The sequence below is a fragment of the Xenopus laevis genome, chromosome 4L, assembly GCF_017654675.1.
Source record: "Xenopus laevis strain J_2021 chromosome 4L, Xenopus_laevis_v10.1, whole genome shotgun sequence".
NCBI classification, from domain to species: Eukaryota; Metazoa; Chordata; class Amphibia; order Anura; family Pipidae; genus Xenopus; species Xenopus laevis.
The window spans coordinates 137,331,556-137,475,734 of record NC_054377.1 but is presented as its reverse complement, the minus strand read 5'-3'; the positions used below and the strand labels follow the sequence as shown (position 1 = coordinate 137,475,734).

At 41.2% G+C, this 144,179-nt stretch overlaps 2 protein-coding genes across 3 annotated transcripts in view; both read left to right on the top strand.

Moving 5' to 3' along the window:
* pim1.L (Pim-1 proto-oncogene, serine/threonine kinase L homeolog) overlaps nucleotides 1-9,467 on the top strand; it is a 10,520-nt gene extending 1,053 nt beyond the window's left edge. The window contains 6 exon segments of one of the 2 annotated variants that reach the window (NM_001095150.1): nucleotides 3,654-3,871; nucleotides 5,022-5,122; nucleotides 5,410-5,460; nucleotides 5,717-6,080; nucleotides 6,183-6,359; nucleotides 6,752-9,098. In NM_001095150.1, coding sequence (NP_001088619.1) covers nucleotides 3,730-3,871; nucleotides 5,022-5,122; nucleotides 5,410-5,460; nucleotides 5,717-6,080; nucleotides 6,183-6,359; nucleotides 6,752-6,930 — 1,014 coding nt within the window. In that variant the 5' untranslated portion in view covers nucleotides 3,654-3,729 and the 3' untranslated portion in view covers nucleotides 6,931-9,098. 2 annotated transcript variants of the gene reach the window in all.
* A 44,319-nt stretch (nucleotides 9,468-53,786) lies between these two features.
* Nucleotides 53,787-138,860, top strand: qars1.L (glutaminyl-tRNA synthetase 1 L homeolog). The gene is made up of 24 exons (XM_018259102.2): nucleotides 53,787-53,944; nucleotides 65,792-65,939; nucleotides 67,816-67,925; nucleotides 73,048-73,123; nucleotides 80,812-80,876; nucleotides 82,013-82,066; nucleotides 97,991-98,045; nucleotides 113,708-113,779; nucleotides 114,606-114,691; nucleotides 116,337-116,423; nucleotides 118,347-118,446; nucleotides 118,885-118,963; nucleotides 119,726-119,834; nucleotides 120,919-121,049; nucleotides 122,514-122,606; nucleotides 125,272-125,409; nucleotides 125,498-125,585; nucleotides 126,836-126,979; nucleotides 132,710-132,814; nucleotides 133,023-133,115; nucleotides 135,445-135,572; nucleotides 136,914-136,980; nucleotides 137,597-137,722; nucleotides 138,642-138,860. Exons 1-24 carry the CDS (start codon nucleotides 53,831-53,833, stop codon nucleotides 138,690-138,692), a joined length of 2,319 nt encoding a protein of 772 aa, XP_018114591.1. The 5' UTR covers nucleotides 53,787-53,830; the 3' UTR covers nucleotides 138,693-138,860.
* The last annotated feature ends 5,319 nt before the right edge of the window (nucleotides 138,861-144,179 follow it).

Sequence of the window (144,179 nt, the reverse complement as noted above, 5' to 3'; positions counted from 1 at the left end):
ATTAACAATGTGTTGGTCTGTGATGCTATCATGCAGGGCTGTCGTTTAATTTAATGGTTGGACATGAGCAATATGTTGTGTAGTGTTTCCACTACACAACCTGTGAATTGGCGAATAGCTGTTGTTGTACTACAAGTCCCAGGGGCCCCGGTTATATGAAACTGACCCCGGGCTCTATTCATTGTCATTACGTTTTGATTGGATTGGGTTTATTTTTTTTCCTCCATAACTGTACAAAGAATGCCTACGCAGTGTTGGTGACAGTGCAAATGTGCGTGTGGTTTCTGTTGGCTGGAGGGAGTGTTAGGAACACCCTAGCGTAAAAAAAACTCCTTGCGATAAAAATATACACTGTATTAAAAGGAGCTTGCAATTAAAGACTTTGCCCGTTGGCAGCCTGCCCAAAACACACCTAGGTGGTTTGTTTTGTAACGTGGATCATGTCAAACCCTGGAACGGTGACCTCTGATAAATAAATATCACAGGGAAGCCCAATTCTGATGTATTTTAAGCTCTGGTTGGTCCTGTCCAAATCCTGCAAGCAGTCAAACTGTAAGCTCTTAGGGACTGGATGTTTAAAGCCCAATTCCCTGGAGTCAGAGCAAATGCTGAATGAACATGGTTGCTCTTGTTTTGGAGTGCAGCTCTTGTTTTGGAGTGCATGCAGGGCAGTGCAATTGGATAGCGTCTCACAGCGGCTGCATTATTAAATAATGTTTATGAGATCAAATCAGTAGTACAGCTTCTGCTGGGAATTACTCCATACGCTTGTGGATGCCTAGTTACATAACACTGCTCTTCCAGGGATGCAAACAAGTCTTATTTGTCCAGTTCTGCTACTGTGGTGGAAATGGCATTTTTACATAAAGTATTGCAAATATTTCTTTTTTTGTTATTGTATTTTCTGAGGCAAATATGTTGACTTCACAGTTGAGAGCTGCTTGTGCCATTCCCGGGGAGCAGGGGGGCTGGTGTTGTTGTCAAAATAAAACATTCAAACTGTCAGATGTTTAAAAAAAAAAAAAGTGCGCCATAAACGGTTAAAAACAAGAGGTTGAAGCGATACCCTGTGAAATGTAGAGCTGGCAAGAAAAATGTCAACATTGGGCTCATGCCTGGCACCTAGTGGTCACTCTGGGAACTGCCCCGCAGAGCTTTTATCACACAGGGGCAGGGCAGCACTCATTAGCACCTGAAATAGATGTTGTGGGCAATTCCTTTCTAAAGCTGAACTTGTTTATTGTTGAATGCAATGCAAGTACAAAGGCTTTAGGGTAGAGACACACGCTCAGATTGGGGGAGTTTAGTCGCCCAGAGATAAATCGCCTCTTCTTCGTGGCGACTAATCTCATAGAACTACCTCCAGCGGCTATAATCTAAATCGGCGGCGGATGGCACTCGGAGCACTTCATTTTCCGAAGTCGCACGAAGTTTCCTGGAAACAAAGTGCACCAATTGCCATCCCGCCGACGCTGGGCGACTAATCTCCCCGAATCTGAGTCTGTCTCTGCCCTTAGAGTCAGTGTTTGTGTACATACAGTGCTGAGTATATGTATGGCCATAGGCAGATTTTATTGAAGCCAAGAGCATAGGCACTACAATTAATCTGCTGTGTGTTCTTGGGGTATTATTATTATTCATTAAATTGGCACTGTAATTTTATTGAGATGTGTGGGTATAATACAGGACATAGGCACTGCATTTACCTGGTCATACATTCTCAAAGCAATTTCTTTATAGGGTCATGCATTCTAGAGTATTATATATAAAACAACCTACTTTGTGTTCTGGGGGCTTTACACGTCAAGTCAGCATTGTATTCTGCCCATTGTATGGAGGGCAATATAAATCGTGATGACGATGCAAGCTGCAGATTCCATTGCTAATGAATAAATAAAAAAAAAGAGCGAAAATAATTAGGGTTTGCTTAAATAGATTGTATTCTACAGGACAGAGTTGGGCAGCGAGGAGTTAAAGCAGTCCCTGGGGCTGTATAAGCAGAGGATCTGAGAATGGGGCTCCTGTCAGCAAATTTACACTGAGTGTCAGTAACAAATGCGAGTGTGCCAACAGTTTTTTTTTTTTTTTTTTTTGTTTCTAACACACTAAATCAGTAACCCGTAGCCCCCTGTCATGGGCACGCCATTAATCTCTGCTGAGGGGCTTTGAAATAATACACCCAGGAGGGTTTGATTGATCTGGTTTAATTGCAAACCTTTAACCCTTAGTTTCTCGTAAATTGGAACACCCAGTATATATAGAAGGGGTCAGATATTGCTGAACTGCAATTCCCAACATCCTCGCTGGTTAATATTTCTTGAAATATACAGCACAGCCAGGGATGATTGAGATTCTATAATAAAGGGAGGTCCAACCTGAAGAACTCAACTCCCAGCATGGTTGATGGTGCAACGAAATCTGGAGGGAAGAAGGTTGAATGCCCCTGATGTAAATACCAACTAAGGGTGTCTGTTACACTCTATAACAGGGGTCCCCAATCTTTTTTTTACCCATGAGCCATATTCAAATGTAAAAAGAGTTGGGGAGCAACACAAGCATTAAAAAAAGTCCCTGGAGGTGCCAAATAAGGGCTGTGATTGGCCATTCGGTAAACCCTATGTGGACTGGCAGCCTATAGCAGACCCCCTCTCCCGGCCCTATAAAAAAAAAAAAAAAGCAATTTGTGTGCTGCGCAGTTCACACATGTAGGGGGTCCCTGGACAGGAGTCACAATGGGCCCCGGGTCCCCCCAGATTCCCTGGGATGTGGACAAACTAGGGCAGAGCCCCTCTATATTGGGAGTATAGCAGCATTTATAGAATGAGATGAGAGGCATATCTCCATTTTATAGTACTAATAATTTAAATTAATTTATAATGTCATTTAAAGGCTTATTTATAGCAGTATTTAATTACCTGCATCGGTAGATATATATATATTGGTAAAAATAAATCAGCGCTGCAAAATGTATATCAATATATAATGATAATAAAAAATCAAAAGTATATGATCTATTTCTGCAGAATGCCTCCCCCCCTTGTGTGATGGTTTGAGCCCCATGCCATGCAGATTTGGCGCCTTAACTAGAATTTACCCCCCTGCTTCCCCCCTGACTTTAGGAATGTGCTAAATGGGAGGAGGGTGTTTAAAGCCCCTGTTTGTTTAGACGTTTGTACAATTAGTAAACTCCCAGCCCTATAAAGGTCAATCACAGACCAGGGGAAAGAGCGTCAGGGAGCCGCTTACTTGCACTCTCTCAATGGGCAACGAGCCCAGCACGGCGCAAAGAAAACAAAATCGAGTCAGGCATTGTATGACGAGCGCTGCTGCTTGGAACAATTAGAAAAGGCGGGTACTGAATTTAAAAAAAAAAACCCCACAATAGATTTGTATTGTTAGTCATAGCGCTCCCCCCTTCCCTTGCGCCTTTCCATTTAAATACTTTTGTCCGTGCCGCGTTCTGATTGGCTGCAGAGGGCCCTGCCTCCTCCAAGGCGCGGGAATAGAATATAAGGGAGGCGTTTTCTATTGGCCTGCCTCATCATACGAGGCTGCGCGCTGATTGGTTCATCTGAAGCACACAGTGGTGGGGGGGAGGGAAAGATGCATTTTCTAATGGTCCTGCCCACACGTGGAGCTCGTTGTTGTACCGGCCGGCGAGTCACGTTGTGATTGTGGGAGATCGCTCGCACGCGGGGGTTTCTTAGCGGATTTATTTTCTTATTCGCCATGCTGCTTGCTGCCCAGGGCCGATTCACGGAGCCACACATGGCGCTTCAGTGTTATTACCGGCAGGGTCATTCTCCTACCGGCGCTGCGACCCCATCGTCCGTCTTTTCCGCGGCTGCAGATCAGGGGTCTGTGTGTGAAGGTAATTAGCGGACTTTTACACGTGCAGCTATAGGAGGAGGGCTGGACTTGTATTCAATATCTATTCTTATTAAATGACTATTCAGGGAATAAAACTGCATGAGAAAAACCTGCTCGCTTCCAATAGAAACCTGTTTAACCAATTAGGGTGTTGAATCAGCATCTGTCTGGCTGTTTATATTGTCAGCACTGCTGCTTCCGACTCCTGACACAATGTAGCAGAAGCTGAATCACAGACCTTCTACTTTCTTGTTTTTAAAACATGGAGATCCCATATAATCACTAGTATGTAGGTGTTTATATTATATGGTGGGTGCATTTTCCACCTGCTGCTTATTACTAAGGCATTGTGTTGTAGTCCAACTGCAAGGACCACACATTTGTTTTCTGTGGATTCCCTGTGCAGTGAGATCCTTTATATGGAGGTGATCCTAAGGAGAACTGACGCTTGTTGTAGCTGCTGCAGGGAGGATGCAGCCATTGATTTACACAGGCAGGGTGCAGCGCTTTGCAGATGAGCAGCAGGCTGCAGCATTGATTGTCGGAGCTGATGGGGTGGTCTCCTCCTGAGGGAGGGGTTTCCCTGGGATGCCCGCATAGCTGTGTTAGGGAGGGCTTCCCGCCTGCTTGGAAATAAGGACTTTCCTTATTTTGCTGGAAATCTCTTGCCACCGGGCTTGTATTTTACCTAATGAATAAAAAGGCAACAGGTACAGGATGGCTACTATGGCTTTTTTTTTTTTTTCCCCAGAACAGGTGACAATCCTACCCCTCCCTCCCATGCTGCATTTCAATCCCATTTCTTGCAGGGGATGAGAGTCGCAGGGGTTTTTTTTTTTTATTATTTATTCATCTTTTTTTCCCCTGCATCATGAGTCACAAATTTTCAGCTCAATTGGTAAAAGCGAGCAGGATGAGTAATACTCTTCTGAGATCACCCGGCTCGCTCTCAGAAATAACAGGATGGGGTGGTCTGCTCGGACCTCACACATTGAGTCATTGCACTGGCGCTGTAAACATGGATTTGTTTCATTTGCCACTTCGTAGTAGTCATAATCTTGCCGGTATTGTTGTCTAATCTGTACAGTGACACGTTTGCCCATGTCATGAGCAACTGACTCATCTTTTATTTTTTTTTTTTTTTATTTCAGTGAAAGAACCTTTCGAGAACTGCTACCAAGTGGGTCCTGTCATCGGTACCGGGGGATTCGGTACGGTCTACTCTGGTGTCCGGATCTCCGATAAACTACCTGTAAGTACAAAATGTCAGCTGTTTTACTTGAAGCTGGGGGGGGTCCAAATTTAGGGCCATTCAGCTACAAAGCTCAGCAGTAATGTAAAGTTCTAGTTCAGCTTGATACTATGAATATTTAGTGTAATGGTAAAGAAGATGGCTTGGTTAACATAATGCATAAATACAATCTGTAGCTCCTTTAAATAATGGTGCAGTCGACCTTAGCAATAAGACAGCATGGTGTACTTGTTATTTAGTAATGTATAGATGACGGGGAAAGTAAACGACTTTTTATTTTATTTCAGGTTGCGATCAAGCATGTGTCTAGGGATCGGATCGGAGAGATGAAGCACATGGTAAGTACAATCGCTGCTTTCTCTTCTGCTGGGATTAATGTAGCAACTTAGAGGCCAGATAAAGTATAGAGGGGGTGATGCGGGTTTCAAACTTAGGAATTCTTACTTACTTAAGAAATGTATAACAGGCAAGGGCAGCTTGAGGCCCTGGGGTGTTGGCCGACAGCATTGGTAATGGTCATGAATAGGAAATGATGGCTTTGGGTCTAGTAGCTCTAACTAGATGGATTTCTAACTGCTCCTTTTTAATTAACAGAATGGAACACTGGTTCCCCTTGAAATCTATCTTCTCAAGAAAGTGTCAAACGGCTGCCGCGGCGTCATCCGGCTGCTGGACTGGTACGAGAGACCAGACGGCTTCATCATCATCATGGAACGGCCGGAGCCCGTGCAGGACTTGTTTGATTTCATCACAGAAAGGGGCGCTTTGGGAGAAGAACTGGCTTCCAATTTTTTCCGGCAGGTAGTGGAAGCTGTGCGCCACTGCCACTCCTGCGATGTTGTCCACCGGGACATCAAAGATGAGAATATCTTGGTGGATCTCAGAACGGCGGAGCTGAAGCTGATAGACTTTGGGTCTGGTGCTCTTCTCCGGGATGCTGTGTACACAGACTTTGACGGTAAGTTCTAGTTGTAGCTCCCATCATCTACAGTAACCAACTAGTATATACTTAGAGGGAAAAAAGTGGTATCTAACTCCTGATCTTGCATTCTTCCTACAGGTACACGAGTATACAGCCCTCCAGAGTGGATCCGGTTCCACAAGTACCACGGAAAGTCTGCCACGGTGTGGTCCCTGGGCATCTTGCTTTACGACATGGTCTGCGGAGACATTCCCTTTGAACACGACGATGAAATTCTGAAGGGCAAGATCCAGTATCGCTGCAGGGTGTCTAGAGGTAAGACTAATACTCCCTTTATTGGCAGTGTCATTGATCCTGGGGTGGGGCAGAACTGCAGTGCAACAGAAACGTCCCTTAATCTTGCAAGGTGCTTGCTGGTTGACACTACATATTGCTGAGGTGGTTAGAAAAGTGCATTTCCCTGCAGTCTCCTTAAGGCTAGCATTGACCTTGTCCTTCAGGAAAATGGCAGATAAGGAGAAGAGCTTCTTGACCCAAGAGAGCATATTAAGTACAAGATATTCCATGCACGCTCTGGCCATTTGCCTTAGGGCTGAAGCCGATGTAAATTTATAGTTTAGAGCAGGAATCTTTGATCCAACGCTTTCATGCATTTTTATGTGCGGCTAAAGACACGCTGTACTTATTATCTATGTGCTTTCTTGCAGAGTGCCAACATCTGATCGAGTGGTGTTTATCCAAGAGACCCTCAGACAGACCATCTCTGGAGCAAATCCTGGCTCATCCCTGGATGTCTCAGGATAACTTCCTTGATAAAAAAGACAATGGCAAAGTTTCACGAAAGCTTGACCAAGAGGCCACCACCACAAGCAAGGACAGCCTCTGATCACCTAAAGAGACACTCCCTGAGTGAAATGGGATGGATCTGAGATGCAGTCCCTAAAAGGATGGGCTGGCGTGGACCTGTGCACCCAGTCTGCAAGCTGGGATTCCCACGGGGACAGAAGGAGCTGTCCCACCAGAGCAAGAGATACCTCATGGGATCCCAGAAAAGGGACTTCTGCCTAGACATGTGGTGACCTCAGACTGTGATACTTACCTTGGTGGTTCCTCCTCCTTTCTAAAAGATGGACTTTGAAGGTGTGAGGAGAGATGAGAAGGGTTTGGGGCCCTGTGTAGCCCTTGTTGGGGTTGAAAGAGCAATCATACAATGCATTTTGTTTATCTACTTATCCCTGTAACATCATGGGTTTTTAATCTGCCGACGGCACGGGTTTTCTTTTTGAATTTTTTTAACCATCCCTAAGTATTTGCTCATTTTGAATGTGCATTCACTTCCAATTTACATCAGGGGGGGAGTAGTCCCTTTTTCTCTGTTGGCCTATGCTATCATTTAGTAACACCACCCACCCAACAGAGAAAAATAATAGAAATATTCTATATTGATGATATCTTGGTACTTCCTGCTTGCACAGAGCCAATGATTTACCTTGAATGCACCTTTTCAAAATGCTGTTTTGATAAATACAAAGACTTGATGTGGAAAATTGCAGGTTTTGCACTGTCGTTGCCCGCTGTAGATTTAGTGCAGGTTCTGAGAACAGAGCGTGGAGAGCAGTCATTGGCTCTGTGAGTGCAAGGAACTTGTGTTTCAATTTTTTTTTTTTTTTTTTTAAACCCATTGTGCAGTATGGAGAGCTGGAAATGTCTTAAACAAGCAGTGAAACGTACAATGCTGAACACAATCTTGTGGAGTTACAATGCTTGTTTTTTCTGTGTTAACTCTGTGTGCAACCTTGCTGCTGGTGAGGGTTAATTTAAATCTTCCTCAGGGAATCGAATGCCAGACCGGTTTTACTGGCCGAACCTGACTTTTTTCCTAGTCTTGTCAGGGAATCGATGACTCTTCCGAAAAAGAAAAAAAAAACCTATTCCACGCCTTGAGTGAGGATGTGTGTAATTCATTTAGTGCTTCAGAAACTGAAAAAACAGCCAGTGCTATAGATTTAGTGTTCTCCAAAATTTTTGGGCTTTTTCCCTCCCATTGCCTTAGGTTAAATGTCTGTCAACAATATTAGTTTTCAATTGGTCTGACCTTCTCCCTTTTGTTTTTATCTTTACCTGGCTTCTGGGAATTGTAGTTTAACAACCCGGTAGTCCTACAGTCCAATGCCTTTCTATTATGTTTGTAGGGATCAGATCATTCTTGTAATAGGACAAGCATTGAATATACTAGAGTATTCCTCTAACAGGAATGTGAGAACACTCCTTATTCCAATATTCAGTGCAATAGAATGGGGGTGAGGCAGTAAGGCCGTTCTGCTATCTACCCAATTAAATAGGGAGGGGATTGCTGCAGGTGGAGATGGGCTCACTGCACAGCAGGGAATTAAATGGATCAATCTGATAAAGCACAGCCATGCCTCTTCCTGATTATATATGTCACCCCCAGGCAGACATTGGCCAAATTTGGACAGAGAAAATTAAGTGCATTCTTCAATGGAATCTATATGCTGCTTTGGTTTTCTGCAGATGGGGGAGGGTGGGACTAAATCCTGAAAAGAGAAACCTCGTTTACATCAGGGTTGGGCAGATGCAGCTGAACTGGCATCACATAACAGGCATTTGGGAGGCTGTTGTAGTTCAGCTACATCTGAAGGGCTGCTGGCTCCCCCCACTCCTGGTTTACATTGTGGGATCTCTAGGTTGGGAAAAGAGCTCTGTCGATTGATCTGTTGGACAAATTAAGATATGGTCTGTCGGTCGGTATCTTCCACTGACCAGATCGTACCATAGACCAGGGACTCCATCTTCAGTCCTGCAGCTACTTTGCAACCGCAGCTTCAGGATATCTGGGGCTTGGGGGGTAGCAGAACAGCTGAATACTTGAAGGATCCCTATCCTTATTATTGACTTGAGTTTTGTCTGCCCAAAACAAAAAAGCTTGCACAGCAGCACAACCTGGTTGGCAAAGCTGATTCCTGCAGTTATGAAAGGGTTATTAATCCTTTCCTAATCAATCATTCCCATGTCCGCTAAGAAAAAAAAAAAAAACACGTAACTCTTTGCTGTCCAAAGACACAAGCTGCAAAGGTCCACCTGGCGAAAGGGTTAAGAGATTTTCTTTTGGGTATATCCTGTACCTTTTATGCAGTGTTCACTGGTTATGTCCTAATTTATTTAATTTAATCTGTGTAAAACTTCATGCCTTTTCATTAGTATCTATTTTGTTCAAGGAAAAGAAACTTTATTTATGATAGAGACCTTTTTTTGGGGGGTTTCCATTTGAAATATGAACTGAACGGTATTTATAAAAAGAAATTTTGTTATATTCTGGAGATCAGATTTTTTTTGCCTTTGGTCAGTTTTATTTAAGTGTTAATTTTATCTATTTCTTTTAATAAAATTTTTTTTTACCAAGTACTTGGCTGTTGTCACTGTATTATTTGGGTGGGCACAAATCAAACATGGGAGTTTATTTTATTGTAAACTTATTCCATCCTAGGGGTTTTCAGCAGCTGCGTATTTGTTGCAATTCAGTGGTGAAAAAGTGAGTAATTGTTGGGCCGGTGATCTTCAAAAATAAAATTATTTTGACCTACATCTACTTAATAGGAGATTGTCTTCCTTTGGTCAGTTTTAGAGAAGTGAGGGGAGGGCATCTGCAAAACTCCAAATAAGGGGATAAGAAAAGATGTTATATAAAAAAAAAGAAAAAAGAAAAGATGTTAGGAAGTGTATTCATATGTAGAAATCTACAAGTTCATCAAAGCCCCCAAAACCAACACTATGGTCTGTTTTATCAGGGACCAATTAACCTGCCTGTATGCTTTTGGAGTGTGAAGGTGAATGCATGCAGGCACAGGCAGAACATACATGCCCTTATGTACGTACATACATACATACATACATACATACATACATACATACATGTCCCCAACCATTATTTACCCATGCGCCATTCAACTATAAAAAGAATTTGAGATCAACACGAGTGTCCAAAGCTTTCCAGGCATGTGCCAAATAAGGGTTGTAATTGGCTATTTGGTAGCCCGTATATGGACTGGTAGCCTATAGGAAGTTCTATTTGGCAGTACATCTGGTTTTTATGCAACCAAAACTGCCTGGAATTCAAAAATAAGCACCTGCTTTGAGGCCACCGGGAGCAACATCTAATAAATTGGAGAGCAACAAATTACTCACGAAACACTGGTTGGAGATCACTACCTAAGACTAGGGTTGCCACCCGGCCGGTATTTTTATTTTTAAAACACCTGCCAAGGCTGGGGCCAGTATTACAAATACTACATTGCTGGTAATCTATAATACACTGAAACAAAAATCTTGGCCCGCCCCCAATTCGCTCAGAACGTACCCTTTTTTTACTGGCTTCATGCCATTGTGTGTGTTGCCCTGCCCCCTTTTGCGCCACTGTGTGTGGCTCCTCCGCTTTTTTTTATCATGATCCGCCCCCTTTGGTTCCCGCCCCCCACAGGCCAGTAATTTTTTTTAGAAAAGGTGGCAACCCTACCTAAGACCCTAATGTTGTAATTCTACCTGTTGTACCACAAGGGCGACTAATCTCCCCAAATCTGACAGTGTGTTTCTGCCCTTATAGTCATAGAAGCTATTATTCTGTAGTCGCAACATAGTAGACAACACTTTGATCTCCAATCATACATATCTGTCCCTTATAATCTAGAAGTCCTATCACAGATGCTGACACTAGCTTCAATATTATTAGCCAATGAAGCTACTAGTCTGTTATGAAAGGGAACCCATGCAAATATGAAATAACATTAAAACAACTGGCAGATATTGACCTGGTTGGAATTGAATCTACCCTTGAATATCCAAATGCCGCAAGATGTGTCATCACTTATGACTGTGCCCCAAGTTGTTAGGTTCTGCCTCAACAGTATGTCTCTATGTCATAATTCAGAAGAGACTAATAATACTCCGGTGTTCATTGAGGCCATCAGGATGTAAACTATTCAATTTTTTAATCCATTTCGTTTCTTGTTGTAACAACAATTTTGGCATGTTCCCACCTCTCTGTGGTCTATGAATTACCTCCAATACTTGCCACTTAAGCTGTGATTGGTTATGTTTCTGGGAGGTGAAATGTCTTGAAACTGATGTGTCAGTTTGTGTCCCTGCTTTAAAGTTACGTATATTGGACTTGTATTCTTTAATCCTCTAACGGGACGAGCTGTTTGTCCTATATATACAAGGACATTTCAGCAGGTAAATCACACCTGCGCTTTCGCAAGTCGCATAGGAGTTTAAATATAACTTTTTGCCATTGATGGGATGATTTACTAATTCCCCTTTAATGATACAATTCAAACAAGGGAAAGTTCCTTTTTTGGGATGTCCTAGAAATAAGGAGTGTGACTCACTCACATTTACGTAGTTCTGCTGGACACAATTTGTCTCGCAGTGTGTGTCCTCTCGTGTAACAAAATAATGGGGCCTCACTGCAATAATGTTTAAGTGATTTCTTATCTTGTTGTACAATAGGTCAAAATCTTTTTATTAAGGTGGCCATACATGGAGAGATCCGCTCATTCGGGTGGGCAATATCGAGCTGATCCGACCGTGGGCCCTAGGGCCCAACGATCGGATCCTAACGATGCCTAACGGTCGGATCGCGGGACCGCATCAACGAATAGATGCGGCCGCGATCCGACGGGATTTTTTGTCCCATCCGATCGAGATCTGGCGGACTTTCGGCCAGATCTCGATCGGTGAAGACCGTCGGGGGGCCCCATACACGTGCCAATAAGTTGCCGACAAGGTCTGTCGGCAGCTTTTATCGGCCCGTGTATGGCCACCTTTACTTTCTCAATCTGGACAATTGCATTAGAAAATTTGCTAACAAACCTTTTAGTAAGAGATTCAGCAGCTTTCCAATACTTAGCATTATCTGAGGAAATTTGTCTTGCCCTCAAAAACTGTCCCTTAGGGATTGCTGAGATGCATCTAGGGTTATAAAAACTAGAGGCACGTAACAACCTATTCTGGTCTGTTGCCTTGCGATGCAATTCTGTCTCTATGCCACCACCTTTTACAGTAAGTTTAACATCAAGGAAATGTTGGCAGAAACTTCGGTGGTAAATTTTACAGTGGGGTGTTTTAAGTTAGCCTTACGTACCATACCATGGAACACTGAATTATCACATTTCCAGATAACTAAGATATCGTCCACATAACGAAGATAGAGCAGTATATACTCTTTAAATTCTTCGTTGAGAAAAAATTCTTTTTCTAACTTGTGGACGGATAAATTAGCAAATGAGGGGGCTACTGCCGCCCCCATCGATGTACCTTGACATTGCCGATAATATTTGTCTTCAAATCTGAAATAATTACGTTTTAAGACTAATGTTAAACAATCGAGAAAATACACCATATTGTGTGATAAATTTGTTTCAAGAAGGCAATCTTCAATGTGCATTATTCGCTCATCCTGGGGTATAGATGTGTATAGGCTGACAATGTCAATGCTGCATAGGTTACAGTTACTGTCTAAGGATTTTACTGTGGACAAAATTTGTAACAATTCATTTGTGTCTTTAAGGCAACATGGAATTTGTTGCACTAATGGCTGCAAAAAACGATCCACATATTCTGAAATCGGTTCCAAAACTGAACCTATCCCCGAGACAATAGGACGACCTGGGAGGTTATTCAAAGTTTTGTGCTCCTTAGGAAGGAGATTGAGAACTGGTACACGAGGATGGTCCACCAAGAGGAAATCCTTGGTATCTATTGTTATTAGACGATTGCTAAATGCAGCTGTGACCAAGTTCTCAATCTCTTTTTTTCTTTTGAACACAGGATCTTGATCTATAATCTTATAATTGACTATTATTAAGAATGGGAATTTACTTCTTAAGGGTAAAGCCCCCCATAGACGCGCCGATTGTTCTTGCCGAACGACTAATTTTAGAGAAGTCCCACCAATCCTTTGAAATTATCGTGCGGTTAGTGGGATTCGAACGATCGTACATCTTACGATTTTTCGGCCGACATCTGTTAGGAAATTGATCGGCCAGGTCAAAAAATCTTTGTCGGTCCCAGTGCAATCTGTCTATGTTTGCAGGGCCAAGCAGGCAGCTCCCCTTTGTTTTCCTGGCAAATTGGTCTTTTTAGTTGATGGTAAATTCGTACGATCGTTCCGAGAAGATCATGGTCTCACGATGAGGATCGGATCTTTTAAAAATCTCAACATCTATGGCCAGCTAAAGAGTGTTTCCCCTTTTTTCAATGAGTATTGAGAGGCTTGGAATGAGCAGTACCAGGGTAATTGTTTTTAACATATACGGTATGTGTTTAAATGAAATCTTTTTACAGATTAACCCATCATGAAAAGGATTTAAGAATTTTATTGAACTATTCTCAAGGGATTATTTCACTTGGAGGACTATTTAGTAATAAGTGGGACGGCTTCACAATGTTTTTCTCCACCTCCCCTTTTTTATGGTCAGGCTGAATAATTATCCATTGGCAATGGCCTGCATCTAATTTTCACTAATTAGAGGTGGGGTTACAGGCTTATATTGATGTATGGTTTTTGTATCTTGTTACACTTGACGAAGAGCTATGCTCGAAACATGTAGTGTTTAAATAAACAACACAAATTTTGCAGCAACTCATTGCGCTTTATTGAAGTTCATCAAAGCCACTGATCTTTATACTTGGCTTCGTTGGATGGAAGCGTTTGTGATTGAACTGACTTGTTGAATCCTTCTTTCTCTAGTATGTCTCTATGTCACTCTAGGCCACCCTCTCCTCCTCTTCCCATCTGGTGCCCAGCAAAGATCAACGTTGGTGTCTGAGTATTATACCTAAGTACATGTACTGTCCACCTACTTCACATTATAATGGTGGCTTTAACATCCAGATGACATGAGTAAGAAGGTCATAGTTCTACTGTGAGCAGAGGACTCGTACGATCCTTCTTAAGATTTGTGATATGGAAGGCTGACAGCTTGGCTAGGTCACAATGTCATACACCAGCACGTCAAACCATGCAGGAGTAACTTGAGTTGATTCTGTATTAGGTAGGCTTCCAAAATTGTTCATAGCTCTTATGATGCTTCTAGCTTGTTTGAGCCTACTTCTGATGTCTTCAGCGTTGCCATCTTTTCGTACAATAGTGCCAAGGTAAGTCAGACTATCCTTCAATTGCAGTTCTTTGCCATTAACTTTCACTGATACTGGTATTTCTTAAATTAAAGCTATAATTTCAGTTTCCCTTTGGCTGAGCTTCATTCCTACCTGTTCAGCAGAGGAGCACAAGTGCTCTGTCTTTTTGCAGTCTGGGACAGTAAGGCTAAAACATTGACTCTAATGGTGTAAGTAGGGTCCACCTGAGATCTGTGGGTACATAATCAGTTGACTGCTGTAAAGTCGATGAGGAGGTGAAAAGCACTGCAGATATCACAGATCCCCATCTGGCACCTGTCTTTAGTTCACGAGAGCCCACACTGTATGTATATGTATATATGTATGTATGTATATATTTATTTGCAAAGCACTGTACAACAAAACAATAAATTAGTAGTAACAAACAAGGGGTCATTGGAATAAAAAGTAACAATAAGTGCATTATTAGAAATACAATTCACATAAATATAAAAAATATAATTACAATACAGATTAAGTGCTCAGTGTCAAGGAAACAAAAGGCTAGAGGACCGTACCCCTTAGGGCTTACAGTCTAAATGGGAGGGTAACATACAGACACAATTCAGAGGGGTATTATGGTGCTGTGGGTTACAGTTTGTTACACTGTTATATAAGTGCCAGTTCAGGTGTTATCCAGGTGCTCCCAGAGGCTTACGGCTTGCCTCGGGCGCCTGTGCGGCCCGGCCCTGCCAGAGGTAGTCTTTGAGTTTTGTTTTAAAAACACTGAAGAAGGATTCTCTCCTGAGAGATTCAGGAATGGCATTCCAAATATAAGGAGTCACAAGAGAGAAGGGTTTGATACGGGAAACAGCAGTAGTAGTGGGGGGTACAACCAAGCTGTTGCTCTGAGAGGAGCGGAGGTTTCTGGCAGGAACATATAGAGAAACGAGAGATGAGATGTAGTTAGGTGCAGAGGAATGAAGGGCTCTGAAGGTTATGAGGAGGAGTTTATAAGATATTCTTTGTTTTATAGGAAGCCATGATAAGGACTTCAGCAGCGGAGGGGCCTGTACCCTTTTGGATGAGAGGAGGATAATTCTGGCAGCAGAGTAAAGGGGAGAGATGGGAGTTAGGGAGTTAACTGCAGGTTAAGTTCTTGCAGAAGTTTTTTATAAGGGAACCAAATGTTGAAGTATACTACAAGCTCTGAGGATGTACCAGTGACTATCCCTATCAACGCTATCACATCATGCCTTCTCAAAGTTGACAACATTGACACCAGAGAAGAAAACAGAGGCTACCCTGACCAACAGTTCATTATTTTAAAATTTCCAAAGCATTGTTTTGTAATATAGTACATCCTGTATAATCAGGAAATTTCTAAGCTCCTCAAAGTACAAAACAGCTTCCATTATTTGGCCACCTTATCATTCCTGTTAGAAGAGCTTGATAGGTCAACACCAGGGCTGGAAGAGGCCAGAAGAGGAACATGCCTAGGGTGTAATGGTGGTGGCTAGGCACATACCACTTCCTATGCTGACCCCTAGTCCTCTCCCTTGTTCTCCCACTAGCCGCTCTTCTTGTAGGTCCCCTGGTCTTGTCGTCAACATGCTTGCATGCATGCTCTCATGCACATATGGGAGGGGCGTGGTAGCCAGCCAGGTTGTCAAGGGCCCCAGCTGGCTTGACCCAGTTCTAGTTATGACTTACCTTTTATGCTGCCGAAAACTGCTAAGCCCTTTGGAAGCTGAGAGAAGAACAAAAAACCCATCTCATCCTCTGTGTAAAATGAATCAATCTGTCCCTTATAATACATGAGTGATACTCAGAGTTCCCTGTACAATTCAGCCTGCAGCCTGCAGCCTTTATATGGTCACAGAAAACAGTATTATTTACACTATAAAAACTGGTAATTATTATCAGAATATGCTTCAGTTTAGTTTTCAGCCCTGCAACTCCCTGCGTCTCAATAACAGGCAAAGGTTCCAGCCTGCAGTCTTTTGCATGTTTATAGAACTACTCACTCACATCTTATATAGTGAATAAAGTACCCCCCCTTGTAAAATATAAGGATATTATAAATTACCGAGGAGTTTCATGACAAATAAAAACACGAGGCCGAAGGCCGAGTGTTTTTATACAGGTCATGGAACTCCGAGGTAACTTCTAATATCCTCATATTTTGCAACTGGGGGTACTTTATTTATTATAATACACAAGTTTTAGTGAGTCATGTGACAGAAATGACATCAGAACTCACCGTTTATAACTGATGACATCAGAACTCACCGTTTATAAGGATATACTTTACAAGATATTCATTGCTTTTGTGTATTATATTCCTATAATATACAGTAAAGTTTCCTGTATAACACCCTGCAGCCTTGTGTCTTTATATGGTCACAGAACCCCTCAGTGACTTCTAATATCCTTATCATTTACAGTAGATGGTACATTATCCCTTATAATACATGAGTGATACTCAGAGTCCCCTGTATAACTCAGCCTGGAGCCTTGTGTCTTTATATGGTCACAGAACCCCTCAGTGACTTCTAATATCCTTATCATTTACAGTAGGGGGTACATTATCCCTTATAATCCATGAGTGATACTCAGAGTCCCCTGTATAACTCAGCCTGGAGCCTTGTGTCTTTATATGGTCACAGAACCCCTCAGTGACTTCTAAAATCCTTATCATTTACAATAGGGGGTACATTATCCCTTTTAATACATGAGTGATACTCAGAGTTCCCTGTATAGCTCAGCCTTTGTTTTATATGACTTGTATTTTTATATTTTACTGCAAGGGGAACATTGATCCCTATATATCCAACAGAAAAATACAAAGGTGAAATTAAAAAATTAATACATGGTGACACTTTAAGACCTTTCATTAAATCATCAATGCAGTAATTTAGGTGCTGCCTGGTAGTTCCCATTTATTCTTTATTCGTTAATCCCAGAGGCAGTTCATGATTGAGAGACGTGTATGGGTTAGAAAGGACTACAGAGATCCTGAGTGGTTGGGTCAATTAGTAGCTTTGCACATTACAAACGGAAGGAATGAATCAAGCGCGATGGTGCTAAGAGCCTTATAAACCGCTGTCAATTTATTAAATGACTTTTCTTGGCCTGTAAAAAACCATCAACTCCCCTCAATATTAACTAAAGTGTATGTTCTCCTCTCTCCTTCATCTGCAAATTAGGATGTGGTCCCACAGGGGCACGTTAAAAACTGCTATTTGCGGCCATAGCAATGAAAGAAATTTCAAAACCCCAGTCACTGGCCAATGTTGTTTCAATAGCTACATATGAATCAATAAAACAGATAATGACATAAATACACTGTTTTGCATTATGAAGAAGAAGGGAAGAAGAAAAGAAAAAGCAGTACAGGTATAGAATATGTTATCCGGATATCTGTTATCCAGAAAGCTCAGAATTACAGGAAGGTCGTTTCCGAAGACACCGTTATATCCAAATAATTAACATTTTTAAAACATATTTCCTTTTTCCTTGTAATAATAAAAAAGTACCTTGTACTTGATTCCAACTAAAATATAATTAATCCTTATCCCTTACCTGGAAAACCCCAGTTGCTAAGCATTTTGGATAGCAAGTCACATACGTATACATTTGGAATGTCTGGTGCGACAGAAAATGACAATTTTAGCCTCAATGACAGGAAAATGACAGCTGAAAATGGCAATTCCAGCTAAATATGGCAATCAATAAAATATATATTATAAATCATAAATAGCAGCAAGTTTCCCCAGGAGACAGGAGCCTGATGATGGGCTGGATTAACTAGGCAATAATGCACAATAAAGAGGAATTTATGTATCTGTTGGTTAGGTAACAGCACACGAATGGCACTTAGCTTTGAAACCTATTTCCATATACAGTTATAACGGAAACCAAAAAGCTCTGAATTACAAAACAGCTGTCTCCTATAGACTCCATCATAACAAAATAATTAAAAAATGTTAAAATGATTTCCTTTTCTCTGTAGAAATGAAATAGTGCCTTGTACTTGTTCCCAAATAACATAATGAATTCTTATTGGAGGAAAACTATCAAACAATCCAACCAGGTCCAGAGCATTCTGAATAACAGGTCCATACCTGTAACAGAATTGCATGCAGGTAATGTATAGCTTGGGAGGCTATAAGCTTATGTCTATGGTGCATAATCTTGCATCGGTATCAGGAGCAATTTATAGTCAGCTTTGATCAGACTGGATTCTGATTGGTCAAAATGACCTACATCTGCCTCGTGGTCCTTTAGCTGGGAATGCAGTATTCTGCCTTATTTTATGTAGCTGTTCCAAACCCAATCTATACACACACCATGGATCCAGGCAGAGCAATGAGGGGCAGGGCTTGTGTGGGAGTGGGGTCTGGGTGGATTGTGAGTTTTGTTATTATTGTGGCAAGATTAGGCAAATCAGTGGTGTAATTTTGTGTGCAAGTGGAGTTTTCTTTCATTGGGGCACTATTTTACTTGGCAAAGCCCACTACCCAGATGATCAGGTGTCATACAAAAGATACAAAAGATGCCAAATAGTTTACCCACGGATCTTGCACTCTTCTTTGTGGGTGGCGGGCGGGTGCAGAATGAGCTCTTCTCCTGCTCTCCCTGCCCACCAAATTGCTGGCTTCCGACTTCCAGGTTCTTCTTTTATAGAAGCTGCGCCTGCTCGCCCCGTCCCTTTTGTGATGTCATCGGCGGGGTAGGTCGTGCACTGGTCTATAAAAAGAACCCAGATGGTGGGCGCGGGCTGAGGGAGGGCGGGTTAGGGTTGGAAAAACCCGACCTGCACATCACTAATGCTAACCTGGAACCAAAAAGGGATCTTGACTACATTTGCCCTGCCCTCAGACCCACCCCTGTTCCACTGTGGTCAGTGTCGGACTGGGGGCTTGGAGCCCCCCTCCCTGGGCCCCCTGTCCCAGATGCAAAGCTTTGTCCTTCCCCCCCCCCGACCTGTGCCTACCTTTATCCTCTTGTGGCCATGAAGTGGGCCAGGGAGGGAGGTCGGAAGCCACGGCAAAGAATTCTTGCAGGGAGCGGGTCTGGGAGGGTTGACAAGGGCTGGATGTCCTGCTGGCCCAGACCGACCCTGATCTTGGTTCATCCCCCTTTTGTGTTCCTTGCTCCACGGCTACAGACAGACAATGGAAGACTTAGGGTGACGATTCTAGGCATTTTAATGGATTGGGTAAGTTAGGTTTCAGAGAGCAAATTGCTGGTGACAGACCAGTTAATGTGAGTGACAGAGTAAGGTTGGTTTTAATAAGGATGACTCCCAAAAATAATGGCTAAGTTGACATGTCTGAGGATAGTCCTTAAGAGTATAGGGCCCAAAGATTGCTGATTGTGACCCTGGTCCAGGCCTCTATACTTAGCAGAGCTTGTAGGGCTTCCCAGAAATCAGCCAGTGTGACCACACATGTTGGTATAACCTCATAAAAGTTGGAATAATCGAGTGCACAATAGAGTTCTGTTATTCTCAATGCAATGCAGGATATGAATAGGGAAACATTATCAATGATTGGAGGTTCAGCATGTACTGTGTTTCAGGGGCAAATTTATCATAAAGAAAATTTGATTAAATATAATTTGAGAAGAATTTTGAGAATTTCTATGATCCAGTGGCCCACATGAAATAAGGCTACAGCATTGATCCATCTCACGATACAACTGTCTGTTGCATACTTCCCTTCTTTCCCCTGGGCTGCCATTTATCTGTGTGTAACACACTCACACTGGCTATCTCTCTTGACAAATTGCCTTTCCCCAGTTACAGTATCTGTGGCACGGTTTCACCCGCACAGGTACAGCCTCTTCCAACCTAAGCAATTACCAGAGCACAATCCAAGGACCTGGTGTTCCTGCACATTTCAAGGAAATAATTACTGTTACTTAGAGGCAGTCAGATGGATTAGAAAGGACAGAGTTGAATAACGCTGACTTTCACTTGCCCAACTTCCACTCCCTTCAACTGAAAATATCTTAAAAATGTTACACTTTGTAACTGTGAGCTTTTATTAACGTTTTCCCCCAATGAGCTACTGATATACTGTGCAACCATGAGAACCAGGCCCAGGTCCCTTTTCTGAGCCCCGAAGCCGCATGGTCCTAGCGCCTGCTTAACCGCCTCCTGCATGCCCTGGAGCACTGGGGAACTGCTGGGTCACATGCCACCCCTGAAGTCATGTCTCCACAAATCCAGGCCTCATGAGAAATCCAATCACTGCCTCCCAAAGGCAATTCTTGTAAACTGTAAGGCCAGGGCCAGACAACGTCAGGCCAGACAATGATAACACTTCTCCGCAGGTCTAGAATCCGCTGCCCCGCTGCTGTTCCACGCTCTGCCTGCAGAGGATTTTGGCGCTGAAACGCAACATTTTGCTTTTCACGGAGAAATCCACCTGTAGTTGAAAATGGCAAGGGGGGCAGCAGATTCTCAGCAGTGTTAACATCGTCTGACCTTAGCCTAAGGAGTTCACTGAGTAGTTCTGTGACCATATAAAGGCACAAGGCTGCAGGCTGAGTTATACAGTTATAACTCTGAGTATCACTCATGGGATATCACTTATAACTCTGAGTATCACTCATGTACCCCCTACTGTATATTATAAGGATATTAGAAGTCACTGAGGAGTTCTGTGACCATATAAAGGCACAAGGCTGCAGGCTGAGTTATACAGGGAACTCTGAGTATCACTCATGTATTATAAGGGATAATGTACCCCCTACTGTAGATGACAAGGATATTAGAAGTCACTGAGGAGTTCTGTGACCATATAAAGGCACAAGGCTGCAGGCTGAGTTATACAGGGAACTCTGAGTATCACTCATGTATTATAATGGATAATGTACCTCCTATGGTAAATGATAAGGATATCAGAAGTCACTGAGGGGTTCTGTGACCATATAAAGGCACAAGGCTGTGGGCTGATCTATAGAGGGAACTCTGAGTATCACACATGTATTATAAGGGATATTGTACCTCCTATGGTAAATTATAAGGATATCAGAAGTCACTGAGGAGTTCCGTGACCATATAAAAGCACAAGGCTGCAGGCTGAGCTATACAGGGAACTCTGAGTATCACTCGTTAAGGGATAATGTATCTTAAGGGATAATGTACCCCCTACTGTAAATGATAAGGATATTAGAAGTCACTGAGGGGTTCTGTGACCATATAAAGGCACAAGGCTGCAGGGTGAGTTATACAGGGAACTCTGAGTATCACTCATGTATTATAAGGGACAATGTACCCCCTACTGTAAATGATAAGGATATTAGAAGTCACTGAGGGGTTCAGTGACCATATAAAGGCACAAGGCTGCAGGCTGAGTTAAACCGGGAACTCTTGTATCACTCATGCATTATAAGTGATAATGTACCCCCAACTGTAAATGATAAGGAAATTAGAAGTCACTGAGGGGTTCCGTGAACATATAAAGACACAAGGCTGCAGGCTGGGTTAAACAGGGAACTCTTGTATCACTCTGTACCCCTATGGTAACTATTGTTTATAGTTCTGTATTAATTCCCTACAATAAGAGATAAATACTAGCGTTCATGTATTCTATACAAATCTATATGCTGTGCCTGCAGATATATGTGTATGTGTCTCTTTCGTTTCTCAGTGCATGGAAAGCTGACACATCCTGCAACCTTTCGAGAGAACAGCCTGTGCTAAGTGGTCCAGGAGGGAAGCAAATCAATAATTCAACTGAAATTAGTCAACACTTCCTGAGCAGCCGAAAGAGAATAACAAATTGCCTGGGGAGAGTGGCTTGTGGAGGAGTTTGGGCTGAATCGTGTGTTGTGAGGTTTAGATCTTCGGGGAAACATTGTAAGAAGGGTTATCTTTTAGGGTGGGGGTTCAACCATCCAGGGTCTTTTAATGTGTGGGGCCACACAAAACATCAGCTATGTCCAGTACATAGAGGCATAATAAAGAATTCCTGTTTTTCTCTACTGATTTTAAGTGTGTAGACTTACTGGACTGGATTTAAGTGTGTAGAGAAGTGATCCCCAACTAGTGACTTGTGAGCAACATGTTGTTTACCAACCCCTTGGATGTTGCTCCTAGTGGCCTCAAAGCAGGTGCTTATTTTTGAATTCCTGGCTTGAATGCAAGTTTTGGCTTCATAAAAACCAGGTGTACTGTCAAACAGAGTCTCCTGTAGGCTGCTAAATAGGGGCTACCAAATAGCCAATCACAACCCTTATTTGGCACCCCAATGAGCTTTTTTTCATGCCTGTGTTGCTCCACAACTCTTTTTATATTTGAATGCGGATCACAGGAATAAAAGTGTGGTGTTCATGCAAATGGCCTGTAGATGTCACTGTGCTCAGACTTATCTGTGCATACTTCCTGTCAGCTTAAAAGTGAAAGCTTACTGTTGTGTAATGCCTGCATGACTCTGCTAATAAAGCACTGTTATACTCTACTCATCTTTGGCTACCCAAAACATAGCAAATGGCGACCGAACCCTGGTGAGCCTACCATACCTTTTACTGCTTGGATCCGTATGTTTGAAAATTACATTATTGCTGCTGACCAAGGGGAGATTTCTGCTGCTAGAAAGCGTGCTTTACTTATTCACTGCCTGGGAGCAGAGGGACAGCGTATATTCTATACATTACCATTACCTGATGATTTTTATGAAACTGCTCTTACTGCTATAAAGAACTTTTTTGTGCCATGAGTAAATGTGGTTGCTGAAAGATATAAATTCTGCCAACGTGGACAACATAATGGCGAATCCATAGAACAGTTTGTAGCAGCTTTGAGAGAGCTGGTTGTTACCTGTGCGTTTGGGAATCTAACAGATGAAATGCTAAGAGACCAAATAATGGAAAAAACAAACTCACCTCACATTAAAGAGAGACTGCTCCTAGAGCAGGATTTAACCCTTGCAAAGGCTATTACAGTTGCTAGCCGAATTGAAACAGCAGTGGCAGAGGCTAAAACTCTCAGTCAGGGAATTGCTGGGAATATACAGACTGTGAATTCAGCACTGTGGCCTAATAATGCACAGTCACAGGCAAAATACAGTGCTAAGGAAAGGGATTCACCTACACTGCAAAACCATAAAGTAAATACAAATAGAAAATACTGCTTTCGCTGTGGTTCAACACAACACACTGCAAATTATGTTACATATCCTGCAAAAGCTTTACAGTGCCGCAACTGCACAAAAGTAGGACATTTTGTTAAGATCTGCCGTAGTTCTACTAAAGATGTTCATGAAGTCACTACTACAAATGTCACAGTATTAAGTGTGGATAAAGCTGGTACATTTATTCCAGACAAGTATATATGCACTGTATGTCAGTGTCAGTACTGCTTCTGCTGACAAGGGACACTCCATTAACCTGATGCTTGATACAGGTTCAGCTGTTTCTATACTACCAAAGGATATTTTCTTGAAATACTTTGCAAAAGATCCGCTTGTTGCACCTGCCCTGAAACTGGTCAGTTACTTAAAGGATCCAATCCCTGTGCTTGGTTACTTGCCAGTGACTGTACAATTTGAATCAAATACTGCAAAATGTGACTTTATTTACTATATTGTGAATAAGGGTTCTGATATACTTGGAAGGGATCTCTTTGCTGCATTAAACCTACAATTAGTTGATGGTCTCATTACTACAGCACCAGTGCCTGTCACACAGCCAGTGTCTAAAATGTCACCACAAAGCAACACTTCACTGGGTTGTGCAAAGAACTTTGTACACAAATTTAAGGTGAGACCAGATGTAAAACCAGTACCATTTCCTGATTCAGCATGGGAAAAACTTGCTATTGATATTGTGGGTCCTTTTACAAATGCTCCTATAGATTGTAGATTTGCTATAACCTTGATGGACTATTACAGTAAATGGCCTGAAATTGCATTTGTTTCTCATATAACATCAGCTACAGTAATAACATTTCTGTCTACAGTCTTCAGCAGAGAAGGAAATCCAAAGGAGTTAATATCAGACCACGGACCACAGTTTGTCTCATATGAGTTTGAATCCTTTCTGAGAGAGAGGAATATTGTGCATAGGAAATCTTAAGTGTATTACCCACAAGCAAATGGAGAAATCAAGCGATTCAACAGAAGTCTGAAAGAAGCACTACAGACAGCAAGATGTGGAATGCAAGTCGTCCTGCTCCTGTTAGATATGACTTTGGAGAAGCTCCATTTGAGGACATTTTCCTACTCCTGATGTCAACTTCAATAGGCCTGAAGAAAGTGAACCGTTAAGGTGTACTGAGAGAATCAGAAAACTACCTGCATGGACCCAGGACTATGTGATGTGAATAATGTATATTATTGCTTTAAAATGCATACTGTTTAATGTTGCTGTTTATTATAGTGGTCCAAATGCTTTCCTACTATAGGGGGAATATGTGGTGTTCATGCAAATGGCCTGTAGATGTCACTGTGCTCAGACTTATACTGTGCATACTTCCTGTCAGCTTAAAAGTGAAAGTTACTGTTGTGTAATGCCTGCATGACTCTGCTAATAAAGCACTGTTATACTGTTCTCATCCTCGGCTACCCAAAACATAACAAAAAGGTTGGGAACCCTTGGTGTATAGTAAGATGAGATAGGGTTAGTAACTGTTTTATAGTGGATATATAAAGGCAGTATAGGATCAAGGGTTATTTTATTAACATACAAATCTAGCTTGTCAGTACAGCCAGAGGTTTTTGGTTATTTCCTATATGAACAACTAAAGAGTCATTGTAATTCTGTGAAACTGAATGCGTGGCAGAAGGTGATTTCTAAGAAAGATAAGTCAAGGGCTGCGAGAAGAGTGCCTGGAAGGAACGCCTTTACTTATAGATAGGCCTGGGCTCAGGGAGGGGGTGATGCTGAGAGGTTCAGACCAGAAACCGCCAGAGAGACACAAGTAGATCTGTTCTGTTCTGATCCAGATTAGGTCAGGCCATTGAGGTGTGTGGCTTGTGCAACAGCAACGTATGGAAGGGGAATTGGGTTAGCTATATTACCTCTGTATACAGTCAGGATGGGCAACCAGTAGGTCCTTAAATCCTGTCCAGTGTTAAAGGAGAAGTAAAGCTTAAATAAAGGATTTTGAAATGTTGTACATGATGTTTTGTGCTTCTGTACCAGCCAAGGCAACCACAGCCCTTTAGCTTACTGAGCTTAGGGACCCACTCACAATATACAGTACACAGTACACATAGAAATGTCACAATATAAGGCTAATTAGTAATTAATACAGATAATTACTACATGGCACAGAAACCAGTGCAACTAGCATCAAAATTTTATAATCAGCCCTGTAGCATCAGCTTATATTACAGACCAACCTCATTTTCTGCTGGATAATTAGTGACGACCCCTAAGCTTAGCTTCTCAACAGCTGCTCAGAGCCCACTGAGCATGTGAGTGTCACAGACACTTTCCAAGATGGTGACCCCCTGTGACAAGTTTGAAGTCCTGGATCATTGCTGCTATTGACTGAAACTTTAGGCTGGTGCAATAAGTTCAGTGTATAAAAGATGGCATTTTTAGCCACATTCATTTAGGGTTTAGTTCTCCTTTAAGCCAGCCACACATCAAAATATTCGCTCATTTAGTGAGATTGTCAAACAAGTGGATCTTTAACCAATATGCCCACCTTAGCCCTTGGGTCAAAAATTGGATAATAACAATGGGGATACAGGCCCCTGGGGTGGATACAGGCCACATCAGTGAGTGGATATGGTCCTCTTCCCAATGGAATTTTTAAACCTGTCCTGATTTTTGGCCAGATATATTGGTCAGTGCCCTATACTTGGGCAGATAAGCTGCTGAGTCTAAGTGAGCAGCTTAAATCTGCCCATATAAGGCCACCCTTACATAATAAAGACACAGAAGCCAATAAAAGCAGCAGACTTGGCCCCTCAAGACCAAGTTGGAAGCTTATTCTCCTGTGAATGGGGCCTCCCTGACTGTCTTCCCAACAGATATCTAAATGAAAATCAACCATATATTTATCAGGTTAAAAATCCCATTGCCCAACCTCGTCGCACTAGTGGATGTTAGTGTGTATAAGGTCAGAGGTAGAGAGGAGGTGGGAATTGTGGTGATCATAAGTTTTCCCTCATTTGATCATGTTGTTGTACTACAATTCCCACCAACAGCTGTAGTTGAGAACTGTTAAATCATATTTTCATTTTATCTTTATGCACTACTAGATTAATTAGTGTCAGACAGTTTTCTGTTGCTTCATATATATCAAGTTTTTCTTAAAGATGGCATTGGCACGCTGGCTGTCAGCCATAACACACAATCATTTATTATCCAGCGGGTGGGGATTATGGGTAGTGAAATGCATGACTGTGCACCTGATAACTCAATGGTAGGAGTAATGGCAGAGATACAGAAGCTGATGAGTCACTCGTGGATATGACAGTGCAATTTTAGTTCTTGCAGTCACACCGCTCAGTTGGCATAGATACATAGAATTACATTGACTCAGCAATATTAGTCTTTTATACAGTACAGTTAACCCTGCTCTCTCCTAAATAATGCATCAGGGCATTCTCAGACATCAATGTTTTTTCCAACCAAACCACAGTATAATATCTATGTATTTATACTTCTAAGCAGGATACTTATATTTACTTCCTTGCTTACAATTTTCCTCATCTCACTATTCTTTCTTTACCATTTTGCTTTCCTCTTCTCTCTTTCTTCTGTTTTTTCCATTCCCAGATCTGTTTTTCCCCATCCCCTTTCTGATGCCAATCCTCTCCCCACATATGGGCTACTAAATGGCCAATGACAGCCCTTATTTTTCATGTTTTTTCATGCGTGTATTGCTCCCCCACTCCTGAATGTTGCTCGCAGGTTCTAAAGGTTCGGGATCCCTGCCCTAAGCCAAAGAAGCAAAAAAGGGAAAGTTGTGCTTTCCACTAATTTTTAAACAATTAAGCAGGGGTTCAATGGCCACAAAATTCATATAGACAAATACAATAGGTCCTCTGCACTCAATACATTTGGATTCTTGTATTTGTCTGTACAAACCCACTTATAGCTAGGGCCACATTACGCTGATCTTGGCCTGCGCAGAAACGATGGCCGAGAATCCGTTGCCCCTCTTCCAGTGCGCTGCCTTCATCCATAACCATTACCTCCTCTCGGGTGTAGGCAGACGTGGTGGATTTTGTTACCGAAACACTCAGGCCCGGATTTGTGGCTAGGCCACATAGGCCCGGGCCTAGGGCGGCAAAAAATAGGGGTGGCATGCCGCCCAGCCTCATTATGGGGACGTGTGTCTCCATTCAATTACACCAGCAGTGCCAGTGCTTTTTCGCCGGCGCACTGGGAAGGGGAAGTGTAGGCAGGCGCTAGGACCACGCGGCCGCCTGGTCGGACCGCGCGGCCTAGGGGCGGCCAGCAAAAAAATCCGGCGCTGGAAACACTACATTTTACATTTTGCCCAAAATCCTATGAGTCTGCCTGCACCCGAGGCTCTCCGCAGTGTAGCGTGTCCCAAGCCAAAATCTAAAGAGTGTGCTGAGCCTGGCTTCCCTGCATGATTCCTGGCTCTGGTTTGCTGTTTACTGACATACACATAATACTGAGAAATGGGTTAAATGTAATGTAGGTTAAATGGGTTGTTCATCTTTTAGTATGATGTACAGAGTGATATTCTGAGACAATTTGCAATTGGTTTTCATTTTTTTTTTTTTATTTGTGTTTTTTGAGTTATTTAGCTTTTTATTCAGCAGCCCTCCAGTTTGCAATTTCAGAAATCTGATTGCTATTGTCCAAATGACCCTAGCAACCATGCACTGATCTGAATGAGAGACTGGAATATAAATAGGAAAGGCCTTAATAGAAAGATGAGTAATAAAAAGTAGTGATAACAATAAATGTGTATCCTTACAATGGCATTTGTTTTTAGATGGGGTCAGTGACCCCCATTTGAAAATCTTGGAAAGAGTCAGAAGAAGAAGGCAAATCATTCGAAAACTATCAAAAATAAATAATATAGACCAATTGAAAAGTTGCTTATAAATGGTCATTCTTTAACATTCAAAGTTGACGTAAAGGTGAACCACCCTTTTCGAAGTGCTAAGGATAGTTCAAACCTTTTGGCAGTATTAGATTCCTGGCATGAAGTTACCTCTACACTGTATTGCAAATATGCAAAACAGTGTTTTTATCTCATCATCATGTACTTGACACAGTTACCAGCAGCACTTTCTTCATCCTGTTCTCCAGATATTCAGGAAAAAGGCCTTTATCTTTTTTTGCTTCCTGTGGGCAGGGCTCAGTTAATCCATTATCTGAACACAGCATTGTCTCCGGGCTGACACGATGCTTTTGATCACTGCTAAGCAGCAAGTTGATTAATTCCAGTGGCATCTATGCACTGGTTTCCTAAATGTAGTGCTGCCTCCTCTGGGGTGGCTTGTACAAGTGGCAGGGAGAGGTTCATGTGATGGCCAGTTAGGGTGAGAATTTGGAGAATGTTCATTTTATCTCCTAAATATACCTGAAGGCCAGATATGGTGAGATTTGGGGGTAAATATCATGCGGTCCTAGATATGACCAATGTCAGACTGGAAGATCCAGGGCCCCCATACCCCAACTGGGCAGGGCCAAAATTTGTGCTGCATGCGCCTGGAGGCCGGCTTCCTCTGTCGCCCCCTCCCCTCGGATTGCGCACATGCACAGGCCTAGCTGCAAATCAAGGGCCTGATCCTGGGCCCCCCGGCCCCAACCACAGCTCCACTGTGTAACTTATTTCCTCTTTTCGCGGATGCAACCAGGGCCGGGTAGGAGGTCACGGGGCAGTGCACAAGGTTTCAGGAGGGGAGCGGGTTTGGGTAAGCGGGCCCACCGGGTTTTTTCCCCAGGGTCCCGCGAGCCCAGTCCGACCCTGAATATGGCTACTGATACACTGATATTTTCCTATTTCTATATCTATGTCATGAGCTAAAGTTAGCCCTGACCAAAGGTTGGACTTTCAAAGGGGCTTTGACCAAAGGCTGGGCCGTTAGTGGGGCTTGAACTGAAAAGATTTGACAGACACTGTATCAATGAGATACATTGTATGTAGCTACAGTATGTGCTTATGGATTGAATATGCACCATTGTGAGTTCTTCCAGGTCAGCTTGTACTAATTCCATAGGAAAAGAACAACTGGGGGAAAAAGTGAAATAAGCAAAATAAATAACAAATAGTTAGGGAGAGAAGAAAGCTTGAAAAAAGAGACACACCTATGACTAAGTGCCGGAGGGTGCGAAACGCGTAAGGTGGGCCATGTGGGGTTAGTATGTACCGAAAACGTTTTAAATGTGATTATCAATAAATGACTTGTTTTTACTTTAAGAAGCCTTGGGACATATATCTTTTTTGATATAAACATTTTTTGCATTTTTGCCTTTGGAACTGGGGCGGGTCCCTTTGGCCTAGTTAGAGATTTACCAGTCATATGGACTCCCGACCCACAAATGATATAAGCTTGAAAAAATGCCAAAGAAAAAATAGAAGAAAAGAGAATGAAGTAACATGAAGAGAAAATGTGAGTGTATATAATAAGTAAAGAACCTTATAAAGAGAAAGCATCTTTGTCAATGGGCCCCTTTTGTTGGTCTCCTGGTGCACCTTAAGGATAGTTTTGAAAAATCCACATTGACAAGCATTGAAAATGATGGTTACCTAATACGCACAGCATCAGTTTTTTTTCTTCTTTCTTTGAGGCACTTCACTGGAGAGACAGTGCCCATTTCAACTGTTTTTGTCTATCTGTGCTGACGTTGAAAAAGATGGGTCGAAACTGTACCTGGTCAAAGAAATAAGAATGTTTCAAAGGCCAGACCAACCTATCGCCAATAAGAACATTCCCACCCACCCTTTCTAACACGAAACCAACTGCAGTAGGAATTGCAAAATGCGTGAGAAACACAAACTGGAATGTACATACGACACACAAAGTTATCTATGACTTCTCCCTATCCCCTGTCCGGAAGTCACATTGTTGCAAATGACAAGAAAACAAGTATTATCTAATTGCGTAGAATGTGAGAAATGAGTGGAATGCTCATTCGCCCCAAGCAGAGAATTGCTTTCGTTCCTTTCATGCTCCCCATTGAATATGCTGTCAGTCACAATGATTTAGAGGTGCATATATATATATATATATAATTATAATTTTTCAGAATCTTATAGTTCAGGAATGATTGCTTATTAGGGCTCATTTATCAAGTGCAAGGCAAGGTGCAAAGTGCAAAACATGATCGCAAACCATGATGTTTTTTGCACACTTATGCCTTGGCCTGCACTTACCCGCAGGTCTTTATATTCCAAAATAAAATGCAGACTTGCACCCTATGGCAGAAGTCCAAGGAAAGTGTAGCACACTGGTCCAATTTGTAGTGCAAAGAAAAGAGCTTTTATTGGCTCAAGCCTTGATAAAGGGCCCAGTGTGGCCAAAACGTTGCCAAACTTTAATGTCTACTTTGAGCCAATAAAATCACTTTTCTTTGCACTTCAAATTGGACCAGTGTGCTACAGTTTCCTTGGACTTCTATGATATTTTGAACCTGAGCAGGGGGTCTTGTAGACTGTTCAGCACCTGGCACCTGAAAATGTCTATTGGTTACAGGTGAGCACTCTAATTTTGTGTAGAATTGCACCCTATGGCAGACAGTAATAGGGCTGGGTTTCTCCCCCTCACTGTTTTTAAAGGGGTTGTATGATGTAGAGAGTGATATTCTGAGACAATTTGCAATTGGTTTTAATTTGTTTTTATTATTTGTGGTTTTTGAGATATTTAGCTTTTTATTCAACAGCTCTCAGGTTTGCAATTGTAGCAGTCTGGTTGGTATGGTCCAAATTACCCTAGCAACCATGCACTGATCTGAATGAGAGACTGCAATACGAATAGGAGAGGACCACAATAGAGCAACGGGTAATAGAAATTACCAATAACAATACATTTGTTTTTAAATGGGGTCAGCGACGCCCATTCGAAAGCTGGAAAGAGTCAGAAGAAGGCAGCAAATAATTCAAAAACTATAAAAAAAATGAAGGCCAATTGAAAAGTTGCTTAAAAATAGCCATTCTATAAAATACTAAAAATTAACTTAAAGGCAAACCACCCCTTTAATCCAGGGAGAGATGCGAATTTTAGATTTGACCCTGCCGCAAGTGATGTGAGAATGTGCACTAAGGGGTGTCTCTGCACCTGCAGCAGGGACATACTATGAGTCAGAATATTGATTATAAGGAATATTTTTTTAAATTTGTTTTGCTCTGGGGTGTTTTTGCCATAGGCTAAAAATCTAGCCATCTAAATGAAAATATATTTCACAAATCGCTCATAACTCTCTGGAATTTGTGATCTTTAGATGAAGATAGCAGAGTAGCCAGTTCTAGGTATTTGAATAGGTATTTGTTTCCTATAGATTATTCGCAACCTTTCTGCTTCCTAATAGGGAACTGTTATTTCTTTATTCACCTTTCGGGTACATTTTTGGTTGCAGATACCACAAGAATTATGTAGATTTGTTTGAGTTCCCTGCACTAAGATCCAAGATCTCAAGCTTTCTAGTGCACATTTGAAGAGAGAGAAGAAGTATTCTATAGCCACCTCTTTATCCTTCCTAAAGAAGTACTGTATAGTTGTCAGCCTTACTGGCCGCAATCCACCTGTCAGGGAAATATTCTACTGAACCCAATTACTGGCTGAATGGTCATGAGCAGGCACTTCTCTGCTGCTTGAAAAGTGCTAGTAAAGACTACAATCCCATGTGCCATGGCTCTTGAGTCACTTCCAGTTAATAGGTGTACATTAATCTATACGAGTCTATGTGTCTGGACTTACCTTTTCTTTTACTTTTATTTAGACTAGACCATGTCCTAAAGGTGGGCTGTTCAACTAGAAGTCTGATTTGGCACTCCAAGGGATGTTTATGTCCCTTAAAGGAGAAGGAAAGGTTAAAACTAAGTAAGTCTTATTTGGAGTTATCCAAATTCGATCTGAGTCAAAAAAATATTCAAATTAGATTTTTGAGATTTATCATACTCTGGCCTTTTAAGAATTTAAATTTGACTATTCAATGAGTCAAGTCAATGAGAGAGGTGCAGGGATCAATTTTGAGATGTTTGCAGCCTTGTTGACATTCAAGTTTTTCTCTGAGAAAAAACTTGAATCGAGTTTGATCGAATTTGAATCTAATTCTAATCGAATTCAATTCAATTTTTTTTTGATTATTAGTATTAAAAATTTGATTATATTAATATATTTCAATTATGGGAGTTTTAAAAACTCACATGAATTTGAAATTCACCCCTTGATAAATATGCCTCTATGATCTACTCATCATCATAGAAAGATATAAAAACACAGAGTAAGGGTGACCTGGAAGCAGATTCAGTAGATATACTATGACTTGGGGTCTGGGAGGAATTCTTTAGTGGAATAAGGCTTCATGTCCTCCCAAATCATTCACCTCCCAGGAGAAGCACTTTGGCAGGATTGTTTTGGTTTGATGTTGTTTATTTCAGCTTACTTTGGAGTCAGATCAGCACTGAAAGCCAAGAAATGTTCATTAAGGCATCTGCAGCTTCATGATAAATAGCAAGAACCTGAGAAGTGTTAGGGAGCGGTTACAGAGATGTGTCAGCAATTTGCTAATCATTTGCTTAGCTATTTGCAGCCTAGTCATTAATATGTCGGCGACTGGTCTCCCAGCCACAGATATATTCATTGGCAACGTATAACTCAAGTGCACAGACATGACAACCCAAAGGCACCACTTGACACCCATCAAATGATACCAATGAAAGGGTATTTTTGTATTCTTAGGACACTAGAAACTGATGTGACTAATGTGACTTTTTGGGGTTATGCAGTCAAATTCACTGTTTCTATGTATTGGCATTTATATAGTGAATAAAGTACTCTCTCTTGTAAAATATAAGGATATTATAAGATACCAAGGAGTTCCATGACCATATAAAAGCACGAGGCCGACGAGCGAGTGTTTTCATTCAGGTCATGGAACTACTCGTCCCCAAGGTATAACACATGGACTTGTGCCTGTTCATGCATGCATGTGCTGTTATTTGGGCACTCATTGTGCGTGCTGGGGGTGATACGGACGGCCAGCCAGGTTGCCTAGGGTGCCTGACCAGCCTGGCCAGGCACTGGTGGTGGATACCCCTGTCCCCTCGACTCCACTTCAAGTCACAAATGTCAGGGGGTGGAATTTTCTTTTTCTATATAGGCACTAATGGGCTGCCCCCTAAAGCTGCCACCCTAGGCACAGGCCCTTGGATGGCTATATAGAAAATATGGCTCTGCCTAAAATCAACAAAGTTGCTGACAGGGACCTGAACACAGGGTAGGCACCAGCCTAGGATGCAGGTGGCAAGGGGAGCAGTTCACTTTGAATTTGCTGTCAGACTAGTGAGGCAGATGATTGATTGATTGACAGCTCAGAGTGGGGATGGGTTTCTAGTAGAGTTACCACCTGGCCAGTATTTTACTGGCCTGGCCGGTAAAAATGATGGTTGATCCCAATGTTATTAATAGGGAAAAAAGATAAATATATAGGAAGGCCAGTATTTTTTTCCAGAAAAGGTGGCAACCCTAGTTGCTAGCCCCTGTGGTGATAACCAGGAGTGAGGCGACGGTGACTGAGAGTTAAGAGGGTGGACACATTTTGTGAGGCCTTGGGCAGAAATACTACTTGGCTTGGTTCTGCTTTGACCTGCAACCTTAAATGAGTGGTTTCTTGGTAAGACTGCAAATTAAGTGCAGTTTGTAAAAACAAATATTGTAAAAGGGTGGTTTACCTTCTTCTTCTTACTCTTTCCAGCTTTAAAATGGGGGTCGCTGACCCCATCTAAAAACCAATTCTCTGTAAGGGTGGTGGCAGACCAAAATGCCTTCCTGTCGGCAAGAATATGAACCGCCAGCGGGATGGCATCATATGCCATCCTGCTGGCTATTTGTATTCTTGCTGGCGGGAAGGCATTTTGTGGACATTAGTTGCTGGTTGACTAATCTCCCTGTCTGGCACCACCCTAAGGCTATTATTATTGTTAACATGTATTTATATAGCACCAACATATTTCGTAGTGCTGAGCTACAAATGTATTGTTATTTCTACTTTTAATTACGCATCTATTCTATTCAGACCCTCTCCTATTCATATTCCTGTCTCTTAATCAAATCAATGCAAGGTTGCTAGGGTAATTTGGCCCATAGCAACCAGATAGTTGATATTGCAAACTGGAGAGCTGCTGAATAAAAAGCTAAATAATTCAAAAACCACAAATATTAAAAAATCTAATTTGTGGTCTTAAATATATATAAGTGTGTATATCACAAATAGATATTATACAAGCTTGAAAAAAGGCTCTGTGTAGCCTGAAACGTCGCTTATCCAGGTCCTGCCAAATGTTCTAATAAAGGCATTTTTAAAAATCTTCCTGTTTTGGTGCTGTACGTCAATCAAATACTTATCACAAATAGATATTATTAGTTCCCCTTTAAACAGAAAAGTGCGATGTGTTTTATTAAACAGCCTGAACAAAGAACAGTAGAAAGTAGTCACTTAGCAATCGCTTACAAATCTGTAATGTGCTGCAGAATGTCATCATTGGCTCACAAAACAATACACACATACATGAGCGAGGGCAACATACACGTTCAGGAAAAGAACAAAAACAAACAATCGCAGCCAGGCGTACGGCTAACATTTCCTTTCTCTGTTCAGTCCCAGGCTCTGCTCCTTTCAGTAACCTTTTACCTACTAAAGAGGGAGGAGGGCAGGAGGAGCAGGGTTTTTTGGTTTTCCATTCCAAAGTATCCATCTTGTAAGGAGGTTCTTTTGTTTTCTGTTGGAATAAGGATCTAAAGAACTTGCGTTTCAAATCTAAATCACTAAATTATGTTGTTGTAATACATGATTCATTTCTTCCTATAAAAGAGTCTGAAACTCAACACTTCAACAATGTTGGGCCCGTTGCAATTCAAGAGATTGGTGGCCCTCCATGTGACAGAGAAAAGATTGCCAAACATCAGGGACATCTCATCTCTGACCCACCAGATGATGCTGAACTGGTAGTGGTTATTACTCTCCATGGATCAATTCCAAATGATATTAGTGGGAAAAACCTACACTCGTGTCCTGATGAAGGTGTGGTAAGGACACAGAAGTGTTGATTAAACTGTTTGGCACACTTTTAGGCTGGTGTTGAGTTGGTATTTCTTCTGGTCTCAATGAGACTTGATCGACACCAGGGTTTGTTCTCATATACAAGTCTTGTCTTTCATAGACAGGTTTTTAATCTTCCCAAATATTCAACCCTCAGCAAGCATTAGGGATGCACCGAATCCAGGATTCGGTTCGGAATCCGGCCTCTCAGCAGGATTTGGATTCAGCCGAATCCTTGTGCCTGGCCGAACTGAGTCTGAATCATAATTTGCATATACAAATTAGAGGTGGGAAGGGAAATCACGTGACTTTTCGTCACAAAACAAGCAAGTAAAATATTTTTTCCCGCTGTTTCATTTCCTCCCCTTATTTGCTTATGCAAATTAGGATTCGTATTTGGTTCGTATTCAGCCAAATCTTTCATGAAGTATTCTGGGATTTGGTCGAATCTCAAATAGTGTATTCGGTGCATCCCTAGCAACCATACTTAACTCTACAACTTTGATAGGACACAGTACTTCACTTGCCCAACTGGTAGCTCTAAAAGTCTTCTATTCTTCTCTTTAACATCTTCTCACCATTGAAACCCAACTCCTCCTAGGGCTCATAACTATGCCAAGTACGCACCTCAAACATTTGGAAAGAGAGAAACACACAGGTTTAGTACTAGCTTACACTTAGTTCACCTATGTTATCTTTCTGGTCTGCTGTCTTTGAAGGACATTCTGTAGCACTCTTTATATATTTATAAAACTGCTCCACACCAATACTCAACCACATTTACCAGACGCCTCTCTAAATTGCTGCAATACGAAACAAAAATAAAGATTTGGATACCCATATCTATTCCTTAATACTGGAATAATTTGCATATTATTCAAACAAAGACAATATTGACATCCTTGCCAGGCCATGCTTGCTGAAATATAGATGAAAATCATGCATTTTTAAATTCTCATGAGAATGTCTAATGAGCAGGTGCATGAGCTAAATTGCCAATCTCAGAAGGGATGTGTGATTAGGATAAAATTAAATGAGAGGAAGTGGGTATATAGGTGCTTCATACATGTTTTTGCAGGAAAAACACTTTAGGAAAATCATAATGGGAAAATTAAATTCTGGATTTGACGGCTATTTTATATTACAATTATGATGTCATACGAATAAATTTTTTCTTATTCCATATAGGGAATTGACACGTTTTCTATCATAGTAAAATGGGAATAGTCCATGGGCCTTCCAATATCTTGGTTCTCTGGGGAGGAGTTCATTGGGTGCAGGCCTGATATGAAACCCTATGTTATTCTGTATAATAAAAAAAATATATATTTACATCAAAGGTTAATATGTGAGCTCACACATTAAAATTAAATATTGCAGTAAACCATTTTTTAAGATTCTCAAGGGTGAATCCTAGGAAAGTCCCAAAATTTCAGACACTATAAGCCAAACTGAGCAAGCAACAGTAGTGTGGGAGGGAGGTGTAGAGAGAAACAAAACAGGTATTGCTAGGTGATTGTATAGTTGAGCTGTGCCTTTCCATGCCCAAATGATCCACTTAGACAACAGAAGAATTTCCTAGCTCCCCCAAGCCTGCCAGGTTCCTTTCTCTGATGTCCACCCCTAGTGAACATTTTACCAAACTGTAGGACTGCAAAGTTCCCTATCAAACTTTATGGATTCCACAGGAGAGGGGAAGGTGGGGAGGACCCTGAAGGATAATATTTGGTATTTCCAGAAGTCTAAAGAAGGATTTCTCAAGGGACACATTGTATAGATAGGGACTCGTCTGGCTGTCCCGTCACCTTAGGTGGGTTACCTCTCCTGCGGGGTGAGATGAGTGAGGACCGCTAGTACAAAGGGTGCAATCAATTGGCTTTGTGTTCTGTCATAAGCAAATTAGACAAATTTATCTCACTGCCAGCCTTATATCATATGCTGGTCCTAAATAAAATAATAATGTGCGATGACGATAAAAGACAGATGTGCTGACTCACATCCATGTCTGTATCTTAATAAATAAGCTTGTCTGTGTGTTATCAATGCACTTTTAGCAACGTGAATCATCACAACTGCACAATGAAGCACGGTGGCAGAAGTCAGCACTGAGCAGAGGACTGAAAAAGGGCAGCTTTAACCCCTGTGTTAATTCAGCTGCTTTGGGTGGGGGAAGGGTTAAGATCCTTCTTTATCTTTTCTCTCTCTCTCTCTCTCTCTCTCTCTCTCTCTTTCTGTCACTATATATGAGGCATAAAGAGATTACCGGAGCTGATAGCTTAAGATCCCTAACTGGATATACAAGGAATGGGAGGGATGGAAAGATGTTGCTCATTTTTGAGTCAGCCAGTATGAGTTGACACATCTATTATAGTATTTGTATTTTTTTTAATGTGTGATGGATGAGCAAGCTATGAGCCAAGCACTCCGCATCATCCCATCTGCATCATGGCCGGTTACTGAGCCAATTCATTGGAAAGGTTAGCCCAAGGGCAACCAGATCTCCGTCCTCTACTGTACCCTCCAACTTAATCTCTTGGTGCTGGATTCCACACAAATGCACACTAGGGATGTCGCGGACTGTTCGCCCGCGAACTAATTCGCGCGAACATCGACTATTCGCGTTCGGCGAATGTTCGCGAACGTCGCGCGACGTTCGCCAATTTGGGTTCGCCTTAGCTGGCGCTTATTTTTGCCCTCTCACCCCAGACCAGCAGATACATGGCAGCCAATCAGGAAGCTCTCCCTCCTGGACCACCCCCACACCCCCTGGACCACTCCCCTTCCATATATAAACTGAAGCCCTGCAGCGTTTTTTCATTCTGCCTGTGTGTGCTTGGAAGAGCTAGTGTAGGGAGAGAGCTGTTAGTGATTTGAGGGACAGTTGATAGTAACTTTGCTGGCTAGTAATCTACTTGATACTGCTCTGTATTGTAGGGACAGAACTCTGCAGGGATTTGAGGGACATTTTAGGTTAGGTAGCTTTGCTGGCTAGTAATCTACCTTCTACTGCAGTGCTCTGTATGTAGCTGCTGTGGGCAGCTGTCTGTCCTGCTGCTGATCTCTCATCTGCATCTGTTCTTCAAACAACTGCCACCTAGCTGTCTAAATATCAATAATAATACCGTCTCCAGAAACACCACCCGAGTGACGTTTTTCAAGCAGCAATAATATATTCCGTATCCAACGGCTGTAGTGTATACGTTGCCCTTGCAGGCATTATTTGCCCAGTCTTTAACCAAGTGCCACCTAGCTGTGTGAGCTTTTTCACATTCCGTGTCCAGAAACATCACCTGAGTGACGTAGTGTGATTTCTGCCCTTTACAGCACAAAACGCAGCGCTGTGTCAACAATGGATTTTTCAGATACATTTTTGCCCTTGATCCCCCTCTGGCATGCCACTGTCCAGGTCGTTGCACCCTTTAAACAACTTTAAAATCATTTTTCTGGCCAGAAATGTCTTTTCTAGCTTTTAAAATTCGCCTTCCCATTGAAGTCTATGGGGTTCGCGACGTTCGCGAACTATTCGCATGTTTTGTCGCAAGTTCGCGAATATGTTCGCGAACATTTTTTCCGCCGTTCGCTACATCCCTAATGCACACACCAGAAATAATCATATGGGAAACTTTTGTCTGAAAGGTCGGAGCCCATGGGGGGGCCTAGTTGGTATGGACGGCCCATGAGCAGGCCCGGATTTGTATTTGGGCCACATCTAGGCTAGAGGGCCCCCAAGCATGCCCCCCCTCTTGTACATGCACAGGCTACCTCCGGAGCACTGGAGATTAGGTAAACAGCAGTGCGTCCCCAGTGCTTTCGACAAAATTGGAATGTGGCTGGTTGACATGCCCCCTAGGCCTGGGCCTTTGTTGGCTTGCCACAAATCTAGGCCTGTCCATTAGGACCTAATTAATGAGCAATTTCAACATATATTAATATTATGTTTTATATTAATATATGCTGTCGGGCCTAGTAACATCTAGTTACCACTGCAGAGCCGTGCCAGACCGGTCAGGCGCCCTAGGCAACCTGGCCGGTCGCTGCATCGACTGAGAATTGACGCTGACGTACATGCACCCGCACGCGTATTCATGCTCGCAGCGCACGTAACGCAAATCGCCTAGGAGAGAGGCAACCAGACTAGGGGTAGAAGGCAGGTAAGGTACGTGCCTGGCGCCCCCCCCCCAGTTTTGAGCCCAAGGCACGTGCCTACTCTGTCTACTCCTAGTTCCGGCCCTGCGCCACGGTCATCAAGTCTTCAGCTTTGTACACCCTGCAATTCAAAATAAAAAATCTCCTTCTTCCTGCCCAATTGTGGGTCTATCTTGCTTGAAGTTCCTGGGTGTTCTATAAAACTTGATATTCTGGTTTATTAACTTCTGTTCCACCATACCCAGCATCTTGCTTCCTATTAAAGGGAAAACAATGCCTTCAGAAAAAATGCATAACCAATGGATATCACAATATAAGAATAAAAGAAAAGAGTGGCCTATAAATTGCAATTTATAGGTGACTCTTTTCTTCTTATATTTATATGCAATACATTTGGCCGTGCACAACATTACATGTTTCCCCTTTTGGATGGAAGGTGCTCCCATCTTTCAGTTTATGTGGATATCACAATATGTTACCTATTAAAGAATCTTATCAAATTATATATATATATTTCAGTAATATTTCATGTTTACATGTTTCACTCTGAGCCACCATTTTGAGATGTTCTGTGTGCTCCCTCGGAGATCACCTGACGCAAGTTCTAACAGTAATAAGAAGTAACTTGAGAAAGAAAGACACAGCTCTGTCCATTCATTGGCTGATGTAACCATAGTCGCATTGGGGTGTGCAGGGTCCCCCGGGGCTGCCACTAGGGTTGCCACCTTTTCTGGAAAAAAATACTGGCCTCCTATATATTTATCTTTTTTCCCTTGTAATAACATTGGGATCAACCATCATTTTAATGGCCAGGCCAGTAAAATACTGGCCAGGTGGCAACCCTAGCTGCCACCTCAAGGGCCCAGCACCCCAGCAATTGAGTAGGTCTGGACTGGTACTCAAAATAGGCCCAAGTAAACAGAGGCCCAACCAGTCCCCCACCAGACCACTCCACAGTGACTGTCTATGGAAACTTACAGCAGCCCCTCTGGCATTTGCCAGAACTCACAGATTGCCAGTCCAGGCCTGTCGCGAATCTCTCAGCCACACCACAGTCCCCAGCACATACCTCTGCTTCTCACCCACCTTATACCTCCTAGCCATGTCATGATGCTGCCTGTGCTTGCCGCAATCATGTCTCATGGTTGGGTAAGCGCATCTGGTTGGCCCCATGAGTGCCTGGCCCCACCAGGTTTTCCTAGGGGCCCCACGGGGCCAGTTAGACTTGGATGTAATCAAGCATGTTTGTGTGTGAGCACAGTGCCTCATTTGAGCCAATAGGCAGATTTTAGTACTTAAAATGGCAGTTTTCCATATGGTATTATCCAAAGGCACATACAGATATAGGATATGTTATCCGGAAACCCGTTATCCAGAAAGTTCAGAATTATGGGAAGGCCATTTTCCATAGACTCCATTTTAACCAAGTAATTCAAAATTTTAAAAAATTCTTCCTTTTTTTTTTATAGTAATAAAATATAAATGAATCCTTATTGGATTTATTTAAAGTTGAAATATTTTTTTAATAGACAAAGTATGGAGATCCAAATTACAGAAAGATCTGGAAAATCCCAGGTCCTGAGCATTCTAAATAATAGGTCCCATACCTGTATTCATGGATATTAAAAGTTTAAAATTGTATTTGTATAAAATAGTCTTTTACATTTGGGCTGATTCATGTAATATATTTTACGAGAGACTTGTACTATTCGGTGGTATAGCTTTGCTTTAAATTCTTGCCTCCTGGTCTGCATGGCCTTACAACCCTTACATGGCAGACATGGCATATTCTGTCACTGCCCACACTGCCGTTTGTTTGAAGGGTGACCTGCTGTCAGCAGCCTGTTTGTTTTCCAGCCAAGATCTGGCACTGGTGACAGGTACTCGCTAATCAAGACACTGGCAAGCAACATGGGTGATGAAAGGCTTTTCTCCACTGGCAGAGAAAACCAAAGTGTGCCATTGGCTTAAAGGTGGCTTTCAACTATACCGCCAGATTGTTTGGAAACATATGGCACCCTGGAGTGAGGGCAATTTCCTCTGGAATTGCAGTCTTTCTGTCTAATCTTAAAATGTAATCTGCGAGTGCCCAGTAATGGCGGGTGGATGCAGGTTTGCCAGATGCTCAAGTGAAAGCTCAATCTGAAGGGTCCCAGGTGCATCTTGGCAAATTACTGATAGCAGGTTATAGGGTGAGGGGCTTGAAGGGGGTGACTCTCGAAAAAGGTGAGAGAATTGACAGGTCCGTTATACCTGCCCTTGGATGGTCAAATTGCACAATATTCGGCCAACAACTTTCGGCCTTCAGGGCTATCAGATACCATTAAAACTGACCTGTGTATGATCACCAAAAACGATGATGTGACGTGGCACACAATGGTATAGTGGGAGTTGTCTAGGGGCAGAGGATCCAACAACCTGCAGTGTTGCCATCCACACTGCGACATATGTACTAGCCTGCCCAGTACTTAGTACATTCAGAATGCTGTGGACCTGGGTTTTTCCGGATAATGGATCTTTCTGTAATTTGGATCTTCAGACCTTAAGTCTACAAGAAAATCATGTAAACTTTAAGGGTAAGGCCACACGAGGAGATTCGGGGAGATTTGGTCTTATATATATATATATATATATATATATATATATATATATATTCGTTGGATTTATATATACATATACACATACAGGTATATGTATACATAGCTGTGAGTAGTGTACTGTAATGTAATTATTTGGATAAAATGGAGTCTATGGGAGACGACCTTTCTGTAATTTGGAGCTTTCTGGATAACTAGTTTCCGGATAACAGATCCCATACCTGTACTATTAAATAAGTAATGGTTGCTAATGAATATACAGAGAATATGGGACTCTAGGTATCTCCCATCCATCCCATAATTGTGTACATCCCCCCATCCTCCCCTCACGTGCTCCTGTCATCCTTACAGTCAGATCTGTTTTCTAGTACTGAGAGATTATTTTTATGTTCTTGGTTCCCCTGGGATGTCTCCAGCTGGGGCTCACCGGAAATGGAGTCTGAAGATGCATTATTGATCTTAATGGATCTTTTGTCTTGCTGATATTTCCTTTTCATGTCTGTCCCCTCTCACAGGCCATCTGTGTGCTCTTCCAGCTCTCGGCCACAGCTGACTGCTGGGAGGGGCCTTGCAGATAACGGAACCACTACGTGACTTGTCTCTGAGATAGGGGTCATCTGATGATATTTATCTTTTTCATTACAAGCTAATGGGTTCCATAGCCACCTGGTCACAATATAGATGACATATTTTTATATAATATACATTTACACAATGCATCTATAAATTCTACATATACAGTGTGCATACATGCAAATACAAACTGGGATCTGATATTACCTTGCAATCACCCCACCAACCCCCATCAGAATATCCCCCCTCCTCCCCCACCAGCTCATATTATTCATTTTACTTTGCCCTCTGAATGCCAGAGCGTAGACACCAATTCATCCTGCTCTCTAATACATGCCAGCAAACCACATACTGAATTTGGCAAATGTAAATAAATGTAACCCTAATTCTAAAAATTAGGGGGGCAGATGATCTTTTACAAAGGCCCCAGACACAAGTGTTAGAGCACTAATTTGCTTATTCACTAAGCACTTGTGCCCAGGGCTCTTTCTGTTAGAGGCCCCCGTTCCTTGGATAGGGAGCCCACCTCTCATTAATACAGAACTGCCAAATGCAGTGGTGAAAAGTGAGTCAAGGGCAAGGTGCAAAAAAAAAAATAAAAAAAAACCCACTAGCCTAAAGCTGGCCATACGAGTCGGCAGCTTATTGGCCCGTGTGTAGGGCCCTCTGACAGGCTTCCCCGATCAATATCTGGCGAAAGTCGGCCAGATGATGATCGGGCAGGGTTAAAAATCTCGTCAGATCGCGGCTGCATCAGGTCGTTGATGGGGTCCAGCGGTCCGACCGCCCATAGTACATACATTATGATCCGATCGTTGGGCCCTACGGCCCATGATCACATCAGCCCGATATCGCCCACCTCAATGGGCATATCGGGGAACGATTTGCTTGTTTGGCTACATCGCCAAAGGAGCGGATCTCTACGTTTATGGCCACCTTTAGGTAACAGCAGGCAACTTTGGGTATGCAGGTGAGCCAAGACATACTTGAATACAGCGTTGGACTGGGCTTTATTGGGCCCACCAAGGGTGGCACCTCAAGGGCCGCCACCTCAATCGTCAGCATCTCCACACATGATACCCTTCACCCTCCTTCCCCCCATCCATACCTTTTGCTTCTTGTGGCATTCAGCGATCGATCGGAAGTGGCTATTGCAGTTTCCAGTCGGGAGTGGGTCTGGGCTGGTTGTGCCCGCTGGGTTTTTACCCAGTATCCTGCCAGCTGAGTCCGACACTTCTTGGATATACAGATAAGAACAAAACAGGTAAGCTCTGACATACATGGACATAAATGTTAGCACTGACATGCTTGAATATACAGGAAAGCATGATACAGGTGAGCGCTTACATGTTTGGATATAATGGTAAGCAGATTACAGGTGAGAGCTGACATGCTTGGATATAGAGGTGAACTGTGATGAAAGCTTGAAGCAGGTACAGGCACCCAGTCAAATGATTGCTTTCACTGTTCATACTGCAGCTGGCTGAAATAAAACTAAACACTATGAGTTACTGCCCAGGTGGAAATTCGCCCGGTGTTTATAAATGAACCCCAAGTTCACATATAGTAGACCATGAGCACAGATCTGCTTGGTTTCCATATCAATCAATCCTGGTAGTTTTCGTTTGATACATTAAAGCAGGGGTGTCCAACCCGCGGCCCGCGGGCCGCATGCGGCCCTGAATGGAGATCCATGCGGCCCAGCAGGAAGCAATCTGTTTGGCATGTTGCGCGTCAGAGCAAAGGCACGCCTCCTCTCCCCACAGCTTTGCTGGCTGCAGCCTCGCTGTGCGTGCGGTGCGTGTGACGTCAGCGCCGGCGCTTTGCGTGTGACGTCAGCACCGACGCTCTGCATATGAAGTCACCGCCTGTGTTCTCCAGTCTCCCCAACGGCTGCTAGCTGCTGCTAGCTAGCAGCGTGTGTTTTTGGCGCCAATTTCCTGGCTTTGCTGGGCCCTGCCTACTCTTGTCTGGCAGCGTGATAAAGGCACAGAGAGAGAGCGCAACTCCCAAAACTACGTGGCGAGCAACTCCCAAAACTACGTGGCTCTTCTCCTGCCTAATGAAAGGCTAGCTTCAGCCTGCAGCTTACTGGCAAGTCTGGCACTCTTGCACTCCACAGCAACCAATTATTATTACCTCATCTCCCCTGGTTCAGCACAATACACCTGCACAGTATTTTTACAGGTACAGAATTTTTAACTGTTTTAGTCTGGCTTAGTGCTTTGCATTTGACATGATAAATTTGGAAGTAGGGATTTGTGTAATAACACCCCTTGGCCATATACCTATTCCACAATTTTCTGGAATTATTATTTTTACTAAATTCACTGTGTGTAGGTCTGTAGGATAAGGCTAATTAAAGAGCAGTGCAATAAATTAGAATTAATACAAAAATTAGTTAAAAAGAAATGAATTCCCAAGCCCCCTGTGATTCCCAATAATCAATTGATTTGTTTTTTAAGATAATTAATTATGAGGTAAATGTACTTAATAGCTTATAAGTGCATTGCAATGAATAATCACTTCTTAATTACATTCACAGTTCATAGTATCAAAAATAGAGAATTAATTTTATAACTGAAAAATGAATTATAAATAAATTGTTTATTCAACTTCAAAAGTAGCCCAAACATAGCACAGTATGTGCAGTGAAATAAATAATTTTTATGAAAATACGCCAGTTACAAATTGGGCCTCTTTTAGTTACGCCCCTGGTGATGGTCAAGTCTGTACCTACCATTTTGCTTTGTTAGAAAATTAGCAAAACAGTGAAAATTTAAAAAAGGCATATTTTCACATACGTTCATTTATTTTTTAGACTTTTTTTACTGCAAATATTGAGCTATTTTTGGCTACCTTTGAAGTGCCACTTGGCTATTTTTGGGCTGGTTTTAAAAATTAGACCTGGCAACCCTGTTTGTATGCGATGTGTGCCATCCATGAACAGGCATTTTTTAAACAGTTATTTTTTTAAACAGTTATTTGTTCCTGTGAGATGTACACAGCTTCCTACAGCAGAAACTCTGAGCTGATCAACCTGAAAGTGAGCGTTCGGTCGTTATTTGGAAAGGTAGGTAAGCATTTTTAAGTGGCACCTCTCCCATCGCCTGCTATGTTTTACATTTGGCAGCCATAAATGGTAATATAGTACATATTTTCCTTATAGCTCTTGCTATTCGTTCCCGTGCAGCTTAGCTCAATCTGGTTATCTAGCTGGTATTGTAGTTAATTTCTGTGTATTTCCTTTATTTTTATAAATCAAAAGTGTTGTGTATTTCATGTGCGGCCCCAGAAAATTTTTCTTCTTCAAATGTGGCCCAGGGAAGCCAAAAGGTTGGACACCCCTGCATTAAAGGCTTCAAGTTGGACAAAATGAAAAAAAAGTTTACTTCCCCTTAGATAGATCAATGCGAAAGACGGGTAGTGAAGGTTAAACGGAGCTCACCCTTTCGTGTAGCGTGTTGGCCGCAGCTGTCGCGATACTCTGGCAACTCCAAGCCAGCATCTGTAAGGCAATCTCTGTGTATCGCTGTTCAGCGCTGGCCCATTCTCCACATCAAGATTCGCTACACATATTCTTTGAAAAAACAGCTTTATTCAAGTTCCATAAGTGATAGCAGGCAGTGGGTAAGTGGTACAAACTAATGCGTTTCGTGCCTTTTCTATTGGCACTTCATCAGAGTTCCCCTTAGATAGGGCCCTGAATTCTTGCACTGCTTCTCTAAATCTCATCCCACGTTTTCTGCCTGCAACAGTTAACAAGAATTCCTGACCAGACATAGGACTGTATTACTCCTCTCCAGCAGAAATGAAGTCTCGCTAATTATGCTCCTGGAATACGCTGAAACTGTCATGCCCAATATTTCTTTATGTTCTTTTGCGCTCTGAGAAATCAGCACTGTGTTCCCATGCTTGGATATTTCCTTACAGGCTGTTCTTTCTGTCTCGCTGAGATCAATACGTTTAATCTCTGTACCATCATGATCCTCATCTTGTTCCTCATGCTGCTCTAAGCAAAGTCATACTGATAATACAGAGAAGATGCTAAGTCATCCCTTTCTGTAGATCTTAGTCTGTTCAATGATCAGTGCCATATATCAAATTAGTTATATACCATAAAGGAGTATAAGATTTATTGCTTTAGGACAACGGCACATGGGGCAATTGTGGGCACCCACCACAGCCTTCAACTGTTTGTCAGGTGACTAATAGTGGGAATGAAGGCTGCCATGTTGCCAAGACATAAACACCTGACTTGCTCTATCGGGCTCAGCTATAGCAGACAATGGGGGTGATTTCAGACATAGTCCCCCAATCTCTTGTCTTCGGCAGCCAAAATTACTACTGCTCTTATCTGCACAGATGACCAGTGAGCCAGAGAAAGAGATGTTGATGCAACTCTTGAGAAGTTGATGTTTCCTCCTATGTTACCGAATACATTTTGGACAGAAATTATTTTATTCGCTGAACTTACGTTACTGTCAGAAAGGTTCAGCAGCCCTATAACAGTTATAATCCAGTCCTTTAGATTTGTTCACACAAGCTTGCCATTTTGGATGTTGTTAGGCCATATTTTAAAGGAGACTTAGGGGCCCATTTACTAAGGGTCGAAGTGAATTTTCGAATTCAAAAACTTCGATGGTCGTTACTTCGACCATCAAATAGACCAAATTCGACTTTGATTCGAATTGAAAATACTTTGAATATTCAACCATTCGAAAATCGAAGTACTGTCTCTTTAAAAAACTTCGACTTCGCCACCTTAAACCTGCCAAATTGCTATGTTAGCTTATGGGGACCTCCTAGAACCTACAGCCAACATTTGGCTAAGTTTTTAGAATTCAAAGTATTTTTTTTGAAAATCGTTTGATTGATTAAATCGTTCGAACCAAACAATTTTACTTGGATCAAATATTTCCACATTTGATCAAAAAAAAGTTGACTTCGAAATTCGAACTACTACAATTCGATTTCAACGTTTTTTTCACTTCGAAATTCGACCCTTAGTAAATGGGCCCCATATTCTGCCAGATTAATTCAATGAAAAAAGGGTTTTTTACGTGAAAAGTCATGGACGAGATTCAATTTCTCACGGTTTATCACGTGAAAATGGGGAAAAACTGGAACTGAATTTGGATAAAAGTTTTTTTCTGCTCGAATTGAATCTTGTGATAAACCATGAGAGCGGGCTAAGGAGCAGGTAAGCCTGATAATGATCGAGTTTCAAGAACACAGGCTCATGATCCCTCACTGTAGCACCTTCCATCTTTGTGATTAAAATCGCTGACAGATCCCTCCCTTCTGCAGCTTGTTTCCCTGAATTGCTTTAAAAGTGCTAAATACATAAGCGAGGAGCTGCAGAAAGGAGGTTTAATAAGAACAAGGGACAGAAGGCCCCTTTGCACCCCTGGTTTCTGACGCCTATGCTTATCCTATATGTCTCCTTTAAGTGTCAGAGGCACTGCACATGCTCAGTGTGTTCTGGCTACCTGTTGAGAAGCTAAGCTGATTGACTGAGGGAAATCAAGTAGAAAATTAGATACATCCGTCAAAGGCTCTGATACAACAAGGCTGATTATTAAAGTGGTTGTTCACCTTTAATTAAACTTTTTCATGCTTTTTTTTTAAAATTATTTGCCTTATGCTTCTGACTCTTTCAGGTGTTCCAATGGGGTCACTGTCCGTAAGCTACAACTTTATTGTTGTATTATTCATTTATATTATTTATACTTGTTATTGTTGAGTTGGTCTCAAAGTTCAGGTATCTGAGAGTAAAGAAGACGGAGAGCTACTGGGAATCTTCAGTCACAGATCTTCTACTAAAGGACTGTGGTCGCCTTGATCTTGAAAATAAGCCCAAAACATACGGAACATAATTTCTATTCTGCTCTTTTGTTAAGTTTAAGTTCTCCTTTAAGAGATCCTGGATGTCATATATTAAAATAGAGACTATTTTTAACTTAATATCCTACCAGTATAGAGGACCATGCCTCCTCCCAAACATCTGCCTTGGTTGGTGTAACAAGAGATGAAAGTGAAACATGCCGAAATGAATAGAAGCGTTCAGCACTTTGCAGTGGATATTTTCCATCTTGATCTTGTTTTGAACACTGATGCAGGTGTCCAGGAGATGTGTTCCTGCTCGTTCTTGTTCTAAGAATTGTTGTTTGCTGGTTAATTATTGATAAGTCTAAGCTGAGGTGATGAATCCACAGTTTTTTTACTTGTGTACAGTATGAAAAAGAGATTGGTAGGTCTTCTTCACTCTTTGATTCTGGTTGTTACTGACATTATGGCTATGCTAACCAACTTGTCTTCATTTTTTCTTTTTATAGTTTGTCGTCTATATCTTTCAAGCTTTAATATGGGGAACACTTAGAAGCACATTTATCATAGGTCAAATTTCGAATTCATGTGAATTTTCTCTAATTAATTTTAATATGCTCGAAAGTCAATTGGGGGGTTATTTAATAAAGAAATCGAATATCTAAAACTCGAACGAATATTACCTACCCAAAATCTCAAATCGAATTCGATTCGAATCTAGTTTTTTCGCCGAAAAAAGTATCATGTTCAAATTGGTCACTGGTAGGGATGCACCTAATCCACTATTTTGGATATTATGCATATTCAAATTAGGGGTGGGAAGGGGAAAACATTTTTTACTTCCTTGTTTTGTGACAAAAAGCCACGATTATTTCCCTCCCACCCCTAATTTGCATATGCAAATTAGGATTCAGTTTAGCCGGGCAGCAGGATTCGGCCGAATGCAAATCCTGCTGAAAAAGGATGAATCCTGCCCGAATCCCGATCAGAATCCTGAATTCGGTGCATCCCTAGTCACTGGACCTCTCCCATTGACTTATACATGAACTCAGCAGGTTTTAGGTGGCGAATAGCTGAATTTGAATTTAAAATTAAAGGGGCAAGGTTTGAATCCAGTTTGGATTATTCACAATTCAAATTTGAGAGGTTTTTTTTCATAATAATAAAAAAAATATCTAATTTCAATTGACCCTTAATAAATCCGCCCTTTAGGGTTGCCATCTGTCCGGTTTTGAACAGGACAGTCAGGTTTTTAAACCTACTGTCCGGTTTGAATATACTTGCCCGGTTTTCAAAAGTCTGAAAACCGTCCAGACCTGTCCTTCTTCCTGAGCGATTTGGGCAATAACAGGCCGTGACATCATTAGCTATCCCCTTCGCATCACTGGCCCACCACTTTGTGGCCCCGTCCCGCCCATATGCGCCACTGGCCCACCCCTTTGCATCACGACCCACCCCTTTGCATCATCGCCTCTGACATCACTGATGCCTCCCCCTGTCTGGATCCCAAGGTAAGAAAAAGGTGGCTACCCTAGGGTCACTGACACAATCTAAAAACAAATTCTCTGCAAGTCTACAAATTTATTGTTATCGCTACTTTGTATGACTCATGTATTCAGGCCCTCACCTATTCTGGTCTCTTGTTTAAATCAATGCGTGGTTGCTAAGGTAATTTGGACCCTAGCAACCAGATTGCTGAAATTTCAAATTGGAAAGCTACTAAATAATTCAAAAACTACAAACATCATACTAATAGTTAACCAGCAACAGAGTGGAAGCATTTGTGCCATTCAGAAGATCCCTTCAAATAGATTCCCCATCATGGGTTATGACCGACAGTCAGTAAATATTAATGAGCCTTTTGGATTAAGGGTAATATATCCTGCTTAGTCCTGTGGGAGAGCGACTGTGTTCCTGAGAATATATCTAGAATTCTAATACCGTGTGCTGGGAATGCTCTGCACAAGCACTCGCTGCCAGGTCATCAATCGTGCAACACGTGCATGGCCGGGGCTGAGAAATAGCCTGCCTTGTTGCCTGTACCAGATGCAATTCCTGGGTAAATTAGCACTTGCATACGAGGCATAAGTAAATAATAACCCCTTTTTGCATTCTGGCGGCAGTATTCTTTTAATTGATCCAAGAACTGGCCTTATGACACAAAAATAAACACTACAGAATATTCTTCTCATAATTACAACAGTAGATAACCTATAACAGCAGATAACCCAGTTTATGTTTTACACAAGCCTTAAAGGGCATGTAAAGTCTAAAATAGAATAAGGCTAGAAATGCTGTATTTTGTATACTAAATATAAACATGCAACTTACTGCACCACAAGCCTAATCAAACAAATGATTTATGGTTTCAAAGTTGGCTACAGGGGGTCACCATCTTGTAACTTTGTTAAACATCTTTGCAAGACTAAGACTGTGCACATGCTCAGTGTGGTCTGGGCTGCTTAGGGATCATCATAAACAAAGCTGCTTGAGTTCTGCATGGCTGGGAAGTAAGGCGGGGGTTCCCCCTGCTGTACATAAGTATGATTGTTTCCCTGCAGAGCAGTTAGGGACCATCTGACAATTCCTATCCACAGCAGTAAATGAAGGGAGAATTTCGCTGCATACAGTCAGGTTTCTTATAAAAACTGTACACATTTTTTAATGAACGTATAATGGAGATAGGTTTCTTTTTCATTAAAGAAAGTAAAAATGGGATTTTATTTTTTTGCCTTTACATGCCCTTTAAAGAAGTACACATTCAGATTTCAAAGACTGATTCTTTTTATTCCACCTCAGCCTCTCACTCTCATTGTTATATCAGTCATGGAACAAATGTTAAAGCAGAACTAAATTTTAAATTTACTGTACCAGCCCAGAGGTTCAGCAGCCCTATAACAGCAATGATCCATGTCTTAAAATATCCATATCTTCCAATCTTGTTAGCCCATCTTTTGTGTGTCGGTGGCACTGCACATGCTCTGTTTGTTTCAGGTTGATGCTAAAAAGCTAAGCTTAGTGGGTGGAAATCTTTAGGACATTAGCACAAAATGAAGTTACATCTGTCATAGAAGCTTATGCTGCAGGGCTGATTATTAATCAAAACAGGAAAGGAAACGTTTAGCTAGATCATTACACTGTAATGCGCAGGTATGAAAAGATAACTGAAAAGATCCTGGTTATATCCCTGTATAGTGAGTGAGAGTTAGAACAAAAAATTCCTGAATGCAACAACTTATACATTTATGACTTATAATTCTTCCCATTCTGGCTCTTTCCAGCCCACAACTGAAAAGGTTTTCTGGTCTAGTTATCAGGGTTAAGCAACCCTAGCAACCAAAGAAAACCCATGACTGGCTGTGATGTTTCCATTCATTTTATTTATTGTCACTTTTATGAATCAGTCCTCTACTATTCCCATTCCACAGCAGTGAACAAATATGTAAATAGAAAAAAGACCAACCACAAATTGCCTTAGAATTCTCCAGTCTACTCCATACTAAATGTACATTTCTAAAGTGAATATCTCCAATAAAAGGAAATACCTTATTCCCACGTGACATAAATGCAGAAAAATGTTTGCACAAAAGCAGTCCATTTGCACTTTTGTCCAACCAATCATATTTAGATTGTAAGCTCTTCAGGACAGGGACCCTCCATCCTCTTTTACATTTTAGCCATATAGGCTCAAAATTTGAAATTTTTTCAGTGCACGTGGTGATTTTTCATGTAATACACTTTGTTTTTAGCACTTTTAAATACTGTTTTTTAACTATATTTTTTATAAATATTTTGGCTACTATTTTACTATTGGATGGACTCTTCACATACTTGAATTTTCTAACCCTCCATCCTCTTGTCTCTTTGACACTAAGCTCTTTATCTTTATTATAAAGGGGCTGTTCACCTTTAAATTAACTTTTAGTATGATGTAGAGAGTGATATTCTGAGACAATTTGCAACTGTTTTTTTTATCTGTGGTATTTGAGTTATTTAGTTTTTTATTCAACAGCTCTCCAGTTTGCAATCTGGTTGCTAGGTTCCAAATTGCCCTAGCAACCACGCATTGATTTGAATAAAAGACTGGAATATGAATAGGAGAGGTCTGAATAGAAAGATGAGTAATAAAAAGTAGCAATAACAATACATTTGTAGCCTTACGGAGAATTTGTTTTTAGATGTAGTGACCCCTATTTGAAAGCTAAAAAGAGCAGGGATGATCCTGGGGCTGCTCCCGCATAAAACTTCAGCATTGGAGGGGGCTGCATCGCTATTGCAATGAGCTCTTTGCAAAAAACTGGAAAACTGGGAAATCAGCTCTTAAAGTTACAAGAGGTGGCTTTTTGCTGCCCCTTGTAACTGACCGCTCACTGCCGCCTGAGCCGAGGTTCTCACCTTGCCTCATGGAAGGAGCAGCCCTGGGAAAGAGTCAGATGAAAACGGGCAAATGATTAATAAACTATTAAAGAAATAAAGAAGAGAAATTGCTAAATTTTTAGGAATTGGACATTCTATAACTTACTTAAAGGGGTGGTTCATCTTTAAAATAACTTTTAGTATGTTAAAAAATGCCCAATTCTGAGCAACTTTTCAATTGTCTTAATTTTTTCTCTCTTATAGTTTTTGAGTTATTTGCCTCCTTCTGACTCTTTCCAGCTTTCAAATGGGGGTCACTGACTCCATCTAAAAAAACAAATGCTCTGTAAAGCTAAACATGTATTATTACTGCTACTTTTTATTGCTCATATTCCAGTCTTTTATTGAAATCAGTGCACGGTTGCTAGGGTAATTGGGACCCTAGCAACCAGATCACTGAAATTGCAAAGCGGAGAGCTGCTGAATAAAAATCCAAATAACTTAAAAACTACAAATAATAAAAACCAATTGCAAATTGTCTCAGAATATCAGTCTCTACATTATACTAACATTTCATTTAAAGGTGACTACATACATTGTGCATCCATTCCGCTAGATGGAATATTTAACATTCACACTATACGTGTGTCTATAACATCTAATACTTAGTCTGTATCCTACAGCACCACGCTGCACTCAACTTCACACGTGTTCCCACAGAGGCCCTTTAAATGTTACACGCCTCATGCAACAGAGGAAAAACTCCCGCCCACTTCTCAATTCCTCATTGATGTGAATGGAATTTTTGCCGCTAGGCGTGCTGGGAAATATACTATTCGCTGAAGTGCGTCATCCGATTGGCTACTTGATTTCTTCTGCGGCTGACGCTCACTTGTGATTGGTTACTCTGCCTCTTCCCCTTTTCCCGGTTCTAAGATGGCCGCTGAGTCGCTGTCCCTCTTCACAGCCATCGGTCTTAGTGAGCAGAAGGCTCGGGAGACCCTAAAGAATGAGAGTCTTAGCTTGGTGCTTCGGGAGGCGATTGTACAGGTACCGTTGGCGCTGTTCAGAGCTGATGGCGGAAGCTGTAGTTCAGCAGTGACAGTAGTGCTTGCCTTTAGACTGACAGCTTTCCCTACCTGATTTTTCTAAGTTCTTGGTTCTCAAGGGATACTGGGAATTGTAGTACAGAGACAGCCGACAGGTTATTAGTTTAACACGTCACATTGCATCTTTCCTTCCAACACTTCCCTCTAATTGGTCGTTTATTATAAACGTGGTGCTGCTGAGAGCTTTGTGACCCCACAGTAGGCGTGTCCAGACAGATTTCTGCTTTAGGGATGGGGTCAATGAAATATACTGCAAAGAAATGTCATGACTGCTACACACAATGCATTTTAATTGATTGTTGCAGACTATGTCACATATTATTATGGTGAACATGCCATTATTGTTGGGGTTCCTCAGGGCTCTGTCCTGGGCCTCTTTATTATATTTAATATTTCCTCCCTCTGCAAACAGATCAACTCATGTGGTTTCCAATAACACCTCTATGCTGACGATACTCAGATCTATCTCTCCTCTTCTGATCTTGACCCATATCTCCTAACTCAGGTCTCCTCCTTCCAGGGTTTCCACGTTTTCTGGTAAAAAAATACCGGCCTTCCTATATATTTATCTTTTTTTCCTATTGATAACATTGGGATCAACCATCATTTTTACTGGCCAGGCCGGTAAAATACCGGCCAGGTGGCAACCCTACCTCCTGCCTGTCCGCTATGTCTACTTGGATGCCACAAAGCTACTTTAAATTAAATTAAACTTTATTATTTAATTTAAAGTCTTTATTATTTTATTATTTAATTACCCCGTCTCCCCAGGCCGGTGCCTTGGGGTTATCCTAGATGCTACCCTGTCCTTCACTCCTCATGTCAAGTCACTTATTAAATCATCTCACTTCCACCTAAGGGTCAGGGCACACACTCAGATTTGGTTGCCCGGCGACAAATCTCCTCTTTTTCGGGGCAACTAATCTTCTCAAACTGCCATCCTCTGGCTAGAATGTAAATCGGCGGTGGGATGGCACTCGGAGCGCTTCGTTTTCCGAAGTCGCCCGAAGTTTCCTCGTGAGGCGACTTCGGAAAACGAATCTCTCAGAGTGCCATCCCATCAGGCGATTTACATTCGAGCCGACAGGAGGCAGTTTGGGGAGATTAGTTGCCCTGAAGAAGATGAGATTTGTTGCTGGGCAACTAATCTCCCCGAATCTGAGCATGTGCCCTGACCCTTAGGAACATATCCAAAATACAATCATTTATCACCCAAAATTCTTATTCACTCTCTGATCGTATCACGTCTAGACTACTGTAACTCTCTATTAATTGGCCTTCCCTTCAGAGACTGTCACCTCTCCAGTCCATAATGAACACTGCTGCCAGACTTACACACCTCAGCAACCGCTCCTCATCTGCCATGCCACTCTGCCAATCCCTGCACTGGCTTCCACTACCTTTCAGAATAAAATTTAAACAAATGACCCTGACATTCAATGCACTTCATAACTCTGCCCCACCCTACATCTTTAAACTCATCTCTATATACTCACCTAACCACTTACTACGCTCCTCTACTGACCTGCTCCTCAACTCTTCTCTCATTACCTCCCCACACGCTGGCACTCAGGACTTTGCAAGGGCTGCACCCCTCCTGGAATTCTCTCCCATAGTCTTTTTAACATTCTCCCAAACTTTCTGCTTTCAAAAGATCTCCTAAAACACAGTTATTTTGAGAAGCCTGCCCTTATTCTGTTTATCTATCAAATGCAATACCATATGCTTCATCTCTCACCTGCTTATTTCTGATCTTGCCCACTCCCACACCTTGTGTCTAAAGCTGGCCATAGATGTAAAGAATTTTAAAAGATCTTTTCGTTATAGTGAGACCAAGATTATCTTGAAATGATCGTTTAAATGTACGATTTGTCCATCAACTAAAAAGACCACTTCAACCGATATTTTCTAGTTGAAGCCAGGAAAACTGAGCGTAGCTGCCTGCTTAGCCCTGCCAACATAGAAAGATTTCACTGTGACCCATGAACATTTTTTAACCTCAATTTTCTGACAGATATCTGACAAAATGCATTGGTTCTGGGTGCAGGCAAAGATGAAAGCTAATGTCAGAATTGGGTCTGATTCTCAGCCTGCGCTTTTCCACAGGCCGACATCAGCCTCCATTTGGAATTTTGTGTGAACATGTGTGTACTGCTCACATGTTAAAGAGAGATATTCTATTTATAGGGATTTACTTTCTGTGGTTTTTAACTGAGAAGCGGAATACCATGAGGATTCTTGAGATTTTGGGTGTGTTGGCTTGGCGGTTAGCCTACTTCCACTCATTAGAGCAATGAAATTATAGTGTCAGTCTGGCAGCGTAATTTACTCACAGCCTTCTCTTAAGTACTCCCTCCATCTAATCCCCAATTTGCCATCTAAACCCTATTTGTCTACCCTCTACTTTTCCGTGGTCCATTAAAAAAATCCCTTTGCACTTAACATAGTGAAAATAGTTTGAAAGCCAGATAGGAAAAGGTTTTCAGGTACAGGTATGGGGCATACTAACCAGAATGCTCGGGGCCTGGGCTTTTTCAGATAAAGTATCTTTCCTTAATTTGTATCTCCATACTTCGTCTACTAAAAAAATAATTTTAACATTAAATAAACCAAATAGTCCAATAAAGATTTATTATATCTTAAGGTGGCCATAGACGTAACAATTACGATCTTTCTTGGAAAAGATCTTTCCAATAAAGATCTTTCGTTTCAATACACACGTGTAGAGCTGAATCGTCAAATATACAGGTATGTATACGGGAAGAAACAATAGAATTCTACCTGTATCTGACGATTCAGCACTTTGTTTGGGTCCCTTCAAAGGCACCCGATCAAAATTTTCCGTCCAGCCCGATTGACGAGCCGACCGATATCCAAGTCTTCTGCCGATATCGGTCGGCTCTTTTTCCACCATACACGCAATGAATATCGGACGAAAATTCGTTTTGTAGGATATTATCTGTGCATCTATGGCCACCTTAAGTTTGGATCAAGTGCAAGGAACTGTTTTATTATTACAGAGAAAAAGGAAATCATTTTTAAAAGTTGGATTATTTGGATAAAATGGACTCTATGGGGGAATGGCCTATCCGTAATTCGTAGCTTTCTGGATAACAGGTTTCCGGATAACGGATCCTATATCTGTAATTGAATATTAACCGTTTGGTTTTGGGCTGATAATCAACCAGGAGCGACCTGCGGCACTTCTTTAATTAGCAGCGCTAACTAAAATAAAATGAACGTTTTTTTTATATATATATATATATATATATATATATATATATACCAAGCAAGAGAAGGATCCGCACTCTCAGGTCTTAAATACTGTCAAAAAAGTTTTATTAAAACATGCGAGTCTGACGTTTCGGCCTCCTCCGAGGCCTTTCTCAAAGTATCAAATTGTTTGTGAGAATTTGATACTTTGAGAAAGGCCTCGGAGGAGGCCGAAACGTCAGACTCGCATGTTTTAATAAAACTTTTTTGACAGTATTTAAGACCTGAGAGTGCAGATCCTTCTCTTGCTTGGTATATATCTATATTTTGATACTGCACCCAGGCGACTCAAACCTTTTATCGAGAGTGCTGGTGGACTATATATATATATATATATATATATATATATAATTACAAACCAGGAGGTGAACTGGCTTTTGTGAGTCAGAACCAGGGAGGATGAACTCTGCTTTCATTTGCAAATACATCTGCAGATAACTGCAGATCAAGTGGGCAGAAAGGGGTTTTTTTCTGGGCCCCTCTGAAGTTTTTTCTTTTCTTTTTTTGCGAGGGGCTGGGAGGAGGACTGCTGATGCGCCATTACGCACATGCAAAATAGAGCAAACCTGCTGCGTTTTCCTCTACTGTGCTGATGCAATTCTAATTTTACCCCGGGCCAGTGCAGAAAAGGAGCACCAGACCCAGAAAACTAAAGGTGGCCATACACAAGTCGATAAAATTGGCAGGCCCCATGTATAAACATATTGGTTTTTGTATAAGCCCTGATGGACTTGCCAGGCCAATATCTTGGCAAAAATCAGGCAGAGATCTATTGTCCAAATTTCAAAATCGCATTGGGGCGAGCACTGCATCAGGAAAGATCTGCTGGTCTTGTGACCTTGCCAAACAAGCGGATCTTTAATTGCATGGAGATCTATTTCATTCAGGGGTGCCCAATGTTTTAGTACAACCTCCCCAGTAAAATAGCCTTTACATGTCCTTTAAAACCCCGTTTCCCCTTCCATCAAGGTACACCTTGCCATTAGTTTGTATTCCCTTTGACTTGTGCATGGAAAAGCTAATGCTGTCAATCCTCTCTTCATTGTTTGCAGAAGATTGTCCTCTAATTTGAATAATGACTCCTTTACATGGAGATAACAGAAACTCGTGCCAAGGAAGCACTGCTTATAAAAATATCTCCTCCAGTTTTATGCAAATTCCGGGTACTGTTTGATCCGTAACCTCTTGTGACCCACTCCCTGTTCCTTGCACAGATAATGGCTCCCGGTACAGTTCATTTGTTTGTTTTATTAGAGCCTTAGCAGCATCCTGTAATAATCAATATTTATGCCACGAGCAAGGCTGGTCAAACCAGGACACTGAGAGGGGCCCTGGCAATTTATTCTAATATTTTTGCATCAAGCCATAGATCTGTACAAAGGCTTTCCATTTTCATTCAAACTGACAATCATGGGTCGTAATGGCTCTGTATAAATATTTTAATTACATTAAAGGAGCACGTTGCTGCCAAGGCACTTGCTAGTCTCCTCAAGTTTCCAAACAGCAGAGTGAAATGCGTATTTTTTTTTTGTTGTTGGTAGGACAGGTTTTTGATTATGGAAATGTGTTTAATATACGCCCTGGTCTACGTGCAGAATCTACTATTGTGTCATATGTAGGCGGAAATGTTTTTTTAACACTGGTACAGAACTTTCTAACCCCTTTTCAGGTACCATCAAGTTATTTGTGTTATTATCAACATAACATTATCGGATGCGTTTCACTGGGTTGAAAGACCAGAAAGTCAGCCGTGCATCTGTAGTTTCTTTAGGGAAAAATATTATCTAAAATTCTTTAGATCTAAAATGAACTTTATGCCAAAAAAAACATGCAAATTTTGGTTTAAAATGTATAAATATTTAAAGTTTTACTGTCATGAGAAAACTTGTTTTTTTCAAAACGCATCAGTTAATAGTGCTGTTCCACCAGACTTTTTAAAAGAGCAAACTGATTTTTTTTTACATTTAATTTAAGACATGGGGCTAGACATATTGTCACTTTCCCAGGTGCCCCCAGTTATGTGACTTGTGCTCTGATAAACTCCAGTCACTTTTTACTGCTGTGCTGCAAGTTGGAGTGATATAACCCCCTCCCTTTCCCTTCCTGCACCCGAACAACAGAACAATGGGAAGGTAACCAGATAACAGCTCCCTGGCAGCGGCTTATTTATATAAATTACACCAGTTTTACCACTGCATTATATTCAAAATGTTTACTTTCTAGAGATCCCATATGAGCATGGAATGGTCGAAACAGATTCTTGTGGTGATGTACATGCTAAGAAGGTCGGACAGTGTGGCTTTTAGTATGTTCTAGAATGGCTAATTCTAAGCAACCTTTTTAATTGATCTTCATTTTATTCTTCATCTTTATACTTCATTTTTTTAGTTTTTGTTTTATTTGCCTTTTTCCTCTGACTCTTTCCAGCTTTCATATGGGGATCACCCATCTAAAAAAACAAAAAGCCTCGCTAAGGCTTCACATTTATTGTTATTGCTACTTTGTATCACTTTCTATTCAGGTCTTCTATTCATATTCCAGGTTCTTATTCAGATCAATGCATGGTTGCTAGGGGAATTTGGACCCTAGTGGGGGGGGGGCAGCAAAAGGGAGGCCGCAAAATGGCCAGGATCGCCCCTGGTGGGGCCCTCTGACGGGCGCCCCCGATCGATATCTTTCCGAAAGTTGGCCAGATGTTGATCGAGCAGGGTAAAAAATCCAGTTGGATAGTGGCTGCTTCTCTTCTTGATGCGGTTCCGCGTTCCAACCGCCTGTATGGACTGTATCTGACCCGATTGTTGGGCCCTAGGGCCCACAATCGGATCAGCCCGATATAGCCCACCTCAATGTAGGCATATCGGAGAGAATCCTAATTATGCAAATTAGGATTCGGATTTGGTTCGGTTTTCGCCCAAATCTTTCACCAAGGACTCGGGGATTCGGCTGAATCCCAAATAGTGGATTCAGTGCACCCCTAAAAAAAAAAAATATATATATATATATATATATATATATATATATATATATATATATATATATATATATATATATATATATATATATATATATATATATATATATATAATATAGTCTATATTTCTGGTGAACAATCTGAAAGCAACTGAACTGGAAAAAAAAAAAAGGTGAACCACCCCTTTAATATTAGCAGCCGTTGGATTTGCCGGACAGCTGGCATTGTAGCACCAGAGTGAAGTGCAATGGGAATCACGGCTCTTGGCCTTGCCGTGGATGTGATCTATGATTGAGGGTAATATTTCTAAGGCCCTTCCTTTGTCAGGAGAAAGTTATAAGCCCCCAGGGTATTCTGTTTACAATCACTTGGATGAGTAAAACACATGGTCATTTCTCTGCCTGGGTTAAAGTGGAAAGTTGCCCAGGGTCGCTTGCACTAAAGGGCAACTCTGGTCACACTGTGGACATCTGTGTTTTAGCGGATCATATAAATCCCTTAGAGAGTCATTAATATTGTGACATCTTAATGCAGGATAGCAGATGGAAGTCACTAGTGATATGCCACTGGCCTACATGCCTGTAGGGAAATCTTACTAACCACCTAAATCAGGGGTGTCCAAACTTTTTGCAACGAGGGCCAGATTTGGTGAGGTGAAAATGTGTGGGGGCCGACCATTCAGCCTGACATTCTTTGAACCATTAACATCATTTAAACAAGGTATACATTTGAAGACAGGCCGCATTTGGCCCCCGGGCCGCACTTTGGACATGCCTGACCTAAATGGCCCAATGGTTAGCCTATGTGTAATATGGCCATCTATTGCCCCATAGACTGACTGATGATTATACAGCTCAATCAGAAGTGACTGAATTACACAGAGAGACGTTTAGCTGGCCAAAAATATAATTTGAATGTCTCTGCTGCTTAATAGGATGGTTCAAATTTAAAGGGGAAAAAAGTCAGGGGCATTTGCCCGGGGGCAGCTAGGCTGGGTCGGAGAATGGAGGGTGGTCTATGTAGGGTAGGGGGTTAGATTTTTTTTTTAATTAGGGGTTACTTCTCCTTTAATTTAACTTTTATTATGTTATAGAATTCTAAGCAACTTTTTAATTGGTTGTCATCATTTTTAATTTTTTTAGTTTTTAAATAATTTGCCTTCTTCTGACTCTTTCCAGGCATTCAAAGGGGGGTCACTGACCCCATCTAAAAAACAAATGCTCTGTAAGGCTGCAAATGTATCGTTTTTGCTTCTTTTAATTACTCCAAAGGCCCTCTCCTATTCATATTCCATTCTTTAATGCGAATCAATGAATGGTTGCTATGGTATTTTGGATCCCAGCAACCAGGATGCTGAAATTGTAAACTGGGTCGAATATTGAGGGTTAATTAAACCTCGATACTCGACCGTCGAAATAAAATCCTTTGACTTTGAATATCGAAGTCGAAGGATTTACCGCTATTCCTACGAAGGAATAATCGTTCGATCGAACAAATCCTTCGAATCAAACGATTCGAAGGATTTTAATCCATCGATCGAAGGATTTTAATCCATCGATCGAAGGATTTTAATCCATCGATCGAAGGATTTTAATCCATCGATCGAAGGATTTTAATCCATCGATCGAAGGATATTCCTTCGATCGGAAAATTGTTAGGAAGCCTATGGGGACTTCCCCATAGGCTAACATTGACCTCGGTAGGTTTTAGGTGGCGAACTAGGGGGTCGAAGAATTTTTTAAAGAGACAGTACTTCGACTATCGAATGGTCGAATAGCCAAACAGTTTTTACTTTGAATCGTTCGATTCGAAGGTCGTAGTCGAAGGTCGAAGTAGCCAAAAAAAACATTCGAAATTCGAACTATTTTTCCTCTATTCCTTCACTCGAGCTAAGTAAATGGGCCCCTTAAAGACGACTTGGCAGCTCCAGAACTAAACATTGGTTCATGTACGAGGCCGAAAGCACAGGCTGGTGGTGAGGTAGACAATATGGCAGCTTTACCTGCTGTATATGATATGATATAGTTCATTTATATAGTTGATCTGCCAGGTTCTGTGTGTGTCCACTGGAATCTGCAACCAATGTTCTTGCCCAGCTCAGTGGTAAATCTTGCCCATTTGCTATTTATTAGGATTAAGAATATTAGGATAAGAAAATATTTGTTGTGCAGTGTTCTCACCAGATCATATCACTCGTTCAGCCATCGAACCTGAGAGCCTTGGGCACCACCATGTAGGGAGTACAGCTTTAAATGGAGCTGGGGAGGGGTTTGTTTTGCTGGGGGTCGGAGAGTATTTCCCCGATGGATAAGATGGAAGCCCTGTCACTGTCCTGGAGTTATTTCTCTATCGTCAGTCAGGTCTTAATTTAGGGCTTCTTGTTGCATGGCCATTGGCCTAACCCAGCTGGTAAATCCAATCACCAAAACCTAGCCAGAGAATTACAGTGACGTCAGTAGCAAATGGCAAACTATTCATAACTTATCATGAGAGCGCAGCTCTGGTTACACGCTCCGTTATCCTTCTCTTATTAACCCATTGCAGGTCCCTTAGGAAATCCAGAGAGGCCAGTATCAAGGCAAGGGCTGCCCTAAATCATTTACGCATGCCTTGTCATTGGATCTGTTATCTGGAAACCCCTTATCCAGAAAGCTCCAAGTTACAGAAAGGCTGTCTCCCATAGACTCCATTTTATCCAATTTTTTGTCAATTTGACTTCCCTTTTCTCTTGATCCCAACTAAGATATAATTAATCCTTACTGGGAGCAAAAACCAGCCTATTGGGTTTATTTTATGTTCATAGACTTCAGGTATGAAGATTCAAATTATCCGTTGAGCCCTAGGTCCCAAGCATTCTAGATAGCAGCTCCCATACCTGTAGTTGGTTTAACCCTGAAAGTATGTGACTAGTTGCATGTGGTCATAACTAGGATAAATTCACCAGGCGCGAATTCGCAGCGAATTTCCGAATTTCGCAGCCGGCAAATAAATTTGTGGAAATTAGCCGGCTAGCAAAAATTTGGATGCACGGCGGAAAAGACGATCGCGTCAAAACCGAAGCACGTCAACTTTATTTAGATGCCCATTGACTTTAACGCCGGGGTCAAAATTGACACGAATGGACTTGGGCGTCAAGATTAGAGCAATTTTTTCGACATTTCACGGGAAATCCGCAAATTTTTCAGGCGAACCAGGAGAAATTTACCCATCACTAGTCATAACATCCCCTACCGCCCGCTTCCTTCCTTCTCTTTTGATAATATACAATATGCTGCAGAATTCTAGCCCTCGAGATGTTGCACTACAACTCCCAGCCCTCCTGATGCCCAAGGGTTTTGGTTGGATGCTGGGAGTTGTAGTGCAGCAGCATCTGTAGTTCTGAGGATGCTGAATTCATGATGCACAGAGATTTTTTTGGAGTGTATATTTTACCCACCCCCCATAACCCCCCCTCAGGGCAGTCACAAGATTCCATATTTGTTCTGTGCCCATTCTATTTAAGGCTCCTATCAATAGAGCTGAGTCTAGGGAATGCTCACGGGACTCGCTTAACCTTCTGCAGGGAGGGGGGGATTCTGCATTATGTTTATAAGGTTATTTTAAGCCCCCTGTTAATACCCCCTTTATCTGATCGTTATTTCTGCACACTGTGGGTGTGAATACTCATTTCTATTATTCATTTGTGTGGGGGGAGGGAGAGGTGAGATAATTAATGGTGGGGGGGGAAGGGGCTTAATCACTAATCGGTGGTTAGGGAAGGGGGTGGTTGGTGGAGGAAAAAGAGTTGTTCACAATTTTGAAATTGTCAGCACAAGTGTCAAAAGGGTAATTTTGTCAGATTAGTGGGCTAATGCCGGCCGGGATTTGCTTTATACTGTGTGTGTAATCACTATAGTGTACAATAAAGCTTGCCTGCATCTCACTGTACTAACCTATTCTTAACCTGCTTCCACCTTGCCAGCTCTTCAGGTGTGATATATCACCTCCGAGGAGTGAGCAGCACCTTCCAACGCATACATGTTATCCAATTATAGCATAAATATATATATATATATATATATATATATATATATATATATATATATATATATATATATATATACAATTATAGCCAAATTAGAGGTGCTGAGAATCCTAGAGACCATTAAGTGTAGTTGCTACACAATCAGTTTTAATGTTTGGTTCAGTTGGAAAGTCATTGCATCTTTTATTCAGTTCAGTGCTGGTCAACTGGTGGCCAGCAATCTCCCCTTTTGTGTCCCCCGCATGAAAGTCTGCTTGCTGTGACTGCTTACCTTGTGTAAACTTTAAAAGGTATCAGTACTGAGATTAACTGTCCCCCTGCATTGTTTACATCTCAAATTCAGACTGTGACTCCTGAATATTTCACACCTGTAACCCCTCCATTGTTCACACCCCTAAAGCCCTGTACTGTTTACACCTCATACGCAGACTGAAACTGCCCACATTGTTCACACCTCATACAAACTGCTGGAGGGGCACCAACATTTTGTCACTGTCAATGTAGCACAGTATGAACTGTTCCTCTTAGAGTGCTCCTGAATTACTGATAAGTTTCCCTGTATTTTGCCTGCCCCATGCTCCCTGTGTGTGCCATACTCTGCCTGCCCCATGCTCCCTGTGTGTGCCATACTCTGCCTGCCCTATGCTCCCTGTGTGTGCCATACTCTGCCTGCCTTATGCTCCCTGTGTGTGCCACACTCTGCCTGCCCTATGCTCCCTGTTTGTGCCATACTCTGCCTGCCCTATGCTCCCTGTGTGTGCCATACTCTTCCTGCCCTATGCTCCCCGTGTGTGCCATACTCTGCCTGCCCTATGCTCCCTGTGTGTACCATACTCTTCCTGCCCTATGCTCCCTTTGTATGCCATACTCTCCTTGCGCTTTGCTCCCTGTGTGTGCATACTCTGCCTGCGCTATGCTCCCTGTGTGTGCCATACTCTGCCTGCTCTATGCACCCTGTGTGTGCCATACTCTGCCTGCCCTATGCACCCTGTGTGTGCCACACTCTTCCGGCCCTATGCTCCCTGTGTGTGCCACACTCTGCCGGCCCTATGCTCCCTGTGTGTGCCACACTCTGCCGGCCCTATGCTCCCTGTGTGTGCCACACTCTGCCGGCCCTATGCTCCCTGTGTGTGCCATACTCTGCCTGCCCTATGCTCCCTGTGTGTGCCATACTCTGCCTGCCCTATGCTCCTTGTATGTGCCATACTCTGCCTGCCCTATGCTCCCTGTGTGTGCCATACTCTCCCTGTGTGTGCCATACTCTGCCTGCGCTATGCTCCCTGTGTGTGCCATACTCTTCCTGCCCTATGCTCCCTGTGTGTGTGCCATACCATGCCTGCCCTATGCTCCCTGTGTGTGCCATACTCTGCCTGCCCTATGCTCCCTGTGTGTGTCATACTCTGCCTGCCCTATGCTACCTGTGTGTACCATACTCTTCCTGCTCTATGCTTCCTGTGTGTATCATACTCTTCCTGTCCTCCCTGTGTGTGCAATAATTAATACTCTCTGTTCTTTTCCAGGCCCAGAAAACATTGGGTTCATCTGTTGACAAGGTGACAGGAACTCTTCTGTACAATGTGGCAACTCGCCTTAAAGATACAAAGCGGTTGGGCTTTTTGGTTGAATACATAGCCAGCAAGAAGATTTCCACGGATCTGCAGTTAAATGGTGTGTGCTTGTCGGTACATAATGCATTTCTTGTCCGTCTGTAAGGACTACATCATGTAATAGGTTATAATACACAAAAGCCATGAATATCTTGTAAATTATATCCTTATAAATGGTGAGTAGTGATGTCATCAGTTATAAACGGTGAGTAGTGATGTAATTTCTGTCACATGACTCACTAAAATTTGTGTATTATAATTAATAAAGTACCCCCAGTTGTAAAATATGAGGATATTATAAGTTACCTCGGAGTTCCATGACCTGTATAAAAACACTCGGCCTTCGGCCTCGTGTTTTTATATGGTCATGAAACTCCTCGGTAACTTATAATATCCTTATATTTTACAAGAGGGGGTACTTTATTCACTATATAATACACAAAAGCCATGAATATCTTGTAAATTATATCCTTATAAACGGTGAGTAGTGATGTCATCAGTTATAAACGGTGAGTAGTGATGTAATTTCTGTCACATGACTCACTAAAATTTGTGTATTATAATTAATAAAGTACCCCCAGTTGTAAAATATGAGGATATTATAAGTTACCTCGGAGTTCCATGACCTGTATAAAAACACTCGGCCTTCGGCCTCGTGTTTTTATATGGTCATGAAACTCCTCGATAACTTATAATATCCTTATATTTTACAAGAGGGGTACTTTATTCACTATATAGGTAACATGGGAAGGAACCAATAGCTCTAAAATATTGCAGTGTATCCATTTATATACAGTTGTGTGTCTTTTATCACCATTAACTACTCTCTCCTGCATGGCATCCCTGCTATTTACATTTTATAACTAAAAACTTGTATGAAGTCCAGTAAGGCAGGGGTCCTCAACCACTGGGCTACTGCCCAGAAACAGGCTGCGGACAGTCCTGAACTGAGCCTAGCCTGAATTGGACAGGCAGTTGCCGGTGGCCCTACCCAACGGCCCCCCCCCGGTTCTTGGAAACAATATTTCCTCTACACCAGTCCTTGGGCCAAAAAAAGGTTGGGGACCGCTGCAGTAAGGTATCATGTTTATTCTGCCCTCTGTGTCCGATGCAGCCCCCGTGGTCCACTTTGTGGGCATTTGTTTTGTTCTATTTCTTGGAAAAGAAATGTTTTGTACAAGAGATAGAGTTATGGAATCTGTCATCCAGAATGCTCGGGACCTGGGGGTTTCCAGATAATGGATCTTTTTCCTTATTTTGGATCTCCATCCCTTACGTCTACTAGAAAATCATATAAAAATCAAATCAGGGGTGTCAAACCTTTTGGCTTTGCAGGGCCACATTGGAAAAACAAAAATTGTCTGGGGCCACCCATGAAATACACAAACACTTTTGATTTGTAAAAGTAAAGAAAATACACAAAAAAGAACTTCAATACCAGTTGGATAACCAGATGGCGCTATACACTGGAATATGGGACACCTGGATATTAAATAGACTTATTATTATTTAATTATTATTAACTGGGCAATGGGAAGAGTCCCCCCCCCATCTCCTATATCCTTTGCAACATGACGTTTCCTCGGGAACTGAGCTTTTCAAGCTTTTCCATCCTGGGCCGTATGCGGCCCTCGGGCCGCAGGTTGGACACCCCTGCATTAAATAAGCCCATTAGGCTGGTTTTGCCTCCAAGAAGGATTAATTATATCTTCGATGGGATCAAGTACACACTATGGTTTCAGTATTACAGAGAAAAAGGTAATAATTTAAAAAAAACAAAAATGGATTATTTGTATAAAATGGAGTCTATGGGAGACGGCCTGCCCATAATTCTCAATTTACTGGATAACTAGTTTCCGGATAACTGATCCCATACCTGTACTTTTCATGCGTATCAACTGCTTCCCTTAATGTATTTGCTCCTGTGCCTGTTACAGCTGCTCTGGACTATGTCAAAGCTCACCCACTGGATCCCATTGACACCGTTCATTTTGAGAAGGAGTGTGGCGTGGGGGTGACCGTTACCCCAGAACAAATAGAAGAAGCTGTGAGTATTGTAAAGCACTACAAAAAAAATATAATATAAATACACTGAACGGCAGACATATAGGTGGTCAATATTCCACAGAGCCCCCTTGTGCTGGCAACTAAATTGGGGCACATATATGTGAATAATGAGGGAATTCAGCAGCTTCTTGTGTATTGTTCCATGTGTCCAACAAGCCACATGGAACCTGCACTTTGTATACAAAAGTCAAGCAAGTTCTAGTTCATTGATTTGTAGACAAGTTTCCAGCAAACGTCAGCAAATCACTCAACTCTACTAGCTTCAAGCTGGCAAATGGTATTGGAGAGTTTCATGCAACTAGGTTTACAAGTGTGTGTCCTAGCTGATGCTTTCATTGGTGGGGTGGGGGGTGAAATGTGTGACGCTAACCTTAAAGGGGTTGTTCTCCTTTAAATTAACTGTTAGTATGATGTAGAAAGCGATATTCTGAGACAATTTGCAATTGGTTTTCAGTTTTTATTATTTGTGGTTTCTGAAAATGTTTGGGTCACGACCAAGCAGTTCTGGCTTCCCCGCCCGTTTTGTGACATCACTACGGGGCGGGCGCGGGTCTATAAATAGAGGGCAGCAGCAGGCCCGGGCCGAGTGAGGTTTGGGAAGGGGTGGGTTAGGATCAGGTGCGGGTTGAGAAATTCGCGACCCGCACATCACTATTTTTCTGCAGCTCTACCGTTTGCACTTTAAGCAATCTGGTTGCTAGGGTCCAAATTACCCTAGCATTGATTTAAATAAGAGACTGGAATAGAAATAGAATAGAAAGATGAGTAATAAAAAGTAGTACTAGCAACACATTTGTAGCTTACAGAGCATTTTGACCCCCGTTTGAAAGATGCAAAGAGTCAGAAGAAGAAGGCCAATCATTCAATAACTATTAAAAAAAACAGAAAAAACGAAGACCAATTGAAAAGTTGCTGAGAATTATCCATTCTATAACATACTAAAAAAGCAAGGTAAGGTGAACCACCCCTTTGAAGATATTCAGTAGTTTCAATACAAGTCTGACCAGGGGTAACAACCATTTGCAAACACTGGGGACGTTGTTAGATTGGATCTCTGCTTAACAGTTGCCTTTAACTTGAATAACTTTTCCTTTGCCAGCAGTATACACAGGGATGGAATGTGCACATAATAATCCCTAGGCCTTTTTTTTGGTCTATTTTAGCTGAGCATAGCTAACCTGCTTATAAATCACTAATTTTATTTGAAGAATGGAATTTATAGTTCAGCAGCCTGGAACATTTTTATAGTAGAATATTTGAATAGACTTTATTTCAAGTGTTAACAGAGAGGGAGATACTGTATGTCATGATTTACTCCTGTGGTACAGAAAAAGGAGATTGAAACAGGTCCATAGTTCTGAACGCTGCACAGGCTCTGAATCACATAATAGCAATAACTATATAGGGGCTATAAAAACACATTATGGGTAGCAGGGCTGTAAACGTGAATGCTTTCATACAAAACAATATAATCGCTCTTGTGAGTCAAAGCTCTTAGGGCTTATACAGCGGAACAGCACCAAATGATGATTATACAGCCCTGCTGCCATTGAAGGGAAAGTTGCTGTCAGGGTCAAGAATCCTCTGGCCTTGCTGATGTTGCTGAATTACAGCACACCCCCCATACCCTTCAGCTGCCAGGTTTCAATAAGATACCTTTAAAGGGGTTGTTCACCTTTCAATTAATTTTTAGCATGATCATTGTCGAACTAGGGGGCCCAGAGCCCACCGGGGCTTCTGTCTCTGTGCAGCCCCTGTGGACCCTGAGGGCTGCTGCCTCAGGTCCTCCCATCCGGTAACACTCCTCTCTCCCCCCCTCCTCTCCGGCACTGTCTGACGTGCATGCGCACTTGCGCACACAAGTGGCGGGAGGTTGTCTGAAGGGAGGCCCTGAGGCAGTAGCCCTCAGGGTTCGGAGATGGGGCCCTGAGACAGAAGAAATCCAGGTTGAGGATTTGGGCTGGCTGGGCCCACTAGAGCCGGGGGCCCAGTGGGTTTTTTCCCGGTGTCCTGCCGGCCCAGTCCGACCCTGACCATGATGTAGAGAGGCATATTCTAAGACAATTTGCGAATGGTTTTAATTTTTTATAATTTGTGGTTTTTGAGTTAGTTAGCTTTTTAGTCAGCAGCTCTCCAGTCTTCAATTTCAGCAATGTGGTTGCTGGAGTCTAGATTACCCTAGCAACCATGCACTGATTTGAGTAAGAGACTGGAATATGAATAGGAGAGGCTTGAATAGAAAATTGAGTTAAAAAAAAGTAGCAATAACAATGCATTTGTAGCCTTACAGAGGATTACTTTTAAGAAGAATACAAATAATTTAAGAACTATAAAAAATAATGAAAAAATAAAAGTTGCTTAGAATTAGCCATTTTATCACATACTAAAAGTTGTTCACCTTTGAGATAACTTTTAGTATGATGTAGAGAGCGATATTCTGAGATAATTTGCAATTTGTTTTAATTTTTTTTATTAATAAAGGTTTTTGAGTTATTTAGCTTTTTATTCAGAAGTTCTTCAATTTGCATTTCAAGCAATCTGGTAACTAGGGCACAAATTACCCTAGCAACCATAAATTGATTTGAATAAGAGACTGGAAAATGAATAGGAGAGATCAGCAATAAAAAGTAACAATACATTTGTAGCCTTACAGAGCATTTGTTTTTGTTTTTTTAGAAAGGGACAGCGATGCACATTTGAAAGCTGCAAAGAATCAGAAGAAAAGACAAATAACTTTAAAACTATTAAAAAAAAAAAAAAAAAAACAATGGAAAAGTTGCTTAGAATTTGGGTTGGTTCTATAATATATAAGTTACTTTTAAAGGTGAACCACCCCTTTAAGGGTGAATCACTCCCTTTAATACAGTTATTCTGTGCAATGAGCACACCTACAAAATACCAGGGTGTTCCATCCTATGACCCTTAAGCTACTGTTGAACCAAAGATTAACTTACTTGACCATGTACCTGACTGGGATTCTAAGTAAGCCCTGGCAAGTACATTGAGACCCAAACAGCCCCTCACAAGCCCAGTAAACATTGTTTGTTTATGGCATTTTACAGCAACCTGAATCTACAGATTAGCAGTTCAGGCTTGACTGTTGCCCAAATGTATCTAAAGCCTTTTTTGTTTTTTCAGATTTTTTTTGTACTGTCTCTTTAAGAAACCACTGCAGCTTCCGAATTCCCTGCAGAATTATGCTTAGCTCAGGGGATTACAGATCCTGACATATGAGATGAGATTTATGATATTTCTCTGCAGTCTATGAGAAAATGACCCTGCCATGGAGAGTTTGATTTATAGCCCATTTAGCCAAGCATCCACCTCCATGACAGCCCAGCCCACAAGATCACACCCTTTTATGGTTTCTCGATAGGGGATTATAACACAACAAGGGAACTATAGGTAGGGCTGTGGCAAACTGAAACTGCAAGTATCCCCTTCATGTATGCTTGGGAAGAAAAACGCAAAAGGAATTTGCTTATACATACACCCCTCAACAGTGTTGGACTGGGTCATCTAGGGTCCACCAGGGAACCCTGACCCCACTTTACAGTATTAGATGCTAATGCTATAGGTTTATATTAGGGATGCACCGAATCCAGGATTCGTTTCGGGATTCGGCCTTTTTCAGCAGGATTCGGCCAAATACTACTTCTGGGCCAAACCGAATATGAATCCTAATTTACATATGCAAATTTGGGTCGGGAAGGGAAATTTTATGGTTTATATATAGGCCCATGGGGGGAAATGATAGATAGGAATTATCCTATGTTGGGGCCCACTATGGCCTGGATCTACTCTGGTAGGCTAGGCTAACTTATGGCACTAGTAATTTATTTTCTGCCTATTTCAAACCAGTGGAGCAGCATCTGAACCCAATCGTGCAGCCTGTTATTTGCTTTGCATGCAGTTTCCATTAAAGTAAATGACAGACTACGTGGTTGGCTTTGGTTCTTCTCCACCAGCCAAAAACCCAGGTGGAGAATATGGTACCTGTGCCATGAGGTCCCACTTTCCAGCTGCTGATACTGACCCTCCGTACAATCACAAAACCATGGGGCTGATTTAATAGTATAAGAGGCTCCAGTGCCCTTGCCTGTGGGAAGCAATCAGCAATCCGTTTTGGCTGCAAATTAAAAAAATTAACACAGACGTATGATTGGTTGCTTTAGGAATCTACACTGTTGCACATTACCAACTGTGTGTAAATCTGCTTTACAGGCCAGTCTTAAAGGAGAACTAAACCCTAAAAATGAATGTGGCTTGAAATGCCATATTTTATACACTGAACTTATTGCACCAGCCTAAAGTTTCAACTTGTCAATAGCAGCAATGATCCAGGACTTCAAACTTGTCACAGGGGGTCACCATCTTGGAAAGTGTCTGTGACACTCACATGCTCAGTGGGCTCTGAGCAGCTGTTGAGAAGCTAAGCTTAGGGGTCGTCACTAATTATCCAGCAGAAAATGAGGTTGGTCTGTAATATAAACTGATGCTACAGGGCTGATTATTAAATTCTGATGCTAATTACACTGTTTTCTGTGCTGCCATGTAGTAATTATCTGTATTAATTACTAATCAGCCTTATATTGTGACATTTCTATTCTATGTGTACTGTATATTGTGAGTTGGTCCCTAAGCTCAGTAAGTGACAGCAGCACAGAGCATGTGCAGTGAATCAGCAGAAAAGAAGATGGGGAGCTACTGGGGCATTTTTGGAGACACAGATCTTTACTGCTAAATGGCTGTGGTTGCCTTGGGCTGGTACAGAAGCTCAAAACATAAAGTATAACATTTATAGTCTACTTCTTTAGTTAAGCTTTAGTTCTCCTTTACCTAAAGCCTTACTTTGGGCACTGCTCTGCCTGCCTAGAATGCTCTGTGCATGCAGTGCCAGGATTCTGCTGAATTTGTACTGTCACTGAATGTTAGCTGCAATACAGCAGTGTGCGTTCTAACTCTCTAGTTGGGCAGTTGCGAGTCTAATAACGCTGTGATTGCTTTATTCTACTCATTAATGGGATTATTTTAGTTACAGCACCTGTAATAACTCTTGTATTTATGCAAGTATATTTATGTGTTTGTCTCTCCCCTCCCAGGTGGAAGCTGTGATTCAGAAATTCAAAGCACAGTTGCTGGCAGAACGCTATCGCTTTAACATGGGCTTGTTAATGGGTGAGACACAAAGCCTTCCTCATGTCCAACAAGCAGAATTGCAAGTTGCTAGCGACTGTTTGTGTTCCAAATTATAGGCATTTATCAGTGGCTCTTGTATAGCTACAATTGTCTTGGTGCAAACTGACTTGGCAAATGTGTCAGCCTTAAAAGAAGTTCATATATGAGAGAACATATTATATGGATAGTTTCTGCATTCTTGTCCTTGTTTTTCAACTAATCAAGTGGCCACGCAGCTCGCTTGGAGAAGAGGAAATATTATTGTGCTCCGTTGGGGCTAAATCCTTCGTTATACTGCCAGCCAGCTAGGTGCTAAAGCTAAAAAAAAGGGAATTTCTGGGTAGCATTTGCAATCCATTTAGGCAGTAAAGGCTAAATATAGAACTCAAACTTCCATGTCACTGTTACTGACCCTTTAATGTTAAATGCATCAAATTAGTTTGTATGTGTCACTCACAATGACCACTACCTGTCAATCACTAACCGGCTCACATGTTAAAGTGCAGGTGTTCTGAACTAATACATAAGGTAAGATCAGGCCCTGGTCAGTAGTGGTGGCCCGTGGCTAAATCAGTCACTACTACACGTTTAAAGTAGGAATGTCTGTCCTATGGCACAGTAACGTCAAAAAATTAAATTGTTTTAAAGTAATAAAAATATAATACAGGGTTGACCTGCACTGGTAAAACTGCTGTGTTTGCTTCAGAAACACTACTATTGTTTATATAAATAAGCTGCTGTGTAGCAATGGGGGCAGCCATTCAAAGGGGAAAAGGCTCAGATTACACAGCAGATAAGCTCTCTAAAACACAATGGTGTTATCTGTTATCCACTATTTAACCTGTGACATATAGCCTTTTTTTCAATTTCCATCAGCTTGTTTATATGAACTATAGTAGTGTTTCTGAAGCAAACACATCAGTCCCTTCCCACTGACTATGTCACAGTCCCTTCCCACTGACTATTATCCCACTGTTACTATAGGCACCATCTCTCCCTACTATACCTGCTATCCCACAGTCACACTCCCTTCCCAGAGACTATTATCCCACTGTTACTATAGGCACCATCTCTCCCTACTATACCTGCTATCCCACAGTCACACTCCCTTCCCAGAGACTATTATCCACTGTTACTATAGGCACCATCTCTCCCTACTATACCTACTATCCCACAGTCACACTCCCTTTCCAGAGACTATTATCCCACTGTTACTATAGGCACCATCTCTCCCTACTATACCTGCTATCCCACAGTCACACTCCCTTCCCAGAGACTATTATCCCACTGTTACTATAGGCACCATCTCTCCCTACTATACCTGCTATCCCACAGTCACACTCCCTTCCCAGAGACTATTATCCACTGTTACTATAGGCACCATCTCTCCCTACTATACCTGCTATCCCACAGTCACACTCCCTTCCCAGAGACTATTATCCACTGTTACTATAGGCACCATCTCTCCCTACTATACCTGCTATCCCACAGTCACACTCCCTTCCCAGAGACTATTATCCACTGTTACTATAGGCACCATCTCTCCCTACTATACCTGCTATCCCACAGTCACAGTCCCTTCCCAGAGACTATTATCCACTGCTACTATAGACACCATCTCTCCCTACTATACCTGCTATCCCACAGTCACACTCCCTTCCCAGAGACTATTATCCACTGTTACTATAGACACCATCTCTCCCTACTATACCTGCTATCCCACAGTCACACTCCCTTCCCAGAGACTATTATCCACTGTTACTATAGGCACCATCTCTCCCTACTATACCTGCTATCCCACAGTCACACTCCCTTCCCAGAGACTATTATCCCACTGTTACTATAGGCACCATCTCTCCCTACTATACCTGCTATCCCATAGTCACACTCCCTTCCCAGAGACTATTATCCACTGTTACTATAGGCACCATCTCTCCCTACTATACCTGCTATCCCACAGTCATACTCCCTTCCCAGAGACTATTATCCCACTTTTACTATAGGCACCATCTCTCCCTACTATACCTGCTATCCCATAGTCCCACTCCCTTCCCAGAGACTATTATCCACTGTTACTATAGGCACCATCTCTCCCTACTATACCTGCTATCCCACAGTCATACTCCCTTCCCAGAGACTATTATCCACTGTTACTATAGACACCATCTCTCCCTACTATACCTGCTATGTCACAGTCCCTTCCCACTGACTATTATCCCACTGTTACTATAGGCACCATCTCTCCCTACTATACCTGCTATCCCACAGTCACAGTCCCTTCCCAGAGACTATTATCCACTGTTACTATAGGCACCAGCTCTCCCTACTATACCTGCTATCCCACAGTCACACTCCTTTCCCAGAGACTATTATCCACTGTTACTATAGGCACCATCTCTCCCTACTATACCTGCTATCCCTCAGTCACACTCCCTTCCCAGAGACTATTATCCACTGTTACTATAGGCACCATCTCTCACTACTATACCTGCTATCTCACAGTCACACTCCCTTCCCAGAGACTATTATCCACTGTTACTATAGACACCATATCTCCCTACTATACCTGCTATCCCACAGTCACAGTCCCTTCCCTGTTGCACAGGGAACTCCTCTACTATCTAAATAACCTTTTCATTTTACCCTTTGTTGTGACTGATTTGGTTTACAGACATGCAGGAATACATTATGCAGTTTAAGTACCAAACTTGGAGTAGCTCCAATTTCCCTGTTTAGCTCAGTAACAAAAGCAATTAAAAAAAAAAAAGCCACAAGTGCTTGCTATTACTGCCAGAGAGCCATTGGAATAATTTCCAAGCTTGCACATAACTTGCTAAGAACTGTGATTTATTACTAAGTTAGGCCAGGGATTAATCCTCCCTCTTGCATTAGTGGTGTATTTAGAAAGCCAGGAGGTCACTTAACCAATACAATGCTGAATATTGCTTTCCATCTTAAGATAATTGAAGGGCTTGCTCACTTTTCAGCATGCTGATAGCATTTTCAGTTGCAGGCTGAAAAGAGGCAGACTAGGTAGGCTAATAAAAATAAAGACCAGTTGGAAAGTCTACATTAGAACCCAGATTTTTTGTAGAATTTGTTTCACAGATTATTCAACAATCATTTGTGGTCCTGCACCTGTATGCTCCTTTAGTTTTTTCCTGGATTTCATGTTCATTCTGCACAGCCCCTTGAGAAGCATAAAAGCAGGGTTCTACTGTATTTACACTTGAACTTCTTTTTTAAGTGTAGCATAGTATTTTTTATTGCTTTGAATTGGTCAGAAACTTTAAACAATAAAAAAAAAACATTTTTTACATTAAAAGGTAATGCCACCCTGTCCTATAAAAAAGTGACAGTGTTATTTGCTTTAACCACACCAGACCTTGGCTTTCTGACTGTTCAATTGTATAAAAATCCACCATACAGTAGAACTCTGCCTTTTAAGTTTCCCAAGGGACAGAAAGAAACAAACTTAAAGTTCAGGAAACCATAAAATCTGGGGGAGGGGGGGAATGAATGACGCGTACAAGTGTGGGACCACAAATAATCAGAGAATAATCTTGGAAAACGTAAATACGGGAGGACTTAAAATCAGAGTTCTACTGTATTCCGTAGTACTGTAGCACTATCTGTAACTTACTTTTCATACATTTTTTTTATAGGCATAGCATGATCCTTAAATATCTTCTTAAATATCTATTTCAGCAACTCCCACCAAACAGTACTGTAGGCACTGGACAGTGGTTGGAAAACTGGAAGAGGGGTTCCTTTTGGTGGGCATAAAGCAATGGAAGGGAGGCCATGTATGTGGCATAACTAAATGTTATTAGTACTGGTATCAGAACAGCAGTTGTATGTTAGCTGAGACTAATACCTGCCAAAATAATCTTATTTAGTTGCCCTTTGAATGTAATACTGTAATATGTCATGTGGATCTAATGATATTCAGCTGTGACATTTATTACATTGTCACACCCTCCTATCAAATTTCCATTCAAATTATTACTCCTATGGATCACGTAAAATCGTCTCCTCCTTCTCCTGTACTCAGTTTACACCCCTCCCCAGGTACTATGGAGAATTAACCTGTTCACCTCAAAGCATTTTCCCACAGGAGCCATAATACTCATGCCTAATCTAATCCTATATGTCATCTTGGTACTGCGTCCCACTGCCTGTGTTCATCTCCTGCTGGTGACACTTGCTGGGTGGCTGCACAGCCAACGTCCATCACTTTTGAAGACCTGCCGCCTTCTGCTTTAGGCCCTAAAGTTTGGGAACCTCTGCTTTGGACCCAACTCCCAGTTTCCAGACGATGTCTGTAATCTGTACCATGGGCCTAAAGGTGGCCATAGATTACAATTACGATCTTTCTTGGAAAAGATCTTTCCAAGAAAGATTGTCTGTTTCAATACACACATGTAGAGCTGAATCGTCAGATATACAGACAGAAACAATACAATTCTACCTGTATCTGACGATTCAGCACTAACAATGGCCGATGTTTGGGTGCCTTAATTTTCTGTCCAGCACGATCGACGAGCCGACCATGATCGCTCAGCTCATTTACCACCATACATGCACTGAATATCGTACGAAAATTCATTTTGTACGATATTATCTGTGCATCTATGGCCACCTTAAGGCAAGATATCAGACTGTGAATGCTACTACTCACTATATGTATACTATGCCTGTCTGCACTTGCCATAAAATGTAGCCCAGCCCAGGGCAGCTGCCCCTATTTACCAGTACTCTGCCAATAGCCCCATACACGTGGCGTTACTAAATATAACAGGGCCCCACACCAAAATATTTTTCAGGCCCCCAAAATGTCAACCAGTTTTACCAACATTTATTGAAATTATATACGAATTAGGGCCTCATGGGGCCCCTATACCGCCTGGGCTCCGCAGTGTCTGCTTCCTCTATAGTTATACACCTCTGGCCAGACAGTATGCTATGAATTAAAGGGGTGGTTCACCTTTCTGTTAACTTTTAGTATGTTATAGAATGGTCAATTCTAAGCAAATTTTCAATTGGTCTTCATTGTTTATGTTTTTATTGTTTTTTTTATTATTTGACTTTTTCTTCTGACTTTCCAGCTTTCAAATAGGGGGAGTCACTGACCCCATATAAAAAACAAATCTCTGTTAGACTGCAAATGTATTGTTATTGGTATGTTTTCATACCTCCCAACTGTCCCTTTTTCGGAGGGACAGTCCCTCTTTTGACAGCTCAACCCGCAGTCCCTCATTTGTACTGGAAAGTCCCTCTTTTCTCTGCACTGAACAGCCAGAAAAAGAAACAAAGTTTCTCACTTAATTCGCTTTTAGCAGAAAGCCCAGAACAGCTAACAGGTGCAAATAAGATACTTTGTAACAATTTTGAGACACAAAAACACAGTTTAGATAAGGAGAAATATTTTCAAACTTTCATAACCTGCCAAATTTTGTAAAACAAACATGGTAATTAGGGGGTGTGGCCACAGAAAGGGGTGTGGTCAAAAAAATTGCTGCGCTATGTGCGGGAAAAAAATTTTTGTCCCTCTTTTTACTTCCAAAATGTTGGGAGGTATGTGTTTTATTTCTCATATTTCCATTCAGGCCCTCTCCTATTCATATTCCAGTCTCTTATGAAAATCAGTGCATAGTTGCTGGGGTAATTTGGACTCTAGTAATCAGATTGCTTAAATAGCAATCTGGAAAGCTGTTGAATAAAAACCTAAATAACTCAAAAACCAAAAATAAGAAATGAAAACCAATTGCAAATTGTCTCAGAATGTCACTTTCAACATCATACTAAAAGTGAACAACCCCTTTAAGCCCTCCATTACTTCTTAAAGGTGTAGTGATCAGCTAACATGGTTAGGACAATGGCATATTGGATGATCCCCAATAGCCTGCCCACCATCGAGTAAAAAAGTGGCCTTTACACAAATCATCAACTTAAAAGCCACAGTGTGAAGTGCCATATTGTTTACCCTTGGAAAATTAAGACAATTGATTAATGTAGTGACCAGACAGCAGTTTTCATTTTCAAAAGGAAGATGAAGAAGAGATGGCATGAATAGAAAGAACAGCAACAAAACAAAAGAATAATGATAACTGGAAGCATAAGGTCAATGACAAACATGGAGATTTGTCTTGGTTACAAAACAGCAGAAAGTTCCCTTGCCCCATTTGCTTTCCATTGTGGGCATTAAGAATCAGGGACTTTTCACTGCCTTTACAATTTTTTTGGGAAATCACTGCCCCCCCCCCCAACAGCAAACCCATTTCACTGGCTTTATGGCTACTGTATATAGCCCTGCCATATTCCATATTGCTGAACAGCAGGGGTCCCCAACCTTTTTTACCCGTGAGCAACATTCAGATGTAAAAAGAGTTGGGGAGCAACACAAGCATGAAAAAAGTTCCTCTGTGGTGCCAAATAAGGGCTGTGATTGTCTATTTGGTAGCCCCTATGTGGACTGGCAGCCTACAGGAGACTCTGTTTGTCAGTACATCTGGTTTTTATGCAACCAAAACTTGGCTCCAAACCTGGAATTCAAAAATAAGCTCCTGCTTTGAGGCCACTGAGATCAACATCCAAGGGGTTGGAGAGCAACATGGTGCTCACGAGCTACTGGTTGGGGATCACTGCTGTGTACAGTGAGTAGATGTGCAAACACAGACTGGTGCCGACGTTAGTGCTGAGATGCAGTGGTGCAAGGTCCTTAGGATAACGTGTGCAGTCGCAGGATAAAAGGGCTACTGTTGCCTGGATAGTGTTCCATTGTACCTGAATACAATGTGTAATATAAGGGCAGTAGGTTGTAGGAAAAAAAATTCTTATTCCTGATGGGGGTGTGTATTTCCTGTTACTCATGTGACACTCTTGACTTCCAAAAAAGCACATAAATGAGCCCAAAACCTTTAAACACATGGTACCCCATCCTTTGTTTATTGATATATGAAAACAAGGGTACATCAGTCATTCAGCATTATTGCAAGAACATCTAAGACTGTAAATAAGCTTCCAGTGGGGCATCTAGGACAGTAAATTTTGGACATTTATTCCAAATAGAGATGCACCGAATCCAGTGTGGGATTCAGCTAGGATTCGTCCTTTTTCAGCAGGATTTGGATTCGGCCGAATCCTTCTGGCCAGCCGAACCGTACCCAAATCCTAATTTGCATATGCAAATTAGGGGCGGGGAGGAAAACAATTTGACTTTTTATCACAAAACAAGGAAGTAAAAAATATTTTCCCAGCCCTAATTTGCATATGCAAATTAGAATTTGGTTAGGTATTCGGCCGAACCTTTCGCAAAGGATTCAGGGGGTTCAGCCAAATCCGAAATAGTGGATTCGGTGCATCCCTAATTCCAAATACTCTATAACTTGCCCCCCCCCCCCAGACACTGCTCCAGGTCCCCTAAGATGGCAAGCTCCACGGTTTTTATAATCATTGCTCTATAGTTTTTTTTTAGTTTTTTCTGCTGCCTGACCTACATTTTGGAAAGCTCTGTTTCAGATTCTTAACTGCATGAACTGCAAATGACAATGTATTTCTGATAATAACAGATGTTTTACAAAAAATATGTACAAATGTATGTATGCAAATTGAGGTTCAGATTTGCTAAAGGGGGATTCGTTTCCACTGCTCCTCTTATGTAGTTATTTGTTCGCTTTGCTCGGCAGGGGATGCCAGGAACCAGCTGAAGTGGGCAGATGGGAAGATTATCAAGAATGAGGTAGATATGCAGGTGAGTGATACTTTATCCACTGTATATGGGCAATTGAACTCTCTTCCCTCCGCTATGTGTTCTATATTCGATGCTCATTTGTGGGCCTTGTCCAATAGTGAGGACACTTGCACCCCTTCCATAAATACCCTCAAGCATTCGCCTTTAATACAGTACATCCTTTTAATTTTCATCCTACCCATGTGGGTGATCCTTGGGTCCTGGGCAATACCCTAAAATTTAGAGCTCTATCAAATTCACTTTCTACAGTGATATTTGTAAATATGTATACAGCTAAACCCTGTTGTTGTTTTTTTTGTTTGTTTTTCCTGGATTTGATGCCATTTTTCCAGGTGCCATATTTTTTTCTCTCCTGGGTTTTATGTTTTCCCTGAATTTATGCCATTTTTGCACGATCCCCTGGAAAACTGCAATTTGGGGTTCTACTGTATTTGGGTAGCAGTGAGGAAGGCAGCAGAGTTAATGTTCTGCTAAAGGTGACCATATAGTTAGCAATAAAAACTGTCAACTTGGTCCCTCCAGATAGCAACTTGTTGTCAATGTATGGGACCTGTCCGACCGTAAATCATCCAGACATCAATCGGGCAGGTTTAAAAATCCCATCTGATATGGAATGCATCTGTCCTAGTCCAACTGCTCTACTGGGATGCACCGAATCCAGGATTCGGTTCGGGATTCGGCCTTTTTCAGCAGGATTCGACCAAATCCTTCTGCCCGACCGAACCTAATCCTAATTTGCATATGCAAATTAGGGGTGGGGAGGGAAATTACATTACTTTTTGTCAAAAAACAAGGTAAAAAAGTAAAAATGTTTCCCCTTCCCACCCTAATTTGCATATGCAAATTAGGATTTGGTTTGGTATTCAGACGAATCTTTCGTGAAGGATTCGGGGGTTCGGCCTCAACCGAAATAGTGGATTCGTTGCATCCTTATGATCCATTTGTTGGCCCTAGGGCCAACCATCAGATCATTCCATGTTGGCCTATCTTGCAGGTGGCTAAATTGGGCTCAGTTCTTCTCATTTTGTGACCTTGCCAAACAAGTGTATCTGGCTGTGTATGACCAGCTTAACTTTGTTGTTCATTACGTCATGTCTAATGATCTGACCTGTTACCTCTGACTTTTGCTTACGCAGGTTTTGCACTTACTTGGCCCAAAGACCGAAGCTGATCTAGAAAAGAAACCAAAGGTATTTGCTGCATAACTATTTTGCCTGTGAATAAAACACACTGTTGACCTCTGTACAAGGTCACACTGATGCACTTTAGTCTGCAGCGATGCTGCTGAATCTGCTGATCTAGTCCTGGTGCATTCCTGCTGGGAGACGTCCAGTCTGCCCATTTTTACATTGTGTTTTGTGACAGAGCAGGGCCCTGACACCGACTAAACCTCTCCATTTGTCAAATGCAAGTTTTAATCTCTAGCCTTTGTTTTTTTAATACTCCGGCCTCGGGTTTAGGTGTGCGTTAGTGACAATATTTTAAAGGCGATGTAATCTTAACAACAACATTTTACCTAATAAAAGAAAATCCAATTTTCCCTATATGCATTAATTTCCATGGTTTTAAAGATATTTAAAAGTATGATAGTTATTGAAAGCAGTTTCTGTCTGTCTCTTTCTGTCCTGCTTCTCCTGTCTCTTAAAACAATGTAGCAGAACTCAGCCATGCATGTTTTTTCACAAGACTGTTAATCAGCCTTCCTTAGCTGTATTGTTTTAAAATTCAGAACCACCAGGGCAGAGAATAGAATAGACATTATCTGCTTTTAGTAGCAATGACTGTTGCAAATCATTTTAAAGCCAATCAGAATTTCCAGTGAATGTATTTTGTTGTGAATGTATTGTGTTGCTTAGAACTATAATTTCATTAGACAACATTTTGGTTTTGGGGTTTACATGTTCTTTAACAATTCCAGACCAGTTATAAGGCCTATGATATTGTAACCAGGGGAATCTACACAGAACAAATGGGTTGTTATGGCTAATTTGCCACTTGACCGCTACTTTTGATGGTTGTGGAGCAGTGTGTGGGGTGGGGGTCCTGCAAAAAAACAAAACAAAAACAAAACTGACAGGTTTCAGAGGCTCAGGGGCGGGCTTTGGGCAGGTTGGGGGTTGGTCATGCACAGTGGCGTAACTACTCACCGGCAGGCCCTGGTATATGATGAGCACCTGGGCCCCCCTGTCGGGCCCTCCCCCCTATGAATCGAGTGCGCTGTAAAATCTCTCCCTGCCCAACCACCCATGATATCCATTATCGTGGCTCCGGTGGGCCCCAAGAGGGTACGGGCCCATCGCACCGCCTGCACCCCTGGTAGTTATGCCACTGGTCATGCATGTTCCAAGGTTCTTTTACTATAGTTAGAGGAAATATTGAGTTGGGTGCTCCCATCTGCCCCTGTGACCCTGCCAAGGGCTAGCCACATCTGTTAGAAACCTTTTTTAATAAAGACAACGTAAGCCAGGGGTGTCCAACCTTTTGGCTTCCCTGGGCCACATTGAAAAAAGAAAAATTGTTTGGGGCCACACATGAAATACACAAACACTTTTGATTTATAAAAGTAAAGAAAATACACAGAAAAGAACTACAATTCCAGTTGGATAACCAGATGGAGCTATACACTGGAATATGGTACACCTGGATATTAAATAGACTTATTATTATGACGTTTCCTCGGGAACTGAGCGTTTCAATCTGGGCCGTATTCATATCCATCGCGGCCCTCGGGCCGCAGGTTGGACAACCCTGACGTAAGCCCTCTTGATTTAAACCGGTCAAACTGAAGACATTCCATGTTTGGGCTTTGTAAGGTAGCTAAGACTACCAGTGAACAGATAATCCCCCTGCATGATGGACTCCTGCTAACAAATTTGTCACAACAAGAGGTGAAGGGAGGGTGGATCTTTTCTGATAATCAAGGACCAAATATGAAGCTGCTTTAGTTTCCCTGTTTGCCGTGTTTAGTGTAATAAATTTAAAAAAAAAAAAAGTTTTTGCGATTGAAACAATAGGCAAAAACTTGTACTCCTGTTGAAAAAGGGGGTGTATGCCTAAAATCTTTTTATCTATTTTAATTAAAAAAAAAAAAAAATCCATGTTTTCCTATTTTTTTGCCATTCTAAGGGTCAGGGCACACACTCAGATTCTGGGAGATTAGTAGCCCAGAGCCGGAGAAGAGGAGATTTGTCGCTGGGCGACGCTTCGTTTTCTAAAGCGCCGCAAGTGCCTTCCAGCTGTCAGTTTTTCATTCTAGCCGGCGGGAAGGCAGTTCAGGGAGATTGTCGCCCCGAAGAAGAGGAGATTTGTCGCCGGGCGACGAATCTCCCTGGATCTGCCTGTGTGCCCTTACCCTAAGGGTTGTGACACACGGGCAGATTCGGGGAGATTTAGTCACCTGGCGCCGGAAGTTCCCTCACGCGGAAACTTCGGGCGACTTCGGAAAACAAGTGCCACGCACGCTTTAGTGCAGGCGACTTTTCATTATAGCAGACGGGAAGACACGCAAAGGCAGTTTGGGGAGATTGTCGCCCAGAAGAAGAGGCAATTAGTCGCCAGGGGACTAAATCTCCCCTAATCTGCCCATGTGTCACAACCTTAACGGTAAGGCCAGACGAGGAGATTCGGGGAGGTTTTGTCGCCAGTTGACAAAACCTCCCCGAATCTCCTCTTCTGGCCTTGCCCTAAAGCACCAGTTTGAAAGTTGAGCTATTTTCACTGGACTTGCCCCCCCTTCCTTTATACATAGGGCAATTTGTTCAGAACTGCCTATCTACCTTTAAACAAACAAACAAACCTTTCCCTTCTATAAGCAGCAGCCTTTGATTATAGCTCATTATTAGGAGTTTCTCAGTGGGTGGGTAATTCGTTTTATCCGTTCTTTTGAAGTTCTTTGGGACCAGAAGTGACAGGAAGTACTTAAAGGGATACTGTCATGGGAAAAAAAATTTTTTCAAAATGAATCAGTTAATAGTGCTGTTCCAGCAGAATTCTGCACTGAAATCCATTTCTCAAAAGAGCAAACAGATTTTTTTTATATTCAATTTTGAAATCTGACATGGGGCTAGACATATTGTCAATTTCCCAGCTGCCCCTGGTCATGTGACTTGTGCCTGCACTTTAGGAGAGAAATGCTTTTTGGCAGGCTGCTGTTTTTCCTTCTCAATGTAACTGGATGTGTCTCAGTGGGACATGGGTTTTTACTATTGAGTGTTGTTCTTAGATCTACCGGGCAGCTGTTATCTTGTGTTAGGGAGCTGCTATCTGGTTACCTTCCCATTGTTCTTTTGTTTGGCTACTGGGGGGAAAAAGGGAGGGGTTGATATCACTCCAACTTGCAGTAAAGAGTGATTGAAGTTTATCAGAGCACAAGTGACATGACTTTGGGTAGCTGGGAAATTGACAAAATGTCTAGCCCCATGTCAGATTTCAAAATTGAATATAAAAAAATCTGTTTGCTCTTTTGAGAAATGGATTTCAGTGCAGAATTCAGCACTATTAACTGATTCATTTTGAAAAAATTTTTTTCCCCATGACAGTATCCCTTTAAGTGAAAATGGCTTCATATTCTTGTTTACTGCTAGAAAAAAACATTATTTTTTAATTAAAACAATAGGCAAAACGCATATTCAGCACAAGCCCCATTTATTCAGCTTATGTTGAAAAGGGGAGTAAATGGTCCCTTTAATGTTGCCGCTGGTACTGGTATTTGAATAGAAAAACGTGCATGCTTTTGTAAGAGATAAATCAAGAAAATGCAGTGTTCACTCTTTATTATAATATAAAAAGATGGTGGAATAAACTCCTAAATCTGCTGGGACATTGGAAGATCTCTACTTTGTTTGGGGACCCGTTAAAGAACTTGCAAGGGTAATACTTGCTCTTTGAATCCCTAAGGGCAGAGACACAAGAGAAGATTCGGAGACATTTAGTCACCTGGCGACAAATCGCCTCTTCTTCGGGGCGACTAATCTCCCTAAACTGCCTTCCTGCCGGTTAGAATCTAAATCGCCGGTGGGATGGCACTCGGAACAATTAGTTTACCGAAGTTGCCTCACAAGGAAACTTCGAGCAACTTCTTAAAACGAAGCATTCCTATTGCCATCCCGCCGACGATTTAGGTTCTAGCCGGCGGGAAGGCTTTTCGGGGATTAGTCGCCCGAAGAAGAGGCGATTTGTCACCGGGCGACTAAATCTCCCCGAATCTTCACGTATGTCTCTGCCCTTAATTCCACCAGATTTCACACTCTTTTTCTTGTAACCTTTTTCATTGCAGGGGACTACAGTGCCACCTAGTGTTGTGCTGTGTTTTCCCTTTTCTAATCCATTTTTCTCATTTCAATGCACTCTGTATTGTCAATGATGAATTAAATGGTTCATTTGGAAGAATCTTCCAGCCCTCCCTGCTATACTGGTATGGGATCAGTTATCCGGAAACCCGTATCTCATTGACTCCATTTTATCCAACTGATCTAAATTTTAAAAAGTTATTTCCTTTATTCTCTGTAATAATAAACCAGTAGCTTGTACTTGATCCCAACTAATATATAATTAATTCTTATTGGAAGCAAAACCAGCTTATTGGATTTATTTAATGTTTACATGATTTTCTAGTAGACAAAGTAGGAAGATACAAATTACAGGAAAAGATCTGTTATCCAGAAAACTCCAGTTACAGAGCAATCTCGATGCCAGTTCCCATGCCCATCTTAATGTATAGACCCCAAATCACCCCACAGTCACCTACCATTAACTTAAAGGGATCCTGTCATTGGAAAACATGTTTTTTTCCAAAACGCATCAGTTAATAGTGCTGCTCCAGCAGAATTCTGCACTGAAATCCATTTCTCAAAAGAGCAAACAGATTTTTTTTATATTCAATTTTGAAATCTGACATGGGGCTAGATATTTTGTCAATTTCCCAGCTACCCCTGGTCATGTGACTTGTGCCTGCACTTTAGGAGAGAAATGCTTTCTGGCAGGCTGCTGTTTTTCCTTCTCAATGTAACTGAATGTGTCTCAGTGGGACATGGGTTTTTACTATTGAGTGTTGTTCTTAGATCTACCAGGCAGCTGTTATTTTGTGTTAGGGAGCTGCTATCTGGTTACCTTCCCATTGTTCTTTTGTTTGGCTGCTGGGGGGGAAAAGGGAGGGGGTGATATCACTCCAACTTGCAGTACAGCAGTAAAGAGTGATTTGAAGTTTATCAGAGCACAAATCACATGACTTGGGGCAGCTGGGAAATTGACAATATTTCTAGCCCCATGTCAGATTTCAAAATTGAATATAAAAAAAATCTGTTTCCTCTTTTGAGAAATGGATTTCAGTGCAGAATTCTGCTGGAGCAGCATTATTAACGGATTCATTTTGAAAACATTTTTTTCCCCATGACAGTATCCCTTTAAAATGGAAAAGCGTGACTGCACCAGTGCTCATACAAGCATTTTTAGGCTGCTAAGCACCGGTACTTGTAATGCCATGTGTCAGTGTTATGTGCCAGTGTGAGGTGGTAGGAAGACATGCCTTGCTAGAGCCATTCTCCCTTGACCTCAAAAGAACATCACCGATACTGGTACAGGTATGAGACCTATCATCTTTCAGTAATTTGGATCTTCATACCTTAAGTCTACTAAAAATAATGTAAACATTAAATTAACCCAATAGACTGGATTTGCTTCGAAAAAGGATTAATTATATCTTAGCTGAGATAAAGTACAAGGTACTGTTTTATTATTACAGAAAAAAAAGAAATAATTTTTTGTGGATTATTTGGAATAAAATGGAGTCCTTGGGAGATGGCCTTTCCATAATTAAGAGCTTTCTGGATAATGGTTTCCAGAAAATGGATCCCATACCTGTATAAACATACATTTTAAAGCTGCGTAAACATTGGACACTGGGATTATATTTCTTTATACTCAAGAAATTTAGGTGCATCTCAAAATACATCTCTATTGAAAATCATGTATCCAATATGCTGTTTTTTGCTTCCAATAAGGATTAATTATAATTAAGTTTGGATAATGTACAAGCTACTTTTTTATTTTTTAAAAATGTTAATAATTTGGATACATTGGAGTCTATGGGAGACAGCCTTTCCATAACTTGGGGCTTTCGGTATAATGGGTTTTTGGATAACAGATCCCATACACAGCTAACAATGCCCAGCCACACACATGAAATATATAGGAATACCCAGGCCCTCTTACATTAATCCTGATCTATAAATAGGGTTAATTTTCCCATGAAGAACAGCAGAAGTTTGAGCTATACAGTACTATAGCTAGTAGTACCTGTTTCAAGGGTCCGGGGGAGCAGCAGGATGTGTAGCATTAGCTTAGCTCAGCGCCTGGGAAAATTTGAGTCAGATGCTCAGTCCTAATTCTCCCTCCTTAGCCCTGAAATGTCTGGCAAGCAGGAGAGCCATTGTGGGAGAGTTAAATGAATACAGATGTGCAGTGCTGTGTCAGTCTGGGTAGAAGGAAATCAAACCAAAATACCCACTGAGAAGACCCCTCTTTACCTGAATGTCTGCCGAAGAATACTGACTGCAGTCACAACTCCCCTCTCCAGCAGTCGCTGCTTCCCATACTAATCAATGAGAAACCTGCTACCTCAGTAGTCACAGTTTAAAGTCACATGACTTGGGGTGAGTGCATCCCTAGTTATAATACTTTGGGGTATAGTTTTGCATTTTTGGCCTGTTAGAGCCAAACTGCAATGACCGATCAACCCTATTGATCAAATAAATGAGGGTATGAGAGATTGCACATTCTGGGTCGGTCAGTTTACGCCATACATCCGGTGGTCAACCAGGTTTTTTTTTTTTTTGTTAGATTCTTAGGGACTATAACTTAAAGGAAAACTATACCCCACAAACAACATAGGTCTTTATAGAAAGATTTTGCATAAAACAGCTCATATATAAAATACTGCTTCATGTAAATAAACCATTTTCATAATAATATACTTTTCTAGAAGTATGTGCCATTGGGTAATCATAAATAGAAAATCTAAAAAAAATAAGGGCTGCCCCATGGGATTGTATGATTCGCTGTGCACACAAACATACCAAACAAACCATACTTGTTAGGTCACATGAGCCAATTAACATACAGAGTTCTGTGTTTTGCTTCCACATTCCCTGCTACAGTTAGATTTGCAGTATTTCTGGTCAGGTGATCTCTGAGGCAGCACACAGACCGAGACCATCACGAAATGGGGGTTCAAGGAAAGAGTTGTAAAAGGGCAAGATTTACTTAAATATTTATTCCAGTTTTGTAAGATCTTTTTAATATGCCACTTAATATGATATTAATATGATATAAACTATCTGTTGCTTAAGTATTCATTTTGGGGGTATAGTTTTCCCTTTAACATAGTAAGTTCTGTTGAAAAAAAGACACACGTCCATTAAGTTCCACCTTTTGGGCGTTATGTAATGGAAGGCACTAAGTTTGCCCAAGAGCAGTAACCCATACCAACCAGCTGGTAGAATTTACTGGTGGTCACCTGTTTAAAAGCAAACATCTTATTGGCATATCTCACCTTTCACTCTGGACCTCCTTAACATTGTTACAGATATATATATATATATATATATATATATATATATATATATATATATATATATATATATATATATATATATATATATATATACACACACTGGGGTACCAGTCACCCTGCTATAGTTCCCAGGGCACAAATGCGTGCATGAGTATAAATGAATTCTCTGCATCTCTCCTTCCTTGCGTATGATGTCACTGCCGGCTTGTCTGCAGGAACTGGTCTTTCTGCCGGGGCCAGGGCCGGGTTAAACACTCCTCTCTCCTCTCCTGGGCCACAGTTCCGCTACTGGCTAGCATCTCACAGGAAGAAAAAAAAAAAAAAAGCTCTGGCCAGGCAAAAAATAAGCTCAGGTATGCTAAGCCATGGCATCCCACCTGAGGGGATGGAAATCAATGAAAAAAAAAAGAAGTAGCAGGATGCCATCCCACCCCAATTCCAGCACTGGATGAAACATAAATCCTGTGTATAAATTGAGGATATTCTCCCCAGAAGAAACTAGGGCCAGTACAGACATTTATTATGTCCAGAAAGGGCCACTTTACGGAAAGGCTATCTCCCATAGACTCCATTTTATCCAAATAATTCAAATTTTTAAAAGTGATTTCCTTTTCCTCTGTAAAAATAAAACGGTAGAAGGTTATTTGTCAGTGTAATTCCAATTGAAAGCAGTGTTTGTTTTCTGGTTCTGACTCTTGAAACAGTGTAGTAGGAGTCGGCCTTCAAAGGCCTGTTAAAGGGGTGGTTCACCTTTAAATCAACTTTTAGTATGTTATAGAATGGTCCATTCTAAGCAACCTTTTTTTTTTTTTTTTTTCATTATTTGCGTTCTTCTTATGACTCTTTCCAGTTTTCAAATGGGGTCACTGACTCCATCAAAAAACAAATGCTCAGCAAGGCTAAAATTTTATTGTTATTGCTACTTTTTATTACTTTATTACTATTTCCATGCAGAACCTCCCCTATTCATATTCCAGTCTCTTATTCAAATCAATCCATGGTTGCCAGAGTAATTTGGACCCTAGCAACCAGATTGCTGAAACCGCACACGGGAGAGCTGCTGAATAAAAGGATAAATAACTCAGAAACCACAAATAATAAAAAATGAAAACCAATTGTCTAATAATATCACTCTCTGTCTACATCATACTAAAAGTTAATTTAAAGGTCAACAATCCCTTTATTCAGCTGGCTCCTGCTACATTGTTTCATAAGTCAGATCTTCTATGGTGGAGAAGATAAAAAGGAACAGACAGATGCTGATTTCAATTATAGTTACAAACCGCAGGATGGCCCTTTTACATAAAGCTAACAGGGTGTGTTCTAGGAACAAACAGCCCAATCTGCTATCACCAGGGATATATTCAGCCTGGAGTGCTGAAGATGAAGCCCTGCATATGTATTCCCTGTCCTAAGCCCAAGGCTGCTGGAAAATGTTCTAATTTTGCTCCCATTCCATTTGCCGTGCATATCCAGCCAATGTGACGGGCACGTGGCTTCCTGGGAAGTGTGCAATTAGTGTAACGAGAAAGCGTCCCACTAGCACATCCTCTGTGATGTGTCCTTCTAATCACTCACAGCAGTGGCTTGTACCACATGACTCATTGGCCAGAGGGGAAACGTATGTTTGGGTTTAAGCAATGCCCTTTATGGCTGAGCGGACTCCTCCTAATTCTGTTATCAATTAAAGCCACAATTGGGCTTTTTCCTGTTTTCACAGTTTAAAGGGATACTGTCATGGGAAAATTTTTTTTTCAAAATGAATCAGTTAATAGTGCTGCTCCAGCAGAATTCTGCACTGAAATCCATTTCTCAAAAGAGCAAACTGATTTTTTTATATTCAATTTTGAAATCTGACATGGGGCTAGATATATTGTCAATTTCCCAGCTGCCCCAAGTCATGTGACTTGTGCTCTGATAAACTTCAATCACTCTTTACTGCTGTACTGCAAGTTGGAGTGATATCACCCCCTCCGTTCCCCCCCCCCCCATCAGCCAAACAAAAGAACAATGGGAAGGTAATGAGATAGCAGCTCCCTAACACAAGATAACAGCTGCCTGCTAGATCTAAGAACAACACTCAATAATAAAAACCCATGTCTCACTGAGACACATTCAGTTACATTGAGAAGGAAAAACAGCAGCCTGCCAGAAAGTATTTTTCTCCTAAAGTGCAGGCACAAGTCACATGACCAGGGGCAGCTGGGAAATTGACAAAATGTCTAGCCCCATGTCAGATTTCAAAATAGAATATAAAAAAATCTGTTTGCTCTTTTGAGAAATGGATTTCAGTGCAGAATTCTACTGGAGCAGCACTATTAACTGATGTGTTTTATAAAAAACATGTTTTTCCATGACAGTATCCCTTTAAGGACAAAAATATGTTCAATAGAGGCTTATAGACTAAGCACAAGACCCCAGGGGGCATTGGGATTATGCTTTAGTACAACCCTACAAAAATAAATTGAAATGATTTACACAGACTCGTTCTAAACCTGAGGATCATCATGCTGATGCATTGACTTAAAGGAAAACTATACCCCAGAACAATGTAGGTCTCTATAAAAAGATATTGTATAAAACGGCTGATGTGTAAAACCCTGCTTCATATAAATAAACCATTTTCATAATAACATACTTTTTTAGTATTATGTGCCATTGGGTAATCATAAATAGAAAATTGCCATTGTATGATTCACGGTGCACACAAACATACCAAACAAACTATATTTGTTAGGTAACGTGAGCCAATTAACAGACAGAGTTCTGTCTCTTGCTTGCACACTCCTTCCTGTTAGAGTTGTAGTATTTCTGGTCAGGTGATCTCTGAGGCAGCACACAGACCATCGCAAAATGGTGGCTCAAGGAAAGAGATGTAAAAGGGCAATATTTACTTAAATATATATACCATTCTAAGATTTTTTAATATGCCACTTAATGTTATATAAACTATCTGTTGCTCAAGTAACCATTTTGGGGGTATAGTTTTCCTTTAATTTGGGTAACCTGAGAAAAAGTTTTAAGGGGTGGTTCACCTTTAAGTTAAAGGAACAGTAACACCAAAAAATGAAAGTGTTTTAAAGTAATGACCGTATAATGTACTGCTGCCCTGCACTGTTAAAACTGGTGAGTTTGCTTCTGAAACTCTACTATAGTTTATAAGCTGCTGTGTAGCCATGGGGGCAGCCATTCAAGCACAGGATACACAGTAGATAACCGATAAGTACTACTATAGTTTATATAAACCAGCTGCTGTGTAGCCATGGGGCAGCTATTCAAGCACAGGGTACACAGTAGATAACAGATAAGTTCTGAAGAATTCTGTTGTATGATACAAAGTTTATCTTTTATGCTTTGTATCCTGTGCCTTTTCTCCTTTTTTGGCTTTAAATGGCTGCCCCCATAGCTACACAGCAGCTTGTTTATATAAATTTAGTAGAGTTTCTGAAGCAAACACACTAGTTGTACTAGTGTGGAACAACTGTACATTAGATATTCATTGCTTTAAAACACTTTCATTTTTTGGTGTTATTGTTCCTTTAACTTTTATTATGTTATAGAATGGCCAATTCTAAGCACCCTTTTAGGGTCTTCATTATTTATATTTTAAAGTTTTTGAATTTTCTTTTGAAACTTTTTAGCTTTCTAATGGGGATCACTGACCCCATCTAAAAAAGGCTAAAATTTGATTGTTATTGCTACTTTTTATTACTCCTCTATCTAATCGGGCCCTCTCCTATTCATATTCAAGTCTCTTATTGAATTCAGTGCATGGTTGCAAGGGTAATTTGGACCCTAGCAACCAGATGGCTGAAATTGCAAACTGGAGAGCTGCTAAATACATCTAAATCCACAAATAATAAAAAAAAATAGTGGATTCTAGTTTGGTCAGACTTTTTTTTAATTTTAATAAATCAGATAAATTCGGATTTTGATAAATAACCCCCTAAGTGTGTGCACAGCGTGAAGGGCACCATTTAAATTGGAGGGGTGCCCAGCAGGGACTCCAGGCGCACATCCTGCACCCAAGCCCGGGCTTCTTTAGTTATACCACTGGCAATAACACCAGCATCTAAATTTTTACCTGCACCAATAACTCTTGCACTCTGTTGGGACCTGACCCAAGTGTGTCTACAGGGAAAGGTGTGTGGAGAGACAATGGTTGCACCAGTCTACAGTCTTTTTCCTTTTCTCTAGAAAGGCATCAAAACAAGTAGAAGTATCATGGAGTGGCACACTAGCACCACTGTCTCATGGGAACTGAGAAGTCTATCAGTCTTTAATCATCAGTCTTACTTGCCTTGATTCTACTTGAGAACTGTGGGAAGCAATTGGTGGCCATTCCTCTCATTTTTTCCCACTAATGCCAGTGAGAAGGCAGGAAAATATGCCCTGGTGCAATATTAGTTATACAGACCACCTGCTACTGGTTTCAGCTGTTAGGAACCATGACTCCTAGCTTCTTTAATTAGTCATTTTTGTAGACCAAACAGGGGCCTTAGAGCAGTTGCTGGAGGGGGCTCTGACTGAAGGCCATTTAGGGTATGTTTTAGGGAGAATTCCTATTTGATCTCCTAGATACAACTAAGACCCAGTTTAAAGGTTAGTTAGTGTGAGATTTTGGGGTGAAAACGTATCTGAAATGTTAGAATTTCTTGCAGCTATGGCTAATACACCAGTTTTTTTCCTATATTTGTAACCTTGTTATGAGCTAAGAAGAACACCCTGAGCAAAGCTTGGACCTTCAAGGGGATAGTTTGTCAGACAACCATTAATTGCATTACTGGCTCCTTTGTATGGATCATAATATTCCGTATATTATATATGATATCCCCTACAAGGGGATTTGTTCAATTTTTTTCACTATTTGAGCCCCATTATAGAGGCATTTACACCCAGGGCCATCATCATAGTTACATAGTTAAATCGGGTTGAAAAAAGACAGTCCATCAAGTTCAACCCCTCCAAATGAAAACCCAGTATCCACACACACCCTTCCCTACTTTCACATAAATGATATATACCCATATCTATACTAACTATAGAGTTTAGTATCACAATAGCCTTTGATATTCTGTCTGTCCAAAAAATCAGCCGCTCTTAAAGGCATTAACTGAATCAGCCATCACAACATCACCCGGCAGTGCATTCCACAACCTCACTGTCCTGACTGTTAAGAACCCCCTACGTTGCTTCAAATGAAAGTTCTTTTCTTCTAGTCTAAAGGGGTGGTCTCTGGTACGGTGATCCACTTTATGGGTAAAAAGGTCCCCTGCTATTTGTCTATAATGTCCTCTAATTTACTTGTAAAGTGTAATCATGTCCCCTCACAAGCGCCTTTTCTTCAAAAGAAAACAACCCAACCTTGACAGTCTCCCCTCATAATTTAAGTCTTCCCTCCCTCTAACCAGTTTAGTTGCACTTAGTCTCTGCACTCTCTCCAGCTCATTTATATCCCTCTTAAGGACTGGAGTCCAAAACTGCACTGCATACTCCAGATGAGGCCTCACAAGGGACCTATAAAGAGGCAGAATTATGTTTTCATCCCTTGAGTTAATGCCCTTTTTTATGCAAGACAGAACTTTATTTGCTTTAGTAGCCACATAATGACACTGCCCAGAATTTGACAACTTATCTACAAAAACCCCTAGATCCTTCTCATTTAAGGAAACTCCCAACACACTGCCATTTAGTGTATAACTTGCATTTATATTATTTTTGCCAAAGTGCATAACCTGCATTTATCAACATTGAACCTCATTTTCCAGTTTGCTGCCCAGTTTCCCAACTTAGACAAATCACTCTGCAAAGTGGCAGCATTCTGCATGGAACCTATAGTTCTGCACAATTTAGTATCATCTGCAAAAATAGAAACAGTACTTTCAATGCCCACCTCCAGGTCATTAATAAACAAGTTGAAAAGCAAGGGACCTAGTACAGAGCCCTGCGGTGCTCCACTAACAACACTGGTCCAATTAGAAAATATTCCATTTACCACCACTCTTTGTAGTCTATCTTTTAGCCAGTTCTCTATCCAGGTACAAATACTATGTTCCAGGCCAACATTCCTTAATTTAACCAGTAACCTTTTGTGTCGCACTGTATCAAATGCTTTAGCAAAGTCTAAGTAAATCACATCCACTGCCATCCCAGAATTGAGGTCCCAGCTTACCTTCTCATAAAAAGAAATTGTTAGTCTGTCAACATCTGTTACGCATATAACCATGCTGGCACACATTTATAGTATTATGATTTGCTATAAAGTCGAGTATCTTATCCTTTTATCAACCCTTCAAAAAGCTTTCCTACCACTGACGTCAGACTAACTGGCCTATAGTTTTGATGCTGAGAACGGGATCCTTTTTTTGAATAGAGGCACCACATTAGCAAATCGCCAGTCTCTCGGCACTATGCCAGACCTCAATGAATCCTGAAAATTTGGCAATCACAGAGCTAAGCTTGCTAAGTACCCTGGGATGAATACCATCTGGCCCCGGACCTTTGTTTATCTTAACATGTTCTAGTCTCTTTTGAATTTCCTCATGTGTGAACGATGCATCATTAGTTGTATTACTAGAATTGGGACTATTAAGAAGGAAACCTTCATTAACTGGTTCCTCATTTGTGTAGACAGACGAAAAACATGAATTCAGAATCTGCGCTTTTATTTTGTTTTCATCAACCAGCTGACCCCCCTCTGATACTAAAGGTCCCACCCCTTCGCCCACCCCTATAGCTTCTTTGCATGATTTATTGGCCTCCTTGTACCTTATAATTGATTTGTCTGTACCAGCTAACTTGAAAGCCTTAAAAGCACGTCTTTTCTTACCCACCTCAACACCAACGCTTCTATTGAACCAAAAAGGTTTTGCTTTGCAACGACGTTCCTTGCTTACAAGTGGACTATACTGAAAAGTATATTTATTAAGCAGCATTTTAAAGACTTCCCATTTTTGTTCTGTGTTTAACCCTGTGAAAAGCATTTCCCCCTTAATATGTTGCAGAGATGCCCTTATACTGTCAAAGTTTGCACGTCTGAAATTTAGTGTTTTAGTTACTCCCTTATAGAATTGCTTCTGCAACAGAATCTCAAAGGAGACCATGTTATGATCACTATTCCCTAAATGCTCACCCACACAAATGATAGAGATGAGTTCAGTATTGTTAGTTATTACAAGGTCCAAAAGCGAGTTATTCCTAGTAGGTTCTTGAATGAGCTGGAATAAAAAGTTGTCATTCAGCATATTTACAAACCTTCTAGCTTTTTCTGTCTTTGCAACCCCATTACCCCAGTTAATGTCTGGATAATTAAAGTCACCCATAGTAGGGGTTCTAGAGTCAGGGGCCCCATGGCAAAAAGGGTGCTCAAGATGCAAAAACAAGATTTACTTTTCGTGAAAAGGGAATGTGGAGGTTTCAGAGTGAGTGGTTTTTGGGTTGATCATGGGAGTAGTTAAGGGTACTTGGGTATGCCCAGGGCAAGGTCATGGCATGGCTCTATATATGAAGGGTATTTTGCCAAAGTGACCAGTGGGCTAAGATTTGGGATCCTCTGGTAGAGGGCCCTGCTAGCTTAGTAGTATGATCTCCCATGTTTACTAATGGCAGCCCTGGTTGGGCTATTATACCACTATTTTCTCAAAGTAAAACCCACGCATATATACTTTGGTCACTGTAACAAAAACGACACAACCATATCGTTCTCTCCAGCCTTGCAGGTAGAGCCTTAATATACAGTTTTATTTGTCAGTTCTATGAATTCAATACAATAGTATTGAATAGAGTTGGTGTACTCTTCTATTTGGTCCTTCCCAGAAGGTCTTATATTATTGTTGCCTCGTCACTTAAAAGGGGTATTTATATGAAAAATGTATGTTGTAGAGCTCTTATGTCCTGAGTTTTAACAGAACTCCCATTGTCCAATGCTCCTGCAGTTGTGAAAATCACTAATATAAACCCAACACAGCCTCATACTGGCACTGGAATTCACTTTAGTATTGACAGAAGCCCAGGAAATATAATCTTTAGGTAATGGCACACAGAAACAGGTAAACAGTTGCGGTCAAGAGGCCCCCTCTCTGCTTGTTACTGCTACTAATGTTTAGGGATGCACAGAATCCAGGATTCGGTTCGGTATTCTGCCAGGATTCAGCCGTTTTCACCAGGATTTGGCCGAATCCTTAAAATCGTGATTTTTCATCACAAAACAAGGAAGTAAAAAAAAATTCTCCCTCCTCACTGATTTGCATATGCAAATTATGGTTCAGATTCGGTTCTGTATTTGGCTGAATCTTTCACGAAGGATTGGTGGGGGGAGTTTGACCAAATCCAAAATAGTCGATTCGGTGCATCCCTGCTAATGTTATTTAATGACACAAACTCTGTCTTGAGCCCACCACGGAATTAGTCAATTATGGAAAGTCTATGGATGCAGAGTCTGGGGGTAAACGAATCACTTGTGCACAGCTCAGAAATTGGTTCTTGTGGCTTTATTTACCCCCCCCCCCACACACACACCTGCTTATTTCTTTGCTTGGCCCTTCAGGTGACAAAGCCAAAAGCTGCCGAACCAGAGAAGAAAGTAGATGCCATTGTGAATGGTAAGTTCTTTATAATTATTTTCCTGACATTTCCTATTTCCTCATATTTGTACCCTTTGTTATTGTTGTAGTGATTTCTCCCCATTTATTGCCTCCATATCTGGCATTCTTTCACCTAAGGTGATCAGATTCTGTATAGGAATTTAAGGGGTGGTTCACCTTTAAGTACACTTTTAGTATGTTATAGAATGGCCAGTTCTAAGCAATTTTTCAGATGGTCTTCATATACAGTATTTATTTTTTATCGTTTTAGAATTATTTGCCTTTGACTCTTTCCAGCTTTCAAATGGGGGTCACTGACCCATCTAAACACAAATGTTTTTTTTTAAATGTATTGTTATTGCTACTTTTTATTCAGGCCTTCTCCTATTCATAATCCAGTCTCTTATTCAAATCAGTGCATGGTTTTTAGGGTAAGGTAACCCAACAACCAGATTGCTCTAATTAAAAACTGCTGAATAAAAAGCTAAATAACTCAAAAACCACAAATAATAAAAAATTAAAATGAATTGCAAATTGTCTCAGAATATCACTCTCTACATCATACTTAGAGATAACTCAAAGGTGAACAAACCCTTTAAGACATTGTATAATATGACAGAGGGGTACATTGCAGACGTCTATCCTTTAGTGGATACTGGGAGTTGTAGTTTAACAGCAGTTAAAGTATTGTGGCCAGGTAATAAACTCACACTTGATTTCAAACCTCTTGAAAAGGAAAGTCCTGTCCGTCGCACAATCTTTCCATCGCAGCTGTGTCTAAAAGTAGCTCAACGGTTGGAAAAACTCATTCGTTGCTTTGTTTCAAAATGCTTTGTTTCCATTCGACGCGGCCGCCCTTTTATGTCTGTTTACATTCTTGCTGAATTGCGTCACCTGCCAGATTTGGAGTCCATCTATGTACGGCTCCTTGTAGCCACAGTGGTATGAGCAACACGAATGAAAAAAAAAATGAAAACATTGGTTGCCATGGAATAGTGAAATAGGGCATAACATTCGCTCTATTCATACCAGACCCCTCTTACAAAAGTGCATGCGGTGTCTCAAAAATCTCTAAAATAATTTCAACTCCCAGAAACCCTTTATTCTTGGCTGCTAATGTTAAGGCGGGGCCCGAACATCTTATTCGGGGGGGGGAGAATAGACCTCCAAATTAGTGTTCTGAACAATTACTTTTGGCATTAAGAGGTCAAGATGTTACATTTATATGTATATGATGTTCTGATGGGAGTTGTATTCTCAGTCTAATTTGGAATAGTCAATTAAAAGTGCAAGCAACTCCCCCCCACGAGTCTTCTTTTACATTTTTCCCACTATTAAGCCAAATTGCTGCAAGTAATGTCATTTAATTGCGGCGATTCAAATGTTGGCGAAAGGGATGGCATTCTTGGGAGATTTGTCACCCGCTGTATCGCAGATTTAATTGCAGATGACAAATCTTACCGTGTGCCATTGCTGGTAAATGCTTGAGATTGCTTGGGGCCACCCTGTGAAAGAGTATTAATATCCCATTTGCCAGTAATGTTTTCGGTCAAACTGAAGGGATTTCATTTTTAACCCATCGGAGGTTGGAGAACACAGACCTTTTTTCCAGTTGGCTCCCAGCTCCAGCCCCCTCCTTTTCAGTGGCAGGGAGATTGTTTATCTAGCAATTAGAACAGCCTGTTAACAAGATGCCCCAATTTCCAAGAGGCCTCTGTGGGCTGCACAGAGTCTGAAGTTTGTCTCTTGAGGTTCTACAAGGTGACATTAAATTGCTGCTATCCTTCCCTGCTCAAAAAAAGACCACTTTCACTGCTTCCCCCCCCTCCTATGTCTCTCTATAATTTAATGTCAGACGCCAGCTTAAATGGGAAAATATGCCTATTTACAACACTTAAGCAGCTCTATGAAACTGTAGCCTTCTCAGCACTGGCAACCTTTTACCATCATTTAGTTGTGTTTTGGAATAGCCTTGTTATTGGACACCAGTAGCAGTGTGTAGGAGTTGAAAATTGGGTTTTACCTGTAACCCTTTATAAAACCCTTCTCATTCAGAAGATAGAAATGGATTAACCCCTTTTCTGCCAGATGAGCTTTTAATTGTGCATGCAGCTACAGGGCATAACATGGCAAGGCAGCTGCTGCAAAGATCAGTGATTTTTGGGATATCTGGATTGTTAGATTGCTCTGTTGCACTCTTTGGTTGGTTGGCATTGAAGTCAGAGACCATAGTTCATATAATGCCTACGAATTATTAGGGATGCACCGAATCCACAATTTTGGATTCGGCCGAATCCCTGAATACTTTGCAAAGGATTCGGCCGAGTACAGAACCGAATCTGGAGGTGGGAAGGGGAAACATTTTTTACCTTGTTTTGTGACAAAAAGTCACACTATTTCCTTCACCGTCCCTAATTTGCATATGCAAATTCAGTTTCGGTTCGGCCAGGCAGAAAGATTCAGATGAATCCTTCTGAAAAAGGCTGAATCCTGGCTGAGTCAGGAACTAAATCCTGGATTCGGTGCATCCCTACAAATGATATAGTCACATATCTTAACAATCTGCATAACAGGCATGCTAAGGGGGTGCAGCAGCGAAATATATATATATAACACCAGTGCCCTCAAATTTAGCTCATTTGATGTGCAGCCCAGGTCCACCTCAGAAGCCGACTAAAAGGGGCCAAGAACATTTAGGCTCTGCCTCAGCAATAATGGTCCAATATTCATTTTCTTTACATTGCTTGGACAGCAAGGGGATATAGTGTACAAGGTAGATGAGAATGATACTAGCTGGAGCCACGTTGTCTCTTCTCACTGTGTATTGGTATACTGCTGAGATGGCTTTGATAGGAAAATAAAGCCTATGATTAAGGGAGCTATTCCCGAAATTGTGTTTTTTATGCGATAGGAAAATAAAGTCTCATCTGAAATAAATGTATAATAAATGTATATATTTGCCTTAAAGGAGAAGGAAAGGTTAAAATGATGTAAGCCTTATCAGAAAGGTCCATCTAAATATACCAGTAAACCCCCAAAGTAATGCTGCTCTGAGTCCCCTGTCAAAATAAACACTGCATTTCTTTCCTTCTATTGTGTACTCATGGGCTTCTGTATCAGACTTCCTGCCTTCAGCTTAAACTTCATTGCCCTGGGCAAGAGCATGCTCAGTTTGCTCCTCTCCCCCCGCCCCCCTCCCTTCTCTACTGTAATCTGAGCCCAGAGCAGGGAGAGACTCAGGCAGGAAGTGATGTCACACCACATTAATACTGCAGCTCCTATACTAAACAAACAGAGAGCTTCTAGAGCTTTTTACTCAGGTATGGTAAAACATTCTACAGAATAAATATAACATTCTAGCTTGCACTATTGCAGCTAATCTATTGGCAATAAAATGCCTCTGTAACTTTCCTTCTCCTTTAAATGTGTCACTTGTAGAAGAAGCCTTTATAAAAAATAATTGCTCTGTATTATCAAAGAAGTTCCTGCAGGAAACCCAAGCAGACCCAGGGAGAACTTACAAACTCTGTGTAGGTAGTGCCCTGGCTGGAATTGAACTTAGGACCCCAGTGCTGCATAAACAATACAGGTAACCCTGCACAAAAAATCAAATAGGCATATTTATAGCAGCTGCCTTTTTAAAGGGATGGTTCAGCTTTAAGGTAACTTTTAGTATATTATAGAATCACCAGTTCGAAACAACTCAATTCGTCTTCATTATTTATTTTTTAGTTATTTTCCTTTTTCTTCTGACTTTGCAGCTTTCAAATGGGCGTCGCTGACCCCCTCTAAAAAGCTAGTGCTCTGTAAGGCTACACAGTTATTGTTATTGCTAATTTGTATTACTCATCTTGCTTTTCAGGACCCCTCATATTCTAGTCTCTTATTCAAATAATGCATGGTTGCTAGGGTAATTTGTACCTTAGCTACCACATTGCTTAAAATGCAAATTGAAGAACTGCTGAATAAAAATCTAAATTACTCAAAAATCTTAAATAATAAAAAATGAAAACCAATTGCAAATTGTATCAGAATATCGCTCTCTACATCGTACTAAAACTTATCTCAAAGGTGAACAACCCCTTTAATTGCTCTGAAAGAAATCAAATGCTCATCCACAGACTCTAATGAAACAGTGCTCCCAGTGGGCAGATTCTGTAAAAAAAAAAAAAACTGTTATTGTATTAAGCAATAACATTTGAGATAAGTATCATTATTTGTGATACAAGAAAAGCCACAGAACTGTAACCTAAAAACTGGGAACTACTACTCCATGCCATTATAGTCACTATTGCTGGGAACTTTATTTCACAGCTTTCTCCTTTCAGTGAGAGCTGTTGACTGCAATGCACATTGTCTTGCCTCATTAGTAGCAATGGCTGTAAATGAGCCGTTACTGTATCCCCTTGGGGCCGGCTCGTGAGCTCACGGCTCTGGCAAGTGCTTCATATCGCGACCCATTGAGCATTTTCTTGGAAAGTTAAGAAAGAGGATAATTGAAGCAGCCTGAGTGGCTTGGGAGGGGTGGTCACAAGCGAAGGGCTGGAGTTTCTATGCAGCTCTGTTGGTTTTCTTGGAAAGCCTCAGCCAAAGCTAAACATACTGTCAGTTATGAGAAGCTGCAGGCGCTGGAGTGGGTGGCAGACACACACGGCTCTGTCTAGGCATTTGCTAGCCAATGCTATTCTTTCATGCACAATAATGCTGCTGCACATCAGGCAAACAGTATTTGTTCAGCAGCAGTCAAATGGTTAATATAAAATCTATTGCAAATGTTGATTTTGATTGCAGTTGGCAGGGCTTGTGGTGATTTGTTTGTATACGCCGCACTCGCTGTGAGGGAAATGCGCTTAGTTTGTGCCCTTATTTGATTGCCTAAATGTGGCTTCTGCTTGTACAAGCCCGCGTGGCATACACCATGGGATTGTAGCTTGTCTGCTTTCAGTCACCACAATATATAAATCATAGTGCAAGGTGATGCATACACCCTCATGTCAGCCCATGTTTAAAACACAGATTCATATAATAATATTAAAAAAAAAAAGATGTATTTTTCTAATATTTTTTCAATATGGGATTGGTAATACTTGATACTGTGTATCCTGCGGCTTATATGAAGCACTGCGCTCACACACAAACCCAGGGCACCCATACATGCTAGGCCGGTCTGGACTGGGAGCCAAAATAGGCCCTGGCATTCGAATTTCAGAGAGGCCCAAACAGCACCAGCCCACTAAATAGTGACTTTCTATGGTATCTTACAGCAGCCCCTCTGGCATTTGCCAGAACCAACAGATTGCCAGTCCTGGCCTGAAGCTAAGTTGTCTCAGAGAAGGCAGAGCTGTGACTTTTACTCACACGCTACTTCCAGTTAAAGTTAGTGTCTGCTGTATTTCCTGTCAGGTGAGCATAAAGGGAGCACATACAACATCACAAAATGGCGGCTCAAAGGATAAAGATAATGTTTATAGTAATTTACTGGCGTGTATATGCCGGGCTGGGGGGAAGAAGATATATACTGTACATACCATCCCACATTTGCAAAATAGGAAGAAGAACATAATGCAGTGTAGCTAGGGCTGCCACCTTTTCTTGAAAAAAATACCGGCCTTCCTATATTCTTGCCGTTTTTTCCTATTAATAACGTTGGCATCAAGCATCAGTTTTACCAGCCAGGCCGGTAAAATACCGGCCAGGTGGCAACCCCAAGTGTAGCATGTCAATGAAACAATGGCCATGCCCCCTCCCCCACATGTACCACACCCATTTAACTTCCTTGGAATGGACTTTTCGGGACTCTCGGGAGCAAAGAAGCACTGGGTGCAGCAGTATTTTATGACGGATGCATTGTGACCCCACCATTTCATGACACTAGTGATGATTTATAAACAATGGGCAAATCTGCTCCTGGGCAACGACCCTTGGCAACATGAATGATTGTTTGCTATGGGTTACTGCCCAGGTGCAGATCTGCCTGTTGTTTATGAATGAGCCCCAGTGTGGCACCTGCATTTCATGTAGGATTGCCACCTTTTTTAGAAAAAAAACACAGTCCTTCCTATATTTAGACTTTTCCCCTATTAATAACATTGAGGTCAAGCATAATTTTTACCAGTCAGGCCAGTAAAATACTGGCGAGATGGCAACCCTAATTTCATGACTGGAAGCTTTGGATTAGGTCAGCATTTGGTATATGGTGTGAAGCAGGCCTTGTCTGGGATTCAAAATAGGCCCTGGCATTTTAGGTACACAGGGGCCCAAACAGCCCCTCCCCCTCCAACCCAATAAAAAGTGTCTGTCTATGGCAATTTGGCATTTGCCAAAATCTTTTGACTATGTGGGACTGTGGGCTAGGAACTGTAAATATGATCTTGTTAGAGATGCTATGGGACCATGTAAATAAGTTTGGGGGGCTAAAATAAAAATTTGTATACTCGTGTTTTCTGGATAATGGGCTTTCGGATAATATACAGACACCCCCAGGTTATGTACGAGAGGGTATGTAGGTTTGTTCTTAAAGAAACAGTAACACTAAAAAAAATTGTGACAAATCCACTCTAAACTGCTTCAATAACAGCTCTATTGTGCATAAACTTTATTATATTCAATGCTTTGTCCAAAAAACATATTAAATCTCTGCTTCCGGATGTACACTGTAGAATGGCGAAAGGGCGATTCTGCAAAATCCAAGGAGCGGCGCTCCACATCTCTGCCTAGACTGCTGAACCGGAAGCTAATTCTTGCTGCTGTACTGAGGATTTTGCAGACCTCTGCAGGACTTACTTCTGTGCTGCAATGCACAAGAGTGCAGTGAGTGGAGAAGGAATGCCTGCAGCGGTTATTCCTAAACTTGCTTTAGTTTGTTCAGTGCTGTGAACGGTAAAGGTAGCACGCAGATCAGCCATAAATCTAAAACACAGGACCCAGTAAATTACCGCTGCGGACATTCCTTCTCCACTTGCAGCACTCACAGAAGTAAATTATGCTGCGGCCATTCCTTCCCTGCTTGCAGCACAGAAGTAAGTCCTGCAGAGGTCTGTAAAATCCTCAGTACAGCAGCAAGAATTAGCTTCTGGTTCAGCAGTCTAGGCAGAGATGTCGAGCGCCGCACCTCAGATTTTGCAGAATTGCACTTTCGCCATTCCACAGTGTACAATCGGAAGTTTTTTGGACAAAGCATTGAATATAATAAACTTTATGCACAATAGAGCGGTTATTGAAGCAGTTTAAAGTGGATTTGTCACATAAAATTTTTTAGTGTTACTGTTCCTTTAAAGGGATTCTGTCATGATTTTTATGGTGTAGTTTTTATTTCTAAATTACACTGTTTACACTGCAAATAATTCACTCTACCATGTAAAATTTTATTCCTGAACAAGCAATGTATTTTTTTTTCAAATTTATAACATCGGTGTGTGGGTAGCCATCTCAGGTTATTTTGCCTGGTCATGTGCTTTCAGAAAGAGCCAGGACTTTAGGATGGAACTGCTTTCTGGTAGGCTGTTGTTTCTCCAACTCAATGTCTCAGTGGGACTTGGCTTTTTATTATTGAGTGCTGTTCTTAGATGTACCAGGGAGCTGCCCGGGGGGGGAAAGGGAGGGGGTGATATCACTCCAACTTACAGTACAGCAGTAAAGAGTGACTGCTGTTTATCAGAGCACAAGTCACGTGGCTGGGGGCAGCTGGGAAACTGACTATGTCTAGCCCCATGTCAGATTTCAAAATTAAATATATAAAAAATCTTTTTGTTCTTTTGAGAAACAGATTTCAGTGCAGAATTCTGCTGGATGTGTTTTCGAAAGAAAAAACTTGTTTTCCCAGGACAGTATCCCATTAAGTAGAATTTGTATGTAAGTTGAAACATATACATTAACTAATTAAATGCAACTTAGACTGACACACGCCAGAGGGGGTTGGGTGCAGGTGGTAAAGCTAAATTCTAATAAAGGCCAAGAAAACCACAGTACATTACTGTAATAGCCTAGTAATTGTAAATTGTATGTAAGTCGGTTGTTTGTAACCTGGGGACTACCTGTATGTGTGCATGTGTGTGAATGATGGGAATGATCATTCATAGACTGGCAGCTTATGTAATAGCTATAGTGTCTGCTTCTCCAGGCTGATTCTACCTGGCTGTTGCTGATCTTTGCTGACACCCTCTGACGTGTGAGCATTGTAGTAGGAGGCTTGAGTGTTCCGGTGTGTTTTCCTAAGCATCTCCTTCCCACACGGTATAACACGCAGACACAACGCAGCACCTGGAAGTCAAATGCATCTAATGGAACGTCTGTGTTTGACGCACTTGTGTTTGATGTCAATGACACTCTAATGTAGAAATAATGGAAAACTAAAGCTTTGCTGTCACCAGCTGCTCCGTGTCACGGAGACTTGAGTGAATGTAACTGAGCGTGTCGGCGGCTTCTTGCGCACACACTCGCTGACGGGATGAGGTTAACCACTCTGCTAGCCTTCTGTACGTTATCTGCCTCTGCTGGGGCTGTCCCTCGTCTCCTCAGCACCATACCCTTAGTCTGCTTCTGTGTAATTACAGAAAGCCCGAGGGGGGGAACTTTGTGTGAATTGCATGGTGCTTGTCTAACATTCTGATGACACATTGCCTCTGCTGTACTTCAATAATGTGGCAGCAAGTAATATAATAAGTAATATTTCCCTCCTGGTCTGTGTCAAATAATAATACATTGAAAGGGGAAGCAAAGCCTCATAAATTAAAAATGCAGTACAGGTTTTACAAAATAATTTATTTCTATTAGAAAGGGGTGGTCCATTTTTACGTTAACTTTTAGTATTTTATAGAATGGCTAATTCTAAGCAACTTTTCAATTGGCCTTGATTTTTTTCTCCTTTATAGTTTTTGAATGATTTGCCTTCTTCCTTTGACTCTTTCCAGATTTCAAATGGGGGTCACTGACCCCATCTTTAAAACAAATGGTCTGTAAAGCTGGCCATAGATGTTGAGATTTTTAAAAGATCAGATCCTCATCGTGAGACCACGATCTTCTCGGAACCATCGTACGATCGTACGAATTTACCATGAACTAAAAAAAAACAATTTTCCAGGAAAACAAAGGGGAGCTGCCTGCTGGGCCCTGCAAACATAGATAGATTGCACTGGGACCGACAAAGATTTTTGACCTGGCCGATCAATTCCTGACAGATGTCGGCCGAAAAATCATAAAATGTACGATCGTTCGAATCCCACTAACCGCACGATAATTTCGAAGGATTGGTCGGACTTCTCTAAAATCCTTCGTTCGGCAAGAAGAATCGTCGCGTCTATGGGGAGTTTAAGGCTACAAATGTATTGTTATTGCTACTTTTTATTACTCGTCTTTCTATTCAGGCCTCTCCCATTCATATTCCAGTCTCTTATTCAAAACAATGTAAATGGTAATTTAGGGTATTTTGGGCCCTAGCAACCAGATGGCTGAATTAGCAAACTGGTGAGCTGCTGAATAAAAAGCTAAATAACTCAAAAACCACAAATAATAAAAAATAAAAATCAATTGCAAATTTTCTAAGAATATCACTCTCTACATCATACTAAAACTTCATTTAAAGGTGAACAACCCCTTTCAGAAAAAAGGATTTTTGTAGGATTAGCAATCCAGGGGTTAATTCTCTATGCCTTCCAAGCCATCTGCATAAGGAGCCCTCGGTAAGGGTGCTGTCAATTCAGTTAAAGAGCAGGGTACCCAAGCCCAGCACAGGCGTTGGGCGGCATAGAGAATTATATAAACTGTATGTACTTGACAAATGGACAGTACTCTTAATTTATCACTTCTTTGTTCGGTAAGAATGTTCTGTATTTTAAATAATAGTATTCAGTTAAGTAACTCCCCTACCCTTCAGCACTTCACTGCTCTGAGAGGGAGCTCCCCGTGCTGGTGGCCATCTTGTGCAAAACGTATGCACATAATGAGCAATTTATTCAATATCAGCCAATCAGATACTTGCTTCTATTGGCTAGCATGATTGCTTGCCCCTTTCTCGAGAAGCCTCCGATCATTTCCCATGTGACACGAGAGGTTTTAAAAAATGGATTTTTATTAACACAAGGGAAATCTATAGATAAGGAAAATTGCCCAGTGCTAATTATTAAAGGGACTCTGTTGTGATTTTTATGGTGTCGTTTTATTTCTAAATTACATTGACACTGCAAATAATTCACTCTACCGTATAAAATTGAATTCCTGTACCAGCAAGTGTATTTTTTAATTCATAATATTGGTGTATAGACAGCCATCTCAGGTCATTTTGCCTGGTCATATGCTTTCAGAAAGAGCCAGCACTTTAGGATGGAACTGCTTTCTGGCAGGCTATTTTTTCTTCTATTCAATGCAACTGAACGGACGCAGTGGGACATGGATTTTTACTATTGATTGCTGTATCTACCGGGAGTAGTTATATTGTGTTCGGGAGCTGATATCTGGTTACCTTCCCATTGTTCTGCTGCTGGGCATGAAGGGAGGGGCTGATAACACTCAAACTTGCAGCGCAGCAGTAAAGAGTGATTGAAGTTTATCAGAGCATAAGTCACATGACTGGGGTCCCCTGGGAAACTAACAATATGTCTAGCCCAATGTCAAATTTCAAAATTAAATATAAAAAATCTGTACAGAAGTCTGCTGGAGCAGCACTATTATCTGATGTGTTTTCCCATGGCATTAGAGAGATTTAAAAAAAAAAAAAAAGGCATCTTGAAATCTTCCTATTCCCTTTAATGAAAGCTATTGCCCATGTAGAGGCAGTGGCGTAAATACTGGGGAGCAGACACAGACTGGGAGGGCTCTTATAAAGACAGCTAGAGTCTCTGCCATAAAGCATGACAACACTGCTGCACTGGGAGAAGGCTCAATTAAGTTATTACACATCCCTGCGCGGTCACGAAAGGGAACTATTGTTTTGAAGCCAAAATACAGTAAACGCAAGTTGATTGTTACCTTTAATTTTTTCAGTGCTTATCCATCTTCCCCTGTGGGTTCAAGGAGACATCGCAGCGGTTTATGAAGGATTTTCCCCAGACTGGGCTAATTTCTGGGAATAGGCTGCTTGGTGCTGTCATTGTAGAGACAAGCGCTGCATTCAGCGGCCATGTCATACAGGTTGGACTCATGAGAGCTGTTCCTAGAAACGAAGCCCAGGGAGATGCACCGCAGTATGTCAGTAGGGTCTGGCATGAGAAAAGCAGGCGCCTTATGGTTTTTGGGCCTGCCTTTTTCCCAGAAAAAAAATGCTCCTGTATGGAGAGCACAAGCCATGGATTGTATTTTTGTGTGTAATTGTGCTATTGGTGGTCATGCTGCTGGGGGAGTAACAGAAGGAACCGTTAGAGCAGAACACAGCACATTTCTCTTCCCTAACAGTTTCTCTTGTTGGGCAGGGAGCGTATTGGCTATGGGTCCCAATTTCTAAGGGGCCCCCTTGGGCTAAAAATAATCGTTCTAAAATTCAAAGTAAATATTTAATGATGTAATAATTCTAATTATTTCTGCATTTATGTCAGGGGTATTAAACCTGTGGCCCACCAGCTGCTAACCTAAGAGAATTTTATAAGATACAGTATATATTGGGGTTACTAGAGGTGATGCCTATAATAGCAGTGGGGATAATAATCTCTGGGAAGAGACTGTGGCTGTGAGATAACAGGTATAGTAGGGAGAGATGTGTCTATAGTAACAGTGGATAATAGTCTCTGGGAAGGGAGTGTGACTGTGGATAGGTATATATGGAGAGATGTGATAGTAACAGTGGATAATAGTCTCTGGGAAGGGAGTGTGACTGGGATAGCAGGTATAGTAGGGAGAGATGGTCTATAGTAACAGTGGGATAATAGTCTCTGGGAAGGGACTGTGACTGTGGTATAGCAGGTATAGTAGGGAGAGATGGTGCCTATAGTAACAGTGGGATAATAGTCTCTGGGAAGGGAGTGTGACTGTGGGATAGCAGGTATAGTAGGGAGAGATGGTGCCTATAGTAACAGGGATAATAGTCTCTGGGGACTGTGACTGTGGTATAGCAGGTATAGTAGGGAGAGATGGTGCCTATAGTAACAGTGGGATAATAGTCTCTGGGAAGGGACTGTGGGATAGCAGGTATAGTAGGGAGAGATGGTGCCTATAGTAACAGTGGGATAATAGTCTCTGGGAAGGGACTGTGGCTGTGGAATAGCAGGGTTAGACTAATGCTTTATGTCAGTGTTAGCCAGCTTATGCCCACTCATTTATTGAAGAGATCGTTTTTGCGTGACTGCAGGTAGACCTGGGAGTTACAGTTAGGCATGTGTGAATATTTGTGTATATGTGTGTATGTGCACTGATGTCTCTATACAGTATAATTACTCACTAGCAGCGAGGGTTTGCCCTCAGAGCACATTTTTTTACATATGTTATTTAAGTCACTAAATCCTCTTTATGAAGAGGGGATTATAGGACAGGGATCAGGAATTCGAGGAAAAATGAGAGATCAGCGACAAGGCGCAGAGGGAATTGGCGGCGACTAGATAGTGACTATATTATCACTTACTCGCTAATTGCTTTTCAACTGATCCTTGCAGCGCCGGCAGATTTCAAAGGGAAAATATGCTCTATTTATACAGAGGGTTAAGCTTCTCAGTATTTTGTTTCAAGCGTCCAGTTAAACCTTTAAAGGAGTAATTCTACAAAGGGAGCCCGTCTGTATATCTGTGTTTATCTCTTTAGTTGTGGGCAGCACTGCCCGTTGAAAATGATACACTATATAAATTAAAGCACATTTACTAACGGCATTTTAAAGGGGTGGTTCACTTTTAAGTTAGCTTTTAGTATGTTATCGAATGGCTCATTCTAAGCAATTGGTCTTCATTATTTATTTATTTTTTTTTATAGTTTTTGAATGATTTGCCTTCTTCTGACTCTTTCCAGCTTTCAGATGGGGCTAATTTGACAGTTTTTGCCATAAAAAACCCTCAAAAATTCAAATTTTTACTTGGACCCTTGATAAATCTGCCCCTAAGAGTGAATTTAAAGATGAACAACCCCTTTAAACATTTTTAAAATTGATTTTCTAGGCCCTTATAATGAAATTGCTTAGTAAGGCAGGGCCCCGCTGGGCTCTCCGTACTCCTGTGCAGGCAGCAGCAGGCCGTACCATTGTGCTTGTTATATATATGTTTCCTTCATGGCAAGGAAACGCTAATATTTTTTTTCTTTGCATGCATCCGTTGTGTTGCTGAAAGAATAGATGTAATCACGTGAGCTTCTCATGCAAACTTCTCATCGGCTGGGCCAAATGTCTCGCTGATGACGGAATCTGCATAACTCTAGGAATTTTCTTAGAAGCCTATAGTTTAGATTAGTTTCACTTTCTTGGAAATTTACTTAATAGGATAAATAAGAGACAATGGCCTCACCGTTATAGCTAGACTGCTCCATCTAGTGGTGGCAACCAGCACTGAACAAGAGTTACCCAATTGTTACTGTTTTATTGGGCTTCTGGGGCTTATTCTACATTTTCTCAACGATTTTACTGCTGCCTAAAAGGGTTGGTCAGCTTTAAATCAACTCCAAATTCCCCTAGCAACCATGCATTGATTTGAATAAGAACTGGAATATGAATAGGAGAAGACCTGAATAGAAAGACGAGTATTAAAAAGTAGCAAAAGCAATACATCTGTAGCCTTACAGAGCATTTGTTCTTTAGATGGGTCATTGACCCAATGCTGGAAAGAGTTCCTAAAAGAAGGCAAATAATTCAAAAACTATTTAAAAAAAAAAGACCAATTGAAAAGTTGCCTAGAATTACATTAGGAGAGTAACGTACGTAGTGCGGGCGTGTGTGCAGCTGAGCCCCCTGCCCCCTCCAGATGCTTTTCTTTGTTATAGATTTGGGCATGCGTGAAACTCTGACGGGCCCCCGAGAGGGTTGCAGTCCGTGGTGCAGTTGCACCCCCGGCAGTTCCACCACAGTGTTTTATAACATACTAAAAGTTAACAAAGGCGAACCACTCCTTTAAATACCGTTGCAAAATATGTATGTATACACATATGAGTAATTGCCCCCAACAGGCACGAAACGCGTTAGGCCATTTTTTGTCCTAAGAAATTACTATACTTTTAATATACTTTTGCCTTTTTGAATTTTTGGGGAAAAACTCATTATACATAAATATTTTGTAATGTGATTTACACCCTTGGACTCTTGTAGATTGTGGAATTCCCTCAGATTACTTCATATACAGACTGTTTAATATACAAGATGAGGTGCCCCACCTTTATTCAAACTTTATTATGGGCTAAATGTGCACCGTTTATCAGTCTTTTTTCCACCCCTTGAAACATGTTGACTTGTGAATCATTAGCATTTGTAACTGGGCATTGCATTATGCCATATATAGTTATGATAACATGTGTAGGTTATTAATATGTGGGTTAGATTGGCCTACGGAGGATCCCTAGTGGGGCCCGGTCATCAATTCCCACCAGCTTTTTTTTATTGGCACCCAGGTCTGCACTAGGATTCAAAATAGGCCCTGGTATTTCAAGTACATAGAGGCCCAACCAGCCCCACCACCAGCCCAACAAATAGTGACTGTCTATGGCATCTTACAGCAGCCCCTCTGGCATATGCCAGAAATAGGGATGCACCGAATCCACCATTTTGGATTCGGCCGAACCCCAGAATCCTCCGTGAAAGATTCGGCTGAATACCAAACTGAATCCGAAACCTAATTTGCATATGCAAATTAGAGGTGGGGAGGGGAATTTTTTTTACTTCCTTGTTTTGTGCCAAAAAGTCACGCGATTTACCTCCCCACCCCTAATTTACATATGCAAATTAGGATTCGGGTTCGGCTGGGCAGAAGGATTCGGCCGAATCCAAATCCTGCTGAAAAAGGCCGAATCCTGGATTCGGTGCATCCCTAGCCAGAATCAACAGATTGCCCTTAATGGAGAGTCCTGCACGTAACCAATTTGTTGAACCTGACCCACAAGCCGCACCCGGACCTGCAACCCACATACTTACCCGATTGGACCCGCTACCCGACCCACAATTACCTTATCCGCAAACCCGCTGACCATCAAGGAACAGGAAGTGCTGTCATTGTAAACCGGAAGTGACATCAGAGGTAGGCGTGGTCAAAAAGAAAGGAGTAAAACCGGAAGTGTTGTCATTGTAAACCGGAAGTGACATCATTAGAAGTAGGCGTGATCAGAAAAAAGGAGTAAAACTCGCTATTGAGAAGAGCCGCAACCCGCAAACCCAGAGAACCTGCCGTCCCGCGTCTATACCTGCTCCTGAAATTCTACCTGCAACCCGCAGGGTACCGCAGGTTTTTATGGGAAACCTGAGGGTACCCGACCTGCTGCAGGACTCTACCTTAATGGAAAGTTCTCTGGTGGACCATTGAAGGTCCAGTCTGACACTGCATGCATGACCATATTTTCATATATATTATATTAAACCTTGAGGCTGTGGGAATCTGACCCAGTCCCGGGCGACAGAGATGGGCGATTGAGCCCAAACTTTATTAAAGTTATAATCGGATTTTGTTAGGCCCATTGTTTCTAATCAAAATAAGAAATTAAAAATAATAACTGGGCAGGAAGAGGGTGGCATATGATTTATTTTGTGTAGGAATGTTGCTATTGACATTTACTGATTCATTTTTTTCATTTTGTAGGTGAAATGAAGCTGGAGTCCGTATCTCTGATGGAGCAACTTAGGGGAGAGGCCCTTAAATTCCACAAACCCGGTAAGGCAATTCTATAGCAATTACAAGGTTCATTGTTAACCAGCCCCCCATTATCACTGCTATAATGTAGATAGCCTGCACCTGCCTTAAAAGAGAATTAAACCCTAAAAATGAATATGGCTAAAAATGCCATATTTTATATACTGCTCTTATTGCATCAGCCTTATATTGTGACATTTCTAGTCTATGTGTACTGTATATTGTGAGTGGGTCCCTAAGCTCAGTAAGTGACAGCAGCATAGAGCATGTGCAGTGAATCAGCAGAAAAGAAGATGGGGAGCTACTGGGGCATCTTCGGAGACACAGATCTTTACTGCTAAAGGGCTGTGGTTGCCTTGGGCTGGTACAGAAGCCCAAAACATAATGTACAACATTTCTAGCCTACTTCTTTAATTAGGCTTTAGAATTGCTGCCATTTTCTCTATTGAATTGATACAGCTCTTCTTGTGAAATGAAGCACTAGCACTTTTATTAATTCATCATTGCGAATTAATTCATATTAGTACTTATAAACATTTTTAATTACTTTAAATTTGGCTTAATTTCAATGAATTGAGATTAAATCGATTCAGAAAATCAATTGATTGATTAATTGAATTAGCACTTTGGTAAATTATTTTGCACATTAGCTTGGCCTGGAAATGCAATTATATGGAAAAGAAAAGGAGATCAGTGAGAAGCCCTCTTGGTTTCTTGTTGATAGAAACAATTAATTTGTCTCTGGGTAGCTCATTTACAAACATTTATGCCATGCTGTACCCCAGGGTGCTAATTGATGATTTGCTGGATGATGTGTAAGTGGGTTGAACTTCTGTTTGGGTCCCAGGTGAAAATTACAAGACTGAGGGGTACGTGGTAACACCAAAAACGATGGAGCTGCTGAAGAAACATCTGGAGATCACAGGAGGTCAGGTAGGAATAAGGGCAACCTGCGTATCAAAGCAAATACCCGTGGGCTGCTGTAAGATGTTTTTTCCTATGGGCACATTTTAAGGAACAGTAACGCAAAAAAAATGTAATTGAAATTAAAATGAAAATATCATGTAGTGTTGCCCTGCACTGGTAAAACTGATGTGTTTGCTTCAGAAACACTACTATAGTTCATATAAACAAGCTGCTGTGTAGCAATGGCTGAAATTAAAACAAGTCTATATGGCACAGGATAAATAATGGATAACAGATAACACCATTATGTTCTACAGAGCTTATCTGCTGTGTAACCTGAGCCTTTTCTCCTTTGAATGGCTGCCCCCATTGCTACACAGCATCTTATTTATATAAACTATAGTAGTGTTTCTGTAGCAAACATGGCAATTTTACCAGTTCCCTGGTTGTCCATTGTTTGACTTGTAGTGTTTTGGTCATGGACATCTGTAAAATATTCGCATTAGGAGAGAAAGCCAAAACATAAAGGGGAGCAATCATAAAAAAAAATCTAATGAAAGAAATTTAATTCTAAGCAACTTTTCTATACACATTCATTACACACTAGGGGGCCTATTTACTAAAGCTGGCCATAGATGTAAAGATTTTTAAAAGATCCAATTGTTATTGTGAGACCACGATTATCTCGAAATGAATCTATAAATGTACGATTTGTCCATCAAAAACTGAGTAGCTGACTGCTTGGCCCTGCAAACATAGATAGATTGCACTGGGGCCGATAAAAGATTTTTGAACCTGGCCGATCAATTTTCTGACAGATGTCGGCCAAAAAATCGTAAGATGTACGATCGTTCGAATCGCACTAACCGCACGATAATTTGACGGATTGGTCGGACTGCGCTGAAATCGGTCGTTCACCAAAGAAGAATCGTCGCGTCTATGGGGACCTTAACATCTGGATATTTTTTTTTTTCTTGAATCAGATCTTTTCTTTAAAAATTCGAGTTGTTTAAAAAGTTTCTCTAAAACCATGAAAAACACTAATACAAAACTTCTCCAAGTAAAAGCAGTTGTTGTCCCATAGAAATCAATGAGAGCTGCGCTGATCCTATCGGACTATTTTATTATTATTTTTTTGTTTGTTTTAGCCATTTAGAGGTTTTCACTTTTTTTTGTTAGTAATAATCCAGAAAACACAATTTTTATAGATATTCTTATATTTTTCTACGCTTTTTTTTCCATTTGGACTTTCTATAATCGGATCTTTTAATAACTTTCGTGGCATTTGTGGTTTCAAAAAGCCCTAATACCACAAAAAATGTACCTAAATGGGCCTCCCCGTGGTTTTGAATTAGATGTAAATGTAGCAGTATTTGCCTGTCCTTTTCTATTATCTGATGGTTCTGACACTTATTGAAAAATATATATAAATTTAAAAAATGGATATTGAAAAGCTACATAAAAAAATTCTTTCTATCAATCTACCCCAGTACAACCCTAGCACAACATTGCCCCTAGTGGTAGGAGGCAGAATAACCTGAGATGAAGTCCCTTTTAGGTTGGGCATCTATAAATGCATATACTTGCTTCAGGGTACTAGAGTAACATGGATGATGTCTCCCTTCCCAGACTACTTATACTATAGCACGAGTCATTTGTTTTCTTCTTACAGGTCAGAACTCGGTTCCCACCAGAGCCAAATGGCATTTTGCACATTGGTCACGCCAAGGCCATCAACTTTAACTTCGGATATGCTAAGGTAACAAAACAAGGCATCAGCACTGTATATAAAGTGCAGCTTGTGTTTATGTGTTAATGTTCTGTTGCATGTATACCCATTCTTTGGGTACATCTGTTGATACCACACTGCATGTTTCTTTCCAATAAAGGCCAAGTAATAATTCTAGTTAGGTACGGAGTAAGAAGGAGAAATAGGAATAGTCCAGAGAGGCAGTGGTATACCTAGGTGTGTGCGCTTTTGTGTGTGTGTGTGTGTATATATATATATATATATATATATATATATATCTATCAAGGATATAAAATATATATATATATATATATATATATATATATATATATATATATATATTTTATATCCTTGATATAACAAAACATACTAATCAACTCATACTCAATAAAGGCATATTAAGGAAGAGAATATTATGAAGGTCATACACTCTATTGAGGCCCTTCGGGTACATTGTCTGCAATTTGTGTATCCAGAACTTTTCTCTCTTTTTGAGTAATAAGAGTCTGTTGCCCCCCCCCGGGTCATGGTGGGGTCGGGGGCGCAACAGACTATCATAAGGAACCTGAGAGATGCAGCAGAATGACGTGCTATCTTAAAATGTGCTGGTACCGGCAATTTCTCTACCTCCTTCCTGATTTGTGTTGGCTGATTCTGTCTCATATGGGTTTTATGGTTTCACCAGTATATGCAAGGCCACATGGGCACTTGAGCATATAAACCACATACTCTGAGTCAAATGTATAATGACCCTGTATTCCAAACTTCTTCCCGGAATATGAGGGTGTAAATGTATCAGTGTGAATAACACTTGAGCATTGGTTGCATCTGCCACAAGTGTACAAGTCTTTTTTAGAGGTGCCAAGACTCTCTGTGGGCTACTACGTATGGTGCCTAGACCGGCCTTGACCAATCTGTCCCTCTGGGTAGGCTTTCCTTAGCAGGGGCCAATGTTTGTGTATAATATGATACGTGTGCACAAAGGCTATACGGCTTTGCTGTTTCAATCTCTGTATCTTGTGTAGTAGAATCACAGTCCAGTGTATTGACTCTTTCCACCTCATGTACAAGCATTTCTTTAGGGTACCCCCTCTGTGTGAATTTTGATGTCATCTCGTGATATATATATATATTGCATAATGCTACAATTTATTCAACTTCAATAATACAGACATCCTCTGTTTTATTTAAAAAAAACAAAAAAAAAAACAGTATCTGTGCCGTTTACTCTTTTCTTTTTCTAACTCGTCAAACAGAAGCCAGCTCTCCTCCAGCCTATACCCCGGTTCCCACATTCTTCAAAGGCATTGCGGGGACTGCAGTCTTGGCTGTAGATGGGTTTCTGCAACATTGTTTCCCTAAATTAAAGGTAGCGAAAGGAGCAGACAAATGAAGAACCCTGTGAGTGATCCACATGTTTTGTCACCTGCTGTACCCGAGATTAATTGTGGTTGACAAAACGTCCTGTCATTGCCTTTTAGGCAGATATAACTGAGTACATCATGTGTTTGACAAGGTTAAAACACATGAAAACGCTGCTGTACTATCAGCCATTCTGTAACCATTCCAAGGATATCTATCTATACCAAATCTGCCCCCCCCCCCCCAGTTGATCGTTAAACTATGCTTCCTGGGCAGTGAATGGGAAATCAATGGCAATGAAACAATCCGCTCCTGCTTCAGCCCTGGGCAGTACCACACACCTGCTGTGAACCGGCACTGAACCCCCTTGAATCATTGGGCCTCGTCCTTGGGCAACCTTATGGCAATGCACCTCATTCTCCATACATTATTTAGCCTACAATATAGAACTGCCTAAAAGAGGCATTTCATTCATAGAATGCTGGGAAGCGCTGTGCTTATGAAAGCTGAGAAACCCTCTGACCTGGTAGTGTAATATACCGTTTTTTTTTTTGTTTGTTTTTTATCCAGGCAAACGACGGTATCTGCTTTCTGCGATATGATGACACTAACCCGGAGAAGGAGGAAGAGAAGTATTTTACTGCCATTAAGGATATGGTAGAGTGGCTTGGTATGTCTCAGTATCCTATATATAAACGTATTCCTGCCTTGCTGAGGTTTATATTCTGTTTAGCCCTTGTGGATTTCTTTATATGGTTACATATTTCTTTTGTGCTACTTTCCTTGCTAACCAAAACCTCTTCCTGGGATATTTCCAAGATGTGGGCTTGGCCCCCCTTTGGGAACTCAGAGCAGTAACACCTTTCTTAGCTATGAAGGTAACTGGCAAGATGTCAGGCCACAGAGAACCTCGAAACCAGGTCATAAATTCTCTGGATTGAATAAACACTAAAAGTTGTAAATCCAGCCCTCTGTTTTTAGGGCCCTAAACAACCATCTCATGTGATTGATTCTTAATAAATCTTTTAGGTGTGAGTAATGTATAAAAATATCCTGCTACTTAGAGATTGTTCTCTTATCCTTTGGGGTTTAATGTGTGTTGTTTCAGGTTACAAGCCCTATGCTGTGACTCACGCCTCCGACAACTTCGACCAGCTGTATCAGTGGGCGGTGGAACTTATTAGAAGGTAAACAGGGCGAATATTTTATTTCTAGTTGACTAGTTTAAAGGATAAGTCCACTTGGGATAAAACATTAGAGGATTATCTTTTGCCCCACTTGGTCCTTACTCTGAAGAAGCATACTAGTAAGCCTTAGGGCAGAGACACAAGCTGCTATTTCGGGAGATTAGTTGCCCAGCGACAAATCGCTTCTTCTTCCGATGATTTATCTCCCCAAACTGCCTTCCTGCCGGCTAGACTGTAAATTGGCGGCAGGATGGCACTCAGAACCTTCATTTCCAGAAGTTGCCTCACGGGGAAACTTTGGAAAGGTGAGGCGATCTGAGTGCCATCCCCTCGGCTATTTACATTCTAGCTGATGGGAAGGCAGTTCAGGGAGAAGAAGAAGTGATTTGTCACTGGGCGACTAATCTCCAGAAATAGCAGCGCGTGTCTCTGCCCTAAAGGTGCTGGGTAATGTTTGATTCCAAGTGTACTTACCCTTTAATATCATTTGAAGAAAGCATGTACACTACTTCTGCTTTATTTATTTTTCTGTGAGTGAAAGATACCATATTGCAGCTGGAGGAAACTTCTCCGCAGACCATAATGACTGACTGTATATGACCACCAGGTTATAATTTGTGGACACTATAATAAAAAGACAAGGCCCTTATGTATGAAAGCAAATTGACAGGGAAAGAATGTTCTTTATACTGCCTACATTTAACACTAAATAGCATATAGTTTCCCTTTAGCTCTGTTTGTGTTTTTTTCCCACCCTCACAGAGGTCATGCTTATGTTTGCCATCAAAAAGTTGAAGAAATTAAAGGTCACAACCCACCACCTTCCCCATGGAGAGATCGTCCAATTGAAGAATCCCTTCTGCTCTTTGAAGTGAGTCTTTATTCCCCAATATTTTGCTTGGATGACTGATACCAGTGTTGGACAACATGGACATTCTGTGGATTTTGTTTACTTACAACTCATAAAATCTTCTTCTGATCGTGAGAGTTACAGTTCAATATGCCACCATAGATTTCAATGGTAATTGCCCTGGCCCTGCCGGTGCAGTCACGGGGTAGGCATCTATCTCTCAATAAAGCTCACTGGCCCACAATAGAACAGGCCCCTTTAAAGGGGAAGTAAAGTCTAAAATAGAATAAGGCTAGAAATGCTGTATTTTATATACTAAACTTGAATTTACTGCTCCACAAGCCTAATCAAACAAATTATTTATGCTTTCAAAGTTGGCCACAGGTGATCACCATCTTGTAACTTTGTTAAAAATTTTTGCAAGATCAAGACTTGGGGATCGTCATAAATTATCAAAACAGCACAAGTCAAATAATATCTGCCAGAAGCCGATACAGCAAGACTGATTAATAATCAGAATATACAGACTGCACCGGGTCCTGTGTTGTCATGTAATCTAATGTGGATTTTATAGTTTTTGTATTGTTTAATACAAACTTTCTTACAGCTCTGCAGAACCAGTGGCTGCAGCAAAATAATCCTCCAAATAGAATCCCAGTTTATCTGTTTAAATCTGGCTCCATGATCTTTGTCCCTGCAGCTGGAGTTGGAAACAGTAAAGGGGATGTAAAGTCAAAAATAAAATCCAATACAAATCTCTACACAGTTGCCGACTGCTCTACAGGGAAACAAAAAAGCTGCTTGAGTTCTGCATGGCTGGGAAGTAAGGCTCCCCCTGCTGTTCATAAGTATAATTGTTTCCCTGCAGAGCAGTTAGGGACCGTCTGACATTCCTATCCACAGCAGTAAATGAAGGGAGAATTTAACTGCATACAGTCAGGTTTTTATAAAAACGGTACAAATTTTTTAATTATAGTATATTGGAGATAGGTTTCTTTTTCATTAAAGAAAGTAAAAATGGGATTTTATTTTTTTTGCCTTTACATGCCCTTTAAACAGTGTGTGTCTGTGTAGCCAACACAAGCTGTCTATGTGGTTTTTCTAGGGTATGAAAAAGGGAAAGTTTGCTGAGGGAGAGGCGACACTGAGGATGAAGCTCATAATGGAAGATGGGAAAATGGATCCAGTGGCATATCGGATCAAGTACACACCACATCACCGAACTGGGGACAAATGGTATGTGCCTTATCATAGAAGCAACTAGGTTAAGACGAACCATATTTAAAAGTTATACACCTATATGTAATAAAAGGCACTATGTTTGCCCAGGAGCAGTAACCAATAGCAACTGACAAGATGTGAACAGTAAATCCTGGCTGCTATAGGTTACTGTTCGTGGGCAAACGCATTGCCTTTTATTACATAACCCCAAAGTTGTTTTTCCTAACTAAGAAATTCAAATATATATTATACAGATGTTCATTTGCTGAATCATGAATGAATACAATTCTTTATATGGTCATGGAACTCGTTGGTGACTTATAATATCCTTATGTTTTACAACAGGGGTTACTTTATTCACTATAAAGATGCTACTCATGTACAAGTTACAAACGTATAATGGTCAGGGTGTAGAGTAGTGTGAGGGAGTTATAGGGTGCTTCTCAGAGTGCACATACAACTGAATAGGGGTTACATACAGGCTAGATCTAGGCTGAAGGTAGTGCAGTTGTTCTGCTGTGCTTTTGCATCTGCTTTCCATTTATTTGAGTTTGAACTTAAGCTTTTGTGAGGGATTCGCACCTGACATCGCACTCTGATTCGCCCTCCTCTCCAACCTGTATGCCAGCTACAGATATCAGAGATATTAAGGGCTTGCACTTGCCTCAAATAACAAACAATTCTCTGTTCATAAAATATTTTCCCTCATCCCATCTATGTATTTTAAGGTTTAGTAGAATTTTAAATACAGTTTTCCTTACCAGGCAAACACTTTAAGCACAAATGCAGCAGGTCAGATCTTAAGGCCTCTTTGTTGGGCAGCGCCAATTACACATATTAAAGTCTTCCATTTCTGACTCAGAGCAAACTGGGTTATTGTAGCTCTTTTCATGGGGTTACATTTAGTTTTCAGCAAATGGAATAATCCCTGCACTAGTCAAAATATATCCAGCATCTCTGAAACCCCTCGGATGTCTTTTCCGTAGATCCCGAGACAAGAAGAGGTGCCAGAGACAACCAGAGTGTGTTTCGGAGAGCAGAACCGGTGTTTCGGGCTGCCCCGTCTCATCTCTCACACAAATCCTAGCTTTCTTCTCCAAAATATGAAGAGTCAGGAAATAGTGTGCACTTTTAAACACTTTTACAGTTGTTCTTTATTTTTTTTTTGTTTACAATGTAATGAATTTGAAGCAACAGCACCATGTGCTTGTCATATTGGTCGAAAATTAAGTGAGATGTGGAAAGGCTTGTTGTTCTGCTTAGAACTGACCAGAGAAACATCAGATGGGTCTTCCCTGCTCACCCATTATCTGAGAAGAACAGCATCACAAGACTTTCCTTTTCTCACAAATGTAATTGTCAGCTGCCAGTCGGCCATAACTAGTATACTTAGAGGGCTCTTAAGTTACAGTTCAATTAATTACACAAAACCTGTTGTTGATTCCATGGTTTTTCACCCAGAATTTGTTCGGTTTGCAGGTGTATATATCCAACCTACGACTACACTCACTGTCTTTGTGATTCTATTGAACATATAACTCACTCTCTGTGCACCAAGGAGTTTCAGGCTAGGTAAGTTTCTCGGGGGCAGATGCCCTTTCTCCAGCCAGCATGTTTGAACTTTAATTTTGGCATTCTGTGGTCTGTTCTGCCTTAATTTGCACATTACATTCTCCGCTATAGGCTCAGCTATCAGACAGACAGAGCTAACAACAGCCATTACTTCTGATAAATATGAATTCATATAAAGGGGTTTTTCACTTTTTAAATAACAACTTTTAGTATGATATAGAGAGTGATATTCTGAGAGAATTTGAAATCGGTTTTCATTTTTTATTTGTTGTTTTTGAGTTATTTAGCTTTTTATTCAGCATCTCTCCAGTTTTTGTTCCTGTAATCTGGTCGCTAGGGTCTAAATTCCCCTATTAACCATGAATTGATTTGAATAAGACACTGGAATATGAATAGGAGAGGCCTGATTAGAAAGATGAGTAATATAAAGTCACAATAGAAATACATTTGTAGCCTTACAGAGCATTTGTTTATTTAGATGGGGGTCAGTGAACCCCCATTTGAAAGCTGGAAAGAGTCAGAAGGCAAATAATGAAAAAAATATAAAAAGAAAAAATGAAGGCCAAATGAATAAGAATTAGCCATTCTATAATATACTAAGAGTTAACTTAAAGGTGAACCATCCCTTTAAAGGAAAAACTGCTAGAAAATGAGTGATTTTTCACTGCAAAAGTGCCATGAAGCCACTGCTCTCTATTGCAAAAACTGTCTTCCAAGAAGCAGCCACGGAAATTCTTTCTGAGTTGATTATCGTAAATGTGCATCCTTGAAACCCCCCAGCAGTCTGGTATGTAGGTGCTGGGACAAGAAGAGATGCTAGATCCAAGCAGTGAGAGCTCCAATGTGCAGGCAGTGTGTCTCCCTGCACTATTTCACCTCTTGCACAGCTCCTTCTGTTACAGGCACTCTTATACCTGTACTGTTTCCATTGAAAACAGTCCCATAGACCTCCTATTGTGTTAGGAACTCCTTAAAGGACAAGGAAAGTTAAACTAAAGAAGTAGGTAGAAATGTTGTACATTATGTTTTGTGCTTCTGTACCAGCCCAAGGCAACCACAGCCCTTTAGCAGTAAAGATCGGTGTCTCCAAAGATGCCCCAGTAGCTCCCCATCTTTTTTTCTGCTGATTCACTGCACATTCTCTGTCCTGCTGTCAATTACTGAGCTTAGGGACCCACTCACAATATACAGTACACATAGAAATGTCACAATATAAGGCTGATTAGTAATTAATACAGATAATTACTACATGGCAGCACAGAAACCAGTACAATTAGCATCAGAATTTAATAATCAGCCCTGTAGCATCAGCTTATATTACAGACCAACCTCATTTTCTGCTGGATAATTAGTGACGAGCCCTAAGCTTAGCTTCTCAACAGCTGCTCAGAGCCCACTGAGCATGTGAGTGTCACAGACACTTTCCAAGATGGTGACCCCCTGTGACAAGTTTGAAGTCCTGGATCATTGCTGCTATTGACAAACTGAAACTTTAGGCTGGTGCAATAAGCTAATTTTTAGGGTTTAGTTCTCCTTTAAAACAGTTTGTCCAACTACAGATGTGGCCCCATAAGGGATTTTTTGACTCCCTGTCTGGAGAAGAGATCCATAGACGTCTTTGAAGACATCATCATTATTTTAAAATAATTTGGCCCTCAAATATGTGCAACTTCAAGTAATCGAAATGCTGCATTGCCTAGCAGCCCAAGGAAGTAGCTTGATGGCATTAGAGAGTTACTAGCTAAATATGGCTGTAAAGAGAATATTTCAACTTCCTAGGTTTTGTTACCGTGAATGTATCCTCTGGGCTTTGGATTATTTTTTTACTTTTTAAAGGGGTTGTCCACCTTTGAGTTAATTTTCAGTATGATATAGAGAGTGATTCTCTGAGACAATTTGCAGTTGGTTTTAATTTTTTACTATTTGTGGTTTTCGAGTAGGGATGCACCGAATCCATGATTCTGTTCGGGATTCGGCCAGGATTCGGCCTTTTTCAGCAGGATTTGGATTCGGCCGAATCCTTGTGCATATGTAAATTAGGGTTGGGTAGGGATATCACATGGCGTTTTGTCACAAAACAAGATTTTTTCCCACTTTCTCCTTTCCTGACCCTAATTTGTATATGCAAATTAGGATTCGGTTTGGTATTCGGCTGAATCTTTCACCAAGGATTCAGGGATTCGGCCGAATCCCAAATAGTGGATTTTGTGCATCCCTATTTTCGAGTTATTTGGCTCTTTATTCAGCAGCTCTGCAGTTTCTGCAATCTGGTTGCTAGGGTCCAAATTGATTTGAAAAAGAGACTGGAATATGAAAAGGAAAGGGTCTAAATAGAAATACGAGTAATAAAAAGTAGTGATAACAAATGTAAAAAGTGACCCCCATTTGAAAGCTGGAAAGAAAAAATACAAATAATTCAAAAACTATAAAAAAAAAGAATTCTATAACATACTAACAGTTAACGCAAAGGTGAACCACCCTTTAACGTTGGCTCACTGGATGATGATTATTACTATTTATATAGTGCCATTGTTTAATGTATATCTGATATATATTATATTAGAGCAGGTCATCCGTGTCCATTTAGGATATCCTACCAAATCATCATTTGTCAACACCCACTGAGAATATTGTTGAGATATTAAGTATGTATTCTTTTCCCCAGGCGATCATCTTATTTCTGGCTGTGTAATGCCTTAGATGTTTACTGCCCTGTGCAGTGGGAATATGGACGATTGAACCTTCACTACACTGTCGTATCAAAGAGGAAAATCATCAAACTGGTAGAAACTGGAGCTGTCAGGTACTGGGGCAGTGTTTGCTTTCTAGTCTCACAACTCATTGGCTTTTAAGGATAAAAATAATAATTGAATGTGAATATTCTGTGTTAGGGACTGGGATGACCCTCGTCTCTTCACACTGACAGCCTTACGCCGCAGAGGATTCCCCCCAGAAGCCATTAATAACTTCTGTGCAAGGGTATGGATCTAAATGCATATTATTGTTCCACAAATATGTATGGGACCTGTTATCCAGAATGCTTGGGACCTGGGATTCTCTGCATAATGGGTCTTTCCATGTATTGGATTTTGGATTTATTAAAAAATCATTTAAATGGCTTGTTCACCTTTGAGTTAAAGGGGTTTTTCACCGTTGAGATAACTTTTAGTATGATGTAGAGAGTGATATTCTGAGATAATTTGCAATTTGTTTTTATTTTTTATTATTGAAGGTTTTTGAGTTATTTAGCTTTTTATTCAGCAGCTCTTCCATTTGCATTTTCAACAATCTGGTAACTAGGGCCCAAAATACCCTAGCAACCATGCATTGTTTTGAATAAGAGACTGGAAAATGAATAGGAGAGACTCTGAATATAAGGATCAGTAATAAAAAGTAGATACATGTGTAGCCTTTACAGAGCATTCGGTTTTTTTTTAGAAGGGAGTCAGTGACGCCCATTTGAAAGCTGCAAAGAATCAGAAGAAAAAGAGAAATAACTATAAAACTAAAAATAATAAATAATGAAAACCAATTGAAAATTGCTTAGAATTGGTTGTTCTATATATAACATAATAAAAGTTACCTTAAAGGTGAGCCACCCCTTTAACTGTTAGTATGATGTAGAGAGTGATATTCTGAGACAATTTGCAATTGGTTTTCATTTTTTATTATTTGTGGTTTTTGAGTTTTATCCCTTTATTCAGCAGCTCTCCAGTTTGTCATTTCAGCAATCTGGTTGCTAGGGCCCAAATTACCCTAACAACCATGCATTGATTTGAATAAGACACTGGAATATGAAAAGGAGAGGATGAGGAATAAAAGTAATAACAAATAAAAAGCAATAACAATACATTTGTAGCCTTACAGAGCATTTGTTTTTAGGTGGGTTCAGTGACCCCCATCTGAAAGCTAGAACGAGTCAGAAGAAGAAGGCAAATAATTAAAAAACTGAAAAAATAAATAAATAATGAAGACCAATTGAAAAGTTGCTTAGAATTGACCATTTTATAACATACTACAAGTCAATTTAAAGGTAAACCACCCCTTTAAGCATTATATAATGCTTAAATAAGGATTAATTATATCTTAGTTGGGGTCAAGTACAAGGTACTGTTTTATTTTTACAGAGAAAAAGGAAATTTTAAAAAAAATGCAAATTATTTGTTAAAAATGTAGTCTGTGGGAAAGTTGGCCTTTCCGGATAATGAATCCCAAACCTGTATTATTAGGTCGGGGTGACTGTTGCACAGACTACGATGGAGCCACACTTGCTGGAGGCGTGCGTCAGAGATGTATTGAACGAGACAGCCCCGAGAATAATGGCAGTGCTGGAACCCCTGAAAGTAACCATAACAAATTTCCCTGCGGATAAAGTGAGTATTGATGATTAATTATCGAATGGGGAGGTAACTTTTTAAACCCCAAAACCCTTTTGAAATTAAGAGGTGCAAGAGAACACACAGGGTGCTTAGGTCCTACTCCTCAGCCACCTATAAAAGTATGAGAATTCTGTGTTGCAGCACCTACATTCATGGTTTAATTATATTATATTATATTGGACCTACAGTGTTCCCTAAAGGAAAGTAATGGAGCACATTCAGCTACCAGCAGAGCAGCATGGGTAAAGTCCAGCAGGTATATTCTCCCTGCTGCTGTCATGTGTTTGGTATTAAACAAGACATTTGGGGGTTATGAATTAAAGGGGACCTGTCACCAAAAACAATTATTCCAAATCCTATTTTATCACGTTTGTCAAGCAAAATGAACTTTACTTACACTGTATAACTTATTTGAATCTTGTTTCCATCAGTCTGGGATAATTATAGCAAGCAGGCAGGAGCCATTTTGTGAACACTGTTATTAAGTCTTGTATCATCTCAGAATCTTGTTTGTGCACCACAATGGGGGACCTGATGTCCATCCCCATACACTGGCTACACAATTAAATGGTGAAGAGAACTGGGGGAATGTGGGGAGAGCAGTGACATTTAGAAAGTGCTAAATTGAAAGTGAAAGTAATTGTCTGCCCCGCCTCTATGCCTAAGGTATAGAGGAGGGGCAGACAATATTTGATTGACAGTGCTGAATGGAAAGTGAAAGTAATTGCCTAAGGCAGTGATCCCAACCAGTAGATTGTGAGCAACATGTTGCTCTCCAACCCTTTGGATGTTGCTCTCAGTGGCCTCAAAGCAGGTGCTTTTTTATGAATTCCAGGCTTGGAGGCAAGTTTTGGTTGTATAAAAACCAGGTGGACTGCCAAATAGAGCCTCAATGTAGGTTGACAATCCACATAGGGGCTACCAAATGGCCAATCACAGCCCTTATTTGGCACCCCGGTTACTTTTTTCATGCTAGTGTTGCTCCCCAGCACTTTTTTCTTCTGAATGTTGCTGATGGGCTCAAAAGGTTGGGGAACCCTGGCCTAAGGCATAGAGGAGGAGCAGGCAATATTTGATTGTCAGCTGAAATTTTTAAATGAGTTTAAAACAACTATGAACACTTTAATAAAAAAAAGAATTTGGATTTCATGTTTAATTTGAAAAGGACTTTTATTATACAACTTTTATGTCTGGGTGACAGGTCCACTGTACTATGGCAAAGCAAGTACAGGTATGGGACCTGTTATCCAGAATGCAGAAGACCTGGAGTCCTCTATATAACGGATCTTTCTGTAATTTGGATCTACATACCTTAAGTCTACTAGAAAATCATATAAACATTAAATAAACCCAATAGGTTGGTTTTGTTGCAATAAGGATTAATTATATCTTAGTTGGGATCAAGCGCAAGGCACTGTTTTATTATTACAGAGAAAAAGGAAATCGTTTTTAATAATTTGGATTAGTTATATAAAATGGGATACAGCCATTCTGTAATTCAGAGCTTTCTGGATAACAGGTTTCCAGATAACTGATCCCATACCTGTACCAGCCATTGATATCAACCGGATTGCATTTACCTTGTTCACAAAGCTGATGGGTTACTTGTCATCTTCTTCAACAAGGCAAGATAAAAGGCCCTTTATCATGGAGCTGTGCTCTACAGTCCAGTTGGCAGAACTATCCAATTATAAAGCTCTATAGAGCCATTTTAGAAACTGCCCCTTTAAGGATATAAAGCCTGGCTTCCAAGGCATAAAATTTGTACCCTGTCCTTCAATAAGAACAGGTTGTTCTGACACCAACGTCTTCAGCATCTGGCCCATTCTGGCTCTTCAGATGTGTATTTATAGGAAAGTCTGTACAGATAATATTAGGATTTATTATACGGCCAGCTTGTTATTTATTCAGCTGCAATCACAGTGTGTACAGTGAGGTCAATAAGGAATTTACTTTTGTGGAGTCTCCATATGAATCATTTTTTGCCTGCAGCTTCCCAGTGCTTTTATCATGTTTGCTGGGCTAGAAATAATAGAGCCTATTTGGACAAAACAGTCCCACGCTTCCTGCTGAGCAGACAGAGCACAGAGGGGAGGCAGAGAGATGTTGTGTATGAGAAATACATTTAGCAAAATGGCACAAACTGGATGAGGGTTGCCCTGCCCTTGCCTAGAAGCTTCATGTGCAGGTAAAATGCAGCTGCAAAATAAGTGTCTCTTGCTTAACTGAGCTTTATACAACTTGCTATGTGTCTGCAGCTCTTAAAGGAAAACTATACCCCTCAAACAATGTAGGTCTCTCTAAAAATACATTGAATAAAAAGGTTCATGTGCTTCATCTAAATAAACCATTTTCATGATAATGTACTTTTTTAGTAGTATGTGTCATTGGTCAATCATAAATAGAAAAAATGCCATTTTAAATATAAGGGCCGCCCCCTGGGATCGTATGATTCACGGTGCACACAAACATACCAAACAAACGTGAGCCAATTAACAGACAGAGTTGTGTCTTTTGCTTCCACACTTCTTCCTGTTGAAGTATTTCTGGTCAGGTGATCTCTGAGGCAGCACACAGACCATCACGAAATGGTGGCTCAAGGCAAGAGATGTAAAAGGGCAATATTTACTTAAATATATATTCCAGTTTGGTAAGATTCTTTAATATGCCACTTAATTTGATATAAACTATCTATTGCTCAAGTATTCATTTTCAGGGTATAGTTTTCCTTTAAGGCAGAAGCTGGACACTGCCCTCATGGGTTCCAAATCAGCAGTTTGAAAGGGGGAAGAAGCCATGATTGGGATAAGATGTGGGACAAATGGCTATTGGCTAGAACATTATAGTAAAGAGGGATTTATGTTTCAGTCTCCTTGCCACTGCTCCTGACACATAGTTTGGAAGCAACTGGTCTAAAGGAAATTTTTGCTGGTTACACATCCATTGTCTTTCTGTCTGGCCATAATAAATGTTTTTAATGCCTGCCATAGACCACTTATTGTATAATAAGCTCCTTGGAGGTGTGCTCTAAGGGGTTTTGTATACCACAAGTGGTCACTGGGGTGTGGTTTTCTCTATATGGAACTCTATGAAGAATTTCCACTAGCTAATAGAAAGAGATATCATAAATCTATGTCTGAATAGGTATTCCCGTGGACTAAGCACTGTACTGTATACAGGCCCACTAATTGTTTGTATACAGTGTGTGCTGCATTGTGACACATCTACTATGGATACCCTGTATGTAATTGCTGTTTTTATAAGGTTTAAGCTTATTTTTAAGCCTATGAACTGAATCATGAGCTTTGTGCTCCATATGTACAAATAAAGCTTTATATACAGTACCTGTAGAGGAACTGAGATTTCAGTAGGGTAGAACCTCCCCAGTGCAGCCAGGGAACCAGCTGGTCATTTCACATTGGGAGACAATGAGGGTCTGATTTGACAGGGGATAATGTTTTCTTAAAGGGATGATTCACCTTTAAAGTAGACCTGTTGCCCAGACACAAAAATCTGTATAATAAAAGTCATTTTTTTAAATGAACACGAAATCCAATTTCTATTTTTATTAAAGCATTCATAGCTGTTGTAAGCTCATTTAAAAATCTCAGCTGTCAATCAAATATTGTCTGCCCCTCCTCTATGCCTTAGGCATAAAGGCGGGGCAGACAATTGCTTTCACTTTCAATTTAGCACTTCCTAGATGTCACTGCTCTCCTCACAAACCCCCCAGTTCTCTTCACCATTTAATTGTGTAGCCAGGGCATGGACATACCTCCCAACATTTTGGAAGTAAAAAAAGGGACAAAAATGTTTTCCGCATGTAGCGCAGCGAAATTTATTGGCCACGCCCCTTTCTGTGGTCACACCCTCTAATTACCATGTTCATTTTAGAAAATTTGGCAGGTTATGAAAGTTTGAAAATAATTCTCCTTATCTAAACTGTTTTTTTGTGTCTCAAAATTGTTACAAAGTATCTTATTTGAACCTGTTAGGTGTTCTGTGCTCTCTGCTAAAAGCCAATTAAGTTAGAAACTTTGTTTCTTTTTCTGGCTGTTTTCTGGGACAGTTGGGCGGTATGCATGGGGATGGACATCAGGTCCCCCATTATGGTACACAAACAGGATTCTGAGATGATACAAGGCTTGTCTTAATAACAGTGTCAACAAAATGGCTCCTGCCTGCTTGCTATAATTATAAATTCCCAGACTGAAGGAAACAAGATTCAAATAATTTATATAGTGTAATTAAAATTCATTTTTACTGACTAATGTGATAAAATAGGATTTTGAAAAAAAAATTTTGGGTGACAGGTCCCCTTTAAGTTATCTTTTAGAATGTTTTAGAATTCTAAGCAACTTTTCAATTGGTCTTCGTTATTTATTTATAGTTTTTGAATTATTTGCCACCTTCTTCTGACTCTTTCCAGCTTTCAAATGAGGGTCACTGACCCCATCTAAAAACAAATGCTCTGTAAGGCTACACATGTATTGTTTGAGCTACTTTTTATTACTCATCTTTCTATTCAGAAATCTCCTGTATATATTCCAGTTTCTTATTCAAATAAATTCAGGTTGCTAGGGTTATTTTGACCCTAGCAACCACATTGCAGAAATTGCAAACCGGAGAGCTGCTGATTTAAAAAAGCAAAATAACTCTAAAACCACATATAATAAAAAATTAAAACCAAATACAAATTGTCTCAGAATATCACTCTCTACATCATACTGAAAAATAATTTAAAGGTGAACAACCCCTTTAACAAAAAAAGTGCATGGGAATAAGTTGATTTTGTAGCACCTGCATCCCTGAAACCCCCCGGTAGCCTGTCTGTAGGTGCTGGGACAAGAAGGGCTGCTAGAGCCAAGCCGTGAGAGCTCCAACGTGTAGGTCGTTTGTTTCCCTGCACTATTTCACCTCTTGCACAGCTCCTTCTGTTACAGGCACTACAATTAGCAGGGCTCTGTGTTTGCCTCCTCCAGGTTTGTAGCCTAGTTCCTATTCCATGCTTGCTTTAGAGGTGGGACGATTATGTTTGTCTACCAAGGCCCTATCAGTCCCCTAGTTCTATTCCTGCATAAAGGAACAGTTCAGTGTAAAAATAAAAACTGGGTAAATAGATACAAAATAAAAACTGTTTCTAATATAGTTAGTTAGCCAAAAATGTAATGTATAAAGGCTGGAGTGACTGGATGTGTAACATAATAGCCAGAACACTACTTCCTGCTTTTCAGCTCTCTAACTCTGAGTTTGTCGGTGACTATAAGGGGGGCCACATGGCATCATAACTGTTGCTTTTGAATCTAAGCTGAATGCTATGGATCAATTTCAAACTCAATGAACAGTTATGTCCCATGTGGCCCCCCCTTCAAGTCGCTGACTAACTCAGAGTTAGAGAGCTGAAAAGCAGGAAGTTGTATTCTGGCTATTATTTTACACATCCAGTCACTCCAGCCTTTATACATTACATTTTTGCCTAACTAACTATATTACAAACATTTCTTATTTTGCATATCTATTTACCCAGTTTTTATTTTAATACTGAACATTTCTTTTAAACCTGTTTTCCCAAGTGAGCGGCCAGTTACTTCCAGCCCCATTCATGTTGTCCTGTAGTGTACCATTTTATTTGAGATGAACACTGTTTATACATGACCTGCAATGTTCCTCCTTTTTACTAATGTATCTCCATAATGCACTTATTGATTGCTGTCTCTGCTGCAGGCCATCGACGTCTCTGTTCCAAATTTCCCAGCGGATGAATCTAAAGGCTTTCACGCCGTTCCCTTCTCCTCCACCGTTTACATCGAGCAGTCGGATTTCAGAGAGGTAAGGGGCATGCTGGGACAGAACTGTAACTAGACGATGGCTTCCCAGGGCACGGTGAGATACTAGGATAATTGCATTTGCCTGAGGATTAGACGTCGGCTATTTGTCACGTTACTGATAAACAGGACCCGCAGTGTATTTAATTAGAGGACATTTAGAGGCTACAAAATCCATTAGTTTAGCTGATCTTTTAATTGTGTTCTTTTAGGTAATGGAGAAAGGATATAAGCGCCTAAACCCAGATCAGCCGGTAGGCTTAAGGCACGCTGGCTATGTTATCTCCGTGCAAAATATTGTAAAGGTGAGTATTTACATATAAAAAGTGCCCAGTGACTCCACACTGTTTTAATGAACACAAAGTTCTTGTATGTGACGCCAATTATATTGACACTTTATAACTATGTGCACAGAGTAGTCTTTGATTATGAGTGAAAGCTGCCTTACTGCTTGCAGTAGTCCATATAAGCTAGTACCTTTAATATTCCTACTGGCCATACATTGAAAGTATTTGTACTTGACATTTGTATGGTGAATGACTTGGCGATGCACATATCACAAATTACACCCTCACACTTGTCTTTTTGGGTGGAAAGTAAATGGAAGATTATAAAGTGGATACATTTTCCCTTTTTAAGAAATGCAATATAGTATGAAAGCAGTGCTTTGGCTCTCAGACATGTATTTGTGTTCCTGAAATAATACAGTTGGTTAAACTGTTACTTAACTATTAGTATGTTATAGAATGGTGAATTCTAAGCAACTTTTCAATTGGTCTTCATTTTTTCTTTTTATAGTTTTTGAATTATTTGCTGCCATCTTCTGATTCTTTTCAGCTTTCAAATGGGGGTCACCCATCTAAAAAAAAAACAAATGTTCTGTAATGCTACAAATTTATAGTTATTGCTACTTTTTATTAAGAATATGTGTAGCCGGCTCTAATCCCCAAACTCTGTAAAAAACTCATTAAACAAATATTAGCTCGGAAGCATAAATCCTGAGCATTACAATTTAAGCTGCAAAATAAAGTAGAACTGCAGCTCACCCGATAGGGGCAATGACCTGGGTGTAAAAGCCCCAGGTTCATCACCTTCGGACACAATCCGTGCAAATATGTAACGTAAATAAAATCAGCTTTGTTTCACACTCACCAAGTTCGGCGATTGGCTCAGGTGCCGTGCCCCGAACCCATAGCTTGAGGTGAATTCACAACCAAAAAAAATGAACACGCACTCCTGGAGCCAGCCGATAAGGTAAAAACGAAGTTTATTCCATACTGCTAAAAGTTATACGTCCTACTTTTTATTACTCATCTTTCTGTTCAGCCCCTCTCCTAGTCATATTCCAGTCATTATTCAAATAAATGCATGGTTGCTAGAGTAATTTGAATCCTAGCAACCAGATGCTGAAATTGCAAACTGGACAGCTGCTGAATAAAAAGCTAAATAACTCAAAAACCACAAATAATAAAAAATGAAAACCAATTGCAAATTGTCTCAGAATAACACTCTCAAAGGTGAACAACCCCTTTAGAGTGATAGTATCCCTTGATGCTGGGAGTGACCTGCCCTGTTAAGAGCCTGCCAGCTTTAATAAAACTCAATGTAGAGCAGTAGCAAATTAACTATTGGCTTGGACCCATCCACTGCTCTAAACTGAGTTTTATTTATGTTCTATTTAATCATGTGAGCACAAACAGGATTTTCTGTGCACTTTACAATGTATCATGTGCGCTGATGTCTTGCATCCCTGAAACCCCCCAGCACTTATCTTGTGGTCGCTGGGACAAGAAGGGATGCCAGAGCAGAAATCAGTGAGGCTTCCAAAGCTGCGAGACCCTGTGTCCCCCTGCGATTTCACTCCTCATACAGACGTCATGGCGTATACTTACCATCCAGAGCTACTGGTTGTCTAAAAACCTGTTGGCAATATATAACTGAAATATATGTACATATATAACTGGACCATGGTTTCAGAAAAGATTCTTAATCAGGGTTAAAGCTTGTTGACTTAGACATATGCTTAAGATGGCTATATATATTATAAGACCGTGCCAAACTAGCGGTAGAGATGTGGGGGCCATCCTGATACCCGTGGATCGGTCGGGGTTGGGTTGAGCTCTTCTTCTTGCTCTCCCTGCCCACCACCTTACACTGCTGGCTTCCGACTTCCAATATTCCGCTTTTATAGCCGCCACCCCGCCCCTTTTGGGACATCAACGGCAGGTCTATAAAAAGGAACCTGGAATTCAGGCTGGAGCGGGCGCGGGTGGAGCGATGGCGGGTTCGGGTCGGGTTTTACCAAACCTACACATCACTAACAAGCAGATCTTTCCTGTGATATGCCCACCAAAGGTGACCTCTGGGGCCAAGTGATTGAATTACAACTACTACAATAAGGGCGAGGGCTGCATCAACAAGCTGAAGGAATATAGCATTTATGTAGAATATAAGATATACAGGAGAGGCCTGAAAAGAGATTAAGCCAGTAACAATAGAAAAAAATTGTAGCCTCACGACCCTTGTGTTGTTGCTCGGACTACTGTCTCCGACAACTGACAAAAGCTGAATCCTGATAATGTTCTGTTATTCTTGGTCCTGGGTATTCTCACGAGTGGTTGTGTTCTTACCTAGGATCAAACCGGCACCGTGATTGAGCTGGAAGTTACCTGCATGAAGACTGATGTCGCCGAAAAGCCGAAAGCGTTCATCCACTGGGTGTCTGATCCTCTGTTGTGTGAAGTGCGTCTGTACGACAGGCTGTAAGTCAGGCCCAAATTGTAACTGTTCCTTTGCTGTAGCAGAATCGAAGTGGTATTATTAAATGGAGAACTGCTGACTTGGCATTGAGCAACCCATGTGTAATTAGCAGGGGCCAACTCTGAGTAATGTTTAGCTTGGAAGGCAAATGTCACCTGCGTGACAGTGATGAGCCAGCATGTTGCAGGGATTCTCGTGTTTGTATTTTTTGATTCCACTGTGTACAAAGCTGTATAAAACATTCTCAAATGGATAGTTAATCACTAAAAGGCTGCAGATGGCATGAAACTGGGATGTCCGGCCTGCTGTCCTGCCTTTTTACTCCTGGCAAGCACTGCCACTTGTTTAGAAAGCTTTGAAAGACAATGTCAGTAGGGTGAGCCAAGGGACACTGGATGCTGAAATGTTTTTGGGGAAGGATAGAGCAGCCAATGGGGACTATTTGATTAGTTCCTGCTTCAACAGATATTACTTTTTTAAATGTTTACGTATATAAAACCATAAAAACGTACAGAGCTTAAAATGATAGTATCCCTTGACACGGTGAACAACTTGTCCTTCTAACAGCCTGCCAGCTTTAATAAAACACTGTGTGGAGCAGTTGGTGGGTCCAAGCCAATTCTGAATGATGTGAGCACAAGTATCTAGTAGAATTAAGTCAAGGCAACTGGACATGTCCAGTTGTCTTGACTTAATTCTACTAGATACTGTATATAGTGACCTGGATAAATGAGAATCTTCATAGACATATGTGAGCACAAACAAATATTTCTGTGCACTTTACAATTTATGTGCGCTGATGTCTTGCATCCCTGAAACCCCCCAGCACTTATCTTGTGGTCGCTGGGACAAGAAGGGATGCCAGAGCAGAAAACAATGAGGCTTCCAAAGCTGCGAGACCCTGTGTCCCCCCTGCGATTTCACTCCTCATACAGACACACGTTGTGGAATAAACTTGGGATTCCCAACCTGCTGCCCTGCTTTTTTACTCTTGGAAAACACTCCCACTTGTAGTTTTGAGACCACTGGAAAGCTTTAAAGTTTAACGACTGTCTGTGAGGGTGAGCCAAGGCAAACTGGATGCTAAAATATTTGACGATGTGGGAAAGGATAGAGCAGCCAAATGAATATTTGATTGGTTCTGCCATTGCATAGCAACTGCCACCAGCAGAGACAGTGACTTCACCTGTGCAAATATGCTACCACCGAAAACACATTGTGGGCAAAAGGACTAACAACTGGTTTTTGACACCCATTGCCTGCCTAAGGGATATTGTGAAGCTGATTTAATATACAGACAATGTTGTCTTATTATATGTGCTTATATGTTGTCTTCATTTCAGGTTCCGCCACAAAAGCCCAGAAGACCCATCTGAAGTTCCTGGTGGATTCCTAAGTGATCTGAACCTGGTACGTTTAAAAATTAGCTTTGGTCAACTTGTACCTTTTGGTATATTTATGGGCTAATGCATAGTTACTTCATTGATCCACACTGTGTCATGAAATGCTGGGCCCACAATGTGTATGTCATGAAATGCTGGGCCCACAATGTGTATGTCATGAAATGCTGGGCCCACAATGTGTATGTCATGAAATGCTGGGCCCACAATGTGTATGTCATGAAATGCTGGGCCCACAATGTGTATGTCATGAAATGCTGGGCCCACAATGGGTATGTCATAAAATGCTGGGCCCACAATATGTACAGTATGTCATGAAATGCTGGGCCCACAATGTGTATGTGATGAAATGCTGGACCCACAATGTGTATGTGATGAAATGCTGGGCCCATAATGTGTATATCATGAAATGCTGGGCCCACAATTTGTATGTCATGAAATGATGGACACACAATGTGTATTTCATGAAATGCTGGGCCCACAATGTGTATGTCATGAAATGCTGGTGCAATATCCTCAATGCAGGTTTCCAATTGAAAACTTTGGCTTCATGTGGCTTATCCCTTAAGCCTTTATTTTTACCAACTTGAACCGTAATCTTGACGTCTCATTCCTCTTATTTGTAGAACTCCTTGACGACAATCCCCAGCGCTTTAGTGGATCGGTCTGTGAAGAATGCCAAAGCCCTGGACAAGTTCCAATTTGAGAGACTCGGATATTTTTCAGTGGATCCAGACACTACTCCGCAAAAGGTCAGTGTATTATCTTCACCAAGTGGATTTTAATTTGAGCCTGGTTGTGCATTATGTTAATGAGACTGCATAAATACACATATAAGAAAAATAGGGTTTTACTCGAGGTGGCAGAACCATCCTCAAAACATATTTATCTCTATTAGGGATCTACCGAATACACAATTTTTGGATTCAGCCAGATTCCGAATCCTTTGTGTAAAGATTTGGCAGAAGCAAATCCAAACCATAATTTGCATGTGCATTCATAACTGTGAAGGGGAAAAGAGAACTGTGCGAGCAGTCATGTGATTTTAAAAAAGAAGGAAAATCTTTGTGCACTTGGGGTTGCCAAATGTTAGGCACCCCAAGTGATTGTATTGACTTACCTGAACCCCAGGCCAGTGCTCCTATCAGCAGAAAACTGCACCGGCCTGGGGTTATACCAGTGAGCACCAAGGAGTGATCCTTTTCCGTCTTCCTCTTTATCCGCATGGCTGAGCATGTGCAGTAGAGAGAAAAGCCGAACTTTAACGAAAAAGTTGGCTATTTCGTTCAACTACGCGTGCGTCTGCCCCGGGGCATTTGAAGAAAGAAAGAAACCAGAAGAGGATCGCTCCGTGGTGCTCCCTGGAATAACCTCGGGCCGGTGCAGTTTTCTGCTGATAGGAGCACCAGCCCGGGGTTTCAGGTAAGTCAATACAATCACTTGGGGTGCCTAACATTTGGCAACCCCAAGTGCAAGACGACTTTCCTTCTCTTTTAAGGATTCAGTTCGGCCAGGTATTTGGATTCGGCCAAATCCTGAACAAAATTCCGGATTCGGTGTATCCCTAATCTCTGTACAATATGAGAGCTTGGGGGCACCTTATGGATTAGTATCTAAAGGAACATATCATTAGGTTGTTTGGTTAAATACGGTCCTTTCCTTTCTGTACAGATTGTCTTCAACAGGACTGTTACCCTGAAGGAAGATCCAGGGAAGATGTGATGATCTCCCAGTTGGCTGTGAACTTAAACCACCTGCACATGTTACGGAGGCTGCACAGGAATCCAGAACAACCGCTTGCCTTAAATCAAATCAACAAACGGGGCTAGTTCTTTGGCAGACTTTTAGTAATGTTTTCAATCAAGAAATAATAAATATGAACGTATTTAACAGGACGTGCACTTTATTACAGTGGGAGACCCTGAAACTATTGGAAACAGTGATGGCACCCAGCATCCCTGGGACCCAATTGCAACATGGTGGTGCTATATATAAAGTTGTCCATGACAAGCCATCAGTGTCTGGTGAAGTTGCCTTACAGTGCTCCCCCCAGTGAACAACCAAGTTTTTAACGACAACAGCAGTCCATGCATGCACCCAGGCCTCTCCATTGCTTCTGATTAGGTGACTGCAAACACTGTACAACTGGAATTAGGACTTGCTAGGCTTAGTCATTCTAGTTTCACATTGTTCATGTGACAGAGAGACCCCTGGATATAAATAATTGGGGTCAAGAGTGGGGCTGTAGCCTAAAGTTTTCTGGGGCCCCTGGCACCCCAATTATACCCTGGTTGGACTGGGGGGCCCTGTCGTGCATGAACAAATGGTTTTCTGCGCATATGTGAACAGGATTCAGGGAGCGGAACTGGCCTAGTCCGACCCTGCCTGTATCCCAGTAAGAAGAGCACAAAATCAGGATATCTGGAACAGATAGTTGTTGGAAGAGAACACTTAAATGCGTGGTTACAGTGATTCACTTTTCTACACCAAATCATATGGTGAGCCATACATACAGAGGAGACCAGGCCAGCTGGACGCCCTAGGCAATGCAGCCGGCCAGACCGCCCCCCACTTCCACCATCACGCACATGCGAGGTGACATGGCGCACTTACACGCATGCGTTGTGATGCAGAGGGCTTTCAGGTATGTGCGGTGACGTGGTTCACGCTTGCGCTGTGACGCAGAGCGGCGTTCGCTTGCGCTCGATGCCCTGTGAGTCTGGTCTAGGGGTAGGCAGAAGAGGCAGCTGCCCAGCGCTCCCAATTGTTGCGACCTAGGCAGCTGCCTCTTCTGCCTACCCCTAGTTCAGGCCTATATTATATATATTTATATATATATATATATATATGTATGGCGGGGGTGCAATGAGGTTGTGACCACAAAATACAAAATACATATAGACAAATACAAGAGGTCCTCTGCACTCAACCCATTATCAATATATTTAGGACATTGGGACATTTTGTGCCTTGAGCTACTAAAAATGGCTTCCCCTTTAAACAAAACAGGCATTGTTTGTCCATATATTGCAATATATTTAAGCTGGCCAACTACGTCAAAGTCATCCCATATCTGGCCAGTCCTAGTTCTTCTTTAAAATGTCTCTAATAAACCCTATAGGACTGCATGTGACATTGAGATCTGCATGTTTAGACCATATTTATTTACTACTGACACGTTGACCCACGTGCCCTTGCAACATACTGGACAGATGGAATGCCCTGGTGCATGTTCCTTTATTTGTAGGCAGAGATTAGTCTGAGGAGACATTGTATGTAATGTAATACCATATGCAGCCCAGTGGCATATTTAGGTATTACTGGGCCCCACGGCATATTATTTTTCAGGCCCCCAAAATGTTTAGAGGTTGACTTGTTTTACCAATATTTATTGAAATGGTATATAAATTAGGGCCTCATGGGGCCCCTATACTTCCTGGGGCCCCCTGCAGCCGCAGGGTCTGCTTCCTCTATAGCTACACCCCTGATGCAGCCTCTTGCTACCATGTCAGTTGGCTGCCCTGTTACAGATGTCAGACTTACTGGTTCACTTCCTGCCTGTGATTCCCCTTTTCAACCTCAAGATACGAAACTGAAATGTGTGAAACCAGCTTTTATAGCTTTTTCACTGTATTAAATGTTTCTTCCATTTTCCCAGATGGGCCGGCAACAGTGTATGAGCGCCCCCAAATGGCCCCCTGCTGCTCTCCCATTCTGCACTGTGATGTTAGAAAGAGGACTGAACCCATACACACTGGGTGGCAAAAGATAGAGCTAAACCCCAATCGTCTCCAAAACTGTTAATGGTAAAGAAAATAAACCTCTGCAGAAATAACCTTTGGCAGCAGTTCATACTAACTTCATATAAATGCTTTTCAAATGGGCCTATACAGCAGCTCTTTACTGAAGTAGATTTCTTGCCCTGTATGTTCTTAACTTCTGTACCAGCCCAAGGCAACCACAGCCCTTTAGCAGTAAAGATCTGTGTCTCCAAAGATGCCCCAGTAGCTCCCCATCTTCTTTTCTGCTGATTCACTGCACATGCTCTGTGCTGCTGTCACTTACTGAGCTTAGGGACCCACTCACAATATACAGTACACATAGAATAGAAATGTCACAATATAAGGCTGGTTAGTAATTAATACAGATAATTACTACATGGCAGCACAGAAACCAGTGCAATTAGCATCAGAATTTAATAATCAGCCCTGTAGCATCATCTTATATTATAGACCAACCTCATTTTCTGCTGGATAATTAGTGACGAGCCCTAAGCTTAGCTTCTCAACAGCCAATCAGAGCCCACTGAGCATGTGAGTGTCACAGACACTTTCCAAGATGGTGACCCCCTGTGACAAGTTTGAAGTCCTGGATCATTGCTGCTATTGACAAGCTGAAGCTTTAGGCTGGTATAATAAGTTCAGTATATAAAATATGCCATTTTTAGGGTTTAGTTCTCCTTTAAGGCATTTTTCTCCATTCTACTTGCTGGCAGCACCCTCCCCCTAGGTAATCAATGGGTTAATAATTGGAGGCTGCTAGCGGGAGAGCCCTGCTAATTAGTTGAATAGGGCCCCATGATTCCTGATGTTGGCTCTGGACATTGGTGTAAATACTGAGAACATTCCCGCTGGACAAATAGTAACTGCAAAAGTTTCATTTAAAGGGGTGGTTCACCTTTAAGTTAACTTTTTGTATGTTATAAAATGGCAACTTTTCAATTGGTCTTCATTATTTATTATAGTTTTTTATTAATTTGCCTTCTTCTGATTCTCTCTAGCTTTCAAATGGGGGTCACTGACCCCATCTAAAAAACAAATGGTTTATAAGACTACAAATGTAGTTATTACTCGTCTTTCTATTCGGCCTCTCCTCCTAGTCATGTTCCAGTCTCTTATTCAAATCAATGCACTGTTGCTAGGGTAATTTGTAACCTAGCAACCAGATGGCTGAAATTGCAAAAATGGAGAGCTGCTGAATAAAAAGCTAAATAACTCAAAAAACACAAATAATAAAAAATTAAAACCAATTGCTAATTGTCTCAGAATATCACTCTCTACATCATACTACAAGTTAACTCAAAGGTAAGGTACTAGTAATGTGCATATACTGTCAAAAGTTGGCGCTATGACTCTAGAATGTAAATGTACTGGCAGCAAATGTCTGGTACTAATGTTCTCTATATATTATTGGCACTATATTTCTGTTATTGGGGAGCTTGCACCCTCCTACATGGATCCCCCATCATTCAGGATCAGTTGCTCCCTACAAGTAGAATAAAGTTCACTAAAACCCCAAAATATATTTAATATGTATGAATAAAAGGTAATGTAAAACAACAAAACAATCGAATGGAAAATTGCTCGGCAGGGTGCTTCTATTCTCACTCGCACATCACACGTGGCTCTCGTGTTGCCCTGTGGTTTTACACTCTCATAAGCATCACAATACAACAACAGGGTGAGAATTTACTCAACAATAATAAGTGTTTGTGTGCTGGGGGGAACTTAGTGCAGGAGTCAGCTTCTGTAACATCTCAATAGTTGGTCCCAAAAGGGCCCGAAACATCAGCACTGCTATCCTTTCTCTGATTATTAATAATACAGGTATGAGACCTGTTATCCAGAATGCTCGGGACCTGGGGTTTTCTGGATAACGGAACTTTCCGTAATTTGGGTCTTCATGCCTTAAGGCTACTAAAAATTCATTTAAACATTAAATAAACCCAATAGGCTGGTTTTGCTTCCAATAAGGATTAATTATATCTTAGTTGGGATCAAGTACAAGATACTGTTTTATTATTACAGAGAAAAAGGAAATCATTTTTAAAAATTTGGATTATTTGGATAAAATGGAGTCTATGGAAGACAGCCATTCTGTAATTCAGAGCTTTCTGGATATCGGGTTTCCGGATAAGGGATCCTATATCTGTAATAATAATAATAAATGCCTAGGGAGTGACACTGGTTAAATGTATATGGCCGAAGCAAGCCAACATGTCGTACACCATTAGTCAGTGGCAAAAGGGCAAGTAAAGCCTGCAATCTGCAGTTACATCAGGGCCTGGGCTGGGATTCAGAAATAAGCAGTAGTATTTCAAGTAGACAGAGACCCAATAAATAGAGACTGTCTATGGCAACAGCAACTCCAGAATCCACAGTCTGGAAAGGTCCTGTAGTAATGTTGTGCGGGTTCAGTTTGCTGTTTCCTCCTAACCCGAACCTGGCCCAGCCTGCTCCGCCCCCTCTATTTATAGACCCGCCCTGCAATGACATCACAAAAGGAGCGGGGCAGGTGCGAGTCTATAAATTCAGGGACAGAAGCCAACAGTGTGAGGTCGTGGGCCCAAATCACCCGACCTGCGGGTTTCGGGCCGGCCAGCACATAACTAGCATGTAGGTCCCAAGCATTTTTCAGCCTTGCTCTATGAGATGATTCTATGTGGATAATGGTCTAATTAATTTACATTAAGGGTTAATTATTTTAGGGGTGGGCTGCAATGAGAGTTTAAATTAGGGATGCGCCGAATCCACTATTTTGGATTCAGCCGGAACCTTCACGAAATATTCAGTCGAATACAGAACCAAATCCGAATTTGCATATGCAAATTAGGGGTGAGAAGGGGAAAACATATTTTACTTCCTTGTTTTGTCGCAAAAAGTCACTCAATTTCCCTCCCCACCCCTAATTTGCATATGCAAATTCGGATTTGATTCGGCCAAAGGCGAATCTTGCTGAAAAAGGCTGAATCCTGGCCAAATCCCAAATCGAATCCTGGATTCGGTGCATCCCTAGTTTAAATACTTTAGGGCTGTTTGTTTTACCATATGGTTTTTGAGAAAGTGGCTGGTAGCCACGAAACGCGTCAAGCTTGTGGTAAGGGAATGATGATTTCAGGACCTGTATCTTAATGATATGGATATGAATACAAGTTTGCTTTTATTGCAATAGATCCCACTGGTGCTCTGTATCTTCCTTGCTTCTACGATTAAATGAGGACTTCCGGGGGCTGCTTGGTAAGTTTTAGCACGGCATGGATAGAAGTCAGAGGAGTGCTCCTGATTCAAAAACTTTTATGTAGGTCCCAAGCAAAATGATAAAAGAAGGCTCCATTCGTAGCTGGGCTCCTGCTATATGCACCGAGGGTTTGCTACTGGCACCACATGTTCTACAGAACAACACACCTCCAAGCTTTGCTACATCATTTCA

Coding starts and splice junctions, on each gene's coding strand:
- qars1.L (XM_018259102.2), top strand. CDS start 53,831: ATGGCCGCTGAGTCGCTGTCCCTCTTCACAGCCATCGGTCTTAGTGAG. Junction 126,980..132,709: donor CAAATTTCCCTGCGGATAAA/GTGAGTATTGAT, acceptor TCTCTGCTGCAG/GCCATCGACGTCTCTGTTCC. Junction 136,981..137,596: donor TCCTAAGTGATCTGAACCTG/GTACGTTTAAAA, acceptor TCTTATTTGTAG/AACTCCTTGACGACAATCCC.